Source organism: Triturus cristatus, chromosome 6, assembly GCF_964204655.1.
Source record: "Triturus cristatus chromosome 6, aTriCri1.1, whole genome shotgun sequence".
Classification (NCBI taxonomy): domain Eukaryota; kingdom Metazoa; phylum Chordata; class Amphibia; order Caudata; family Salamandridae; genus Triturus; species Triturus cristatus.
In genome coordinates this window covers 1,443,840,809-1,443,984,987 of record NC_140589.1, presented here as the reverse complement: position 1 = coordinate 1,443,984,987, position 144,179 = coordinate 1,443,840,809, and the positions used below count along the sequence as shown (strand labels likewise).

The 144,179-nt window shown below is 47.9% G+C and overlaps 1 protein-coding gene, 1 long non-coding RNA gene and 1 pseudogene across 2 annotated transcripts; 1 reads left to right on the top strand and 2 right to left on the bottom strand.

Moving 5' to 3' along the window:
* Positions 1-30,673: 30,673 nt before the first annotated feature.
* Positions 30,674-138,475, bottom strand: LOC146821516 (uncharacterized). Its single transcript, XR_014962732.1, has 3 exons — positions 138,371-138,475; positions 33,963-34,083; positions 30,674-31,405 (listed from the first exon to the last, which is right to left on the bottom strand). It is a non-coding gene; the product is annotated as an uncharacterized LOC146821516 (long non-coding RNA).
* Positions 119,797-130,479, top strand: LOC146821517 (cofilin-2-like). Its single transcript, XM_085609088.1, has 2 exons — positions 119,797-119,859; positions 130,171-130,479. Exons 1-2 carry the CDS (start codon positions 119,797-119,799, stop codon positions 130,477-130,479), a joined length of 372 nt encoding a protein of 123 aa, XP_085465214.1.
* On the bottom strand, positions 124,279-125,892 carry LOC146821518 (28S ribosomal RNA; annotated as a pseudogene).
* Positions 138,476-144,179: the final 5,704 nt, after the last annotated feature.

The window sequence follows — 144,179 nt, the reverse complement described above, 5'->3', positions numbered from 1 at the left end:
TAATTGGAAAGAGGGGAGTCAAGCCCCTGTGCAGCTAATGGCAGAGTAACCACCGCGAAGCCTCCTGCTCTAGCCATCGGGCTACCGGGGCTCCTAGACCACACCTACGTGGCTCCTTGATGACAATCGAAGACTTATCCCTCTTAGGCATCAACCATTCCCAACGCCATGCACGACCAGGATTTGTTTAGCCACATTAGGGTTCGTCGAATACTACATGCTCACAACTTTGTCCTGATGAAGATGTCAATTTATTGAGATCGATACGCCGTCGACCCCTTTACAACTAAACTCCTTACATTTTTTTAAACATTTTGTATCAATGAATTTAGCTTATGGTGTCAATGCGATGTATGTTTTTTTAAATATTTCCTTCACTCACCACATCACGTTCCTTTTCACTATTTTGTGAGCACTGGATCTATAGTCCGCCTGTTATGATAATGTGAATATTGTTAAATAAATGAACCGTCTTACAATGTTCTCATGTGTCCCTTCCTACATTTATCTAGAAAAGTACCTTATGCCAGAGGCTAATTAATTTAAACATTCATTTTCTTGAGATCATATATCTCTTCCAGGACCTATTGGCCTTGTATGAACCATTGTCTTTTCGCTAAACAAGGGTATGTCCAGACATGGCCCACGTGATCACAGTGCCACTGGAGCCAAGCTATACCCAACTGAATAGCCCCATTCAGGACCAAAATTGTCTTGGGTGGCTTATGGTCCGGTTCAGCGAAAATCAGGCCTGGCAGTTCATGCTGCACTGTTCCTATTGGAGCAGAGTCAAGACTGATTGCATATGGAGGAGTCCAAACTGAAGTGGCATGGTGTGCAAAATAATGATGGGCTGGGATGCGGACCTGATTATTCACCAGTGGCTTAAATTAATTCAAGCATCCCACCCATCACTTTTTTGTATACATCACTGGCACCTTTTCAGCAGCTGTATCGGTTTGGATATGCGGGCACAGCTTCATCAAATGGGCAGTGAGACAAGCCGAAAGAAGGAGATATGGCTGCAAGCTTGAATTTGAATATCACAGAGTACACATTGCATGGTGGTGCATATGGGAATACACTGGGGGTCAGCTGTTGCCACGGGTGGTGAAATTGTTCAAAGGCAAGGGTTGCCCTGATGTGCTGGTGGTAGACTTGAGCAAGAATGATTTGGCCTAGTTAAAAGGTCTGGCCTTACTGAAAAACATGACAACAGATTTATGCAAGATTAAATGGTTGTTGTTGGACATGCTTATTGTGTGCTCAGTTAGTGCTCAGGAGACTGTGGAGAGCAGCTATAAGATAAGTAACAATAGATGGAACAAAAAGGAAGGTGAAGAGAGATGAAGAAATTCAGTAGAGAAGAGTGGAGCATGGTGAGATTGTTTTTAGAACGTACATTATTTTAAGAGCTGAGAGAGTCTCTTATCTGTGATGGGAATGGAACTTTATCTATTGGAGCTAGGTGACAAGATGTTGGGTTTAGGGGCTGTGGGGGAGGGGGACAAAAACTCCTTAGAGGGTTTTTCTGGTAGGTTTTAGTTGTAGGTTACAAAGCATTGGTTGGTCTTGCTACTGGTCAGGCTGTCCAGCGAGGGAGGAAAAGCAATGTGGAGTTGAGGAGAGTTGTGAAGCTGGTGTGTATTATAACACAATTGGTTTGAAAAAGTTTTGTCTTAGGGCCTGATTTATTGAAAAACGTTTGAGAGAGAGGCAATGTTACTGAGTTTCACTAACGTCAAGGATTTTTGGGGTGTTTAAGGGGGAAACATCCATTACAACGCAGTCATTACATCGCACTGCTTTTACAGCACAGCTGTCACAACGCAACTGACTTTACATCGCATGCCATTACAATGCATGCCATTACAATGCATGTCACTTGAATGCATGCCATTACAACACATACCATTACAACGCATGCCATTACAACACATTATAATTGTTTTAGGGTGGGTATGGGTTTTGGGGTAGATGGGAATAGTAATTTTTACCCCTACACTATCCAACACTTTCCCTACTGTTGCACTCACTGGAGTGGGAACAGTAATTTTAACCCCTACACTATCCAACACTTACCCTACTGTTGCACTCACTGGAGTGGGAATAGTAATTTCTACCCCTAGACTATCAACCACTTGCCCTACTGTTACCCTAAAAGTATTATGTGTTGTAATGGTATGCGTTGTAATGGCATTCGTTGTAATGGAATGCGTGGTAATGGACGTTTTTAAAAATGAGTTGTAATGGCATGCATTGTAAAATCATGCAATGTAATAGTAGTTGTGATGTAAAAACTGCGTTGTAAAAGCATGCGTTGTAATTGTTTGCGTTGTAACGTCATATATTCGTTTAAGGGTGAGGTTATTGCACAGGATTAACTTGATGCATAATGAGGTCATCAGTTAGCCTGTAAAGCATTTTCTAGGAAATAATTTGTGATACAGACCTGTTTCATTAAAACAGCCATGTTCACACTAAAGAAGCCATGGTTGTTGAGTAGCTATGTCTCGGTTTGGGGCTAGGGGGCTTGATAATTAGGGAACTCTATCCCCAGGCTCTTCGGGAGGTGGCTCAGTCACAGGCCCATCCACAGGCAATTGGTGGGATTTCATTGCGGGCTGGTCTTGGTGGCATTTTATGTCAGGGGAGGGGATGACAGTTGAGTTCCTTTTATCCGGGTGGTTGGTGGAAGGTTCTCCTCGCAGCTTTGACCCTACTTTCCCTCCCAATTTGTGGGGTTGGGGTCTTACATGAACAGCCAGTAGCTGGTTTGTTGGGTGCATTGCTTGAGAAGACTAGCTGGGCTGACACAGGTGTAAAGGTGTTTCAGGAAATGTTCTGTTGTTTGTTGATGATGAGCAGGTGCTGCAAAATGATGGTGCAGGCTGGTAGGTTTTAGTTGTATATTACAAGCATTAGTTGGCCTTACCACTGATTGGGCGGTCCAGCTTAAGGGAGGGAAAAGGGCATGGGTTTGGGAGGAGTTTTTAGGTTATGTGTTCAAGAACAATTGGTTTGGAAAGGTTTGGCCATTGGGCCTGATTAATGGAAAGACGTTTGAGAGAGATGGATTATGACTGATTTTCATTGGTGTCAAGGATTGTTTGGGTGTTTAAGGGTGGGGTTATTGGACAGGATGAACTTAACTTGATGCACAGTGAGCTGCTCAGTTAGCCTGTAAGGCAGTTGCCAGGAAATGTTTTATGCTATCCATATGTTTCATTAAAGCGGCCTTTTCCACACTAAAGAAGGAGTGGTTGTTAGGTAGCTCTGTCTAGCCTGATGTGGTTTGATGTGTAGGTGATATACAGACCTCTGCCCCCGCAGGCTCTTCTGGCAGGTGGGGTGGTGAAGAAGCCAGGCCACAGGGATTGGTTTGGTGTCCTTGGGGGCAGAGTTCTGGTGACAGTTTAGGGAAGGGATGGCAGTTAGGTCCTCTTTATCCAGATAGGTTAGTTGAAGGTCACCTGCTGGGAGGCGGCTGTAGCTTTGACCCACCCCATAAGGTGGCTTGAAGTAAAGAGGAATTGGGGGATTAGGTGTGCTGCTGGTAGCTGTTTTATTGGGTGCAAGGTTTGAGAAAATTAGCTGGCTTGACCCTGGTGGGTAGGTAGTTCAGAAAGTGTTATGTTGTTTGTCACTAATGAGCAGGTGCTGTCACGGAATGGTGCAAGCTGCTAGGTTTTGGTTGTAGGTTACAAGCATTGGTTGGTCTTGCAGCTGGTCGGTGGTTCAGCTCAAGGAATGGAAAAGGGTAGGTGGCAGGGAGAGTTGGGAGGTTGTTATGTATTCAAATACAATCAATTTGGTAAGATTTGGCCATGGGGCCTGGTTTATAGAAAGACGTTTTAGTAATGTGGCCAATTTCGCACTAAAGAATGGGTGGTTGCAGTAGCGGTCCGTGGAGGGAGTTCCGTGGGGTGGTGAGGCGGGGCGGGGGAGGGGCAGGGTGGGGAAATGTAAACACCAGAATATGGATGAACGGAGGTAAGTACACATTTAAATAAATAAAACGAATTCCTTTGCGCGTGCTGCATCGCAAAATGCGATGCTGCGCGCGCAACGAAATTCGTTTTATTAATTTAAATGTGTACTTACCTCCGTACATCCATATTTCAGTGTTTACATTTCCCCACCCTGGCCCTCCCCCGCCCCGCCCCGCCCCGCCCCGCCCCACCGCCCCACGGAACTCCCTCCACGGACCGCTACTGGGTGGTTGTTGAGTAGTGCTGTCTCGATATACTAATCAGCTACGGCTACCCATGTTCTAGCTCCTCTGTGCAATACTCAATTGTGCTTACATCCATTCAACATACAAAAGCTAAAATGATGGGCATTGCCAAGGTTTGTAGAAACATGCGGGGGTTTTCTGGGCACTGTTCTTAAAATATACTTTTGAGGGTCACAAATAGAACAACGAGCACTGATGCATTGACTATGTCTGTGTTTTAGGGTAAGACACTGAATCCGGCTTAGCCTACATGTGCGTAACGAATTAGGCCCGGAAGAAAAAGGTTGTAGAGGGGTCAGCAACCAAATGAACTCAAGTCACCAACATGTTCAAACTTATACGCGTATTATGCCTGCACAGTCCAGCAAGCTGTGTCGTATGCAGCTGTTTCTAAATGTAAAGGGGCCGAGGAGGTGGAATGCCTCCAATGTAGCTCATGCCGGGAATGCATCTCTGTGAAATCGATACGGCCTCCGAATACCAGAGTGTTGGCTTTCAGAGAGCGGACTTCGACGGCTGCCACAGGGCGGGCAGTATGGAGGGCCTATTTTGTTGAGGAGGAGCAGGGGGGCATATTTTTGGAGGATACATTGCATTAAAAATGTGCCCGGTTGACAGCCCGGAAAAAACCTCAAGTGCTCAATTAGCATTCACTGCAAATCAGTGGGCCGTGCACGCCAAACAATGCGGCATGAAAATGCCTCGGTAGCCCCAGCTCTGAGCTATCAGTTCACAGCATCACTGATACACGTGTTAGACTAATTCAATCAACTGGGTGGACAAGAAAAACAGGGTCGATGCAAAATAAAGCCATGGTGTGTTGACAGTTTCTGGTCGTTTCATATTCCACAGAAATACTGAGGCCTGATGTTAACGAGCCCGGAACGCGAGTTGGAGAGAAGGTGCTAAGACTTGGGCATGTTTAAATTGCTTCCACTAGCCCACTGTAAGCCAGTTAATACTACTGTCGCATTCGCTCCCAGAATTACCTCTGTTATATCAAATGTGAAACATCTGGGCCTCAGTAATGTTCTATGGTGTGGCAATTTAAACACGTTATTCACAAAATTTAAATCCATCTGCTGCCCGCGCGCTGAAAGAGAAAGAGGGGTTGCCCAGGTGAATGCCCCCCCTATATTCCACCGCTGCCCAGGAAGTACGTTGTCCCTGGGGGGAGGCGATGTCCGCCGGTGATTGCCCCTCTTCCGGCCAGTAGGCATGGAAGAAATACTAACACCCCCTTTGGGGCAGGGGGGAATTCTAAGGGGGCTGTCCCCTCTATTGTCCCCCTGCGGGGGACGTGGCCATCCACCTTCTCAGGCTACTACAGAAAGCTCGGAGTAGTAACAATGCTATTGCGTGGGTCTATACCACTACATCTACCACAGCTCTGTTGCTATATACCTACATCAGTGTCTTTTCGTAAACGAACATTACATCATAAAAGTACGTTTTAATAGTTTCACCACTGCACCACCGCCACTATATGGACCCTGCGTGTACTTTATATTTTTTAATGTAATTAATGATTACATTATCAACTAAGTGTGTAATGGACTGTACCACTATTTCCGTCCCAGTCTATCAACCCTACGTTACTTTGTTTTTTTATGATTTTCTTAGGTTAATTCATGATTTTTTTCTAAATTGTAATTATAATCTTTTTTATCTAAGTTAATTGTTATCTTTGGAAAACAGGATTGAGGTCTAATCAATAAATGTTGGTACGACATATTAATTAAATTTCATATCAAGTACTTTATTAATTAAAAAGATCTGACATCAAAAATAATATTAAAATATGGAATTCCAAAATGCTAAGGTTCCTTGGGTATGCCAACTTCTCAGCAAAGAAGAAAACTAGCCAACACGTGTTTCTTGACACAAAAGGTGAGTTGTCACTTCTTCCGGGCTTAAATGTTCTTCAATTTCCTTAAAGCACAAATAGAAAAAAGATGGGACCAACACCATTCCAATTTGTTGGCTTGTATTTCCAGAACGGATTTTTTTGCTTTAATTGTGATCATCTGGACGCATGTGTCTTATTCTGGTTAGCAAGATCTTCTCTGTTATAATACTGTTTTAGCTGCTGTGTCCATTCTGACTCGGGCCTGTTGGCACTAAGACCCCGGGTACAGATCTGGGTTCCAGTGTCATGCATCTTTCTTATTATCCTTAATCTAACCCTAATGCTTGTCATAATATCTTTTTTAATTACAATAGCGCTTATAAGCAATATGGGTCTATTTTTGAGATATCTGGTCGTGCCGGACCGGGACAAAGTCAAAAGTTCAGGCAGAGCACTATTGAGCACTGCCCAAATAGAGTAACCCCGTGAAGCCCGCTGAAGAAAAGTACCTTAATCCTGGTTGCGTCTACGAAGATGTGGGGTGCAGCCGGGTGATGCGTCTGTGTTCCCAATGCAGTAGGGGTGATGCAGCGATTTTCTCCATGCAACAGCAGTGATGAGTTGGTTCCGAGTGCGATCCCCTGATTCTGGGATGCGGCAGTTCTAAAGGGGATGCTCTGGGATTCTTCATGCAGTAGAAATGATGCGTTGATCTTCTCCACACAGTGGTGGCGATGCGTTGGTTCCGAAGCAGCAGTTCTGAAGGCGATGCACTGGTTCCGAGTTCTATGCACCAATTCTGTACTTGCAACAGCAGCGATGTGTGGATTCTGCTCTTGCAGCAGAGAATGCATCGGTTCTGCTGGAGGAAACATCTTAGGCCCACTTCCAAGGGTCCAGAACTGGGGGTTCATCACTTGACAGGGCAGACTCACATATTGCAGAGTCCAGGTGTGGGAGCAGCTTGGTTGGAAATCTGTTACGTCCCTGAGACTTCAGATCAGGAGGCCAGTCAGCTAGCCCTTGGAGTCAAACTGGGTTCAAGTGATGCAAGTCCAGTCCTTTTCACACAGGTAAGAGAGAGCAGCAGGGCAACACAGCAAGGCAGGAGTCCAACAAACAGCAGTCCAGCAGAGTGGCAGTCCTTTAGCAGCACAGAGTTCTTGTCCCTGGCAGAGTGGTCGCAGGTCCAGAGGTATACTAAACTCATTGTGTAAAAAGGTCCAGTACTTATACTCAGTTGTGCCTTTGAATTGGGGCAGACTTAAAAGAAGGGTCTTTGAAGTGCACAGAGGTCCTCCCTTCCTTCCCTGTCTCCAGACTCAGTACAGGGGGTTTCCAGCCTTTTGAGTGTGGACAGGACACAGCCTCTGCATGTGCAAGTGTGAAGCTATGCCCAGCTTCTCCCTCCCATTTCCCAGGATTCAAGTCAAGTCACACCAAGCTCCCTTTGTGTGTGGCTGTCTAGGGGGAATACAGAAAGTCCGGCTGCCACCCACCACAGACAAGTGATCAGAAATGGGCAGCAGGCACCAAATGGCTATAGTGAGAAAATGTCAGTTTTCTCAAAGTACCATTTTCAAAATTGCAATTTAAAATCTGACTTCATCATAAGTTGTGATTTTAAATTGTGATTCCAGATACACCAGGCTTGGAGGTCTTATATCTTCCCAATTGGGAATTACACTTGTAACATGTAATAAGGAAATCCCAATGGTGTCCTATGGGAGAGATAGGCCTTGCAGTAGTTAAAAAAACGAGTTTAAGAGTTTTTCACTACCAGGACATTTAAAACTGAAATGTGGATGCCCTACTATTTAAATGCACTGCACTGTGCCCCTGCGCTGGCCAGGGCCTACCTCAGGGGTGACTTATATGTACTAAAAAGGAATGTTTAGGCCAGGCTGGAGGTTTAACTTGCCGGGCCGACATGGCAGTTTAAGACTGCACACACAGGCTCTGCAGTGACATACCGGAGACATACTTATGGGGCTATTTAAGTGGGTGGCACAATCAGTGGTGCAGGACCACTAGTAGCATTTAATTTCCAGTCCCTGGGCACATGTAGTGCACTTTAGTAGGGACTTACAAGTAAATGTAATATGCCAATTGGATATGAGCCTCTGTTAGCATATTCAGAGGAGAGAGCACATGCATTTTAGCACTGGCTAGCACTGGTCAAGGGCTCAGAGTACTAAAGCCAACAAAAATGAGGTCAGAAAAAGAGGCAGGAATAAAGTTTGGGGGTGACCCTAAAGAAAGGACCATTTCAAACACCCCTTTTAAATTAAATGTAAATAAATAAGTTTTCCTTCCTCTACTACATTTATTGTTTATTGACCTTTGCCCTTACTATAACCCTGTTACTTATGTTTCTTGCCTTTGTCGATGTAACATTTATCAATGTAGTTGCTGCTTCGATGAGGTGACTTCCATGTAATTCCCCCACTGTAGTGATATCAAGTTGTGGAAGCACACCATTGCGTGGTACATTAGACACACAGCTCTTCACCCCAATTGTTCTCGGATCCAGCATCACATTCTTCTTGAAACTTTTATGGTTGTTAGTTACCTCTGTAACTATATCGTTTCTGAAGTGGTACCATGAAAGGTGAACGGTTAGAACAGATGTATCTCATAAGTGTTTGAAATCTACGTACATCCCATGGATAGTTTGCTCTGAAGACTACCTTGTGGCACGATTTTGTTTTCAAACAAGCAAGCAAGAACATTTAGCAGGATTACATGATGCATAAGAGGAAAATGTTTGTACATAATACCACTCAAAACGATGAAGAGTGGTTTGTTCTCTACTTTTTCAATCTTTTTTTTAATTTTTTTTTTAGGATCTGACAACTGGACTTTTGTGACTTATGCTGTATATTTTTTTGTTTTGTTACACAGCTGTTCAATAGTGCTGTTACATGGTTGGCCATGATGAGGTGCCAATTAGAACTAATTATGGTTGACAAACATTGAGGGGTCTACTGTGTATCTAGAGTCTGTTGTTTGTCCTTGTGTTAGCACATTTTTCTTTATCTATCTCGCTTCCTCCCTTGGACCATTTCAGTTCCCACAATGCAATATCGACGCTGTACATTAGCAACATAATCCTCTGTAGTGAAGCACTAAGGACTATTTCCCATCCAAAAAATAAAATTATATAACTGAGCCCAGTAACAGAACGTGAAGAGGTCAATGGGCGTAATTAACCAACACTATATTTATTTATTTACTTGGTGTTTTTTTCCTCCACCTTACAATCCCTGTGGTCGAATGAAATTCAACCTATGGACACTCTTCCAAATTGAGCACTTCCTCCTGAAATCCGAGAATATCCCATTATCACTACTTTTGAATCGGGTACAAACTAGCAACTGGAGCTAAACATTTATCCACTCAAACAAGCAACCACTGTGGTGATGGTAGATGGATAATGTGCTGTTGGATTATACAGCATCCCTTCACGAACACTAGTGACACAGTCACCAAATGTAAGAGAGGAAATCCCACTGCTTTGCCTCTAAATAAGAGAAAGAGTAGATGCCCTGACAGGCTTTATGCCACGAGTTGGAAGACTGAGGAATTACGAATTTCATGTGGACTGGTAGAAGAGAAAGAAATTCTTTGTCCTTGGACATAAAGGGCATTGTGGTAAATGCAAAAGGGTTGTGCATGATGAGCCCTTCACTGTCGGCAAACAATTCAGCTTTATTAAGACTCTTGAAATAAGGAACCCATGTGGAAGGCCAGGAAGTAAACAAGCTGGTGAGCAAAGACAATGAGACAGATGAACGTACTCTAGACCCAGTAAAAAGGAATTGCTGTAATCCATTTGAGAAACCACAATGGCCTGGATTACTGAAAAGTGCACTTTGACAAGAAACAAAATATGGATCTTTCAAGCAGCCTTAAATACAAGAAGCTGGTAGATGAGGCCTTGCTGGTTTAGGGGAACCATCCGCGATTTTAGGGCAATATGAAAGTATGAGTAGGGGGTGGCTAAAGCAGAATCTCATGGGTCTCCCAGTACCTACTTAGGGCTATCCACATAATATTTCACTATGCCTTTTCTAAGAACACAGAATAAGCACATTGATCTTGGTCCAGATCCTTACATTCCAGTGCCCTGAGGTGTGTCCATTCTTTACATTCTGACTCATTTATCATTATGGGTCAAAATATCAGGACTCCTGCTTATTCCTGATGTTGTGGCGAATTCCTTGTTATTAGTGAGATCAAATAACAGGAGAAGATTACTCTGTCAGTCACATGGTGAGCTCAAAAAGAACCTGAAGTGAAAGTCAGGTGTTTCCCGCCCCTGCAGGCCTGTTTCAAACTCTTGTTCTCCTGGTCTTCCAGAGGGGCAGCTAGGCTGATTGAGCATGACCATCCTCCACCATTCTGTGAGCGTGGAGGCGGAGGTAGAGGTGAATGCATGATACAAGAGATGAGTAACAGTGTTCTGCCTGCAACTCAGTGACCCATGGCAAGTCAAGTCAATGCATAGATGTGTCATGTCAGTTTCAATTCAGCTGTGCCTACTCCCCACTATAAAGAGGGCGGGGATACCGTCCATCAGCCATTTCATTGAGGTTATGGGAATTCCATCAAATCTCTCAATCTCCCATTCAGGCCTGTGTATCAGAAGGAAATGAAGTTAAAATAATAAATGTCTATTTATTTCGAAACCTAGAGAGGGATGAGCTGGTATGATACATTTTGACCAGAACAGCCTCTTACATTATACACAGGATCAAGAGCCCAACCCATGACTACCAATAAGGTGGCAGCACAGGGTAACAACAAAGCATGCCGCAAGAAAAAAAGGCAGCTGGTCAATCGACATGGCAGGATATGGCAGCTAGAGGAAGTGTAGGCAGGTTCATAGTCTGTTGTATTTTGGTCTGGGCTTTCGGAAGAATATCAGACTTAAGTTTCACTGTCTTCCTGAGCTCAGGTAATGAGTGGCTGTCGAGTGACAGTGGAATGTGTGTCTGTATAACCAAGGACAAATGTTGCAGTCAATCATTCAATAAACCCAGCCTCACATTATAACATCATTACAAATCCGAACAGCTTATTCACTAGCCGGAGCTAATGCCATTTCGGCTGCAAGATCCTGTTTCCAACCACATTGGTTTTTATAGCCCAGATGCACACCTTGGGGCTTCAGTACACTATTTTTGGCAGGTAGCTAAGCAGTAGTCATAGAGGCAGCATGTGCACATTCCAAGTTTGCATACTGCAAAATGGGGAATAATGTGTTATTTGCTTATTCAAGAAATGTAAATCAGAATGGTTGCAAATTACGTATCTGATAAATACCGAAAACCGTGTTAAAGAATTTTGCAAAATAATTTTCTGGGTGCACTCGAGATGCCTGGGAGAGCACGAAAATTGTCGGCCACTCACAGTGGGTACCAATGATGGTGGGACAACGGTTAGCGCTATCGACTTTGGCACTAGAGAGTCCCTGCCATGACTCAGTATTCTGTGATTCTGAGCAAATCAGTGCTTTAAATGGGCCTGTACTGTCAGATGCCGAGTACCAGTGCTTCTTTATTTTGGGGGGGAGAGAACCTGCATTTCTCAGCAGAGGTGCAATATTTTTCACTGCAGAGTACCACACTTCTTAAAAGCAACTTGGGGGCTTATTTACAAGCCCCTTGCACCACCGGTGCGTCACTTTTAACATAGGAAGTGAGGTACGGGCGGCGCAAGCGGCTTGTAAATAAGCCGCTAGGCACTCTGGTATAGAGTACCTGCACTTCTATATATCCATTTCAAACACTAGATCAAATCACTTAGGGGCAGCCTTCAAGCAACGCAGTCCAGCAAGGCAATTTGCTGCACTGCGTGAAAGGAGACAGCCGTGATGCACCATATTTACAAAGATATGGTGCATTTCAGCTGCCTCCTTGCCCTACCACACTGTGTGCCCCCTAGGGCCAATGCTGGCACCCTTGTACAATGGTGCAAGGATGCTTTCATTACGTGTAGGATTGTTTTTGTGCAGGAAGGGGCTCTTCCCGCACAAAAACAATCCTTAAAGGCATTTTTCTTTTTCTATGGGTGATGCTAACTATCTCGCGTCTTGAAAGATTATGTAACGGAGGGAAATAAAGATATTTCTCCTTGTTACACATGGGTCTGAAGGGCGTGGCATTTTGACGCATTCCCAGGTTTACAACTTTATGCAAATATGGGAATATGCCAAAATACATGGGTGGACACGTGGGAACGCCCACACTCCAACTTTGGAACACCCCCCTGCTCCAAGGTAACACAAGGCAGCAAAATGCACTGCATTGTGTTACCTTGGATGTATTAAACCACGCATAGCCACGCAAGGATGTTTTGCGTATCCTGGTAAATCCCAGTTAAGGGCTTGCATCAGTGCAAGCCCTCGTGAATGCAGAGGCAGATTTATCATTCTTTCACACAGCGCAATGTACCAAGCCACCTTACTGCACTGTGTGAAAGGGTAGGAATGCGCCGTCTTTACCATTATATGGCACACTCCTGCCCTTTCCTTGTGCTGGCATAGTTTTAGGCTGCCTAAACCAATGCTGGCTCCCTTGCATCAAGGGCCCAATTAGGCCCGAACTTTAAGGGAGGCCAGTACTAAACAGTGGTGGTGGGGCTCAATTTTTGCATGTTTGGAAGGCCAACAGGTCTGGGTTTAATGTGCTAATGCATGGAAAAGGCATATGTGCATGCCTGTTATTTCATGCTTTAGCACATTAATGCAAGATCTTTTATTTTGGCAAATGCATTGACCTGAGACACCGAGCACTGCTGGAGCTCAGAGATTATACACCAGACCTGAGTGCATCAGATTTCTGCAAGGTGGTTGGTACTAAGCGTTTCCTATGCATGTCTGAGGAAGTAGAGTAGCAAGGATGCAATGGCTCTGGTGCAAGCAGGGGAAATGGCCACTATGAATGCTGGTGTGGTAGTAAATACAATAATTAACAGGGTTCAATGGGCCCCTCAGGGCTCTTGGCTCCGGTGCCACTGCACCTGGTGCACCAGTGGTAGCTATACCATTGGTCTGATGCACAGAAGAGAGAAGTGTCTTATCTGATTAAAAGTAGCACGAACTGCATAATGATAAAATGCTTCCAAGGAACAAGAAGATGAGTGTGGAAAGAATATCCCAATGTGCCAAAGAAAGTTCTCCTGCATACATTGAGGAATATACTTGAGGTGTGAAGTATAAAAAGGGATAAAGAAAATTGTGACAAGCTTTTATCTGGTTGTCACAAAAAGAGGGGGGCTCAAGAACAGCTCAAAAGGAAGGAATATCCACAGAGAATAATAAGCTGGATACCTGTTCACAATGTAAAAGCATGCATGTTTTGGTATTTCTACAATATGGGCCTAGCCCGAGAGCAACAGAGTGCTCCACATTATGGGAGGGAATGGAAAATGGTGCAAGATTGTATTCATCAAGTGGTAACTTAAATTCTTTAGTTACACACACTTAAAGTAATACCTCACACATTTAAATTGTAGGGGAATTTTGATTAAGTGATTTTCCACAACTGCACAATTTTCAGTCAATGCCATGCAGGATTGAAACCAAGGTCCTCAGATCGACAGCTTAGCAACTAGACCACACCTCCTTCCTTAGTTAATGTATTAAAACTTTCTAAAAGAGCTTCAAACATTTCATTTCACCACTCCTTGTGAACTCTCATGTTCTGTTGATGTTTTAACATAGCTGTCTAGTGAGTCGAGTGAATGCAAATTATTTTGGTATTCATGTGTTATACATGGATAGCAACTAAATGATTTGTCTCTTGTTTAAGGTTGAGTGTTATCTGTTTGTATCTATACAATGGTCACTGTGTAATCTGGTCCAATACTATCATTGAGTGGTTCTAGTGATATCTATGTGGTTTGTAAAGGTCACCAGAAGTCTAAGATGGCAATGACAGCGTAAGCATTATGTCTTTTTAGGTCTCGTCTGACCCAGCGCATGCGCTGGTCTGGCGAGACTTATTGAGACGGCTCCAAAAAGTGCTACCAGGCCAGCCTAGAGTTACAGTGCATGTGCGCGGGCGCGCGCGCCTCACTTAACCGAGATTATTTTCACTTTCGCGGCCGCTTTGATGTTTGATCGCGATCACTTTCACTTTCGCGCACGGCCGCTTGGCATTGCCAATAGGTCTCGCTTTTGGGCCCTTATAAGTATTTAGTTATGCAACTGTTGCATGGCTAAACACTTATAAGGTCCCAAAGGCGAGACCTATTGGCTATGCCAATGCTTGTTTATATTGCAAGCTGTTTTGTTGAAAGTGCAGTCAACAATGGGCATTGATTGGAATTAAAATGTTGAGGTTTTGTTTCCCTGTCATAAACAGATTCTTGATAAAACAAAAGGCAGCGGTGAAATCAGTTGATTTATGGGAATCCGCAGCTGCAGAGTTTATATAACATAATTATGTATTTACTGAATTTGCCACATAATTTCCAGAATATGAAGATTTTACCAAAATTGGTTTCAGTTCAAATGGATGAAAATAATCCATTTACTGTGCCACATAATTAGCATGTTGCTGCATTATTTTGATAACCTTGGTCCTCCAAGCTTCATATTCATAGTAGCCTGGACAATGTAAAACCTCTGTACAGTGGTTTGGGGACTACCATTATGGCAACAAAATTTGTATTTCACACGTAATCGTGAAATATTATCCATAGTTCACAGTTCATTGTACTACATAGGTTTTATACTACTGCTTTTTGTGCAATACAAGTACCGGAACATATAATACATGCATTTTTACTGAAAGATGACTTCACAATAAATTTAAAATGTCTATGCACTGCTGTGAGAGGAGTGAGTCAATATTGTAACTGACATCTATACAGCCAGTTCCTATTTTGTCGCTCTGACTTAATTATCTTATGAAAAAATACACACTTATGTCTAAGTAAAACGTGTTCCTTTATCTCCAAATGAAAGAAGGTTGGACAAAGATACACGTTGCAACATAAATTCATCATGGGAATAAATGTTGGCAGCCACATTAGTAAATGAGCTGAAGCCGTGTAAAAAGTAATTGTATTCCTGTTATGGTGAGCATCGGCCACATAAGACACTTCTGCAGGATTACATTGACCTAGCCAGAGGGAGACCTATGAGTAGACCCATGCAATTGGGAAAGTGTGTGCATGCCCATAACTCTGCTGCACTCCTCTCATTAGGATCCAGTAGCTCCCACTGGTGCAAAACGCCTGCTCTCTCAGCCAGTGAAAAGCTCAACTTCCTTCACCTGAACAGATGCCTGGTGCTCTCTTAGAGGAAGATGGAAGGTACGGCTAGCAATATAGGGGAGTACACAGACCTTTAGTCCACTAACGGCGACCATGATTTGACAGCACCATGATTGGGTCCTTCCCTTTGTTAGTTGTGCCACCAATCCACACATTAACGGTTAGCGCACATTCCCTAACATTGGCTCCTGCAGGAAATCCTTCCTATTGCACCCTTGAAGGTGAACTGCCCTCACAAGTTGTATGTTTTACTCCTCCATCCACTCACTTTGGAGTTTGCCTGCTTCAACCAAGCCAGGGAAGTGAATATATGAAACGTCCAAATCCTTCATTAAGTGAAGGGTTTACATTTGATTTTCCACGTAAAACACAATTTCAGATTGGACTAGATCACCTTTTACAATTGCTAAGTGTGTCACCTTCACTCTAACCTAGTGCTTAATTTGGTCTAAACAAAAATGAGCTAGTGGCCAAAACGTTTCTTTGGAGATTGGTGTCAGCACCATCCACAGCCACCACCAGCACTGCCCAGCGACACAGTGAAGGCAGACTTCTGATGAAGGGAGCAAAAGGAATGTGGGAAATGTATTTTAAAGCTTACTTTAGTCAATGTAATCACCATCTCCTGCTTCCACACCCTCAAAATGCTCAACAAAATATTTGAATGCTTCCCAGTCAGCACATGCAGGATGGTCACTCAGCTCATCACCAGCAAGCTGGACTATGGCAACACACTCTGTCGGAATCACTGTCTAACTGCTTGAAGACTTCAGACCATACATAACCAAATGGCCCAACACACACTCAGTATTTCCCCCGCATTCACATCATTTCACTCCTCAAAGGCCTCCACTGGCCCCCCATTAACTAACCCACACTCCTTTAACTGCTCTCATACTCATACAAAGTCCTATACAACCCCTACCAAACCTTCCTCAATAGCCGCTTCAACTTCAACACACCCACCAGACACCTCTGCTCAGCCAGACTCCTGCTCGCACACATTCCCAGCATACACAGAACCAGAATCAGCCTTCTGGCTTTCTCATATATCGTGCCAAAGCTTAGAATGACCTGCCCCCACACATTAGAGCTGCTCAGTACTTGAGCTCCGCAAGAAACTGAAAACGTGGCTGTTTAATTGTTTTTGTGACGGCTCCCATTTCACACATTGTTTCTGTTTGTTTCCATCTCAATCACACTCTCCTCTCATTTCTTTCTCTCCTTCTCACTTTTCTGTCCATATTCAAACACATGCTTAATTTTCACTATCTACCTTCTCTCTCTCTCTCTCTCTCTATCTCTCTCTCTCTCCCTCTCTCTCTCTCTCTCTCTCTCTCTCTCTCTCTTCAATCACTCCTCTCAATCCATTCTCTCTCACTGTCATCCTCCATCCCACCTTCTCCTCCTCACTCCTTAGCAGAAACAGGCTATGTGTGAGATTAACCCGGGTGAGAGATGTGTGATAGTCCCACAGAATATTACCTGGTCCTGGTTTCTCAGTTCCCACATAACCTCGGGTTTTATCATTATGGGAGCTCAAAGCTGTCTGTAAACGGGCTCACCTTGGTCTGTGTCTGTGCATTGTCTGCAGTGGAGCTCAGCTGCATACTTGGAAGAGCTCAGCTCTGTCTGCCCAAAGTCGTACCCCTTTGTATACAGGAACTCATATCTGGCTCAACAAAAGAAATTACCTATGGGTTCACAGTCTTTGCAGTAGCTGTTCATGGGTTCAGCACTATATATGCAGGGACTTGGCTGGAGCTTAGCTCTATCTGTAGAAGAGTGAGTTCAGCCCTACAAGATGATGAGGTCTGTTTGTGGCAGAGCTCCACTGTCTCTGTATGGACAAGACACTACTTTTTTCTATGTAAGAACTTGTTTCAATACGAGGGAAAGTGGGAATCTATGTTTGAGAGTGTGTACGAAGAAGTGAAAGTGAGTACAATGGAGTGAGTGAAGGAGAATGAGTGTGTTAGGATGAGTGTTTGATTGTAGGTTGTGAAAGGAAGGAGAAGAGAGTTGTGGATGTAGCGGTCAATGGTGCAGCAGGTGCATTTGCACCAGGGTCCAGAGTTAGTGAGTGTGTTAGCAAGTGAGAATGAGAACCAGTAAGTATGAGTACATTTGCGTATGAGTAACAGTGAGTGGGCATGAGTATGAGTGAAATTGAGCCAGTGAGATAATGTGAGTTAGAGTGTGTGAGGGGAGAGGACTAAGGCCCAGATTATCAAACTTTCACACAATGCAGAAGAGAACCCAAAGTTGCTGCATTGCATGAGAGAGAAAGAGACGGAAAGTGCCATATCTACAAACATGTGGTTCTATCCTGCCTTCTCCGTACCGCTGGCGCACAATTGGGCTGCCAAGCTCCTCATAGACACCATTGCGCAATAATACCGAAATGGCTATGTGAGTCTTAGCACAGGATTTGTACTGGGAGAGTGCCCTTCCAGCACAAAATACTATGCTTTGTCTAAATTTAAAACGTTTTCTGCTTTGAATGTGTGCTGTACACTGTAGTACACATGCAAAGTGGGAAGATTTATGAGAAATAACAGCATTTCTCCTTATTAACAACTGTTTTCAAGTGGTGCTTATTTTTTTTTAATCTTTTATTTTGATTTTCAACAAAGATCAAAACAGTACATATGGACCATAGGACAGGTATACATTTGAAAGTGGTGTTTATTTTTGGGTGCTGAACCCTGTCTACTGTTGTTAGTAGATAGGCTTTTGCATCAAAAACCATAGATGGTTGCATGGGAACGTCCATGTACTACCCATAGAATACCACCTTGATACAGAGTACAGAAGCGCACTGCTTTGCATTGCTTTGCATTAGTTTCAGGCAAATTTCCAGTGTGGAAAACGTTGTGCACTGGAAAGTTAAAAAAAAAACACATTTTGTGCAGCGAACCCACCACAAAATGTTTGTTAATCTGGGCATAAATGTGGGAGAAATGAGTATGAGTGAGTAATTTTTTATTTGTGGGGTGAACTCCTGAGTAGTATTACGCCCCTCCACTTCCAAAGATCACCAGCAGCCACTGACTCCAACAATAACTGACAAGATGTGGCCTAATAGCCTGAGCTGACAAATTTGAAATCAACTCATCATCATGTGATCCTGGCCAAATCACTTAATCTCCCCGTGCCTACAAGAAACAACCTGATTTTTTTATATTTAATTTGGTGCTCATGTAAAGCAGCCTGATGTCTTTGCCCACCCCCCATCCCCATTAAGATGCTACTGACAGAAAAGCCCGGCATGGCATTTAAAAAGGTTAGTAAGCACTGTATAAATGCATTCCAAATCAAGACAATTAGCTATTTCTGCCTTCTTTGCTTGAAAGCACAGAAAGATGATAGAGATTGCCATTGAAGTGCAGACACATTGTCTCTCTTTAAAAAGATAAACTGAAGGTGTATGTTGGAGAAAAGAAAACATTTGCTCCGACGCTGTCTTCTCCAGCCATACTTCGCCCAGGCTTTCCCTGGGGCAGACACCCACACAGCTGCAGGCCTGCACTTCGGGCTACGGAACACGATGGGGGGAGCTGACGTCCTTTTAGCCCAATGGGCGTTGTGCGCCTGCCTTTCATCATTGTACAAGTAAGCCTACGAGGTAGGCAAAAAAAAAAATTGTGCAGGATGGGACACCTTCCTGCACAAAAACAATCCTGAGAGGCATTTCCCTCTTTATTTGTGTGCTGCAGCACACATAGAAAGAGGAAAGAACAAGGAGAAATAAACATATTTCTCCTCCTTACACCTCACCTGGGGGGGCATAGTATTTTGATGCATTCCTAAATCTACCACTAATGGTGAATCAGGGAATGTACCAAAATCTGTGGGTGGATACGTGGGAACACCCACACTCCACCCATGGAATGCCTCCATGCCCCAGAGTAGCACAAGGCAGTGATTTGTGCTGCCTTGCGTTACCCAAGATTAATCCATTTTAAGCCATGTAGGACCACACAACCTTGCGTGGCTTGAAAAATCTCACTTAGGTTTTGCGCTGCCCTTGCGCCCCACTGCGCAGCGCAAGGGAGATGCAAAACCTTGATAAATCTTGTCCCTGCCCCTTAATCTCCCTATGACTTAAAAAAATGATCTGACCATGTGTAATGAAATCTTCTGCTCGTGTAGAGCGCTCCAGTGTCCTTTGGCCGAGTTGGCGCCATATAAAAAATGGCACAAAAAAAAGGTTTCTCCTTTATGGCGGTCTGCATGTGACTCACCCAGAACATTATCCCTCAACTTCACTATGCAGAAATTAGAGTTCTACAAAAAACATATGACCTGTGCGTTCTTTGCAAGATGTTTTGTATCGCTCATTGACAATTGTATTGACAAAGGTGTTAGTACCTTGTGAGTACAGCCTTTGCGTTTTTATGAGCACTCGGGGTTAAAGAGGTCGTAATCCATCGCGTACTCCTGTCCCCGCGCCGCCTGCCCCTCCCGGGCCCTCCACCTAAGAGGGTCCTTCCGCTGATTAGCTTTGCACTTACATTGATCAGCCTCTGCTGGGAAGGCAGGCTGAAGAAGCTTCGAGTGCCCTCGTATTTCCCTCCTCTCAGCAGCAGGCCTGCAGTGCGGCGCTTTTCGACTGCTAGAGCTAACAAGCGCCTGAAATGGCGGGAGCTGGTGTGAGCTTCTAAAGCGGTGTAGATATAGGGGATTACTGCCTTGTGTCATCATGTGAGAAATGTTCCACACTGGTGCACCAGCGCTCCGTTTGTCCCACGTTGCCTGCATGCTGTCCCCTGCTCCGCCAGGAATCCTGCAGAGAGAGTGCTCCAGGGTCTCGGGCCTTGTGCAAACAAGGATTACAGGAAAGGACGGAGTCATTCACAGCCGTGCCACACAAACAGCTTGATATCATTGCTTCTTAGAAAAGCATCAGCTTTCCAAATTGTTCCCGCTGCTCGGGGCAGGCGGATTCAAACAGTTTGCTCTTTGCCTTGTGGCATTAACATCCCATCCGTCACAGGGACAGGTGACATGGCTGACCGAGCAAATCCTGTCCTGTCCTGTTAATGACACGTTTTAAAAAAAAATGCGGTTTCAATGCAAGAAACTAGTTTGCTCCAAAGTTTAGTTCATACTGTTTTTTTTAAAAAATATATATAAAATCATGAAACAATGTGGTTACATGCACAATCTAAATAACTCTGTATGTGCCCTTACTTAGCACTCTTAAAGTGGAGCTGCCATTAAAAAAGAAACAACAACAAATGAAAACTTTTTTCACCCCTCACTCCTGTAATTTGTTTATAATTCCTGATCTTAAATTTTAGGGCGCCTAACTCCATTTTGATTAATTGTGCATGGGATAAAAGACATCAGCTGATGCCCTCAAAGGGAGGGAGGGTGTGACTGTGGAGGGCAATGTAGCTCATATAGTCCTATATTCTCTGTGGCCCAACTTTTTGCTTAGTGTTTGCATTATTTTTTGGTGCACACCCAATTCAAAATCTATTTTGGGAATTACAAAGGCACAGAAAGGTCAATTTGTGTGGCTTTGTAAAAAAAAAAAAGTAGATGTAGCGATGTCTTACAGTACCTTGTGTCAGGTAGGCGCTACATGAGTGGAGCTTGGGCGTTCCCATGTAACCACCCATGTATTTTGAAATAAACCCATATTTACAAAGACTTTTAAACATGGGTTTTTGCCAAAACGGTGCACCTACTCAAGGCTGGTGTAATGTGAAATATCTTTATTTCTCCTCATTTCTTCCTCTTTGCACGTCTGCTGCGCCCTGCAGCACATTTACAAAGAGGAATGAGCCTCAAAGAATAGTTTTGTTTTTGGGCTGGAAGAGCGAAAATACATATATGTTTTCATGCGAAGCCACAGCTAACTGAAATGTCATGTCCTTGCTTTGCATGAAATCCTAACGCAAGCAAGGGCCAAAAATAATATTGCATAATATTTCTACACAAATTCACATGTTTCATGAGGCTTATTCTTGGCAGGTGTCCTCATATTGAATATGTACTGGAGGGTCTACCTCGAGTAGAAATATTCCACTACCCAATACTAGCTCAGCATTGCACTTTGTCTCAAGCTTAGGGCCTGACTTAAATATAAGCGGTTGGGCCATCCGCCAGGGCGATCTTCTGATCCCAGGGGCTGGCCCTCCCATCCTGAGCTCCATCCTACAGCCTGCTACATCACCAAGGGCCTGGGACGGAGGTCCATCGGGGCCTGGGAGGCCTCCCCTTCTTGGCCGGGTTCACAAGCTCCAACCAGGACCATGGTGGACCCTGGAGTGGGGGGCCCCCCATTCTGGGCCTCGTCCTCAGCCAACTGCGTGTACAAACACCCGGGATGGGTGGGTGTGCTCTCGCCAGTGGTCCCCTCCTTCACTTACAAGAGAGAGTGGTAGCCTTCCTCCAGATTACTAGGGACAGGGTTCTCTGGATCCCCTTGCAGTCCAGTGGTTCTCAACCAGGTGATGCAAGGCCCTGGGTTGGCCAACTCGGTCTCCCAGGGGCACGGGCCCACACCTGCCTCCCAGTCCTGCCCAATGGGCATTTCCTTTGAGCCTGCCTTCTCTAAGAGCAGGCAGGGCAAAAAACCTAACATCCTGGTGCAGGGCACCCTGCCCCTGGAGGGTATGGCCAGTGCTGTATACTCAGATCGATTGGGCACACTTGGTCTGTTGAGGGATGGACTGCTTGGCCAGCTTCACCCGTTGTTTCAAGGGACATGAAGCCACCCTCCTTGCTCCATTGGAAGTTCCGATGAGGCCTCATTTGCTCCCTCAAACCCAGGCAGGGCTCATGGAGGTTGGGTGTGTTCTTGCCAGTGGTCCCCTCTGTCACTCAGTGCGCACAGATTACAAGAAAGGGTGGTAGCCTTCCTCTGGATTACTAGGGGCAGGGTACTCTAGATCCCTCTGTGGTCCAGTGTTTCTCAGCCAGGTGGCATCAGGGCCTGGGCTGAACCGCAAGGTCTCCCAGGGGCCAGGTTCCACTCCTGCCTCCCAGCCCTGCCTGATGGGCATTGCCCCAGAGCCTGCCTTCCCCAGGGCTGCCTGCCTGGGGAGTGTCTGGCCAGTGCCATATACTCCAATCGATTGGGTAAGCTTTGTCCATTGCAGGATGGACTGCTTGGCCAGTCTTGACTGTTGTTTCAAGCAAAGAGCTTCCACCCTGCCAGGGACCCTCTGACTCGAGGGCCTGAAATTTCTGGAGACCATACCCAGCAGAGCGAAGGCAGAGCAGCCGTGGCAGCATGTGCCCCCCCAGTGGTCTGACCAGAGTGGAATGGGGAGGGGTGGCATCAGGTCTCAAATGCTGCCTGCCAGTCCAGGCCTGTTACTTGGTTAACTGTGGTAACTCTAGAGCTAATACATGCCGGTGCGCACCGACATCCCCGGATGCATGCATTTATCGGACCAAGACCAATTAGGGCTCATCCAACCACTTTGGTGATCCTAGTTAACCTCAGGCTGATCATACGTGACTATATATTTGGATGTCTGCCCTATCAAATTTCTACGGTACTTTCTGTGCCTACCATAGTGACCATGGTAATGGGGAATCAGGTTTCCATTCCGGGGAGGGAGCCTTAGAAACAGCTACCACATCCAAGGAAGGCAGCAGTCGCACAAATTACCCACTCCCGACTCAGGTATTACCCACTCCCGACTCGGGTATGTAGTAATGAAAAATACCAATACAGGACTCTTTCTAGGCCCTGTAATTGGAAAGAGTACACTTTAAATCCTATAATGAGGATCCATTGGAGGGCAAGTCTTGTGACAGCAGGCGCCGTAATACGAGCTCCAATTGCATATATTAAAGTTGCTGCACGTAAAAAGCTTGTAGTTGGATCTTGGGATCTAGCAGACGGTCCACACGAGGTCCCAGCCCCTGCCACTCGGTTCCCCCTTGATGCTCTTGAATGAGTGTCCTGGGGTCCGAAGCCTTTACTTTGAAAAAAGTAGAGTGTTCAAATCAGGTTGGTCGCCTGAATACTTCATCTAGGAATAATGAAATCTTGCCTAGACACGGAAAGGATTGACAGAATGATAGCTCTTTCTCGATTCCGTGGGTGGTGGTGCAGGGCCGTTCTCAGTTGTTGGAGCGATTTGTCTGGTTAATTCTGATAACGAATGAGACCCCTCCATGCTAACTAGTTACGTGATCCCCAGCGGTTGGCGTCCAACTTCTTAGAAGGACAAGCGGCATACAGCCACAGAAGATTGAGCAATAACAGGTCTGTGATGCCCTTAGATGTCTGGGGATGTAGACACTGAATGATCAGCATGTGTCTACCCTTCGCCGACAGGTGTGGCGAACCTGCTGAACCCCGTTCATGATTGGGTTTGGTGATTGCAATTATTTCCCATGAACGATGAATTCCCAGTAAGCTTGCGTTGATTACATTCCCGCCCTTTGTACACACCACCTGTCACTATTACCGATTGGATGGTTTAGTGAGGTCCTCAGATTAGTCCCGCTGGGGTCAGTAATGGCCCTGGTGGAGTGCCGAGAAGATAATCAAACTTGACTATCTAGGGAAAGTAAAAGTCATAGCAAGGTTTCTGTAGGTGAACTTGTGTGAGGATCATTAACGGTGGAGCAGCCCGAGTGACTGACGGCACCAGCCCGAAACTCTTGGCTGCCTCCCAGATATAACACACCGTAGGCACAGGTCCCAGCCCTGCCCTTGCGTGCCCTGGGTGGAAGAGCGGTCTGAGGCTGCTGAGGCACTTGGGTAGGACTGGGCGTGGAGAGGGCTCCTCCACCTGGGAGGTCCCAACACATGAGAGACCAGGGATGTGAAGGCCCCGGCCATGGTTCCTTCAGGAGGGGCAAATTAGTAGGCCCTCCCAAGATGGAGCCCACACTCACCCAGCACGACCCCGTGGGCGAACCAAACCCTGCATGGGAATGCCCAGGAAGGTTCAGCTGCCCCAGCCCTCCCACACCCGATCCTAGCCTGACTGGGCTTAGTGCGACTGAGGAGTGGCCCTTCTTGGGTGGCAGGGCAGCCTGAAAGAGAAGAAGCCGAGACAACGAGGGGACCCTGACTCCTCTCGGTGGGCGGTGTGTGGATGGGGAGCCACCTGGCTCTTCCCTTCTAATGCCTCTAACAGGAAGTGGGCTACCCATCAACCTGTAGGCATGACTCAGGGCATCCGCCCAAGGTGGGGACTCTCAATACCACAGGAGTTGAGCCTGGTGGGGGATGGCTGACATGCAGGTCGGGCGACCCTCCCTCATTGCCAGGCACCTTGTTTGTCCTGGTTCTGTGTGGCCAGGCTGAGGGTTTAAAGTCTCGCGAGGTCCCGCCTGGTCCTCCAGGAGGGACTGATGGCGGTGGTGCTCGCATGGACCAGCAGGCCTCCGTTTCTGATTGGAGATAAACGGTGCACTGTCGTTGCTTTTGCAGCCCAGTGGTAGGCTTTTCCACACTTAAGCATCCAACTACAACTTCAGTTCAGACGTGGTGACCTGCTGAATTTAAGTATATTATTAAGCGGAGTAAAACAAACTAACCAGGAATCCCTCAATAACGGTGAGTGAAGAAGGAAGAGCCCAGTGCAGAATACCTGCCCGGCAGTGGGTGCGGCAAATGTGGTGTACAAAAGACCAACTCCCAGGCGTCGCTCAGGGGGCCCAAGTTCTTCTGCTTGAAGGTCACCCCGCAGATGGTGCTAGGCCGGTAGAGACACCTGGTATGCCGGGATCTGGTCTTCTTGGAGTCGGGGTGTTTGGCAATTCAGCCCAAAGCAGGTGGTAAACTTCATCTAAGGCTAAATACGGGCATGAGACTGATAGCCAACAAGTACTGTAAGGGAAAGTTTCAAAGAACTGTGAAGAGAGAGTTCACGAGGGCGTGAAACTGTCGAGAGGGAACGGGTGGGGTCTGTAGCTGGTGCTCTCCAAAGTTTACCTCAGGATAGCTGGTGCTCGGAACCCCCAGTTTTATCTGGTAAAGCAAATGATTAGAGATCTTAGGGCCGAACTGATCTCAACGTATTCTCAAACTTTAAATGGATAAGAAGCCCGGTTCGCTGGCGTGGGGCTAGGCATGGAATGCAAATGCCTTGTGGGGCCATTTTGGTAAGCAGAATTGGCTTGTTCGTGGGGCAACCGATGCTAAATCATTCATAGACGACCTGATTCTGGGTCAGGGTTTTGTAAATAGTAGAGCAGCTACCTCACTGAGATCTATTGAAAGTCATCCACTAAGCCAAGCTTTTGTCTCCATCAGGGGGTGCCCATGGACCCACTCCACCACACCTGGAAGGGAGGAATGCGGAGGGGGAATGTCACTGGGAGGCAAGAAGCCCCTGGAAGGAGACTCCTGAGCACCGGACTCAGAGTGCATGACCACTCTTGTTGTTGTCGGACTGGCGTGTGACTGGGTCCTGGGTCTGGTCATCTTATGAAGTCTGGTTGTTGGGTCATCCTAGGCCATCTGGTCACCTGGCTGTGTGACCACCAGCTAGCCCGGTGCGCTGGGCAATCAGATGTCTGCTGGCCAGCCGGCTGGGCTAACTCTAAATTTTGTTCCCCCCCCAGGGTTCTGTAAGCCTTCACTTCGTGGGTGCCTAAAAGTCAAGAAAAAACGGGCTTCCCAGACAGTCATGTAGGGAGAGGATGTGGCCTGGGCGTAATCCTGCTAGGCTCCCCTGGTTCCAGGAATGTGGGAGATACCCACCCACGGCAGCACCCAGAGCCCTAGCTATGGCGGTGACAGTCACTACCCAGGGCAGGGTGGCTGCAGGCCAGGGAGGAATCTCTTGCTCCCCAACTGGGTTCTGGCTAAAGAGCAGAGACCAACCCTGTATGAAGGCCCAGACCCGAGGGCGCTGAGCTGGAACACAAGTCACAGAGAGCTCTGAGAAGCCTTTCAGCAGATGCCTGGGCCCAGTCTTGAATGGCAGCAACTGTCGATGTCCTGTGCCACCCAGGAGGTGCCATCGACAGGCCCGGCACAATGCTTACCATTTTCCTAACAACGAGTGGGGCCTGGCATATGGGGAGCAGCAGGTCCAGGAAGCCCACTCCCACCCCTTTCTGGCAGGGACGGAGGCCGCAGTCATGCCCTCGGTCAGAGCTCAGGCATTGCCTGGGCTCCATGCGTGGGCCCTCCGTGCCAGCAAGCGCGCAGCTGGGGGAAATGGTCTGCGAGACCACCAGGGTCCTGGGCTCCTTCCCTGGCCTGTGGTGTTGTAAAGGGGATGCTGCCCTTGCATAGCAGGGTTCAAAGGATGTGAATGGAGCCCTGCTGGTTTTGTTAGAGGGTCTAAATCTGATCAATAAAACTCTGGACTCATCTTCAATACCTAGATCCTGGAAGCACGCTAAGGTCGTCCCTCTATTATAAAAAACCACTTTGGATCCCTCTAAACCGGAAAATTTCCGACCGATATCTTTGCTACCTTATCTATCCAAGATAGCGGAATCTCACGTAAATTCCACTCTGATTCGCTATCTTGAGGTCAATGGAATCTTAGACGACTCCCAAAACGGTTTTCGGGCAAATCATAGTACAGAATCAGCCCTACTTGCCGTTACAGAACAACTGAGGGAGGTACAGGACCAAGGTGGTACAGCTGCACTGGTCCTATTGGACTTAAGCGCAGCTTTCGATACGGTCTCCCATGAGATCCTCTTAAGAAGACTATGGGAGATCGGGGTCCGAGATGGAGCCCTAGAGTGGTTCGTCTCTTTTTTGACGGACCGCTCCTTCCAGGTCCATGCTCCTCCATATAAATCAGGAAGGTTTCCGCTGCGGTGTGGTGTTCCCCAGGGGTCCGCACTTAGCCCCACTTTATTCAATGTGTACGTCCGCCCCCTGGCCATATTGGCCAGAGCTCATAACATCAAATTAACATCTTATGCGGATGATACACAGTTTATTTTCTCCTTCTCCAGTGATACCAATGCTGACAAAATTAAGTTCCAGGAAGATCTGTCAGACATTGCTAAGTGGATGACTGATAATTGTCTCCAGCTTAATTCATCCAAGACGGAGGTACTACTGGTTGGAAAAGAGATTAAAAAATGGGATGATCAGTGGTGGCCGCCTGCATTGGGCCCGGCACCCACCCCTAAGAAGGAAGTTAAAAACTTGGGTATTATGGTCGATAACCGACTAGATCTTGATTCCCATGCCAAAAAGGTGGCAGGCATGTGCTACGGCCGTCTACGGTCTTTGAGACCCATTTTGGGTTTTTTCGAACCCCAAGTCCGCCAGATGATTATCCAGGCCATGGTGCTGTCAAACATTGACTATTGCAATGCCCTTATGCTGGGCTCCAATCAATCTACGATTTATAGACTGCAAAGAGCCCAGAATGCGGCCGCACGTAGTCTGTTTGGTTTGCCAAAAAACTGTCACATCTCCCCTATACTTCATCGTCTGCATTGGCTGCCTGTAAAGCAGCGTATTCAATTCAAGGCACTTTGCCTTATTCATAAAATTCTTTATTCCCCAGGCCCCAAAATTCTACAAAACCTAAGTGCCCCTTACATCCCCATTCGGGCGCTTCGCTCTGCAGATCTGTTTCTGGCTCACATTCCAAAGATTCGGAAGAGCAGAGCAGGAGGCCGATCCTTCAGATACTTGGCCCCGAAATTGTGGAACACAATCCCGCGAGAAGCCCGTGGTATCATGAATCATTTGTCTTTTAGAAAGAGAATTAAGACTTGGCTATTTACCACTCTATAGGCCAGGTTTTTCTGTGGTTCCTTCCCTGGCCTGGTTGTTGTGTTTCAGGCTCGTCTGCAAGCGCTGGGACGCCCCGTTGCTGGGGTAGCCATGCGCTATATAAGCTACCTTAACTTAACTTAACTTAACTGGTCCATGGGATGGGTGCCCCAGTCTGGGGCTTCATCCTATAGCCTGCAGCATTGGAAAGGGGATGGGACAGGAGACCTGTGGGCCTGGGTAGGCTTACTCTGCTTGGCTGGGTTCAGAAGCACAGAATGGGGCCCGGGACAGGTCTCCAGCAGGTCCTGCGTGGAAAGCCCCCGTCCTGCAGCCCGTCTCATGTCCAAGTGCCCGGGATGGGGTCCCACAGACCTGGGAGGCCTCCCCTGTGTGGCTGAGTTCAGAAACTCAGGCTCGGCCCTGGGATGGGCACTCCATCCTCCACAGGCCTTGAAAAATCATAAAAATGTTACTAGACCTGCAGGTCGAGTAACATGAATAAACTTCATATCTTGTGGCCATTTTGGAGATACATAGGTTTTTTTGATACCTATTTTTTCACATTTTATATGTTACCAAATAAATTGCTGTTTACCCAGGACACAATGAAAAACCATTACAAAAGTACAGCTCGGTTATTAGCTCTGGGTTCCTCGGGTCCAGCAGACGCAACTGTATATTGCTTTAAAAAATATGCCATAGTTAGAAGAAGTTACAGATGAAAACGTAGACATAAATGGCTGGGTTTTTTGCAACTCAATTTCAATATTTTCTTATTTCAACTGTTACATTTCATGAGAAAACCTTAATGTATCCACACATATGACCCCTTGATGAATTCAGGATTTTGACTACTATTCAGAAATGTATAGCTTTCCAGGATCGACCATGGGTGTCACACCCAAGTCTACCACTAACTGGAATGAGGTTGAAAACACAAAAATAGGAAACATGGGCTATGTCCCAGTAAAATGCCAAACCTGTGAGCAAAAACGTGTTTTGCTGATAAAAGCCTGCCTGTTCCTGAAAGCTGGGAAGATGATGATTTCAGCACTGTAAACCCTGCATTGATGCCGTTTGCGGGGAAAAAAAACAGATGCTTTCTTCTGCAGCAGTTGTATCCCAAAAAAGTGCGAACCACCCCAAATAGCAAAAAAAAAAGGCTCAGCACAGGGTGGAGAAAAGGACTGGCAGCGAAAGGGTTAGATTTTGCACCCTAGCTCAGCCAGCACCTAGAGAAACCTAGCCAACCTACGGCTATCCAGGGTGGTCTGACTTGTGTGGCTCTCAGCACGCTTTATTACTCAGAATCCTTTGCAAACCTCAAGCTTTGACTATAAAAACACATTTACTGCACATTTCTGTGATGGAAAGTTCTGGAATATGCAGGGAGCCACAAACTTCCTTCCATCTGGCATTTTCCCAAGTCTACCGATACAAATGGTACCTCACCTGTGTGCGTAAACCTAGTGCCCGCAACTGGAAATAGCCCAAAATGCAACATTGACCCAGCTAATTTTCCCAGCAAAAATGAACCCTTTTTTCCTGACTATTGTCTCTCCCGCCCAGGGCTATGTCCTCCAACCTGCTGCACCACCAAGGGACTGGGACCGCGCTTCCTGGGGAGTGGGTCCTGGGTCCTGAGTCCTTTGACCTGGGTCCTGGAGCCTGACGCCTAGGTACTGGGGCCTGGATCATGGTTCGTGGAGGCCTTGGTCCTGGGTCCAGTATGGCTGCCCTGCTTCGCTGATTTGCTGTTATGCTACTATTCCTGTTAAATAACGCACCATGCTATGATATATGCAGCGCAGTGAACCAGGAAAAGATGGTCATCTTGTGACTGTAACAATAACGTATTTTTAATGGTACTTTGTTTATGTTTAACCATTTTTGTTTGGTCACATGTTTAAACAACATTGGCAGGTGAAAGCCTGTAACCGCGAGCAAGATCCTGCCTGAAATGAAACGTGTAGGTGTGTATCGACTGGAGTTGGTTTTTCCAATAAAGCTCTTCAACCTCTGTGAGTGCACTTCGCCTGGGGGCAACTTATTCTTGGATACAATTAATACGGCCGGCCCAGCCGTGAAGTTGCACCACGCAAGAAGTACAGCAGGTCCACGTATGTTTATCAGAACAGCAATTGCGGAACCAGGTTGCTATGGTATTTTAACTGACTGTTAATTGACTCACACTGGCAGTAAAGATTTTATTTTAAGCATGTGTTTTTACTGCAAACCCACAGGGGTCAGATTCGGACTTCCAATCCCACAATACATTTGAACTATTGTGTACTCACCTGAGAATGATCGAGATTTAAGGGGATTTCTTGGGAGTGAAGTTGCAGTTTCTCACGTGCCGCCTTTGAAAAAGGACATCAGTCCGAAACGCGTCAGGCATGGAGCAATATATAAATATATATATATATATATATATATATATATATATATATATATATATATATATATATATATATATATATATTTTCAAGACGCAACTTTCTGAAAGATGACGAAAAGAAATCCAGGACACCCAGGGATGCTATTAACAAAGTTTTAATCCAGGCAAAGTGTTAGCCTTCACCAACGCGTTTCGCAATAAGCTTGTTCACGGTGTAGTTTACAATACAAACATGTTCTCTTTACATATGCGCATTCAGTAAAATAGAAATGGGACTGACGGAAGAGTATGCTTGCAAAATCAGGGCGCCATCTTACAATGGTGTATTGTAACGAGTTTGTCAAAATATAAGATTTTAAATGTATATACCATGTTGCATTTTACTGTATCATTAATTCTGAACAGTAACTCGAGTTTAAATAAACAAAATCGTTCATTTTCTGAAATTCTCGTCATCTAAACAACAATACATTAATACTCGTGATCTGAGATGTAGGCGTAAAAAGCCCTGGTGGGTAGAAGCAAAAAGCATATTAGCGTGAAAGATGTACCCAAATAACACGTTGAATTTAGAGTATCTTATGATAACTAATCATGTAAATCGTCATATTAGCCCAAGTGGGCTTTCTATGTGTTATTAATCCAATAGTATGCCTAAAGAGTTGGAAAACTAATCCATAAGATAGGGACTGTTACAATAGTTATATAATAAGTATATCAGCAATGCACACGACAATTTCATAATGTAAATCACCAAGTTAAGCCCAAGTGGGCAATCACTGCTTTGCCACTCATGGCATACCATATACAGGATTTCAGCAAAAATGGTAGACATGATTCACTTGACGTTTCTTCATGTACAGTCACTTCACATCAGATGTGTTTTTTGAAAATGCTACATCAAGGAGAACAAAAAAAGAATAAGAAGGGAAAGAAGGGAAACAACTGAAAAGGAATGGGAAAGGAAAAAAGTAGGGAGAGGAGAAAAAGAAAGACATTACATTTAATAAGTCATTCAACTACTCATCTCATATTAAACTTCTCCTATCTGTAATATACCTCTCACAATAGGCTGTATAAAACATTCTTACAATCGTAAGCAATATCAATAAAAGATATTATCCACTAATAGTATAAATCCCAATACTTCACAAGTGTACAGACATCTCTTCACTTGAATTCAACCCTGTGGGTGTAAGTGTATCAAAATTTATTATAAATCTTGATTCCATCCGTCGTAATTCATGCTGTCTGTCCCCACCCCTCTCGAGTCTCGGAATAGTGTGGAATACTGCAAAGGACAACAATTTTTCATTTTGGTTGTGTTCCCTAAAGAAATGTCGTGCTACTGGATATTGCACGTCATTTTTCTTAATTGCACGTAAGTGCTCCAGGACTCTTTTTTTCGCTCGATGGATGGAGCTTCCTATATACAATTTGCCACAAGGACAGCGGAGGCAGTAGATACAATAGTCTGTTTCACAGGAGAAATTCCCTCTGATTTGATACTCTCTGTTGTCATTTGGGAAAACTAAGGACTTACAATCTCTACTGTTAGCACATGCTTTGCAATGTTTGCAAGTTTTAAAACCAACAAAATTTGTACTGCTGATCACATTTATAGTAGATATGGCATTTTTGCATAATTCATCTCTCAGAGATCTGTTTCTGCGAAATGTTATCTGTGGGGTTTCATTGAGACATTTTTTCAAGGTCACATCACTTAGTAAAATATGCCAGTTGTGATTGAACAGTTTCCTAATTTTAAAGGCACTGTTAGAAAAGGTGGTAATTAATCTAACATTCTCTTCCTGTTCATCATCTACTGGTTTAGGTCTCAGGAGTTCAGCTCTTACAAGCATGTCAGCCTTCTTCTCAGCTTGTTTGATTGATTTATGACTGTAACCGCGTTCGCGGAAACGAACATACATGACCAACTTCTCTTTTTCATATTCAACCAAAGTACTGCAATTACGTTTAGCACGTATAAGCTCTCCAAAAGGGATGCTTTGGATTAAACTTGATGGGTGGGCACTTTGTGCGTACAAGAGACTATTACCAGCGGTTTCCTTCCTGTGTAATTTAGTGACAAGGGTTAGATCTTTAACTTGTATTTCCACATCTAAAAATACAATATGTGTTTTACTGATGTGTGATGTAAATTTTAAATTCAACTCATTGTCATTTAGCGTCTCGATGAATCGATTAACTGATGCTATGTCACCTTTCCAGATCAGAAAGATGTCATCGATAAATCTGGCCCATGTTATTATGTTGTCTCCTTGCATATCCCACTTGTGGGACACCTGCTCCTCCCACCAGCCCATTAATAAATTCGCATAGCTGGGGGCGAAGCAGGTGCCCATCGCAGTCCCTTGGGTTTGCTTATAGATGTTATCGTTGAAGAGGAAATAGTTGTTAGTCAGACAATATTGTGTCATTTCAATCACCATTTGTGTGTGCAATAATAACGAAATATGTCTCGCTCTTAGAAAGTGTCTCATAGCCTGGAGCCCCAGGCTATGTGGGATGCTGGTATATAGACTGGTCACATCCAATGTAACCAGTAACAAATCCGCTTCCCATACTATCCCATCAATTAATGTCAAAAAATGTGTGGTATCTTTAATGTAGGCAGGAAGCGCCGCAACAAAAGGTCTCAGATAGTGATCAATACATTTTGAAGTTGTTTCTAGTTGTGAGCCCATTGAAGACACAATTGGTCTTCCGGGGGGTTTCTTGCTGTTTTTGTGCAGTTTGGGAAGTAAATACATGATAGGTATTTTGGGGTGTTTACAGTATAGTGCTTGAAATTCACCCCATTCAAGTAAACCTTGATCTTTCCAATTGACTAACATTTCATTGTATGTAGAGTATGATTGAAAAACCTCTGAATAGCTACTTAAACTGTAGCATAATGGGTTGTTAAGTTGGCGTATACCTTCATTTAAATATTCTAGTTTACTCCAAACTACAACATTCCCACCCTTATCTGAACATCTGATAACAATAGATTGATCATTTTTAAGTTCTTGTATAGCTCTAAAGTGATTCTCACTTAAGTTTTTACGTGCTCTGCCCTCCATCTCATGCCTCAGTTTCTTGAGATCATGAGTCACATTTCTTTCAAAAACCTCAATTGCATCACAATGAATACATGGTGTGAAAGTAGATTTAGGTTTAAATTTGCTTGGCTCCCGTAAATGTAATGGTACTTGTAATCTGTTTAAATCTATGGCTTCATCATCTTGATACACTGAGTTATCTTTAAGTTCAGTCAGAGTGTGTAATAGATCAACATCGGATATGCAAAGTGGTTGTGAATCTTGTGTACATCTCGTCTCAGACATGGGTGATGTTTTGGTCGAGAACCACTTCTTCAGCCTAAGTTTTCTTAGAAAACAATAAACATCAATACGGGTTTGTACGTAATCAAAGTGTCTTGAAGGGCAAAAAGAGAGGCTCAAAGATAACAGTTTGATATCAAGGGGGGATAACTTACGGTCCGATAAATTTACTACAGTCATCTTGCTCCCCTCTTGGCACGAGTTGACCAGACCACTGATTTGTTTGCTTCTCCTTTTTCTTCGCCTTGTTCTGGCTTCTTTGTTCCTGCGGTTCCTCTGAAAAAAACATAGGTTTCAGGCACGTTATAGTTAGAAATTAGCATTTAAAAAACCTTAGAAATTCACTGAAAAAACCATACGTTTTAGTGAAAGTTATAGTTAGTTGGACATTGCACTCGTATTAAACCCATGAAATTCCTCCATTATAGTTAGTTCAGCTAACTATAACTCGCGCCCCCACAATGCACTGCTGATGACATCTCAAATGACATCACTGATGACATCATCCAGTGACTGTGTGTTTCTGTAAAGTTTTAAATATGTTTAATATATATAGGAAAAGGCGTATTGAAGAATGAGTGGGTGTATAAGTGTCTGAATGGATGATTTAGTAGGTGCGTGACTGACTCTATAAGTGAGTGAATTAACTTATCTTACTGAATGCATGGGTTAGTGAGTAAACTATGTGAATGTCTGTATCCGTCTGTCTGTTGGTGTGTAAGCGGCTGCATGGGTTTGCGAATAGCTACATGAGTGTCTATATGGGTTATTGATTGGTTGTCTGAGTATCTGTATGGGTGCCTGAGTGTTTGTGTGGGTGCGGTATATGTGACTCTGTACATAGATGTGTGAGTGGGTGATTCACTGTGTGCATGATTTCAAGAGTGCATCTTTGATGGACTGTATGGGTGGGTGAGTGTGTGTATAGGTGTGTTAGTGAGTGAATGTATATCTCAGTTGTATATGTGTTAGTGACTACATATGTGAAAGGCAGTATATATGTGTGTTGGAGTATATAAATGACTATAACTGAGAGTGTGTGATTGTGAGAGTGGCTATATGGATGAGTCTGATCTTGTATCAGTGATTGTATAAGAGCGTAAGTATGTGCTAGTATTTGTATGAGTAAGTGAGCTGGTGTGTATAACTGTGTAAATGGGAGTGTGAATAATTATTTACATCACTGACTAGGTGTGTGAGTACCTCTATGGATGAGTGGTGGTGTGTGAGTGTCTATATAGGTATATGAGTGCATATGATAGTCCTGTACTGAGTGACCGTAAGTATGAGTGACTGTACGGGTGAGTGAGTGGATGTGTGTGTAGACCTAAGAATTAGTGAGTGGGTATCTAGTTATTGCTCTTGGAGTGTCTATAGTTTTGAGAATTGCAGTCTGTAATTTAGAGTGGGTGTATCAAAAGTTATATTAGGGTGTGAGAAGATGCATCAAATTATCACATGGATGATGTCATCAGTGATGTCATCAGTGGTGTCATTTGAGACGTCATCAGTGATGTCATCAATGATGTCACTGACCATGTCATGAGTGATGTAATATGTGACGTCATCAGCAGTGCATTGCGGGAGCGCGAGTTATAGTTAGCTGAACTAACTATAACGGGGGAATTTCTTGGGTTTTGTACAAGTGCAATGTCCAACTAACTATAACTTTCCCTAAAACACATGGTTTTTTCAGGGAATTTCTAAGGTTTTTTAAATACTAATTTCTAACTATAACGTGCCTGAAACCTATGGTTTTATCAGTGAAATTCAAAGGTTTTTCAAATGCTAGTTTCTAACTATGCCTACAGAGGTAGGACATGTAAAGAAAGAAGAAAAAACGCACAGAAAGAAGCAAAAGAAACGCTGAAAGAAGCAACAGAAGTCCACAAAGACGAAGAAAAGTGCAGGAAGAAGCAAGGCATGTGCAGAAAGAACCAACAGAGGAGCAGAAAGAGGACTTGTTGCAAAATCATCCTGTGCACACAACTTTTTCAAACGGGTACTGGTGGTAACTGACTCTGACTAACCAGGTCTAGAGCCAGTGCTATGCTAAAAGACACTTAGAATACAGTGAAAACACCTACATACACTAGGGAACACTATGAGTTGGGTACCCCTGTGATTAGCATGACCTCCTCTGTAAGACCCTAGTACATAATAGGGCAGGGGGATTAAAACTACCTCTAAGTCAGAGGTGCAGAAAGGCCATGCCCCCTCCTTTCACCACTGTGCAAATGCGCCCTGTGGCGCATTTAAAGTTGGGGAATTCATTCCCCTTCAATCCTGAGGGCCCCTGGGGGCAACTAGCCCATCAGGTACCTCCAAAAAGCACCAGAGGCCTGTATTGTAGAGAGGTGGTCCAGACCACGCCCCTTTTTACACCTCTCTGCAACGCAGCTCTGTGGCACTTACTGGAGGTACCTAGTGGGCTAGTTGGACCCCAGGGACCCTCAGGATTCAAGGGGACTTAATCTCCCAACTTAAAACGCAACACGGGGCGCGTTTGCACCGTGGTGAAGGGAGGTGGCGGGGCCAGAGGTGACATGTGTGCAAACACGCCCTGTGGAGCATTTAAAGTTAGGGGAATTAATTCCCTTTCAATCCTGAGGGCCCCTGGGGACCAACTAGCCCACCAGGTGCTTCCAGTAAGCACCACTGCGCTGCGTTGCAGAGAGGTGGCCAGGCTATGCCCCTTTTTACACCTCTCTGCAACGCAGGTCTGTGGCGCTTATTGGAGGTACCTGGTGGGCTATTTGGACCCCAGGGACCCTCAGAATTCAAGGGGACTTAATCACCCAACTTAAAATGCGCAACGGGGCGTGTTTGACAGTGGTGAATGGAGGGGGCGGGGCCTGAGGTGACATGTGTGCAAACACGCCCTGTGGCGCGTTTTCAGTTGGGGAATTAATTCCCCTTCAATTCTGAGGGCCCCTGGGGGCCAACTAGCACACCAGGTACCGCCAGTAAGCACCACAGACCTGCATTGCAGAAAGGTGGTCCAGACAAAGCCCCTTTTTACACCTCTCTGCAACGCAGCTCTGTGGCGCTCACTGGAGGTACCTGGTGGGCTAGTTGGACCCCAGGGACCCTCAGGATTCAAGGGGACTTAATCCCCCAACTTAAAACGTGCCATGGGGTGTGTTTACACAGTGGTGAAGGGAGGGGGCGGGGAATGAGGTGACATGTGCAAACACGCCCTGTGGCGTGTTTTAAGTTGGGGAATTAATTCCCCTTCAATACTGAGGGCCCATGGGGGCCAACTAGCCCACCAGGTGCTTCCAGTAAGCGCCACTGCGCTGCGTTGAAGAGAGGTGGTCCAGGCCATGCCCCTTTTTACACCTCTCTACAACGCAGCTCTGTGGCACTTAGTGGAGGTACCTGGTGGGCTAGTTGGACCCCAGTGACCCTCAGGATTCAAGGAGACTTTATCACCCAACTTAAAAAGTGCCACAGGGCGTGTTTGCACACATGTCACCTCAGGGCCCCCCCTCCCTTCACCACTGTGCAAACGTGCCTCGTGGCGCGTTTTAAGAGGTAGTTTTAATCCCCCTGCCCTATTATGTACTAGGGCCTTACAGAGGAGGTCCTGCTAATCACAGGGGTACCCCAACGCATAGTGTTCCCTAGTTTATGTAGCTGTTTTCACTGTATTCTAAGTGTCTTTTAGCATTGCACTGGCTCTAGGCCTGGTTAGTCAGAGTCAGTTACCACCAGTACCTGTCTGAAAAAGTTGTGGGCACAGGATGATTTTGCAACAAGGCCTCTTTCTGCTCCTCCTTTGGTTCTTTCTGCACGTCTTGCTTCTTCCTGCAATTTTCTTCATCTTTGTGGACTTCTGTTGCCTCTTTCTGCATTTCTTTGGCTTCTTTCTGTGCGTTTTTTCTTCTTTCTTCACATGTCCTACCTCTGTAGGCATAGTTAGAAACTAGCATTTAAAAAACCTGTGAAATTCACTGAAAAAAACATAGGTTTCAGGCATGTTATAGTTAGAAATTAGCATTCAAAAAACCTTTGAAATTCACTAAAAAAATCATAGGTTTCAGGCACATTATAGTTAGAAATTAGCATTTAAAAATCCTTAGAAATTCACTGAAAAAACCATAGGTTTTACGGAAAGTTATAGTTAGTTGGACATTTCACTCGTACAAAACCATAGAAATTCCCCCGTTATAGCTAGTTCAGCTAACTATAACTCGCGCCCCCGCAATGCACTGCTGATGACGTCACATATTACATCATTCATGACATGGTCAGTGACATCACTGATGACATCACTGATGACATCATCCAGTGACTGTGTGTTTCTGTAAAGTTTAATTTTGTTTTATATATATGCCAAGCTGTATTGAGGAATGAGTGGGTGTATAAGTGTCTGTATAGAGGATTTAGTTGGTACGAAACTGACTGTATAGGTGAGTGATTAAATGCGTCTTACTGAATGCATGGGTTAGTGACTAAACTGTGTGAAAGTCTGTATCAGTCTGTCTGTTGTTGTGTAAGCTGCTGCATGGGTTGGTGAGTAGCTGCATGAGTGTCTATATGGGTTATTGATTGCTTGCCTGAGTATTTGTATGGCTGCCTGAGTGTGTCAGGTGTGTGACTCTGTGCATAGATGTGTGAGTGGTTGATTCACTGGGTGTATGGGTTCAAGAATGCATGTGGAAACAGCTGTATGGATGGGTGAGTGTGTGTATGGGTGTGTTGGTGAGTGAATGGATGTCTCAGTGGTACATGTGCAAGTAACTACATATTTAAAAGGCAGTATATGTGAGTGATGGTGTAAATAAATAACTATATGTGAGAGTCAGTAATTGTGAGAGTGACTGCATGGATGAGTGTGTATTTGTATCAGTGATTCTATAAGAGAATAATTATATGTTAGTATCTGTATGAATAAGTGAGGTTGTGTCTGTATAACTGTATAGGTGAGTAACTGGAAGTATGATTGATTATTTGCATGACTGACTAAGTGTGTGAGTAACTCTGGATATCTGGCAGTGTGTGGGTGTCTGTATAGGTGTATGAGTGCATATGATAGTGTTGTATTGATGAGTGACTGCATGTATGGGTGACTGTTTGGGTGAATGAGTGGATGTGTGTGTAGACCTAGGAATCAGTCAGTGCATATTTAGTAACTGGGATTGATGTGTCTATTTTTTCGAAAATGATAGTCTGTATTTTAGAGTGGGTGTATCAAAGGTTATATTCAGGTGTGAGGAGGTGTATCAGATTTTCACGTGGATGATGTCATCAGTGATGTCATCAGTGATGTCATTTGAGATGTCATCAGTGATGTCACTGACCATGTCATGAAAGATGTAATATGTGACGTAATCAGCAGTGTGAAGAACCAGAACCTTTTGGACCTGGCGGCGCAGGGTACGCCTTAATCTTCTGGGTTTCTCCTGCTCAGCTACACAGAGACACGGGACACTCTGTAGGCGTTAGAAGATCAGATTTATTAGCTGCAGCTAGTACAGTTGTCCCAGAAGTACACAAGATAGGTTCTCAGGAGACTGCCACTTCACTCTGTGGCGTACAATCTTATATACCACATATGTAAAATATACATTAACCAACTACACACCCAAAGTACATAAGAAAGAGCCATTAAGGAAAGTTCGAAAACAAGACAGAACCAATAGGAAAGGTTTGAAAACAAAAGTGTCAGATGACTCGAAGAAAGCTCTCCTCCAACTGTGTTTGTCACCCCTCCCTCAAACTAATTCATTAACGGATTTGTAACTAACTTGCAGGTGGCGAGATACGTTTGTGTGTGTTGGAGGACAGTTGTGAAACGAGAGAATGCTGGCAGAGGACAGTGAAGCACAGACGATAAGATAAAGTCGGAAAAGAATAGTGTGAACCAACAGATAGTTAAGACGGGGATTAGGAAAACCAGACAGGGATTAGTGTACTCGGTCAGACCTAACACAGCTTTGCAAATAGAGGCAAAAGGACAATTTTCGACACGAAGCTGCAGAAAAAGCAGAATAGACTTTGTTCGCCGTGCTGCCTGAGTGAGGGCAACATAAAATGGCGGCGGAGCACAAAATGGCGGGTCGATTTGATCGCGATCAGAAATCGAAATTCCTCAGACCCTCCTTTTGCCAGAACTCAGGCAAGGTAGACTCATATTAATCTGAGTCAACATCAATAGCCATGAGGTCATCGAGCTGTTGCTGTAACATCATTCTTATGTTTTCTGTTCTTGGCGATTTGGGTTTAGGGATGCACATAGGTCACAGATGGCGGGACCACAGTGCATACAAAGGCAACAGGAGAAAATAATGGTCAAAATTATTCCCAGAAATGTCAATGCTTTCCAACCCCATTTGGACAGTAGTCTCCAAAACCACTCCGAAAAGGACCAATCTCCTTCGTCCTGATGAATCGACTCGGAGATTATATGCAACTTGGAGATAGCTTGGTATACTGTCGGAGCGTCATTAGGTATGAAAATACAGCAACTTGACCCGATCAATTTGCACACTCCACCACGATCTGCAAGAACAAAATCTAGGGCAACTCGATTTTGTAAGGTCATATGACGATCCGCCTGTAGTTCGGCCGTGATATTACTTAAGGCTCCTACAGTGATGTCTATGTGGTCTCTACGACACGGACTAGTTGCCTTATATTTCTGCTGTTGTCCATTGGACCCCAAAAAGGAAGAAATCCTTTGAGGAAATCTCCTCCCTCTTGTCCTGCTGTGTCTTTCGAATCAATAATTCCTCTGCCATATCTGTTCCGATGATAGTTTGCAGAAGCGGTGTACGTAGGGGGAAGAAGAAAAGCTATATAGCAGGTACCAGAAAAATCCGTGGGTAACCATGTATAAGCTCTATTGTGGCAGATAAAATAAGTGCCCTGAGATGGCACTAGAGGAGGCGAGTTCTGAGAGGAATAAACGTACGTGTGAGAACAGTTATTTCTTTGTATGGTGTCAGAGGAGCGATCATTAATTTGCAGACAGAAATTTCCCTGATGAGGAATCGTCCAGATTGGCGGAGATTTTCTTTGTTTGACTTTATCACTAAGACTAGTGATATAATGGGTGAAGTTCCAATTTGTATACGCTTTTCTTTCATCAATGGAAATCTTACTATTTTCCATAATTTTAGCCATAGCTACCATTCCCTTGATTAATGAGCTATGACCAAAGTCTGGACCACCGATATATGAATTAATGGAGCGTTTGAACTTACTTTGGTAGGCATTAGAGAAAAGGACAAAATAAGCCCAAGTAGAACCCTTATAAGAGAACGGGAGAACTAAATATGGCATTCCTTTCTCTGTGGTATGTGGCATAAGTCCACACACCCAACAATCAGTCGTATTGACCACTAACTGGTGTTGATGTAACAACTGGACAAAGGAATTGTTGTAATATTCAGTTCTTCTTATGAGTTCATGTTGAGGAAGGGTATGAAAAAGATGTGGAAAAACAGTAGAGGAAGACAAAGAGGAAGAAGGAGAGACAACTTTTTGCTGCAGTGCATAAACAATCCAACCGATAAACGCCAAAACAATACACAATAATATAATAACACATAAAGTTATATTAAAACGACTGTACATTAGTTTACAGGATTCTTTCTTCATTTTGTTCCTTCTCTCTCTTTTGTCTAGTGTAGTTTCCATCTTTCTAATGGATGCTCACGGCAATCTTCCTCGATCGCTCAATTATGATTGTCTGCCGTCCTATGACACTGCAAGTCCTGCAGGCCTATTGCCACTACTCAGGTCACAATCAAGACTCCTACCGTGACCCTGCAACCGGGACAGAATACTACACAAGAGAGGAGAAACCTTAAGAGTTCTTTTTTCTAGGTCTCAGATCATAATGTACTCTTCCAGGAATGGTCTTATTTTGAAACAATGTTCGTGGATTGGTTGTATCTAATCGACGATGCGATGGTATTGCTTCCTGTAAAATGTCGTCGTCCTCTTTCTCAGACAAAGTCCCATTCAGGTGTGCATCACTGAAAGGTATGAATCGTGGAACTTTTTCACTTTCTGCGTCACCAACACCTCTACGAACCCACTGATCAAAGGGTAGAGGCAAAGGCACTTTCTTACAATGGACACCGTGAATCCAATTTTTCTTTCCCTCGACTTTAACTGCTCTCGTGGTGAGCAAGACCATTCGGGGCTCCCTCCATCTGGGTTCCAAATTTCTTGTCTTCTGAAAGTTTTTGATGCAGACCCAGTCACCTGGTCGGATGGAATGACCTGGGTCTGTGGAAGCCTCTGGTAAAGCACTTTGAACCTGTTGATGGAGAATACACAATTTAGTCGTGAGATCATGCAGGTAGTCAATCAACATTGGATATGGCAAGTCTGAGTATTTCTTAGGGCGAGGGACTCCCCATACGTTAGCCGGGCGTCCAAAAACCACTTTGTAAGGGCTAAGTCCCAAACGAGAGTGTACTGCAGTTCTGGTGGATAATAGAGCTAATGGCAAAGCATCTGGCCAATTGAGTCCTATACTAGCCTGAACCTTTGCTAACTTCAACTTCAATGTGCCGTTGTAACATTCCACTAAACCCGTTGATTGTGGATGATTTGCCGCATGGAACTTTTGCTTGATACCAAGACCCGCACAAACTTTCTGCATGACTTGGCCAACAAATTCGCTCCCATTGTCACTCCAGACAATGCGCGGCAAACCAAACCTAGGGAAAAATTATTTCAGTAGAATTTTTGCTGTGGATAAAGTGGTGTTGTCTTTTAGAGGGTATGCTTCAATCCATCTTGAAAAGGCACATACTACCACCAGAAAATATTTGAGGTTGTTGCATCGTTCCATATGAATATAATCAATCTGCAACACTTCAAATGGATATGTTGGAGGAGCAAAATGACCTGCTGGAGTTGGGGTTCCCTTTCCTGGGTTGTACATCAGACAAACAATACAATGTTTCACTACATTGTCTGCACATTTTGGGATTTTGTCATTTTGCCACACTGGAGCCAGAAGCTTGCACTTAAGTGGGCTGGACCATGCGCCATAGTAACCACTGGAAGCACGTAGGCATCTGGTAACAGCCAACATTGGTGTTCAGATAATTCTACCCAACAACCCATCTCATCTAACATTCCTGTACTTTCTCTCCACATGCTCAATTCTTTCTCTGAAGCCTCTTTCTGAATTGCTTGTACACTTTCCACTGTATCCTCATACATTCCTCTCTCTCTAACCCAATTTGCAGGACCCGCCACATACATTCGACATCTTTCGCTGTCTTTTTCGCTACTTCGTCTGCGAATGCATTTCCTCGACCAATGTCGTCTGTAATCTTTTTGTGTGCACTACACTTCACAATCGCTATTTGGGTGGGTAAGGCAAGCGATTCAAGGAGTTCAGTCACCAACTGACCATGTTGTATTTTGGTGCCATGTGAAGTGAGGAATCCCCTTTCCTTCCAGAGACGCCCAAAGTTGAACGCTACACCAAAGGCATATTGGCTGTCGGTGTACACGTTCACTCTCTTCCCTTTTGACAAGACACATGCTCTTGTTAAAGCTATTAATTCTGCTGCTTGAGCTGAATTATGCCTAATACGTGCAGCTTCCACAACTGTGTGCAAAGTAGTCACAGCATAGGCTGAAACTGTATCTCCATTAGGCATTTTAAAACAAGAACCATCTACCCATAGAGTTCCATCCGGATTCTCTAACGGTGTGTCTTTCAGGTCAATTCTTCCTTTCGTCTCTTCTTCAGTATGAAAGAAACAATCATGTTGCTCCTCAACACTTTTCTCATCTGGAAGGGGCATTAGAGTGGCTGGATTTAGGGTATTACATCGTTTGATGTGCACGTGACTAGCCAACAGCGTCAGCTCGTATCCAGTTAGACGAGCGCTCGTAAGATGCTGCGTTTTCGTTCTATTTAGTAAGGTATCCACAGCATGTGGTACCATGACAATGAGAGTGTTATCCAATACTATTCCAGCAGACTGTCGGATAGAAATTGCTGCTGCTGCTGTCACTTTGAGGCAACTGGGCAATGCTTTAGCTACTGGGTCTAACGTAGCCGAAAAATAGGCACATGGCCACTGTTTGTCTCCAAATCGCTGCGTTAAAACTGACAACGCGCAACCTTCTCTCTCGTGAACATAGAGCATGAAAGGCTTACTGTAATCAGGAGTACCCAATACAGGAGCGGAACACAGAGCAGTACGTAAATCAGTAAAACTCTTTTGGCACTCATCAGTCCATGGAAGGGGCTGAGGTGTATCTTTTAAAGTGAGGGCCAACAAAGGTTTGGCTATCAGAGAGAAGTTAGGGATCCATTGCCTACAATAGGAGGTGATACCCAGAAAGGCACGTACCTCCCTTTGTGTGGATGGCACAGACATTTGCGTAATCGCCTGAATTCGTTCTGGCATTAATCGTCGTCCCTCCTTTGATAGGAGATGACCCAAGTAGGTAACCTCTCTACGAACATATTGTAGTTTGGAGGGTGAAACCTTATGATTCAGATCAAACAAATGGCGTAACAATGCAACAGTGACATTTTTGCAAATCTCTTCTGAATCAGCAGCTATTAACAAGTCATCCATATACTGGATAAGAGCAGCACCAGACGGCAAATGAAAAGTATCTAGATGACTTTTTAATGCTTGGCTATAAATAGAGGGACTTTCACAATAGCCTTGAGGTACGCGCTTAAACCGGAAGCTTCGGCCTCCAAGAGAGAAGCCAAAAATATCCCTACTCTCTTCTGCAATGGGAATACTAAAGAAGGCATTCTTTAGATCGATAACAGAGAACCAAGTCGCTGTGGAAGGTATCATTGTCAACAAAGCAGTGATATCTGATACTACGGGAAACTGCATTACAACAAACAAATGATGGACGGAATGCTGACAATGCAGACATTCTCCCCCAGTCAAGAGATCTGGGTTAAATCCATCATTCTTTTGCCCACTACGCCACCCCAGTTCAGACATGGCCATATGCAAATCAGTCTTGACCCTGTGCCTCATGGGAACAGTCCAGCCCGAACTGCCAAGCCATGTCTTCCCTGGACCGGAATCAAGCATCCTAGGACCGGTTTCTGGCTATCAGCCGTCATCAGCCAGGATAGCTTGACTCCAGTGGCGTAGTGAGCACGGGTCCCACGTCTGGGAATACCCATCCCACTTAGGGCGAAAAGCATTACAACAAACAAATGATGGACGGAATGCTGACAATGCAGACATTCTCCCCCAGTCAAGAGATCTGGGTTAAATCCATCGTTCTTTTGCCCACTACGCCACCCCAGTTCAGACATGGCCATATGCAAATCAGTCTTGACCCTGTTCCTCATGGGAACAGTCCAGCCCGAACTGCCAAGCCATGTCTTCCCTGGACCGGAATCAAGCATCCTAGGACCGGTTTCTGGCTATCAGCCATCATCAGCCAGGATAGCTTGACTCCAGTGGCGTAGTGAGCACGGGTCCCACGTCTGGGAATACCCATCCCACTTAGGGCGAAAAGCATTACAACAAACAAATGATGGACGGAATGCTGACAATGCAGACATTCTCCCCTAGTCAAGAGATCTGGGTTAAATCCATCGTTCTTTTGCCCACTACGCCACCAAAGTTCAGACATGGCCATATGCAAATCAGTCTTGACCCTGTGCCACATGGGAACAGTCCAGCCCGAACTGCCAAGCCATGTCTTCCCTGGACCGGAATCAAGCATCCTAGGACCGGTTTCTGGCTATCAGCCGTCATCAGCCAGGATAGCTTGACTCCAGTGGCGTAGTGAGCACCAGTCCCACGTCTGAGAATACCCATCCCACTTAGGGCGAAAAGCATTACAACAAACAAATGATGGACGGAATGCTGACAATGCAGACATTCTCCCCCAGTCAAGAGATCTGGATTAAATCCATCGTTCTTTTGCCCACTACGCCACCCCAGTTCAGACATGGCCATATGCAAATCAGTCTTGACCCTGTGCCTCATGGGAACAGTCCAGCCCGAACTGCCAAGCCATGTCTTCCCTGGACCGGAATCAAGCATCCTAGGACCGGTTTCTGGCTATCAGCCGTCATCAGCCAGGATAGCTTGACTCCAGTGGCGTAGTGAGCACGGGTCCCACGTCTGGGAATACCCATCCCACTTAGGGCGAAAAGCATTACAACAAACAAATGATGGACGGAATGCTGACAATGCAGACATTCTCCCCCAGTCAAGAGATCTGGGTTAAATCCATCGTTCTTTTGCCCACTATGCCACCCCAGTTCAGACATGGCCATATGCAAATCAGTCTTGACCCTGTGCCTCATGGGAACAGTCCAGCCCGAACTGCCAAGCCATGTCTTCCCTGGACCGGAATCAAGCATCCTAGGACCGGTTTCTGGCTATCAGCCATCATCAGCCAGGATAGCTTGACTCCAGTGGCGTAGTGAGCACGGGCCCCACGTCTGGGAATACCCATCCCACTTAGGGCGAAAAGCATTACAACAAACAAATGATGGACGGAATGCTGACAATGCAGACATTCTCCCCCAGTCAAGAGATCTGGGTTAAATCCATCATTCTTTTGCCCACTACGCCACCCCAGTTCAGACATGGCCATATGCAAATCAGTCTTGACCCTGTGCCTCATGGGAACAGTCCAGCCCGAACTGCCAAGCCATGTCTTCCCTGGACCGGAATCAAGCATCCTAGGACCGGTTTCTGGCTATCAGCCGTCATCAGCCAGGATAGCTTGACTCCAGTGGCGTAGTGAGCACGGGTCCCACGTCTGGGAATACCCATCCCACTTAGGGCGAAAAGCATTACAACAAACAAATGATGGACGGAATGCTGACAATGCAGACATTCTCCCCCAGTCAAGAGATCTGGGTTAAATCCATCGTTCTTTTGCCCACTACGCCACCCCAGTTCAGACATGGCCATATGCAAATCAGTCTTGACCCTGTGCCTCATGGGAACAGTCCAGCCCGAACTGCCAAGCCATGTCTTCCCTGGACCGGAATCAAGCATCCTAGGACCGGTTTCTGACTATCAGCCGTCATCAGCCAGGATAGCTTGACTCCAGTGGCGTAGTGAGCACGGGTCCCACGTCTGGGAATACCCATCCCACTTAGGGCGAAAAGCATTACAACAAACAAATGATGGACGGAATGCTGACAATGCAGACATTCTCCCCCAGTCAAGAGATCTGGGTTAAATCCATCGTTCTTTTGCCCACTACGCCACCCCAGTTCAGACATGGCCATATGCAAATCAGTCTTGACCCTGTGCCTCATGGGAACAGTCCAGCCCGAACTGCCAAGCCATGTCTTCCCTGGACCGGAATCAAGCATCCTAGGACCGGTTTCTGGCTATCAGCCGTCATCAGCCAGGATAGCTTGACTCCAGTGGCGTAGTGAGCACGGGTCCCACGTCTGGGAATACCCATCCCACTTAGGGCGAAAAGCATTACAACAAACAAATGATGGACGGAATGCTGACAATGCAGACATTCTCCCCCAGTCAAGAGATCTGGGTTAAATCCATCGTTCTTTTGCCCACTACGCCACCCCAGTTCAGACATGGCCATATGCAAATCAGTCTTGACCCTGTGCCTCATGGGAACAGTCCAGCCCGAACTGCCAAGCCATGTCTTCCCTGGACCGGAATCAAGCATCCTAGGACCGGTTTCTGGCTATCAGCCGTCATCAGCCAGGATAGCTTGACTCCAGTGGCGTAGTGAGCACGGGTCCCACGTCTGGGAATACCCATCCCACTTAGGGCGAAAAGCATTACAACAAACAAATGATGGACGGAATGCTGACAATGCAGACATTCTCCCCCAGTCAAGAGATCTGGGTTAAATCCATCGTTCTTTTGCCCACTACACCACCCCAGTTCAGACATGGCCATATGCAAATCAGTCTTGACCCTGTGCCTCATGGGAACAGTCCAGCCCGAACTGCCAAGCCATGTCTTCCCTGGACCGGAATCAAGCATCCTAGGACCGGTTTCTGACTTTCAGCCGTCATCAGCCAGGATAGCTTGACTCCAGTGGCGTAGTGAGCACGGGTCCCACGTCTGGGAATACCCATCCCACTTAGGGCAAAAAGCATTACAACAAACAAATGATGGACGGAATGCTGACAATGCAGACATTCTCCCCCAGTCAAGAGATCTGGGTTAAATCCATCGTTCTTTTGCCCACTACGCCACCCCAGTTCAGACATGGCCATATGCAAATCAGTCTTGACCCTGTGCCTCATGGGAACAGTCCAGCCCGAACTGCCAAGCCATGTCTTCCCTGGACCGGAATCAAGCATCCTAGGACCGGTTTCTGACTATCAGCCGTCATCAGCCAGGATAGCTTGACTCCAGTGGCATAGTGAGCACGGGTCCCACGTCTGGGAATACCCATCCCACTTAGGGTGAAAAGCATTACAACAAACAAATGATGGACGGAATGCTGACACTGCAGACATTCTCCCCCAGTCAAGAGATCTGGGTTAAATCCATCGTTCTTTTGCCCACTACGCCACCCCAGTTCAGACATGGCCATATGCAAATCAGTCTTGACCCTGTGCCTCATGGGAACAGTCCAGCCCGAACTGCCAAGCCATGTCTTCCCTGGACCGGAATCAAGCATCCTAGGACCGGTTTCTGGCTATCAGCCGTCATCAGCCAGGATAGCTTGACTCCAGTGGCGTAGTGAGCACGGGTCCCACGTCTGGGAATACCCATCCCACTTAGGGCGAAAAGCATTACAACAAACAAATGATGGACGGAATGCTGACAATGCAGACATTCTCCCCCAGTCAAGAGATCTGGGTTAAATCCATCGTTCTTTTGCCCACTACGCCACCCCAGTTCAGACATGGCCATATGCAAATCAGTCTTGACCCTGTGCCTCATGGGAACAGTCCAGCCCGAACTGCCAAGCCATGTCTTCCCTGGACCGGAATCAAGCATCCTAGGACCGGTTTCTGGCTATCAGCCGTCATAAGCCAGGATAGCTTGACTCCAGTGGCGTAGTGAGCACGGGTCCCACGTCTGGGAATACCCATCCCACTTAGGGCGAAAAGCATTACAACAAACAAATGATGGACGGAATGCTGACAATGCAGACATTCTCCCCCAGTCAAGAGATCTGGGTTAAATCCATCGTTCTTTTGCCCACTACGCCACCCCAGTTCAGACATGGCCATATGCAAATCAGTCTTGACCCTGTGCCTCATGGGAACAGTCCAGCCCGAACTGCCAAGCCATGTCTTCCCTGGACCGGAATCAAGAATCCTAGGACCGGTTTCTGGCTATCAGCCGTCATCAGCCAGGATAGCTTGACTCCAGTGGCGTAGTGAGCACGGGTCCCACGTCTGGGAATACCCATCCCACTTAGGGCGAAAAGCATTACAACAAACAAATGATGGACGGAATGCTGACAATGCAGACATTCTCCCCCAGTCAAGAGATCTGGGTTAAATCCATCGTTCTTTTGCCCACTACGCCACCCCAATTCAGACATGGCCATATGCAAATCAGTCTTGACCCTGTGCCTCATGGGAACAGTCCAGCCCGAACTGCCAAGCCATGTCTTCCCTGGACCGGAATCAAGCATCCTAGGACCGGTTTCTGGCTATCAGCCGTCATCAGCCAGGATAGCTTGACTCCAGTGGCGTAGTGAGCACGGGTCCCACGTCTGGGAATACCCATCCCACTTAGGGCGAAAAGCATTACAACAAACAAATGATGGACGGAATGCTGACAATGCAGACATTCTCCCCCAGTCAAGAGATCTGGGTTAAATCCATCGTTCTTTTGCCCACTACGCCACCCCAGTTCAGACATGGCCATATGCAAATCAGTCTTGACCCTGTGCCTCATGGGAACAGTCCAGCCCGAACTGCCAAGCCATGTCTTCCCTGGACCGGAATCAAGCATCCTAGGACCGGTTTCTGGCTATCAGCCGTCATCAGCCAGGATAGCTTGACTCCAGTGGCGTAGTGAGCACGGGTCCCACGTCTGGGAATACCCATCCCACTTAGGGCGAAAAGCATTACAACAAACAAATGATGGACGGAATGCTGACAATGCAGACATTCTCCCCCAGTCAAGAGATCTGGGTTAAATCCATCGTTCTTTTGCCCACTACGCCACCCCAGTTCAGACATGGCCATATGCAAATCAGTCTTGACCCTGTGCCTCATGGGAACAGTCCAGCCCGAACTGCCAAGCCATGTCTTCCCTGGACCGGAATCAAGCATCCTAGGACCGGTTTCTGGCTATCAGCCGTCATCAGCCAGGATAGCTTGACTCCAGTGGCGTAGTGAGCACGGGTCCCACGTCTGGGAATACCCATCCCACTTAGGGCGAAAAGCATTACAACAAACAAATGATGGACGGAATGCTGACAATGCAGACATTCTCCCCCAGTCAAGAGATCTGGGTTAAATCCATCGTTCTTTTGCCCACTACGCCACCCCAGTTCAGACATGGCCATATGCAAATCAGTCTTGACCCTGTGCCTCATGGGAACAGTCCAGCCCGAACTGCCAAGCCATGTCTTCCCTGGACCGGAATCAAGCATCCTAGGACCGGTTTCTGGCTATCAGCCGTCATCAGCCAGGATAGCTTGACTCCAGTGGCGTAGTGAGCACGGGTCCCACGTCTGGGAATACCCATCCCACTTAGGGCGAAAAGCATTACAACAAACAAATGATGGACGGAATGCTGACAATGCAGACATTCTCCCCCAGTCAAGAGATCTGGGTTAAATCCATCGTTCTTTTGCCCACTACGCCACCCCAGTTCAGACATGGCCATATGCAAATCAGTCTTGACCCTGTGCCTCATGGGAACAGTCCAGCCCGAACTGCCAAGCCATGTCTTCCCTGGACCGGAATCAAGCATCCTAGGACCGGTTTCTGGCTATCAGCCGTCATCAGCCAGGATAGCTTGACTCCAGTGGCGTAGTGAGCACGGGTCCCACGTCTGGGAATACCCATCCCACTTAGGGCGAAAAGCATTACAACAAACAAATGATGGACGGAATGCTGACAATGCAGACATTCTCCCCCAGTCAAGAGATCTGGGTTAAATCCATCGTTCTTTTGCCCACTACGCCACCCCAATTCAGACATGGCCATATGCAAATCAGTCTTGACCCAGTGCCTCATGGGAACAGTCCAGCCCGAACTGCCAAGCCATGTCTTCCCTGGACCGGAATCAAGCATCCTAGGACCGGTTTCTGGCTATCAGCCGTCATCAGCCAGGATAGCTTCACTCCAGTGGCGTAGTGAGCACGGGTCCCACGTCTGGGAATACCCATCCCACTTAGGGCGAAAAGCATTACAACAAACAAATGATGGACGGAATGCTGACAATGCAGACATTCTCCCCCAGTCAAGAGATCTGGGTTAAATCCATCGTTCTTTTGCCCACTACGCCACCCCAGTTCAGACATGGCCATATGCAAATCAGTCTTGACCCTGTTCCTCATGGGAACAGTCCAGCCCGAACTGCCAAGCCATGTCTTCCCTGGACCGGAATCAAGCATCCTAGGACCGGTTTCTGGCTATCAGCCATCATCAGCCAGGATAGCTTGACTCCAGTGGCGTAGTGAGCACGGGTCCCACGTCTGGGAATACCCATCCCACTTAGGGCGAAAAGCATTACAACAAACAAATGATGGACGGAATGCTGACAATGCAGACATTCTCCCCTAGTCAAGAGATCTGGGTTAAATCCATCGTTCTTTTGCCCACTACGCCACAAAAGTTCAGACATGGCCATATGCAAATCAGTCTTGACCCTGTGCCACATGGGAACAGTCCAGCCCGAACTGCCAAGCCATGTCTTCCCTGGACCGGAATCAAGCATCCTAGGACCGGTTTCTGGCTATCAGCCGTCATCAGCCAGGATAGCTTGACTCCAGTGGCGTAGTGAGCACGGGTCCCACGTCTGAGAATACCCATCCCACTTAGGGCGAAAAGCATTACAACAAACAAATGATGGACGGAATGCTGACAATGCAGACATTCTCCCCCAGTCAAGAGATCTGGGTTAAATCCATCGTTCTTTTGCCCACTACGCCACCCCAGTTCAGACATGGCCATATGCAAATCAGTCTTGACCCTGTGCCTCATGGGAACAGTCCAGCCCGAACTGCCAAGCCATGTCTTCCCTGGACCGGAATCAAGCATCCTAGGACCGGTTTCTGGCTATCAGCCGTCATCAGCCAGGATAGCTTGACTCCAGTGGCGTAGTGAGCACGGGTCCCACGTCTGGGAATACCCATCCCACTTAGGGCGAAAAGCATTACAACAAACAAATGATGGACGGAATGCAGACAATGCAGACATTCTCCCCCAGTCAAGAGATCTGGGTTAAATCCATCGTTCTTTTGCCCACTACGCCACCCCAGTTCAGACATGGCCACATGCAAATCAGTCTTGACCCTGTGCCTCATGGGAACAGTCCAGCCCGAACTGCCAAGCCATGTCTTCCCTGGACCGGAATCAAGCATCCTAGGACCGGTTTCTGGCTATCAGCCGTCATCAGCCAGGATAGCTTGACTCCAGTGGCGTAGTGAGCACGGGTCCCACGTCTGGGAATACCCATCCCACTTAGGGCGAAAAGCATTACAACAAACAAATGATGGACGGAATGCTGACAATGCAGACATTCTCCCCCAGTCAAGAGATCTGGGTTAAATCCATCGTTCTTTTGCCCACTACGCCACCCCAGTTCAGACATGGCCATATGCAAATCAGTCTTGACCCTGTGCCTCATGGGAACAGTCCAGCCCGAACTGCCAAGCCATGTCTTCCCTGGACCGGAATCAAGCATCCTAGGACCGGTTTCTGGCTATCAGCCGTCATCAGCCAGGATCGCTTGACTCCAGTGGCGTAGTGAGCACGGGTCCCACGTCTGGGAATACCCATCCCACTTAGGGCGAAAAGCATTACAACAAACAAATGATGGACGGAATGCTGACAATGCAGACATTCTCCCCCAGTCAAGAGATCTGGGTTAAATCCATCGTTCTTTTGCCTACTACGCCACCCCAGTTCAGACATGGCCATATGCAAATCAGTCTTGACCCTGTGCCTCATGGGAACAGTCCAGCCCGAACTGCCAAGCCATGTCTTCCCTGGACCAGAATCAAGCATTTTAGGACCGGTTTCTGGCTATCAGCCGTCATCAGCCAGGATAGCTTGACTCCAGTGGCGTAGTGAGCACGGGTCCCACGTCTGTGAATACCCATCTCACTTAGGGCGAAAAGCCTTACAACAAACAAATGATGGACGGAATGCTGACAATACAGACATTCTCCCCCAGTCAAGAGATCTGGGTTAAATCCATCGTTCTTTTGCCCACTACGCCACCCCAGTTCAGACATGGCCATATGCAAATCAGTCTTGACCCTGTGCCTCATGGGAACAGTCCAGCCCGAACTGCCAAGCCATGTCTTCCCTGGACCGGAATCAAGCATCCTAGGACCGGTTTCTGGCTATCAGCCGTCATCAGCCAGGATAGCCTGACTCCAGTGGCGTAGTGAGCACGGGTCCCACGTCTGGGAATACCCATCCCACTTAGGGCGAAAAGCATTACAACAAACAAATGATGGACGGAATGCTGACAATGCAGACATTCTCCCCCAGTCAAGAGATCTGGGTTAAATCCATCGTTCTTTTGCCCACTACGCCACCCCAGTTCAGACATGGCCATATGCAAATCAGTCTTGACTCTGTGCCTCATGGGAACAGTCCAGCCCGAACTGCCAAGCCATGTCTTCCCTGGACCAGAATCAAGCATCCTAGGACCGGTTTCTGGCTATCAGCCGTCATCAGCCAGGATAGCTTGACTCCAGTGGCGTAGTGAGCACGGGTCCCACGTCTGGGAATACCCATCCCACTTAGGGCGAAAAGCCTTACAACAAACAAATGATGGACGGAATGCTGACAATGCAGACATTCTCCCCCAGTCAAGAGATCTGGGTTAAATCCATCGTTCTTTTGCCCACTACGCCACCCCAGTTCAGACATGGCCATATGCAAATCAGTCTTGACCCTGTGCCTCATGGGAACAGTCCAGCCCGAACTGCCAAGCCATGTCTTCCCTGGACCGGAATCAAGCATCCTAGGACCGGTTTCTGGCTATCAGCCGTCATCAGCCAGGATAGCTTGACTCCAGTGGCGTAGTGAGCACGGGTCCCACGTCTGGGAATACCCATCCCACTTAGGGCGAAAAGCATTACAACAAACAAATGATGGACGGAATGCTGACAATGCAGACATTCTCCCCCAGTCAAGAGATCTGGGTTAAATCCATTGTTCTTTTGCCCACTACGCCACCCCAGTTCAGACATGGCCATATGCAAATCAGTCTTGACCCTGTGCCTCATGGGAACAGTCCAGCCCGAACTGCCAAGCCATGTCTTCCCTGGACCGGAATCAAGCATCCTAGGACCGGTTTCTGGCTATCAGCCGTCATCAGCCAGGATAGCTTGACTCCAGTGGCGTAGTGAGCACGGGTCCCACGTCTGGGAATACCCATCCCACTTAGGGCGAAAAGCATTACAACAAACAAATGATGGACGGAATGCTGACAATGCAGACATTCTCCCCCAGTCAAGAGATCTGGGTTAAAGCCATCGTTCTTTTGCCCACTACGCCACCCCAGTTCAGACATGGCCATATGCAAATCAGTCTTGACCCTGTGCCTCATGGGAACAGTCCAGCCCGAACTGCCAAGCCATGTCTTCCCTGGACCGGAATCAAGCATCCTAGGACCGGTTTCTGGCTATCAGCCGTCATCAGCCAGGATAGCTTGACTCCAGTGGCGTAGTGAGCACGGGTCCCACGTCTGGGAATACCCATCCCACTTAGGGCGAAAAGCATTACAACAAACAAATGATGGACGGAATGCTGACAATGCAGACATTCTCCCCCAGTCAAGAGATCTGGGTTAAATCCATCGTTCTTTTGCCCACTACGCCACCCCAATTCAGACATGGCCATATGCAAATCAGTCTTGACCCTGTGCCTCATGGGAACAGTCCAGCCCGAACTGCCAAGCCATGTCTTCCCTGGACCGGAATCAAGCATCCTAGGACCGGTTTCTGGCTATCAGCCGTCAACAGCCAGGATAGCTTGACTCCAGTGGCGTAGTGAGCACGGGTCCCACGTCTGGGAATACCCATCCCACTTAGGGCGAAAAGCATTACAACAAACAAATGATGGACGGAATGCTGACAATGCAGACATTCTCCCCCAGTCAAGAGATCTGGGTTAAATCCATCGTTCTTTTGCCCACTACGCCACCCCAGTTCAGACATGGCCATATGCAAATCACTCTTGACCCTGTGCCTCATGGGAACAGTCCAGCCCGAACTGCCAAGCCATGTCTTCCCTGGACCGGAATCAAGCATCCTAGGACCGGTTTCTGGCTATCAGCCATCATCAGCCAGGATAGCTTGACTCCAGTGGCGTAGTGAGCACGGGCCCCACGTCTGGGAATACCGTTCCCACTTAGGGCGAAAAGCATTACAACAAACAAATGATGGACGGAATGCTGACAATGCAGACATTCTCCCCCAGTCAAGAGATCTGGGTTAAATCCATCATTCTTTTGCCCACTACGCCACCCCAGTTCAGACATGGCCATATGCAAATCAGTCTTGACCCTGTGCCTCATGGGAACAGTCCAGCCCGAACTGCCAAGCCATGTCTTCCCTGGACCGGAATCAAGCATCCTAGGACCGGTTTCTGGCTATCAGCCGTCATCAGCCAGGATAGCTTGACTCCAGTGGCGTAGTGAGCACGGGTCCCACGTCTGGGAATACCCATCCCACTTAGGGCGAAAAGCATTACAACAAACAAATGATGGACGGAATGCTGACAATGCAGACATTCTCCCCCAGTCAAGAGATCTGGGTTAAATCCATCGTTCTTTTGCCCACTACACCACCCCAGTTCAGACATGGCCATATGCAAATCAGTCTTGACCCTGTGCCTCATGGGAACAGTCCAGCCCGAACTGCCAAGCCATGTCTTCCCTGGACCGGAATCAAGCATCCTAGGACCGGTTTCTGACTATCAGCCGTCATCAGCCAGGATAGCTTGACTCCAGTGGCGTAGTGAGCACGGGTCCCACGTCTGGGAATACCCATCCCACTTAGGGCGAAAAGCATTACAACAAACAAATGATGGACGGAATGCTGACAATGCAGACATTCTCCCCCAGTCAAGAGATCTGGGTTAAATCCATCGTTCTTTTGCCCACTACGCCACCCCAGTTCAGACATGGCCATATGCAAATCAGTCTTGACCCTGTGCCTCATGGGAACAGTCCAGCCCGAACTGCCAAGCCATGTCTTCCCTGGACCGGAATCAAGCATCCTAGGACCGGTTTCTGGCTATCAGCCGTCATCAGCCAGGATAGCTTGACTCCAGTGGCGTAGTGAGCACGGGTCCCACGTCTGGGAATACCCATCCCACTTAGGGCGAAAAGCATTACAACAAACAAATGATGGACGGAATGCTGACAATGCAGACATTCTCCCCCAGTCAAGAGATCTGGGTTAAATCCATCGTTCTTTTGCCCACTACGCCACCCCAGTTCAGACATGGCCATATGCAAATCAGTCTTGACCCTGTGCCTCATGGGAACAGTCCAGCCCGAACTGCCAAGCCATGTCTTCCCTGGACCGGAATCAAGCATCCTAGGACCGGTTTCTGGCTATCAGCCGTCATCAGCCAGGATAGCTTGACTCCAGTGGCGTAGTGAGCACGGGTCCCACGTCTGGGAATACCCATCCCACTTAGGGCGAAAAGCATTACAACAAACAAATGATGGACGGAATGCTGACAATGGAGACATTCTCCCCCAGTCAAGAGATCTGGGTTAAATCCATCGTTCTTTTGCCCGCTACACCACCCCAGTTCAGACATGGCCATATGCAAATCAGTCTTGACCCTGTGCCTCATGGGAACAGTCCAGCCCGAACTGCCAAGCCATGTCTTCCCTGGACCGGAATCAAGCATCCTAGGACCGGTTTCTGACTTTCAGCCGTCATCAGCCAGGATAGCTTGACTCCAGTGGCGTAGTGAGCACGGGTCCCACGTCTGGGAATACCCATCCCACTTAGGGCAAAAAGCATTACAACAAACAAATGATGGACGGAATGCTGACAATGCAGACATTCTCCCCCAGTCAAGAGATCTGGGTTAAATCCATCGTTCTTTTGCCCACTACGCCACCCCAGTTCAGACATGGCCATATGCAAATCAGTCTTGACCCTGTGCCTCATGGGAACAGTCCAGCCCGAACTGCCAAGCCATGTCTTCCCTGGACCGGAATCAAGCATCCTAGGACCGGTTTCTGGCTATCAGCCGTCATCAGCCAGGATAGCTTGACTCCAGTGGCGTAGTGAGCACGGGTCCCACGTCTGGGAATACCCATCCCACTTAGGGCGAAAAGCATTACAACAAACAAATGATGGACGGAATGCTGACAATGCAGACATTCTCCCCCAGTCAAGAGATCTGGGTTAAATCCATCGTTCTTTTGCCCACTACGCCACCCCAGTTCAGACATGGCCATATGCAAATCAGTCTTGACCCTGTGCCTCATGGGAACAGTCCAGCCCGAACTGCCAAGCCATGTCTTCCCTGGACCGGAATCAAGCATCCTAGGACCGGTTTCTGGCTATCAGCCGTCATCAGCCAGGATAGCTTGACTCCAGTGGCGTAGTGAGCACGGGTCCCACGTCTGGGAATACCCATCCCACTTAGGGCGAAAAGCATTACAACAAACAAATGATGGACGGAATGCTGACAATGCAGACATTCTCCCCCAGTCAAGAGATCTGGGTTAAATCCATCGTTCTTTTGCCCACTACACCACCCCAGTTCAGACATGGCCATATGCAAATCAGTCTTGACCCTGTGCCTCATGGGAACAGTCCAGCCCGAACTGCCAAGCCATGTCTTCCCTGGACCGGAATCAAGCATCCTAGGACCGGTTTCTGACTTTCAGCCGTCATCAGCCAGGATAGCTTGACTCCAGTGGCGTAGTGAGCACGGGTCCCACGTCTGGGAATACCCATCCCACTTAGGGCAAAAAGCATTACAACAAACAAATGATGGACGGAATGCTGACAATGCAGACATTCTCCCCCAGTCAAGAGATCTGGGTTAAATCCATCGTTCTTTTGCCCACTACGCCACCCCAGTTCAGACATGGCCATATGCAAATCAGTCTTGACCCTGTGCCTCATGGGAACAGTCCAGCCCGAACTGCCAAGCCATGTCTTCCCTGGACCGGAATCAAGCATCCTAGGACCGGTTTCTGACTATCAGCCGTCATCAGCCAGGATAGCTTGACTCCAGTGGCATAGTGAGCACGGGTCCCACGTCTGGGAATACCCATCCCACTTAGGGTGAAAAGCATTACAACAAACAAATGATGGACGGAATGCTGACAATGCAGACATTCTCCCCCAGTCAAGAGATCTGGGTTAAATCCATCGTTCTTTTGCCGACTACGCCACCCCAGTTCAGACATGGCCATATGCAAATCAGTCTTGACCCTGTGCCTCATGGGAACAGTCCAGCCCGAACTGCCAAGCCATGTCTTCCCTGGACCGGAATCAAGCATCCTAGGACCGGTTTCTGGCTATCAGCCGTCATCAGCCAGGATAGCTTGACTCCAGTGGCGTAGTGAGCACGGGTCCCACGTCTGGGAATACCCATCCCACTTAGGGCGAAAAGCATTACAACAAACAAATGATGGACGGAATGCTGACAATGCAGACATTCTCCCCCAGTCAAGAGATCTGGGTTAAATCCATCGTTCTTTTGCCCACTACGCCACCCCAGTTCAGACATGGCCATATGCAAATCAGTCTTGACCCTGTGCCTCATGGGAACAGTCCAGCCCGAACTGCCAAGCCATGTCTTCCCTGGACCGGAATCAAGCATCCTAGGACCGGTTTCTGGCTATCAGCCGTCATAAGCCAGGATAGCTTGACTCCAGTGGCGTAGTGAGCACGGGTCCCACGTCTGGGAATACCCATCCCACTTAGGGCGAAAAGCATTACAACAAACAAATGATGGACGGAATGCTGACAATGCAGACATTCTCCCCCAGTCAAGAGATCTGGGTTAAATCCATCGTTCTTTTGCCCACTACGCCACCCCAGTTCAGACATGGCCATATGCAAATCAGTCTTGACCCTGTGCCTCATGGGAACAGTCCAGCCCGAACTGCCAAGCCATGTCTTCCCTGGACCGGAATCAAGAATCCTAGGACCGGTTTCTGGCTATCAGCCGTCATCAGCCAGGATAGCTTGACTCCAGTGGCGTAGTGAGCACGGGTCCCACGTCTGGGAATACCCATCCCACTTAGGGCGAAAAGCATTACAACAAACAAATGATGGACGGAATGCTGACAATGCAGACATTCTCCCCCAGTCAAGAGATCTGGGTTAAATCCATCGTTCTTTTGCCCACTACGCCACCCCAATTCAGACATGGCCATATGCAAATCAGTCTTGACCCTGTGCCTCATGGGAACAGTCCAGCCCGAACTGCCAAGCCATGTCTTCCCTGGACCGGAATCAAGCATCCTAGGACCGGTTTCTGGCTATCAGCCGTCATCAGCCAGGATAGCTTGACTCCAGTGGCGTAGTGAGCACGGGTCCCACGTCTGGGAATACCCATCCCACTTAGGGCGAAAAGCATTACAACAAACAAATGATGGACGGAATGCTGACAATGCAGACATTCTCCCCCAGTCAAGAGATCTGGGTTAAATCCATCGTTCTTTTGCCCACTACGCCACCCCAGTTCAGACATGGCCATATGCAAATCAGTCTTGACCCTGTGCCTCATGGGAACAGTCCAGCCCGAACTGCCAAGCCATGTCTTCCCTGGACCGGAATCAAGCATCCTAGGACCGGTTTCTGGCTATCAGCCGTCATCAGCCAGGATAGCTTGACTCCAGTGGCGTAGTGAGCACGGGTCCCACGTCTGGGAATACCCATCCCACTTAGGGCGAAAAGCATTACAACAAACAAATGATGGACGGAATGCTGACAATGCAGACATTCTCCCCCAGTCAAGAGATCTGGGTTAAATCCATCGTTCTTTTGCCCACTACGCCACCCCAGTTCAGACATGGCCATATGCAAATCAGTCTTGACCCTGTGCCTCATGGGAACAGTCCAGCCCGAACTGCCAAGCCATGTCTTCCCTGGACCGGAATCAAGCATCCTAGGACCGGTTTCTGGCTATCAGCCGTCATCAGCCAGGATAGCTTGACTCCAGTGGCGTAGTGAGCACGGGTCCCACGTCTGGGAATACCCATCCCACTTAGGGCGAAAAGCATTACAACAAACAAATGATGGACGGAATGCTGACAATGCAGACATTCTCCCCCAGTCAAGAGATCTGGGTTAAATCCATCGTTCTTTTGCCCACTACGCCACCCCAGTTCAGACATGGCCATATGCAAATCAGTCTTGACCCTGTGCCTCATGGGAACAGTCCAGCCCGAACTGCCAAGCCATGTCTTCCCTGGACCGGAATCAAGCATCCTAGGACCGGTTTCTGGCTATCAGCCGTCATCAGCCAGGATAGCTTGACTCCAGTGGCGTAGTGAGCACGGGTCCCACGTCTGGGAATACCCATCCCACTTAGGGCGAAAAGCATTACAACAAACAAATGATGGACGGAATGCTGACAATGCAGACATTCTCCCCCAGTCAAGAGATCTGGGTTAAATCCATCGTTCTTTTGCCCACTACGCCACCCCAGTTCAGACATGGCCATATGCAAATCAGTCTTGACCCTGTGCCTCATGGGAACAGTCCAGCCCGAACTGCCAAGCCATGTCTTCCCTGGACCGGAATCAAGCATCCTAGGACCGGTTTCTGGCTATCAGCCGTCATCAGCCAGGATAGCTTGACTCCAGTGGCGTAGTGAGCACGGGTCCCACGTCTGGGAATACCCATCCCACTTAGGGCGAAAAGCATTACAACAAACAAATGATGGACGGAATGCTGACAATGCAGACATTCTCCCCCAGTCAAGAGATCTGGGTTAAATCCATCGTTCTTTTGCCCACTACGCCACCCCAATTCAGACATGGCCATATGCAAATCAGTCTTGACCCAGTGCCTCATGGGAACAGTCCAGCCCGAACTGCCAAGCCATGTCTTCCCTGGACCGGAATCAAGCATCCTAGGACCGGTTTCTGGCTATCAGCCGTCATCAGCCAGGATAGCTTCACTCCAGTGGCGTAGTGAGCACGGGTCCCACGTCTGGGAATACCCATCCCACTTAGGGCGAAAAGCATTACAACAAACAAATGATGGACGGAATGCTGACAATGCAGACATTCTCCCCCAGTCAAGAGATCTGGGTTAAATCCATCGTTCTTTTGCCCACTACGCCACCCCAGTTCAGACATGGCCATATGCAAATCAGTCTTGACCCTGTTCCTCATGGGAACAGTCCAGCCCGAACTGCCAAGCCATGTCTTCCCTGGACCGGAATCAAGCATCCTAGGACCGGTTTCTGGCTATCAGCCATCATCAGCCAGGATAGCTTGACTCCAGTGGCGTAGTGAGCACGGGTCCCACGTCTGGGAATACCCATCCCACTTAGGGCGAAAAGCATTACAACAAACAAATGATGGACGGAATGCTGACAATGCAGACATTCTCCCCTAGTCAAGAGATCTGGGTTAAATCCATCGTTTTTTTGCCCACTACGCCACCAAAGTTCAGACATGGCCATATGCAAATCAGTCTTGACCCTGTGCCACATGGGAACAGTCCAGCCCGAACTGCCAAGCCATGTCTTCCCTGGACCGGAATCAAGCATCCTAGGACCGGTTTCTGGCTATCAGCCGTCATCAGCCAGGATAGCTTGACTCCAGTGGCGTAGTGAGCACGGGTCCCACGTCTGAGAATACCCATCCCACTTAGGGCGAAAAGCATTACAACAAACAAATGATGGACGGAATGCTGACAATGCAGACATTCTCCCCCAGTCAAGAGATCTGGGTTAAATCCATCGTTCTTTTGCCCACTACGCCACCCCAGTTCAGACATGGCCATATGCAAATCAGTCTTGACCCTGTGCCTCATGGGAACAGTCCAGCCCGAACTGCCAAGCCATGTCTTCCCTGGACCGGAATCAAGCATCCTAGGACCGGTTTCTGGCTATCAGCCGTCATCAGCCAGGATAGCTTGACTCCAGTGGCGTAGTGAGCACGGGTCCCACGTCTGGGAATACCCATCCCACTTAGGGCGAAAAGCATTACAACAAACAAATGATGGACGGAATGCAGACAATGCAGACATTCTCCCCCAGTCAAGAGATCTGGGTTAAATCCATCGTTCTTTTGCCCACTACGCCACCCCAGTTCAGACATGGCCACATGCAAATCAGTCTTGACCCTGTGCCTCATGGGAACAGTCCAGCCCGAACTGCCAAGCCATGTCTTCCCTGGACCGGAATCAAGCATCCTAGGACCGGTTTCTGGCTATCAGCCGTCATCAGCCAGGATAGCTTGACTCCAGTGGCGTAGTGAGCACGGGTCCAACGTCTGGGAATACCCATCCCACTTAGGGCGAAAAGCATTACAACAAACAAATGATGGACGGAATGCTGACAATGCAGACATTCTCCCCCAGTCAAGAGATCTGGGTTAAATCCATCGTTCTTTTGCCCACTACGCCACCCCAGTTCAGACATGGCCATATGCAAATCAGTCTTGACCCTGTGCCTCATGGGAACAGTCCAGCCCGAACTGCCAAGCCATGTCTTCCCTGGACCGGAATCAAGCATCCTAGGACCGGTTTCTGGCTATCAGCCGTCATCAGCCAGGATCGCTTGACTCCAGTGGCGTAGTGAGCACGGGTCCCACGTCTGGGAATACCCATCCCACTTAGGGCGAAAAGCATTACAACAAACAAATGATGGACGGAATGCTGACAATGCAGACATTCTCCCCCAGTCAAGAGATCTGGGTTAAATCCATCGTTCTTTTGCCTACTATGCCACCCCAGTTCAGACATGGCCATATGCAAATCAGTCTTGACCCTGTGCCTCATGGGAACAGTCCAGCCCGAACTGCCAAGCCATGTCTTCCCTGGACCAGAATCAAGCATCCTAGGACCGGTTTCTGGCTATCAGCCGTCATCAGCCAGGATAGCTTGACTCCAGTGGCGTAGTGAGCACGGGTCCCACGTCTGTGAATACCCATCCCACTTAGGGCGAAAAGCCTTACAACAAACAAATGATGGACGGAATGCTGACAATGCAGACATTCTCCCCCAGTCAAGAGATCTGGGTTAAATCCATCGTTCTTTTGCCCACTACGCCACCCCAGTTCAGACATGGCCATATGCAAATCAGTCTTGACCCTGTGCCTCATGGGAACAGTCCAGCCCGAACTGCCAAGCCATGTCTTCCCTGGACCGGAATCAAGCATCCTAGGACCGGTTTCTGGCTATCAGCCGTCATCAGCCAGGATAGCTTGACTCCAGTGGCGTAGTGAGCACGGGTCCCACGTCTGGGAATACCCATCCCACTTAGGGCGAAAAGCATTACAACAAACAAATGATGGACGGAATGCTGACAATGCAGACATTCTCCCCCAGTCAAGAGATCTGGGTTAAATCCATCGTTCTTTTGCCCACTACGCCACCCCAGTTCAGACATGGCCATATGCAAATCAGTCTTGACTCTGTGCCTCATGGGAACAGTCCAGCCCGAACTGCCAAGCCATGTCTTCCCTGGACCAGAATCAAGCATCCTAGGACCGGTTTCTGGCTATCAGCCGTCATCAGCCAGGATAGCTTGACTCCAGTGGCGTAGTGAGCACGGGTCCCACGTCTGGGAATACCCATCCCACTTAGGGCGAAAAGCCTTACAACAAACAAATGATGGACGGAATGCTGACAATGCAGACATTCTCCCCCAGTCAAGAGATCTGGGTTAAATCCATCGTTCTTTTGCCCACTACGCCACCCCAGTTCAGACATGGCCATATGCAAATCAGTCTTGACCCTGTGCCTCATGGGAACAGTCCAGCCCGAACTGCCAAGCCATGTCTTCCCTGGACCGGAATCAAGCATCCTAGGACCGGTTTCTGGCTATCAGCCGTCATCAGCCAGGATAGCTTGACTCCAGTGGCGTAGTGAGCACGGGTCCCACGTCTGGGAATACCCATCCCACTTAGGGCGAAAAGCATTACAACAAACAAATGATGGACGGAATGCTGACAATGCAGACATTCTCCCCCAGTCAAGAGATCTGGGTTAAATCCATTGTTCTTTTGCCCACTACGCCACCCCAGTTCAGACATGGCCATATGCAAATCAGTCTTGACCCTGTGCCTCATGGGAACAGTCCAGCCCGAACTGCCAAGCCATGTCTTCCCTGGACCGGAATCAAGCATCCTAGGACCGGTTTCTGGCTATCAGCCGTCATCAGCCAGGATAGCTTGACTCCAGTGGCGTAGTGAGCACGGGCCCCACGTCTGGGAATACCGTTCCCACTTAGGGCGAAAAGCATTACAACAAACAAATGATGGACGGAATGCTGACAATGCAGACATTCTCCCCCAGTCAAGAGATCTGGGTTAAATCCATCATTCTTTTGCCCACTACGCCACCCCAGTTCAGACATGGCCATATGCAAATCAGTCTTGACCCTGTGCCTCATGGGAACTGTCCAGCCCGAACTGCCAAGCCATGTCTTCCCTGGACCGGAATCAAGCATCCTAGGACCGGTTTCTGGCTATCAGCCGTCATCAGCCAGGATAGCTTGACTCCAGTGGCGTAGTGAGCAAGGGTCCCACGTCTGGGAATACCCATCCCACTTAGGGCGAAAAGCATTACAACAAACAAATGATGGACGGAATGCTGACAATGCAGACATTCTCCCCCAGTCAAGAGATCTGGGTTAAATCCATCGTTCTTTTGCCCACTACACCACCCCAGTTCAGACATGGCCATATGCAAATCAGTCTTGACCCTGTGCCTCATGGGAACAGTCCAGCCCGAACTGCCAAGCCATGTCTTCCCTGGACCGGAATCAAGCATCCTAGGACCGGTTTCTGACTATCAGCCGTCATCAGCCAGGATAGCTTGACTCCAGTGGCGTAGTGAGCACGGGTCCCACGTCTGGGAATACCCATCCCACTTAGGGCGAAAAGCATTACAACAAACAAATGATGGACGGAATGCTGACAATGCAGACATTCTCCCCCAGTCAAGAGATCTGGGTTAAATCCATCGTTCTTTTGCCCACTACGCCACCCCAGTTCAGACATGGCCATATGCAAATCAGTCTTGACCCTGTGCCTCATGGGAACAGTCCAGCCCGAACTGCCAAGCCATGTCTTCCCTGGACCGGAATCAAGCATCCTAGGACCGGTTTCTGGCTATCAGCCGTCATCAGCCAGGATAGCTTGACTCCAGTGGCGTAGTGAGCACGGGTCCCACGTCTGGGAATACCCATCCCACTTAGGGCGAAAAGCATTACAACAAACAAATGATGGACGGAATGCTGACAATGCAGACATTCTCCCCCAGTCAAGAGATCTGGGTTAAATCCATCGTTCTTTTGCCCACTACGCCACCCCAGTTCAGACATGGCCATATGCAAATCAGTCTTGACCCTGTGCCTCATGGGAACAGTCCAGCCCGAACTGCCAAGCCATGTCTTCCCTGGACCGGAATCAAGCATCCTAGGACCGGTTTCTGGCTATCAGCCGTCATCAGCCAGGATAGCTTGACTCCAGTGGCGTAGTGAGCACGGGTCCCACGTCTGGGAATACCCATCCCACTTAGGGCGAAAAGCATTACAACAAACAAATGATGGACGGAATGCTGACAATGGAGACATTCTCCCCCAGTCAAGAGATCTGGGTTAAATCCATCGTTCTTTTGCCCGCTACACCACCCCAGTTCAGACATGGCCATATGCAAATCAGTCTTGACCCTGTGCCTCATGGGAACAGTCCAGCCCGAACTGCCAAGCCATGTCTTCCCTGGACCGGAATCAAGCATCCTAGGACCGGTTTCTGACTTTCAGCCGTCATCAGCCAGGATAGCTTGACTCCAGTGGCGTAGTGAGCACGGGTCCCACGTCTGGGAATACCCATCCCACTTAGGGCAAAAAGCATTACAACAAACAAATGATGGACGGAATGCTGACAATGCAGACATTCTCCCCCAGTCAAGAGATCTGGGTTAAATCCATCGTTCTTTTGCCCACTACGCCACCCCAGTTCAGTCATGGCCATATGCAAATCAGTCTTGACCCTGTGCCTCATGGGAACAGTCCAGCCCGAACTGCCAAGCCATGTCTTCCCTGGACCGGAATCAAGCATCCTAGGACCGGTTTCTGACTATCAGCCGTCATCAGCCAGGATAGCTTGACTCCAGTGGCATAGTGAGCACGGGTCCCACGTCTGGGAATACCCATCCCACTTAGGGCGAAAAGCATTACAACAAACAAATGATGGACGGAATGCTGACAATGCAGACATTCTCCCCCAGTCAAGAGATCTGGGTTAAATCCATCGTTCTTTTGCCCACTACGCCACCCCAGTTCAGACATGGCCATATGCAAATCAGTCTTGACCCTGTGCCTCATGGGAACAGTCCAGCCCGAACTGCCAAGCCATGTCTTCCCTGGACCGGAATCAAGCATCCTAGGACCGGTTTCTGGCTATCAGCCGTCATCAGCCAGGATAGCTTGACTCCAGTGGCATAGTGAGCACGGGTCCCACGTCTGGGAATACCCATCCCACTTAGGGCGAAAAGCATTACAACAAACAAATGATGGACGGAATGCTGACAATGCAGACATTCTCCCCCAGTCAAGAGATCTGGGTTAAATCCATCGTTCTTTTGCCCACTACGCCACCCCAGTTCAGACATGGCCATATGCAAATCAGTCTTGACCCTGTGCCTCATGGGAACAGTCCAGCCCGAACTGCCAAGCCATGTCTTCCCTGGACCGGAATCAAGCATCCTAGGACCGGTTTCTGGCTATCAGCCGTCATAAGCCAGGATAGCTTGACTCCAGTGGCGTAGTGAGCACGGGTCCCACGTCTGGGAATACCCATCCCACTTAGGGCGAAAAGCATTACAACAAACAAATGATGGACGGAATGCTGACAATGCAGACATTCTCCCCCAGTCAAGAGATCTGGGTTAAATCCATCGTTCTTTTGCCCACTACGCCACCCCAGTTCAGACATGGCCATATGCAAATCAGTCTTGACCCTGTGCCTCATGGGAACAGTCCAGCCCGAACTGCCAAGCCATGTCTTCCCTGGACCGGAATCAAGCATCCTAGGACCGGTTTCTGGCTATCAGCCGTCATCAGCCAGGATAGCTTGACTCCAGTGGCGTAGTGAGCACGGGTCCCACGTCTGGGAATACCCATCCCACTTAGGGCGAAAAGCATTACAACAAACAAATGATGGACGGAATGCTGACAATGCAGACATTCTCCCCCAGTCAAGAGATCTGGGTTAAATCCATCGTTCTTTTGCCCACTACGCCACCCCAATTCAGACATGGCCATATGCAAATCAGTCTTGACCCTGTGCCTCATGGGAACAGTCCAGCCCGAACTGCCAAGCCATGTCTTCCCTGGACCGGAATCAAGCATCCTAGGACCGGTTTCTGGCTATCAGCCGTCATCAGCCAGGATAGCTTGACTCCAGTGGCGTAGTGAGCACGGGTCCCACGTCTGGGAATACCCATCCCACTTAGGGCGAAAAGCATTACAACAAACAAATGATGGACGGAATGCTGACAATGCAGACATTCTCCCCCAGTCAAGAGATCTGGGTTAAATCCATTGTTCTTTTGCCCACTACGCCACCCCAGTTCAGACATGGCCATATGCAAATCAGTCTTGACCCTGTGCCTCATGGGAACAGTCCAGCCCGAACTGCCAAGCCATGTCTTCCCTGGACCGGAATCAAGCATCCTAGGACCGGTTTCTGGCTATCAGCCGTCATCAGCCAGGATAGCTTGACTCCAGTGGCGTAGTGAGCACGGGTCCCACGTCTGGGAATACCCATCCCACTTAGGGCGAAAAGCATTACAACAAACAAATGATGGACGGAATGCTGACAATGCAGACATTCTCCCCCAGTCAAGAGATCTGGGTTAAATCCATCGTTCTTTTGCCCACTACGCCACCCCAGTTCAGACATGGCCATATGCAAATCAGTCTTGACCCTGTGCCTCATGGGAACAGTCCAGCCCGAACTGCCAAGCCATGTCTTCCCTGGACCGGAATCAAGCATCCTAGGACCGGTTTCTGGCTATCAGCCGTCATCAGCCAGGATAGCTTGACTCCAGTGGCGTAGTGAGCACGGGTCCCACGTCTGGGAATACCCATCCCACTTAGGGCGAAAAGCATTACAACAAACAAATGATGGACGGAATGCTGACAATGCAGACATTCTCCCCCAGTCAAGAGATCTGGGTTAAATCCATCGTTCTTTTGCCCACTACGCCACCCCAGTTCAGACATGGCCATATGCAAATCAGTCTTGACCCTGTGCCTCATGGGAACAGTCCAGCCCGAACTGCCAAGCCATGTCTTCCCTGGACCGGAATCAAGCATCCTAGGACCGGTTTCTGGCTATCAGCCGTCATCAGCCAGGATAGCTTGACTCCAGTGGCGTAGTGAGCACGGGTCCCACGTCTGGGAATACCCATCCCACTTAGGGCGAAAAGCATTACAACAAACAAATGATGGACAGAATGCTGACAATGCAGACATTCTCCCCCAGTCAAGAGATCTGGGTGAAATCCATCGTTCTTTTGCCCACTACGCCACCCCAGTTCAGACATGGCCATATGCAAATCAGTCTTGACCCTGTGCCTCATGGGAACAGTCCAGCCCGAACTGCCAAGCCATGTCTTCCCTGGACCGGAATCAAGCATCCTAGGACCGGTTTCTGGCTATCAGCCGTCATCAGCCAGGATAGCTTGACTCCAGTGGCGTAGTGAGCACGGGCCCCACGTCTGGGAATACCCATCCCACTTAGGGCGAAAAGCATTACAACAAACAAATGATGGACGGAATGCTGACAATGCAGACATTCTCCCCCAGTCAAGAGTTCTGGGTTAAATCCATCATTCTTTTGCCCACTACGCCACCCCAGTTCAGACATGGCCATATGCAAATCAGTCTTGACCCTGTGCCTCATGGGAACAGTCCAGCCCGAACTGCCAAGCCATGTCTTCCCTGGACCGGAATCAAGCATCCTAGGACCGGTTTCTGGCTATCAGCCGTCATCAGCCAGGATAGCTTGACTCCAGTGGCGTAGTGAGCACGGGTCCCACGTCTGGGAATACCCATCCCACTTAGGGCGAAAAGCATTACAACAAACAAATGATGGACGGAATGCTGACAATGCAGACATTCTCCCCCAGTCAAGAGATCTGGGTTAAATCCATCGTTCTTTTGCCCACTACACCACCCCAGTTCAGACATGGCCATATGCAAATCAGTCTTGACCCTGTGCCTCATGGGAACAGTCCAGCCCGAACTGCCAAGCCATGTCTTCCCTGGACCGGAATCAAGCATCCTAGGACCGGTTTCTGACTATCAGCCGTCATCAGCCAGGATAGCTTGACTCCAGTGGCGTAGTGAGCACGGGTCCCACGTCTGGGACTACCCATCCCACTTAGGGCGAAAAGCATTACAACAAACAAATGATGGACGGAATGCTGACAATGCAGACATTCTCCCCCAGTCGAGAGATCTCGGTTAAATCCATCGTTCTTGTGCCCACTACGCCACCCCAGTTCAGACATGGCTATATGCAAATCAGTCTTGACCCTGTGCCTCATGGGAACAGTCCAGCCCGAACTGCCAAGCCATGTCTTCCCTGGACCGGAATCAAGCATCCTAGGACCGGTTTCTGGCTATCAGCCGTCATCAGCCAGGATAGCTTGACTCCAGTGGCGTAGTGAGCACGGGTCCCACGTCTGGGAATACCCATCCCACTTAGGGCGAAAAGCATTACAACAAACAAATGATGGACGGAATGCTGACAATGCAGACATTCTCCCCCAGTCAAGAGATCTGGGTTAAATCCATCGTTCTTTTGCCCACTACGCCACCCCAGTTCAGACATGGCCATATGCAAATCAGTCTTGACCCTGTGCCTCATGGGAACAGTCCAGCCCGAACTGCCAAGCCATGTCTTCCCTGGACCGGAATCAATTATCCTAGGACCGGTTTCTGGCTATCAGCCGTCATCAGCCAGGATAGCTTGACTCCAGTGGCGTAGTGAGCACGGGTCCCACGTCTGGGAATACCCATCCCACTTAGGGCAAAAAGCATTACAACAAACAAATGATGGACGGAATGCTGACAATGCAGACATTCTCCCCCAGTCAAGAGATCTGGGTTAAATCCATCGTTCTTTTGCCCACTACACCACCCCAGTTCAGACACGGCCATATGCAAATCAGTCTTGACCCTGTGCCTCATGGGAACAGTCCAGCCCGAACTGCCAAGCCATGTCTTCCCTGGACCGGAATCAAGCATCCTAGGACCGGTTTCTGACTATCAGCCGTCATCAGCCAGGATAGCTTGACTCCAGTGGCGTAGTGAGCACGGGTCCCACGTCTGGGAATACCCATCCCACTTAGGGCGAAAAGCATTACAACAAACAAATGATGGACGGAATGCTGACAATGCAGACATTCTCCCCCAGTCAAGAGATCTGGGTTAAATCCATCGTTCTTTTGCCCACTACGCCACCCCAGTTCAGACATGGCCATATGCAAATCAGTCTTGACCCTGTGCCTCATGGGAACAGTCCAGCCCGAACTGCCAAGCCATGTCTTCCCTGGACCGGAATCAAGCATCCTAGGACCGGTTTCTGACTATCAGCCGTCATCAGCCAGGATAGCTTGACTCCAGTGGCGTAGTGAGCACGGGTCCCACGTCTGGGAATACCCATCACACTTAGGGCGAAAAGCATTACAACAAACAAATGATGGACGGAATGCTGACAATGCAGACATTCTCCCCCAGTCAAGAGATCTGGGTTAAATCCATCGTTCTTTTGCCCACTACGCCACCCCAGTTCAGACATGGCCATATGCAAATCAGTCTTGACCCTGTGCCTCATGGGAACAGTCCAGCCCGAACTGCCAAGCCATGTCTTCCCTGGACCGGAATCAAGCATCCTAGGACCGGTTTCTGGCTATCAGCCGTCATCAGCCAGGATAGCTTGACTCCAGTGGCGTAGTGAGCACGGGTCCCACGTCTGGGAATACCCATCCCACTTAGGGCGAAAAGCATTACAACAAACAAATGATGGACGGAATGCTGACAATGCAGACATTCTCCCCCAGTCAAGAGATCTGGGTTAAATCCATCGTTCTTTTGCCCACTACGCCACCCCAGTTCAGACATGGCCATATGCAAATCAGTCTTGACCCTGTGCCTCATGGGAACAGTCCAGCCCGAACTGCCAAGCCATGTCTTCCCTGGACCGGAATCAAGCATCCTAGGACCGGTTTCTGGCTATCAGCCGTCATCAGCCAGGATAGCTTGACTCCAGTGGCGTAGTGAGCACGGGTCCCACGTCTGGGAATACCCATCCCACTTAGGGCGAAAAGCATTACAACAAACAAATGATGGACGGAATGCTGACAATGCAGACATTCTCCCCCAGTCAAGAGATCTGGGTTAAATCCATCGTTCTTTTGCCCACTACGCCACCCCAGTTCAGACATGGCCATATGCAAATCAGTCTTGACCCTGTGCCTCATGGGAACAGTCCAGCCCGAACTGCCAAGCCATGTCTTCCCTGGACCGGAATCAAGCATCCTAGGACCGGTTTCTGGCTATCAGCCGTCATCAGCCAGGATAGCTTGACTCCAGTGGCGTAGTGAGCAAGGGTCCCACGTCTGGGAATACCCATCCCACTTAGGGCGAAAAGCATTACAACAAACAAATGATGGACGGAATGCTGACAATGCAGACATTCTCCCCCAGTCAAGAGATCTGGGTTAAATCCATCGTTCTTTTGCCCACTACACCACCCCAGTTCAGACATGGCCATATGCAAATCAGTCTTGACCCTGTGCCTCATGGGAACAGTCCAGCCCGAACTGCCAAGCCATGTCTTCCCTGGACCGGAATCAAGCATCCTAGGACCGGTTTCTGACTATCAGCCGTCATCAGCCAGGATAGCTTGACTCCAGTGGCGTAGTGAGCACGGGTCCCACGTCTGGGAATACCCATCCCACTTAGGGCGAAAAGCATTACAACAAACAAATGATGGACGGAATGCTGACAATGCAGACATTCTCCCCCAGTCAAGAGATCTGGGTTAAATCCATCGTTCTTTTGCCCACTACGCCACCCCAGTTCAGACATGGCCATATGCAAATCAGTCTTGACCCTGTGCCTCATGGGAACAGTCCAGCCCGAACTGCCAAGCCATGTCTTCCCTGGACCGGAATCAAGCATCCTAGGACCGGTTTCTGGCTATCAGCCGTCATCAGCCAGGATAGCTTGACTCCAGTGGCGTAGTGAGCACGGGTCCCACGTCTGGGAATACCCATCCCACTTAGGGCGAAAAGCATTACAACAAACAAATGATGGACGGAATGCTGACAATGCAGACATTCTCCCCCAGTCAAGAGATCTGGGTTAAATCCATCGTTCTTTTGCCCACTACGCCACCCCAGTTCAGACATGGCCATATGCAAATCAGTCTTGACCCTGTGCCTCATGGGAACAGTCCAGCCCGAACTGCCAAGCCATGTCTTCCCTGGACCGGAATCAAGCATCCTAGGACCGGTTTCTGGCTATCAGCCGTCATCAGCCAGGATAGCTTGACTCCAGTGGCGTAGTGAGCACGGGTCCCACGTCTGGGAATACCCATCCCACTTAGGGCAAAAAGCATTACAACAAACAAATGATGGACGGAATGCTGACAATGCAGACATTCTCCCCCAGTCAAGAGATCTGGGTTAAATCCATCGTTCTTTTGCCCACTACGCCAACCCAGTTCAGACATGGCCATATGCAAATCAGTCTTGACCCTGTGCCTCATGGGAACAGTCCAGCCCGAACTGCCAAGCCATGTCTTCCCTGGACCGGAATCAAGCATCCTAGGACCGGTTTCTGGCTATCAGCCGTCATCAGCCAGGATAGCTTGACTCCAGTGGCGTAGTGAGCACGGGTCCCACGTCTGGGAATACCCATCCCACTTAGGGCGAAAAGCATTACAACAAACAAATGATGGACGGAATGCTGACAATGCAGACATTCTCCCCCAGTCAAGAGATCTGGGTTAAATCCATCGTTCTTTTGCCCACTACGCCACCCCAGTTCAGACATGGCCATATGCAAATCAGTCTTGACCCTGTGCCTCATGGGAACAGTCCAACCCGAACTGCCAAGCCATGTCTTCCCTGGACCGGAATCAAGCATCCTAGGACCGGTTTCTGGCTATCAGCCGTCATCAGCCAGGATAGCTTGACTCCAGTGGCGTAGTGAGCACGGGTCCCACGTCTGGGAAAACCCATCCCACTTAGGGCGAAAAGCATTACAACAAACAAATGATGGACGGAATGCTGACAATGCAGACATTCTCCCCCAGTCAAGAGATCTGGGTTAAATCCATCGTTCTTTTGCCCACTACGCCACCCCAGTTCAGACATGGCCATATGCAAATCAGTCTTGACCCTGTGCCTCATGGGAACAGTCCAGCCCGAACTGCCAAGCCATGTCTTCCCTGGACCGGAATCAAGCATCCTAGGACCGGTTTCTGGCTATCAGCCGTCATCAGCCAGGATAGCTTGACTCCAGTGGCGTAGTGAGCACGGGTCCCACGTCTGGGAATACCCATCCCACTTAGGGCGAAAAGCATTACAACAAACAAATGATGGACGGAATGCTGACAATGCAGACATTCTCCCCCAGTCAAGAGATCTGGGTTAAATCCATCGTTCTTTTGCCCACTACGCCACCCCAGTTCAGACATGGCCATATGCAAATCAGTCTTGACCCTGTGCCTCATGGGAACAGTCCAGCCCGAACTGCCAAGCCATGTCTTCCCTGGACCGGAATCAAGCATCCTAGGACCGGTTTCTGGCTATCAGCCGTCATCAGCCAGGATAGCTTGACTCCAGTGGCGTAGTGAGCAAGGGTTCTACGTCTGGGAATACCCATCCCACTTAGGGCGAAAAGCATTATAACAAACAAATGATGGACGGAATGCTGACAATGCAGACATTCTCCCCCAGTCAAGAGATCTGGGTTAAATCCATCGTTCTTTTGCCCACTACACCACCCCAGTTCAGACATGGCCATATGCAAATCAGTCTTGACCCTGTGCCTCATGGGAACAGTCCAGCCCGAACTGCCAAGCCATGTCTTCCCTGGACCGGAATCAAGCATCCTAGGACCGGTTTCTGACTATCAGCCGTCATCAGCCAGGATAGCTTGACTCCAGTGGCGTAGTGAGCACGGGTCCCACGTCTGGGAATACCCATCCCACTTAGGGCGAAAAGCATTACAACAAACAAATGATGGACGGAATGCTGACAATGCAGACATTCTCCCCCAGTCAAGAGATCTGGGTTAAATCCATCGTTCTTTTGCCCACTACGCCACCCCAGTTCAGACATGGCCATATGCAAATCAGTCTTGACCCTGTGCCTCATGGGAACAGTCCAGCCCGAACTGCCAAGCCATGTCTTCCCTGGACCGGAATCAAGAATCCTAGGACCGGTTTCTGGCTATCAGCCGTCATCAGCCAGGATAGCTTGACTCCAGTGGCGTAGTGAGCACGGGTCCCACGTCTGGGAATACCCATCCCACTTAGGGCGAAAAGCATTACAACAAACAAATGATGGACGGAATGCTGACAATGCAGACATTCTCCCCCAGTCAAGAGATCTGGGTTAAATCCATCGTTCTTTTGCCCACTACGCCACCCCAGTTCAGACATGGCCATATGCAAATCAGTCTTGACCCTGTGCCTCATGGGAACAGTCCAGCCCGAACTGCCAAGCCATGTCTTCCCTGGACCGGAATCAAGCATCCTAGGACCGGTTTCTGGCTATCAGCCGTCATCAGCCAGGATAGCTTGACTCCAGTGGCGTAGTGAGCAAGGGTCCCACGTCTGGGAATACCCATCCCACTTAGGGCGAAAAGCATTACAACAAACAAATGATGGACGGAATGCTGACAATGCAGACATTCTCCCCCAGTCAAGAGATCTGGGTTAAATCCATCGTTCTTTTGCCCACTACACCACCCCAGTTCAGACATGGCCATATGCAAATCAGTCTTGACCCTGTGCCTCATGGGAACAGTCCAGCCCGAACTGCCAAGCCATGTCTTCCCTGGACCGGAATCAAGCATCCTAGGACCGGTTTCTGACTATCAGCCGTCATCAGCCAGGATAGCTTGACTCCAGTGGCGTAGTGAGCACGGGTCCCACGTCTGGGAATACCCATCCCACTTAGGGCGAAAAGCATTACAACAAACAAATGATGGACGGAATGCTGACAATGCAGACATTCTCCCCCAGTAAAGAGATCTGGGTTAAATCCATCGTTCTTTTGCCCACTACGCCACCCCAGTTCAGACATGGCCATATGCAACTCAGTCTTGACCCTGTGCCTCATGGGAACAGTCCAGCCCGAACTGCCAAGCCATGTCTTCCCTGGACCGGAATCAAGCATCCTAGGACCGGTTTCTGGCTATCAGCCGTCATCAGCCAGGATAGCTTGACTCCAGTGGCGTAGTGAGCACGGGTCCCACGTCTGGGAATACCCATCCCACTTAGGGCGAAAAGCATTACAACAAACAAATGATAAACGGAATGCTGACAATGCAGACATTCTCCCCCAGTCAAGAGATCTGGGTTAAATCCATCGTTCTTTTGCCCACTACGCCACCCCAGTTCAGACATGGCCATATGCAAATCAGTCTTGACCCTGTGCCTCATGGGAACAGTCCAGCCCGAACTGCCAAGCCATGTCTTCCCTGGACCGGAATCAAGCATCCTAGGACCGGTTTCTGGCTATCAGCCGTCATCAGCCAGGATAGCTTGACTCCAGTGGCGTAGTGAGCACGGGTCCCACGTCTGGGAATACCCATCCCACTTAGGGCAAAAAGCATTACAACAAACAAATGATGGACGGAATGCTGACAATGCAGACATTCTCCCCCAGTCAAGAGATCTGGGTTAAATCCATCGTTCTTTTGCCCACTACGCCAACCCAGTTCAGACATGGCCATATGCAAATCAGTCTTGACCCTGTGCCTCATGGGAACAGTCCAGCCCGAACTGCCAAGCCATGTCTTCCCTGGACCGGAATCAAGCATCCTAGGACCGATTTCTGGCTATCAGCCGTCATCAGCCAGGATAGCTTGACTCCAGTGGCGTAGTGAGCACGGGTCCCACGTCTGGGAATACCCATCCCACTTAGGGCGAAAAGCATTACAACAAACAAATGATGGACGGAATGCTGACAATGCAGACATTCTCCCCCAGTCAAGAGATCTGGGTTAAATCCATCGTTCTTTTGCCCACTACGCCACCCCAGTTCAGACATGGCCATATGCAAATCAGTCTTGACCCTGTGCCTCATGGGAACAGTCCAACCCGAACTGCCAAGCCATGTCTTCCCTGGACCGGAATCAAGCATCCTAGGACCGGTTTCTGACTATCAGCCGTCATCAGCCAGGATAGCTTGACTCCAGTGGCGTAGTGAGCACGGGTCCCACGTCTGGGAAAACCCATCCCACTTAGGGCGAAAAGCATTACAACAAACAAATGATGGACGGAATGCTGACAATGCAGACATTCTCCCCCAGTCAAGAGATCTGGGTTAAATCCATCGTTCTTTTGCCCACTACGCCACCCCAGTTCAGACATGGCCATATGCAAATCAGTCTTGACCCTGTGCCTCATGGGTACAGTCCAGCCCGAACTGCCAAGCCATGTCTTCCCTGGACCGGAATCAAGCATCCTAGGACCGGTTTCTGGCTATCAGCCGTCATCAGCCAGGATAGCTTGACTCCAGTGGCGTAGTGAGCATGGGTCCCACGTCTGGGAATACCCATCCCACTTAGGGCGAAAAGCATTACAACAAACAAATGATGGACGGAATGCTGACAATGCAGACATTCTCCCCCAGTCAAGAGATCTGGGTTAAATCCATCGTTCTTTTGCCCACTACGCCACCCCAGTTCAGACATGGCCATATGCAAATCAGTCTTGACCCTGTGCCTCATGGGAACAGTCCAGCCCGAACTGCCAAGCCATGTCTTCCCTGGACCGGAATCAAGCATCCTAGGACCGGTTTCTGGCTATCAGCCGTCATCAGCCAGGATAGCTTGACTCCAGTGGCGTAGTGAGCACGGGTCCCACGTCTGGGAAAACCCATCCCACTTAGGGCGAAAAGCATTACAACAAACAAATGATGGACGGAATGCTGACAATGCAGACATTCTCCCCCAGTCAAGAGATCTGGGTTAAATCCATCGTTCTTTTGCCCACTACGCCACCCCAGTTCAGACATGGCCATATGCAAATCAGTCTTGACCCTGTGCCTCATGGGAACAGTCCAGCCCGAACTGCCAAGCCATGTCTTCCCTGGACCGGAATCAAGCATCCTAGGACCGGTTTCTGGCTATCAGCCTTCATCAGCCAGGATAGCTTGACTCCAGTGGCGTAGTGAGCACTGGTCCCACGTCTGGGAATACCCATCCCACTTAGGGCGAAAAGCATTACAACAAACAAATGATGGACGGAATGCTGACAATGCAGACATTCTCCCCCAGTCAAGAGATCTGGGTTAAATCCATCGTTCTTTTGCCCACTACGCCACCCCAGTTCAGACATGGCCATATGCAAATCAGTCTTGACCCTGTGCCTCATGGGAACAGTCCAGCCCGAACTGCCAAGCCATGTCTTCCCTGGACCGGAATCAAGCATCCTAGGACCGGTTTCTGGCTATCAGCCGTCATCAGCCAGGATAGCTTGACTCCAGTGGCGTAGTGAGCACGGGTCCCACGTCTGGGAATACCCATCCCACTTAGGGCGAAAAGCATTACAACAAACAAATGATGGACGGAATGCTGACAATGCAGACATTCTCCCCCAGTCAAGAGATCTGGGTTAAATCCATCGTTCTTTTGCCCACTACACCACCCCAGTTCAGACATGGCCATATGCAAATCAGTCTTGACCCTGTGCCTCATGGGAACAGTCCAGCCCGAACTGCCAAGCCATGTCTTCCCTGGACCGGAATCAAGTATCCTAGGACCGGTTTCTGACTATCAGCCGTCATCAGCCAGGATAGCTTGACTCCAGTGGCGTAGTGAGCACGGGTCCCACGTCTGGGACTACCCATCCCACTTAGGGCGAAAAGCATTACAACAAACAAATGATGGACGGAATGCTGACAATGCAGACATTCTCCCCCAGTCAAGAGATCTGGGTTAAATCCATCGTTCTTTTGCCCACTAAGCCACCCCAGTTCAGACATGGCCATATGCAAATCAGTCTTGACCCTGTGCCTCATGGGAACAGTCCAGCCCGAACTGCCAAGCCATGTCTTCCCTGGACCGGAATCAAGCATCCTAGCACCGGTTTCTGGCTATCAGCCGTCATCAGCCAGGATAGCTTGACTCCAGTGGCGTAGTGAGCACGGGTCCCACGTCTGGCAATACCCATCCCACTTAGGGCGAAAAGCATTACAACAAACAAATGATGGACGGAATGCTGACAATGCAGACATTCTCCCCCAGTCAAGAGATCTGGGTTAAATCCATCGTTCTTTTGCCCACTACGCCACCCCAGTTCAGACATGGCCATATGCAAATCAGTCTTGACCCTGTGCCTCATGGGAACAGTCCAGCCCGAACTGCCAAGCCATGTCTTCCCTGGACCGGAATCAAGCATCCTAGGACCGGTTTCTGGCTATCAGCCGTCATCAGCCAGGATAGCTTGACTCCAGTGGCGTAGTGAGCACAGGTCCCACGTCTGGGAATACCCATCCCACTTAGGGCAAAAAGCATTACAACAAACAAGAGATGGACGGAATGCTGACAATGCAGACATTCTCCCCCAGTCAAGAGATCTGGGTTAAATCCATCGTTCTTTTGCCCACTACACCACCCCAGTTCAGACACGGCCATATGCAAATCAGTCTTGACCCTGTGCCTCATGGGAACAGTCCAGCCCGAACTGCCAAGCCATGTCTTCCCTGGACCGGAATCAAGCATCCTAGGACCGGTTTCTGACTATCAGCCGTCATCAGCCAGGATAGCTTGACTCCAGTGGCGTAGTGAGCACGGGTCCCACGTCTGGGAATACCCATCCCACTTAGGGCGAAAAGCATTACAACAAACAAATGATGGACGGAATGCTGACAATGCAGACATTCTCCCCCAGTCAAGAGATCTGGGTTAAATCCATCGTTCTTTTGCCCACTACGCCACCCCAGTTCAGACATGGCCATATGCAAATCAGTCTTGACCCTGTGCCTCATGGGAACAGTCCAGCCCGAACTGCCAAGCCATGTCTTCCCTGGACCGGAATCAAGCATCCTAGGACCGGTTTCTGACTATCAGCCGTCATCAGCCAGGATAGCTTGACTCCAGTGGCGTAGTGAGCACGGGTCCCACGTCTGGGAATACCCATCACACTTAGGGCGAAAAGCATTACAACAAACAAATGATGGACGGAATGCTGACAATGCAGACATTCTCCCCCAGTCAAGAGATCTGGGTTAAATCCATCGTTCTTTTGCCCACTACGCCACCCCAGTTCAGACATGGCCATATGCAAATCAGTCTTGACCCTGTGCCTCATGGGAACAGTCCAGCCCGAACTGCCAAGCCATGTCTTCCCTGGACCGGAATCAAGCATCCTAGGACCGGTTTCTGGCTATCAGCCGTCATCAGCCAGGATAGCTTGACTCCAGTGGCGTAGTGAGCATGGGTCCCACGTCTGGGAATACCCATCCCACTTAGGGCGAAAAGCATTACAACAAACAAATGATGGACGGAATGCTGACAATGCAGACATTCTCCCCCAGTCAAGAGATCTTGGTTAAATCCATCGTTCTTTTGCCCACTACGCCACACCAGTTCAGACATGGCCATATGCAAATCAGTCTTGACCCTGTGCCTCATGGGAACAGTCCAGCCCGAACTGCCAAGCCATGTCTTCCCTGGACCGGAATCAAGCATCCTAGGACCGGTTTCTGGCTATCAGCCGTCATCAGCCAGGATAGCTTGACTCCAGTGGCGTAGTGAGCAAGGGTTCTACGTCTGGGAATACCCATCCCACTTAGGGCGAAAAGCATTATAACAAACAAATGATGGACGGAATGCTGACAATGCAGACATTCTCCCCCAGTCAAGAGATCTGGGTTAAATCCATCGTTCTTTTGCCCTCTACACCACCCCAGTTCAGACATGGCCATATGCAAATCAGTCTTGACCCTGTGCCTCATGGGAACAGTCCAGCCCGAACTGCCAAGCCATGTCTTCCCTGGACCGGAATCAAGCATCCTAGGACCGGTTTCTGACTATCAGCCGTCATCAGCCAGGATAGCTTGACTCCAGTGGCGTAGTGAGCACGGGTCCCACGTCTGGGAATACCCATCCCACTTAGGGCGAAAAGCATTACAACAAACAAATGATGGACGGAATGCTGACAATGCAGACATTCTCCCCCAGTCAAGAGATCTGGGTTAAATCCATCGTTCTTTTGCCCACTACGCCACCCCAGTTCAGACATGGCCATATGCAAATCAGTCTTGACCCTGTGCCTCATGGGAACAGTCCAGCCCGAACTGCCAAGCCATGTCTTCCCTGGACCGGAATCAAGAATCCTAGGACCGGTTTCTGGCTATCAGCCGTCATCAGCCAGGATAGCTTGACTCCAGTGGCGTAGTGAGCACGGGTCCCACGTCTGGGAATACCCATCCCACTTAGGGCGAAAAGCATTACAACAAACAAATGATGGACGGAATGCTGACAATGCAGACATTCTCCCCCAGTCAAGAGATCTGGGTTAAATCCATCGTTCTTTTGCCCACTACGCCACCCCAGTTCAGACATGGCCATATGCAAATCAGTCTTGACCCTGTGCCTCATGGGAACAGTCCAGCCCGAACTGCCAAGCCATGTCTTCCCTGGACCGGAATCAAGCATCCTAGGACCGGTTTCTGGCTATCAGCCGTCATCAGCCAGGATAGCTTGACTCCAGTGGCGTAGTGAGCAAGGGTCCCACGTCTGGGAATACCCATCCCACTTAGGGCGAAAAGCATTACAACAAACAAATGATGGACGGAATGCTGACAATGCAGACATTCTCCCCCAGTCAAGAGATCTGGGTTAAATCCATCGTTCTTTTGCCCACTACACCACCCCAGTTCAGACATGGCCATATGCAAATCAGTCTTGACCCTGTGCCTCATGGGAACAGTCCAGCCCGAACTGCCAAGCCATGTCTTCCCTGGACCGGAATCAAGCATCCTAGGACCGGTTTCTGACTATCAGCCGTCATCAGCCAGGATAGCTTGACTCCAGTGGCGTAGTGAGCACGGGTCCCACGTCTGGGAATACCCATCCCACTTAGGGCGAAAAGCATTACAACAAACAAATGATGGACGGAATGCTGACAATGCAGACATTCTCCCCCAGTAAAGAGATCTGGGTTAAATCCATCGTTCTTTTGCCCACTACGCCACCCCAGTTCAGACATGGCCATATGCAACTCAGTCTTGACCCTGTGCCTCATGGGAACAGTCCAGCCCGAACTGCCAAGCCATGTCTTCCCTGGACCGGAATCAAGCATCCTAGGACCGGTTTCTGGCTATCAGCCGTCATCAGCCAGGATAGCTTGACTCCAGTGGCGTAGTGAGCACGGGTCCCACGTCTGGGAATACCCATCCCACTTAGGGCAAAAAGCATTACAACAAACAAATGATGGACGGAATGCTGACAATGCAGACATTCTCCCCCAGTCAAGAGATCTGGGTTAAATCCATCGTTCTTTTGCCCACTACGCCAACCCAGTTCAGACATGGCCATATGCAAATCAGTCTTGACCCTGTGCCTCATGGGAACAGTCCAGCCCGAACTGCCAAGCCATGTCTTCCCTGGACCGGAATCAAGCATCCTAGGACCGATTTCTGGCTATCAGCCGTCATCAGCCAGGATAGCTTGACTCCAGTGGCGTAGTGAGCACGGGTCCCACGTCTGGGAATACCCATCCCACTTAGGGCGAAAAGCATTACAACAAACAAATGATGGACGGAATGCTGACAATGCAGACATTCTCCCCCAGTCAAGAGATCTGGGTTAAATCCATCGTTCTTTTGCCCACTACGCCACCCCAGTTCAGACATGGCCATATGCAAATCAGTCTTGACCCTGTGCCTCATGGGAACAGTCCAACCCGAACTGCCAAGCCATGTCTTCCCTGGACCGGAATCAAGCATCCTAGGACCGGTTTCTGACTATCAGCCGTCATCAGCCAGGATAGCTTGACTCCAGTGGCGTAGTGAGCACGGGTCCCACGTCTGGGAAAACCCATCCCACTTAGGGCGAAAAGCATTACAACAAACAAATGATGGACGGAATGCTGACAATGCAGACATTCTCCCCCAGTCAAGAGATCTGGGTTAAATCCATCGTTCTTTTGCCCACTACGCCACCCCAGTTCAGACATGGCCATATGCAAATCAGTCTTGACCCTGTGCCTCATGGGAACAGTCCAGCCCGAACTGCCAAGCCATGTCTTCCCTGGACCGGAATCAAGCATCCTAGGACCGGTTTCTGGCTATCAGCCGTCATCAGCCAGGATAGCTTGACTCCAGTGGCGTAGTGAGCACGGGTCCCACGTCTGGGAATACCCATCCCACTTAGGGCGAAAAGCATTACAACAAACAAATGATGGACGGAATGCTGACAATGCAGACATTCTCCCCCAGTCAAGAGATCTGGGTTAAATCCATCGTTCTTTTGCCCACTACGCCACCCCAGTTCAGACATGGCCATATGCAAATCAGTCTTGACCCTGTGCCTCATGGGAACAGTCCAGCCCGAACTGCCAAGCCATGTCTTCCCTGGACCGGAATCAAGCATCCTAGGACCGGTTTCTGGCTATCAGCCGTCATCAGCCAGGATAGCTTGACTCCAGTGGCGTAGTGAGCACGGGTCCCACGTCTGGGAAAACCCATCCCACTTAGGGCGAAAAGCATTACAACAAACAAATGATGGACGGAATGCTGACAATGCAGACATTCTCCCCCAGTCAAGAGATCTGGGTTAAATCCATCGTTCTTTTGCCCACTACGCCACCCCAGTTCAGACATGGCCATATGCAAATCAGTCTTGACCCTGTGCCTCATGGGAACAGTCCAGCCCGAACTGCCAAGCCATGTCTTCCCTGGACCGGAATCAAGCATCCTAGGACCGGTTTCTGGCTATCAGCCTTCATCAGCCAGGATAGCTTGACTCCAGTGGCGTAGTGAGCACTGGTCCCACGTCTGGGAATACCCATCCCACTTAGGGCGAAAAGCATTACAACAAACAAATGATGGACGGAATGCTGACAATGCAGACATTCTCCCCCAGTCAAGAGATCTGGGTTAAATCCATCGTTCTTTTGCCCACTACGCCACCCCAGTTCAGACATGGCCATATGCAAATCAGTCTTGACCCTGTGCCTCATGGGAACAGTCCAGCCCGAACTGCCAAGCCATGTCTTCCCTGGACCGGAATCAAGCATCCTAGGACCGGTTTCTGGCTATCAGCCGTCATCAGCCAGGATAGCTTGACTCCAGTGGCGTAGTGAGCACGGGTCCCACGTCTGGGAATACCCATCCCACTTAGGGCGAAAAGCATTACAACAAACAAATGATGGACGGAATGCTGACAATGCAGACATTCTCCCCCAGTCAAGAGATCTGGGTTAAATCCATCGTTCTTTTGCCCACTACACCACCCCAGTTCAGACATGGCCATATGCAAATCAGTCTTGACCCTGTGCCTCATGGGAACAGTCCAGCCCGAACTGCCAAGCCATGTCTTCCCTGGACCGGAATCAAGTATCCTAGGACCGGTTTCTGACTATCAGCCGTCATCAGCCAGGATAGCTTGACTCCAGTGGCGTAGTGAGCACGGGTCCCACGTCTGGGACTACCCATCCCACTTAGGGCGAAAAGCATTACAACAAACAAATGATGGACGGAATGCTGACAATGCAGACATTCTCCCCCAGTCAAGAGATCTGGGTTAAATCCATCGTTCTTTTGCCCACTAAGCCACCCCAGTTCAGACATGGCCATATGCAAATCAGTCTTGACCCTGTGCCTCATGGGAACAGTCCAGCCCGAACTGCCAAGCCATGTCTTCCCTGGACCGGAATCAAGCATCCTAGCACCGGTTTCTGGCTATCAGCCGTCATCAGCCAGGATAGCTTGACTCCAGTGGCGTAGTGAGCACGGGTCCCACGTCTGGCAATACCCATCCCACTTAGGGCGAAAAGCATTACAACAAACAAATGATGGACGGAATGCTGACAATGCAGACATTCTCCCCCAGTCAAGAGATCTGGGTTAAATCCATCGTTCTTTTGCCCACTACGCCACCCCAGTTCAGACATGGCCATATGCAAATCAGTCTTGACCCTGTGCCTCATGGGAACAGTCCAGCCCGAACTGCCAAGCCATGTCTTCCCTGGACCGGAATCAAGCATCCTAGGACCGGTTTCTGGCTATCAGCCGTCATCAGCCAGGATAGCTTGACTCCAGTGGCGTAGTGAGCACAGGTCCCACGTCTGGGAATACCCATCCCACTTAGGGCAAAAAGCATTACAACAAACAAGAGATGGACGGAATGCTGACAATGCAGACATTCTCCCCCAGTCAAGAGATCTGGGTTAAATCCATCGTTCTTTTGCCCACTACACCACCCCAGTTCAGACACGGCCATATGCAAATCAGTCTTGACCCTGTGCCTCATGGGAACAGTCCAGCCCGAACTGCCAAGCCATGTCTTCCCTGGACCGGAATCAAGCATCCTAGGACCGGTTTCTGACTATCAGCCGTCATCAGCCAGGATAGCTTGACTCCAGTGGCGTAGTGAGCACGGGTCCCACGTCTGGGAATACCCATCCCACTTAGGGCGAAAAGCATTACAACAAACAAATGATGGACGGAATGCTGACAATGCAGACATTCTCCCCCAGTCAAGAGATCTGGGTTAAATCCATCGTTCTTTTGCCCACTACGCCACCCCAGTTCAGACATGGCCATATGCAAATCAGTCTTGACCCTGTGCCTCATGGGAACAGTCCAGCCCGAACTGCCAAGCCATGTCTTCCCTGGACCGGAATCAAGCATCCTAGGACCGGTTTCTGACTATCAGCCGTCATCAGCCAGGATAGCTTGACTCCAGTGGCGTAGTGAGCACGGGTCCCACGTCTGGGAATACCCATCACACTTAGGGCGAAAAGCATTACAACAAACAAATGATGGACGGAATGCTGACAATGCAGACATTCTCCCCCAGTCAAGAGATCTGGGTTAAATCCATCGTTCTTTTGCCCACTACGCCACCCCAGTTCAGACATGGCCATATGCAAATCAGTCTTGACCCTGTGCCTCATGGGAACAGTCCAGCCCGAACTGCCAAGCCATGTCTTCCCTGGACCGGAATCAAGCATCCTAGGACCGGTTTCTGGCTATCAGCCGTCATCAGCCAGGATAGCTTGACTCCAGTGGCGTAGTGAGCACGGGTCCCACGTCTGGGAATACCCATCCCACTTAGGGCGAAAAGCATTACAACAAACAAATGATGGACGGAATGCTGACAATGCAGACATTCTCCCCCAGTCAAGAGATCTTGGTTAAATCCATCGTTTTTTTGCCCACTACGCCACACCAGTTCAGACATGGCCATATGCAAATCAGTCTTGACCCTGTGCCTCATGGGAACAGTCCAGCCCGAACTGCCAAGCCATGTCTTCCCTGGACCGGAATCAAGCATCCTAGGACCGGTTTCTGGCTATCAGCCGTCATCAGCCAGGATAGCTTGACTCCAGTGGCGTAGTGAGCACGGGTCCCACGTCTGGGAATACCCATCCCACTTAGGGCGAAAAGCATTACAACAAACAAATGATGGACGGAATGCTGACAATGCAGACATTCTCCCCCAGTCAAGAGATCTGGGTTAAATCCATCGTTCTTTTGCCCACTAAGCCACCCCAGTTCAGACATGGCCATATGCAAATCAGTCTTGACCCTGTGCCTCATGGGAACAGTCCAGCCCGAACTGCCAAGCCATGTCTTCCCTGGACCGGAATCAAGCATCCTAGGACCGGTTTCTGGCTATCAGCCGTCATCAGCCAGGATAGCTTGACTCCAGTGGCGTAGTGAGCACGGGTCCCACGTCTGGGAATACCCATCCCACTTAGGGCGAAAAGCATTACAACAAACAAATGATGGACGGAATGCTGACAATGCAGACATTCTCCCCCAGTCAAGAGATCTGGGTTAAATCCATCGTTCTTTTGCCCACTACACCACCCCAGTTCAGACATGGCCATATGCAAATCAGTCTTGACCCTGTGCCTCATGGGAACAGTCCAGCCCGAACTGCCAAGCCATGTCTTCCCTGGACCGGAATCAAGCATCCTAGGACCGGTTTCTGACTATCAGCCGTCATCAGCCAGGATAGCTTGACTCCAGTGGCGTAGTGAGCACGGGTCCCACGTCTGGGAATACCCATCCCACTTAGGGCGAAAAGCATTACAACAAACAAATGATGGACGGAATGCTGACAATGCAGACATTCTCCCCCAGTCAAGAGATCTGGGTTAAATCCATCGTTCTTTTGCCCACTACGCCACCCCAGTTCAGACATGGCCATATGCAAATCAGTCTTGACCCTGTGCCTCATGGGAACAGTCCAGCCCGAACTGCCAAGCCATGTCTTCCCTGGACCGGAATCAAGCATCCTAGGACCGGTTTCTGGCTATCAGCCGTCATCAGCCAGGATAGCTTGACTCCAGTGGCGTAGTGAGCACGGGTCCCACGTCTGGGAATACCCATCCCACTTAGGGCGAAAAGCATTACAACAAACAAATGATGGACGGAATGCTGAAAATGCAGACATTCTCCCCCAGTCAAGAGATCTGGGTTAAATCCATCGTTCTTTTGCCCACTACGCCACCCCAGTTCAGACATGGCCATATGCAAATCAGTCTTGACCCTGTGCCTCATGGGAACAGTCCAGCCCGAACTGCCAAGCCATGTCTTCCCTGGACCGGAATCAAGCATCCTAGGACCGGTTTCTGGCTATCAGCCGTCACCAGCCAGGATAGCTTGACTCCAGTGGCGTAGTGAGCACGGGTCCCACATCTGGGAATACCCATCCCACTTAGGGCGAAAAGCATTACAACAAACAAATGATGGACGGAATGCTGACAATGCAGACATTCTCCCCCAGTCAAGAGATCTGGGTTAAATCCATCGTTCTTTTGCCCACTACACCACCCCAGTTCAGACATGGCCATATGCAAATCAGTCTTGACCCTGTGCCTCATGGGAACAGTCCAGCCCGAACTGCCAAGCCATGTCTTCCCTGGACCGGAATCAAGCATCCTAGGACCGGTTTCTGACTATCAGCCGTCATCAGCCAGGATAGCTTGACTCCAGTGGCGTAGTGAGTACGGGTCCCACGTCTGGGAATACCCATTCCACTTAGGGCGAAAAGCATTACAACAAACAAATGATGGACGGAATGCTGACAATGCAGACATTCTCCCCCAGTCAAGAGATCTGGGTTAAATCCATCGTTCTTTTGCCCACTACGCCACCCCAGTTCAGACATGGCCATATGCAACTCAGTCTTGACCCTGTGCCTTATGGGAACAGTCCAGCCCGAACTGCCAAGCCATGTCTTCCCTGGACCGGAATCAAGCATCCTAGGACCGGTTTCTGGCTATCAGCCGTCATCAGCCAGGATAGCTTGACTCCAGTGGCGTAGTGAGCACGGGTCCCACGTCTGGGAATACCCATCCCACTTAGGGCGAAAAGCATTACAACAAACAAATGATAAACGGAATGCTGACAATGCAGACATTCTCCCCCAGTCAAGAGATCTGGGTGAAATCCATCGTTCTTTTGCCCACTACGCCACTCCAGTTCAGACATAGCCATATGCAAATCAGTCTTGACCCTGTGCCTCATGGGAACAGTCCAGCCCGAACTGCCAAGCCATGTCTTCCCTGGACCGGAATCAAGCATCCTAGTACCGGTTTCTGGCTATCAGCCGTCATCAGCCAGGATAGCTTGACTCCAGTGGCGTAGTGAGCACGGGTCCCACGTCTGGGAATACCCATCCCACTTAGGGCAAAAAGCATTACAACAAACAAATGATGGACGGAATGCTGACAATGCAGACATTCTCCCCCAGTCAAGAGATCTGGGTTAAATCCATCGTTCTTTTGCCCACTACGCCAACCCAGTTCAGACATGGCCATATGCAAATCAGTCTTGACCCTGTGCCTCATGGGAACAGTCCAGCCCGAACTGCCAAGCCATGTCTTCCCTGGACCGGAATCAAGCATCCTAGGACCGGTTTCTGGCTATCAGCCGTCATCAGCCAGGATAGCTTGACTCCAGTGGCGTAATGAGCACTGGTCCCACGTCTGGGAATACCCATCCCACTTAGGGCGAAAAGCATTACAACAAACAAATGATGGACGGAATGCTGACAATGCAGACATTCTCCCCCAGTCAAGAGATCTGGGTTAAATCCATCGTTCTTTTGCCCACTACGCCACCCCAGTTCAGACATGGCCATATGCAAATCAGTCTTGACCCTGTGCCTCATGGGAACAGTCCAGCCCGAACTGCCAAGCCATGTCTTCCCTGGACCGGAATCAAGCATCCTAGGACCGGTTTCTGGCTATCAGCCGTCATCAGCCAGGATAGCTTGACTCCAGTGGCGTAGTGAGCACGGGTCCCACGTCTGGGAATACCCATCCCACTTAGGGCGAAAAGCATTACAACAAACAAATGATGGACGGAATGCTGACAATGCAGACATTCTCCCCCAGTCAAGAGATCTGGGTTAAATCCATCGTTCTTTTGCCCACTACACCACCCCAGTTCAGACATGGCCATATGCAAATCAGTCTTGACCCTGTGCCTCATGGGAACAGTCCAGCCCGAACTGCCAAGCCATGTCTTCCCTGGACCGGAATCAAGCATCCTAGGACCGGTTTCTGACTATCAGCCGTCATCAGCCAGGATAGCTTGACTCCAGTGGCGTAGTGAGCACGGGTCCCACGTCTGGGAATACCCATCCCACTTAGGGCGAAAAGCATTACAACAAACAAATGATGGACGGAATGCTGACAATGCAGACATTCTCCCCCAGTCAAGAGATCTGGGTTAAATCCATCGTTCTTTTGCCCACTACGCCACCCCAGTTCAGACATGGCCATATGCAACTCAGTCTTGACCCTGTGCCTCATGGGAACAGTCCAGCCCGAACTGCCAAGCCATGTCTTCCCTGGACCGGAATCAAGCATCCTAGGACCGGTTTCTGGCTATCAGCCGTCATCAGCCAGGATAGCTTGACTCCAGTGGCGTAGTGAGCACGGGTCCCACGTCTGGGAATACCCATCCCACTTAGGGCAAAAAGCATTACAACAAACAAATGATGGACGGAATGCTGACAATGCAGACATTCTCCCCCAGTCAAGAGATCTGGGTTAAATCCATCGTTCTTTTGCCCACTACGCCAACCCAGTTCAGACATGGCCATATGCAAATCAGTCTTGACCCTGTGCCTCATGGGAACAGTCCAGCCCGAACTGCCAAGCCATGTCTTCCCTGGACCGGAATCAAGCATCCTAGGACCGGTTTCTGGCTATCAGCCGTCATCAGCCAGGATAGCTTGACTCCAGTGGCGTAGTGAGCACGGGTCCCACGTCTGGGAATACCCATCCCACTTAGGGCGAAAAGCATTACAACAAACAAATGATGGACGGAATGCTGACAATGCAGACATTCTCCCCCAGTCAAGAGATCTGGGTTAAATCCATCGTTCTTTTGCCCACTACGCCACCCCAGTTCAGACATGGCCATATGCAAATCAGTCTTGACCCTGTGCCTCATGGGAACAGTCCAGCCCGAACTGCCAAGCCATGTCTTCCCTGGACCGGAATCAAGCATCCTAGGACCGGTTTCTGGCTATCAGCCGTCATCAGCCAGGATAGCTTGACTCCAGTGGCGTAGTGAGCACGGGTCCCACGTCTGGGAAAACCCATCCCACTTAGGGCGAAAAGCATTACAACAAACAAATGATGGACGGAATGCTGACAATGCAGACATTCTCCCCCAGTCAAGAGATCTGGGTTAAATCCATCGTTCTTTTGCCCACTACGCCACCCCAGTTCAGACATGGCCATATGCAAATCAGTCTTGACCCTGTGCCTCATGGGAACAGTCCAGCCCGAACTGCCAAGCCATGTCTTCCCTGGACCGGAATCAAGCATCCTAGGACCGGTTTCTGGCTATCAGCCGTCATCAGCCAGGATAGCTTGACTCCAGTGGCGTAGTGAGCACGGGTCCCACGTCTGGGAATACCCATCCCACTTAGGGCGAAAAGCATTACAACAAACAAATGATGGACGGAATGCTGACAATGCAGACATTCTCCCCCAGTCAAGAGATCTGGGTTAAATCCATCGTTCTTTTGCCCACTACGCCACCCCAGTTCAGACATGGCCATATGCAAATCAGTCTTGACCCTGTGCCTCATGGGAACAGTCCAGCCCGAACTGCCAAGCCATGTCTTCCCGGGACCGGAATCAAGCATCCTAGGACCGGTTTCTGGCTATCAGCCGTCATCAGCCAGGATAGCTTGACTCCAGTGGCGTAGTGAGCACGGGTCCCACGTCTGGGAAAACCCATCCCACTTAGGGCGAAAAGCATTACAACAAACAAATGATGGACGGAATGCTGACAATGCAGACATTCTCCCCCAGTCAAGAGATCTGGGTTAAATCCATCGTTCTTTTGCCCACTACGCCACCCCAGTTCAGACATGGCCATATGCAAATCAGTCTTGACCCTGTGCCTCATGGGAACAGTCCAGCCCGAACTGCCAAGCCATGTCTTCCCTGGACCGGAATCAAGCATCCTAGGACCGGTTTCTGGCTATCAGCCGTCATCAGCCAGGATAGCTTGACTCCAGTGGCGTAGTGAGCACGGGTCCCACGTCTGGGAATACCCATCCCACTTAGGGCGAAAAGCATTACAACAAACAAATGATGGACGGAATGCTGACAATGCAGACATTCTCCCCCAGTCAAGAGATCTGGGTTAAATCCATCGTTCTTTTGCCCACTACGCCACCCCAGTTCAGACATGGCCATCTGCAAATCAGTCTTGACCCTGTGCCTCATGGGAACAGTCCAGCCCGAACTGCCAAGCCATGTCTTCCCTGGACCGGAATCAAGCATCCTAGGACCGGTTTCTGGCTATCAGCCGTCATCAGCCAGGATAGCTTGACTCCAGTGGCGTAGTGAGCACGGGTCCCACGTCTGGGAATACCCATCCCACTTAGGGCGAAAAGCATTACAACAAACAAATGATGGACGGAATGCTGACAATGCAGACATTCTCCCCCAGTCAAGAGATCTGGGTTAAATCCATCGTTCTTTTGCCCACTACGCCACCCCAGTTCAGACATGGCCATATGCAAATCAGTCTTGACCCTGTGCCTCATGGGAACAGTCCAGCCCGAACTGCCAAGCCATGTCTTCCCTGGACCGGAATCAAGCATCCTAGGACCGGTTTCTGGCTATCAGCCGTCATCAGCCAGGATAGCTTGACTCCAGTGGCGTAGTGAGCACGGGTCCCACGTCTGGGAATACCCATCCCACTTAGGGCGAAAAGCATTACAACAAACAAATGATGGACGGAATGCTGACAATGCAGACATTCTCCCCCAGTCAAGAGATCTGGGTTAAATCCTTCGTTCTTTTGCCCACTACGCCACCCCAGTTCAGACATGGCCATCTGCAAATCAGTCTTGACCCTGTGCCTCATGGGAACAGTCCATCCCGAACTGCCAAGCCATGTCTTCCCTGGACCGGAATCAAGCATCCTAGGACCGGTTTCTGGCTATCAGCCGTCATCAGCCAGGATAGCTTGACTTCAGTGGCGTAGTGAGCACGGGTCCCACGTCTGGGAATACCCATCCCACTTAGGGCGAAAAGCATTACAACAAACAAATGATGGACGGAATGCTGACAATGCAGACATTCTCCCCCAGTCAAGAGATCTGGGTTAAATCCATCGTTCTTTTGCCCACTACGCCACCCCAGTTCAGACATGGCCATATGCAAATCAGTCTTGACCCTGTGCCTCATGGGAACAGTCCAGCCCGAACTGCCAAGCCATGTCTTCCCTGGACCGGAATCAAGCATCCTAGGACCGGTTTCTGGCTATCAGCCGTCATCAGCCAGGATAGCTTGACTCCAGTGGCGTAGTGAGCACGGGTCCCACGTCTGGGAATACCCATCCCACTTAGGGCGAAAAGCATTACAACAAACAAATGATGGACGGAATGCTGACAATGCAGACATTCTCCCCCAGTCAAGAGATCTGGGTTGAATGCGGGAAACTGCGGCACAACAATTTTGTTTACCTCCCGAAGATCAATCACAAAACGATATACAGGTGGCTGAGAAGGATCAGTGCGTTTAAGAACAGGCAGAATAGGACTATTGCATGTGTTACCTCTTGTTTCTTCAACCACATCTTTCTGAATCAAGTCATGAAGGATTTCCAAAAGCGCTTTTTCACCTTCAATAGAAATCCTGTACTGTGGGATACGTGGCAATTCAACATTAGGCTTAAGAGTGACAACATAAGGCGGAATCTCAAGACAACCCACATCGTTCGGACCCCTGGCCCAAAGTGTTGCTGGAAGAGAAAGCAATTCAGGTGGAAACTGATCTTTGGACAAATACATTGAAGAAGTCAGTTTCTGTCCTACAGTAAGATGTACACCAGAAGGGGAACAATATATCGTAGCATGCATTCTTTTCAGTAAATCCAGACCCAACAGATTCTCACCGCAACCATTCGTCAAGAGAAGTGGAGCTTCCAAATCATAAGGGCCAATTGTAATAGGCAGAGGGCAAAAAACTGGGTTACGAACAGGGGCGCCAGAGAAACCTACAGAAACATTCGTTAAGCCAGACAAAGGTGCCCCAAGGAGTTTAGAATGAATGATAGAACTTCTCATCGTCCCAGTATTTAAAAGAAATGGCTCTGAAACACCCATCGTAGTGACGTTAACATAAGGTCCATTCTGATCTACTGGAATCGACAAAACTCCTTTACTTTGTCCATGGCTGTCCTAGTTAGCATGAAGACTCTCATTTTCGTTTTCAACATAATAATCTTCATTATAATATTGCGTAGACCTAACATTTTGCTGATCAAAACAGTTCACAGAATTGGGAGAAAGAAGGGTACGCTGTTCTTGAGTCAACACACCTCGACCTCTACCTCTGTTTACTGACTGGAGGCCAGCACGAACTCGTGGAGCAGATAATGCTCCGTTGCGTTGCAATAAAACCGGACAACTACTCTTAAAATGACCATCTTCTCTACAATAAGCACATTGATTAGGTCCTAACAAAGGTCGCGGAATATATGACTCAGATTTTTGATACAACCTCTGAAACTGCGGAGGCTGTTGAAACTGCGGCTGAACATAGCGAGGAGGATAGGCTTGTTGCAAGAGAACCTTCATTTTTAATTCTTTCGTCTTTTTCTCTTGCTTTTCCTTCTCTTCTTTATCTCGGTTTTCGTAATATTGTGCAGTAGCCAATATCTGGGCAGAAGAAGAAACAGCCCATGAACTTTCAGAGTCTTTCAATTTGTGTGACAGCTCAGGAAGCAAATTAAATACAAATTTGTCCACAAATAATCGCTGTCCACCTTCTGTAGCCATATCTTGACCACTGTGATCGATAAATGTCTCCTCGAAACGAGTGAAGAAGTCAGAGACACTCTCATCTTTCTTTTGCTTGCATGCTGCTAGTTTATCCCAGTTAACTCTCAAGGCAGGCATCAGAGTTTTCATTAATGTAATAATCCTACCAGGGAGTTCCGAAATCAAAGCTTCAGGTTTTGCACCACCCACTTGGTTTCTATCTGTGGTAGTTATAACGTCCCAAGTGGCACCTAATTCCTGTACGTGATTCTCTTTGTGAATCTTAGCCCATATTGTCTGTGGAACTACATTTCCCATCAACATGTCGATATCAGCTAAATTCATGATGCAAGCATCAACTGTCTGCGATAATTCTTTGTAATAACCTGCAAGGTTCTTACGTGGATCTGGTAGAGTCTGCTTAAGGGCCAAGACTTCAGATCGTTTCCATGGAACATGTACCCATATACGCTGAAAATGAGCAGGAATAAGTGGTACATTGCCTGCTGCTGGAACCTCTTCCTTCCATACTGGAGGAACCTCTCTCATGGGATAGTTTCTCAATGTCAATCTAGCCGACGGATCAGAATCAAGGAAAGCCTGAGAGAACAATAAGGATCTATAAGAAATAAGTGTCCTTACAGCTTTCTCAACCTTGGAACCCACAATAAGACCTTTATCGAAATCAGCCTGAACATCTAACAGATCTTGTGGGATCGGACTTGAATCCACATCTTCCCATTCTTTAATGAGAGTATCGCACATTGCATTAAAAACATATCTCTGCGTAGGCGCATTCCATTGTGAAAAGGTAGGCATAATATCGAGCACACTATATTGAGGACCCTTCTTGATCCATTTACATGCGAGAGAGTCTAACCTTTCTCGTTCTTCAAAATCTGGGAACTGACTACGAGACTGTCTTCGAACAAAAGCTGGAGACACACTTAAAGCTCCAAAAAAAGGAGATAGAATACCAGTGACCGTGTCTGTGAGACGCTTACGCACAGACGGAGAATTAGACATAAGAATTGGAGACAAAGTATTAGGAGAACTGACAGGAGGAGAATCGATAATTACAGGAGGAGCAGAAGGCAAAGGAGATCTAAGATCAGGAGGTGAAGGCAAAGAAGTTGAAGTTAATGGTAACACCGGCAGAGGCGGTAATACTGGAGGAGGCAAATGCGGAAGAGCCGGAACAGGCGGAGGTACCTCTGGCAGCTGGACAAGCTGTAATAATTGGGGTGCATTAGCACTTTGTGCATAGGGCGGAGGCAACCTCAATAAATGGGACATTAGGGGATATTCTTCTATATCTTTCTTATTTTCAGAGGGGGAAACAGGCAACACCGGATAGCATTTATCTATAGCCATGCGATGCTGTCTCTCTGAAATTTCAGTTGCTTTATCAATTTCATCATCTTTGAACTGTTGAGCAGCCTGTATAATCGTCATACCTTGTGCTTTTCTATCTCGTTTTGCTTGCTTAATTTCTTTCTGTTTGGCTTCCTTACGCCAAAGGCGAAGAGAGTCAAACATTGCCGGCCGGGCTTTTCTTTTGAATAGGGCTGCTTCCAAATTATGTAGCACATCAGGATCAAAGCTACCATTTTCTGGCCATTTTAGAACATCATCTTTCTTCTTGTATCGGGTCCATGCCTCGTTAAAGGAAATGGGGCCAATACCATGTTTCGAATAGAGCTCATATGTGGGAGTTCCAACCGAAGGAATCGGACAAGAGTCCTCAAGTCGGGAATCCCTATTACAACCAAAGCAACCAAATTTTCCAAACTTAGTTAGACCAGGCATCTCGTGATTTTTCCTGTCTGTTCACAAACTTCAAGGGAGTAAAACTCAGTTTACGCAGCACAAATGCACTTACCCTCGGTTTCGATTATTGCAAAATTCGAAGACTAAGGACTACAAATACTTAGGAAACAAAGGACAAAAATTGTGGGCGCGACCCACGAAGATACTTAACTAAGGACGTCTTCTTACACCAACAGAGGCCCGTCTATCGTCCTCAGTCATTTAGCCCACGAAGACCAGGTCCTCCCCAACGTCTTTTGCCCGGTCCTTTCCGCCGACAAGACGGAAAGCCTATGTAAGGTAGCCCTGGTGCCTTTTGAGTGGGGAGGGGTGGTCAGTAAACTGAGAGTCGCAGTGAGAACCTCCCAGCCAGTCGACTGTCTCCTGTTTAACGACCTGGAAAGTTCCCCCTGGAAACAAGTCGAGCGCAAGACCCACCTAGGGATGATGGGCCTCCCTGAGTGGGTGTGCGCCACCACTCGATCCATGGCGGCCCGACTGACCCCCCTGAGGGAAGCCGACGACGCCCCGACCACTGAAGATAGGATGGTCCCCGCCGAGGGTCCGCACATCCCCCCACCAGAAGGGTCGGTCGCCAGTGACGAACCCCCGCCTTCCGACTCCGCCCAGGTCACCGAGTTAGGCGATCTGCCCGAATTGGCCCAGTGGCGCCACGAGGGGGGCCCCTCCCGAGAGGAGTTCTGCCGAGAGCAGGCTACCTGTCCTTCCCTGGTCGGGCCCCGGCAACAGGCAGAGGCCCAGGCCGCAGGGGACGCACCGGGTGTATTGGGAGAATGACCTTTTGTACAGCGAGCAGAAGTCGGTGGAGCTAGGGTCCGGCCGGGTGCTGGTGGTACCCCTACGCTTCCGAAACCTCCTCCTGGGCTTGGACCACGACGTTCCCCTCGCAGGCCACTTGGGCCAGGACAAAACCTACAGTCGCCTCATGACCCACTTCTACTGGCCCAGAATGAAAGCAGATGTAGAAGCCCACTGCAAGTCCTGTCCCACGTGCCAGGCCAGTGGGAAGAGCGGAGGAAAGCGCAAGGCTCCCCTCCAACCCTTCCCTGTCGTCAGTACCCCTTTTGAGCGGGTCGGGATCGACATCGTGGGGCCGCTGGACCCCCCAACTTCCCAAGGGCACCGTTTTATCCTCGTCCTGGTGGATCATGCCACCCGATACCCGGAAGCCATCCCCCTGCGCACCGTCACGTCCCCGTGGTGGGCCGGGCGTTGATGGGAATCTTCTCCCGCATGGGTTTTCCCCGCGAGGTCGTGAGCGATCGCGGTACCAACTTTATCTCCCGATACATGAAGTCCTTATGGCAACAATGAGGGGTGTCCTATAAATTCACCACCCCGTACCACCCCCAAGGAAACGGCCTGGTAGAGCGGTTTAACCGGACTCTGAAGGGGATGATCGTGGGCTTGGAAGAGCCCCTCCGGCGTAAGTGGGACGTCCTGCTCCCCTGCCTCCTATTCGCCTACCGAGAAGTTCCCCAGAAATCCTTGGGGTTCAGCCCCTTTGAGTTACTCTACGGACACCCCGTCAGGGGACCCCTCAGCCTGGTCAAGGAAGGGTGGGAGGCGGCGCCCCGAGGCCCCCCCCCGAGATGTGTTCCGTTACATCCTGACCCTCCGAAACCAGACTAGGAGGTTCAGAGAGATGGCCGAGGCCAACCTGGAGGCGAGCCAGGAGGAGATGAAGCGCTGGTACGACCAGAACGCCACTCTGGTCGAGTTTCAGCCGGGCCAGCAGGTATGGGTCATGGCCCCCGTGAAACCCTGCGCCCTCCAGGATAAATGGACCGGGCCCTTCAAAGTGGTGGAGCGGAAGAGCCAGGTCACGTACTTGGTGGACGTCCAGTCACCCCGGGACCCCCTCCGGTTCCTCCACGTGAACCGCCTCAAGCCCCACTTTGTGCGGACAGAGCTGAGCCTCCTACTGGCCACTGATGACGGGTCTGAGGAGGAGTCGGATCCTCTCCCTGACCTCCTGTGCACCAAAGAGAAGGACGGCTCCGTAGAGGGAGTGAACCTCTCCCCATCCCTCACTCCCCAGCAACGTGAGGATTGCCGCCAGCTCCTAGGGCAGTTTTCTGACCTCTTCTCCCTGGTCCCCAAAGTCACCGACTGGTGTGTCCATGACGTGGATACCGGGGACAGCCCACCGGTGAGACACCGAGCCTACCGAGTCCCTGATCGGGTCCGGTCCTGCATTCAAGCCGAGGTCTCGAAAATGTTGACCCTAGCAGTGATCGAACCCTCAGACAGCCCCTGGGCCAGCCCCGTGGTCCTGGTCCCAAACGCAGCTGCCCCCGGTGTCGCCCCAGAACTCCGCTTCTGCGTGGACTACCGGGGACTCAATGAAGTCACCCGAGCCGATGCCCACCCCATTCCCCGAGCCGACGAGCTCATTGACTCGGGGCTGCTCGGTTCCTCAGCACCTTCGATCTCACCTGCGGCTACTGGCAAATTGCGCTCACAGAAGGAGCCAAGGAGCGGTCCACCTTCTCCACCCCGGATGGGCACTATCGCTTTCGTGTGATCCCCTTCGGGATGAAAAATGCCCCGGCCACCTTCCAGCGACTGGTAAATAGAGTCCTGGCCGGGCTGGAAAAATTCAGTGCTGCATATCTCGACGATATCGCAGTTTTTAGCTCTGAGTGGAGTGAGCACCTCCAGCACCTCCGGAGGGTGCTGACCGCCCTGCACCAGGCAGGCCTCACCGTGAAAGCCAGCAAGTGCCAGATTGGGCAAGGTTCGGTAACCTACCTGGGGCACCAGGTCGGAAGCGGGCAGGTCGCCCCTCTACAGCCCAAAATCAACGCCATCCTAGCCTGGGAACCTCCCACTACCCAAACGGAGGTCCGAGCCTTTCTGGGTCTCACGGGCTACTACCGGAGATTCATCCGGGATTACGGCAGCCTGGTCGGTCCCCTCATGGGACTCACGTCCAAGAAACAGCCCAAGAAAGTGCAGTGGTCCCCTGCCTGCCAAGAGGCGTTCGATGCCCTGAAAGCGGCCATGTGCACTGCCCCCGTCCTCCAGGCCCCCGACTACTCCAAGGAGTTTGTGGTACAAACTGATGCCTCCGAGCATGGCATCAGGGCAGTCCTCTCCCAGGTGAATGACCAAGGCCTAGACCAGCTCGTAGCCTTCCTCAGCCGAAGGCTGTTGCCCAGGGAACAGAGATGGAGCACCATCGAGCGCGAGGCGTTCGCCGTAGTCTGGGCCCTCAAGAAGTTACGCCCTTACCTGTTCGGCACCCATTTCAAGGTCCAAACCGACCATCGCCCCTTGCGATGGCTCATGCAGATGCGAGGAGAAAACCCCAAGCTACTGCGGTGGTCAATCTCCCTCCAGGGGATGGATTTCACCGTGGAACATCGCCCTGGTACGGACCACGCCAACGCCGATGGCCTCTCCCGGTTCTTCCGCCTCAGCGAAGAGAACCCCCAAGAGGATGGGTAGTTCTCTCCGGCTTTCAGCTGGGGGGACGCGTGTTGGACCCGGCCCTCGTAACATAGCCAGACCTGACCCCTGCACCTCACACCAGCCCCCGAGCCCACGGCCTAGCCGATCATCCGCCAGAACACACACACCCGACCCGGGCTTCCCCGTCCGTGGCCTTCCTCCTTTCGGCCACACCGGGCCCGCGTGCCCACTTCATGCACCAAGATGGCCGCCCGGCCCCAGCGCGACCCTGGCCTAGAGGCACCACTCCGGCTGGAGGACATCACGCTCCCCTTGGGATGAGAAAGGGAGGAGCAGTTTCCATCACACCTCTGCGCTTCCCTGGGAAGGTGGGTTTCGATCGACCCGCCGGCCCCCCCGAGGGCTGGCTCCACGCCTGCTGGGTGTCTGGGACTCCTCCCGACCCGGCCCTGAAAGGATCAAAGGACAATGGCAGGAAACCCCAACAAGCGACTCCCAGGTGACAAGACCCCTGCCTGCACAGACTCCGGACATCAAAGAGGAGTCGCCCTATAACAAGGGGTGCTCTGGGACTGTCCGGCAGATTCGCCTTGGAAACACCTGAGCCCTGCTGAGTGACTCGCGGCTCCCTGAAGATCGTAAGACCTCCGAACTTGTGCTTGAGCCCTGCTGAGTGACTCGCGACTCCCTGAAGATCGTAAGACCTCCAAACTTGTGCTTGAGCCCTGCTGAGTGACTCGTGGCTCCCTGAAGATCGTAAGACCTCCGAACTTGTACCTGAGCCCTGCTGAGTGACTCGCGGCTCCCACAGATTCTCTTGGTCCCGCCGGACCCCACCACGACAAGCGTATCCCCCAGCTCGAGGATTGTGAGCTGTGCGCCGGGTACGCTCCTGCATCTGATCCATATCCCCAAAGACTGTCCCGCTACCTCCTACCCCCCCTCCAAGACTTTGTGGGTCCGCGCTCCACTTGTATATATTTGCCTTGCTGATCATAAAGATCCTACAACTCCGATCTGATAAAGATTTAGTCTTAAGAACTCTCGGTGTGGTGTCTCTTTGTCGTGTGGTACCGAGTGTACGATCCTAGATACGTGATTCCTCCCCTGAGGAGTCTCCCGCCAGTGCCCGGCTACGATACCTCGAGGGTGGGTCTCAGGACAGTCAGGGCCCCCTCCGGGCCCCTCTGAGGTCGCCTTCTAACATGCCCTAGTTCCAAAATGTAGAATTAGTGCTACAACGGTCTTGAAGAGGACCTGCGATGGATGCCGCTTCTGCCTTCCGTACACTGGAGGCGGCACATGGGTCACGCGGTACGGTCATATTGCGGTGGAACACACACTCGTTGACCTCTCATGGCACTGGTCCACACTTCGGGGACAACGCTTTCCATTAGCTGTGTTTTCTGATGACGTGTCGTGCCGGCCCCGTCCAACAGCAGAACCCCTTTAGATCCAAACAGACTCTTCCACTCTCTCACCGGAAGTGAAACCAGGCCACGCGGACACTTTCACAATACAACAGCCGGGACTGCACTTTTCGGTAAAACAAACACATTTCTTCCTCCTAATTTATCAAATAAACGACTCACTGAAGAACAGGGGCCAGCTTCAATCGGTAAACAGCTGTTACAATGACTTTTTTACTTCGCGATACCATTACAACGCATGCATTACCACGCATGCGTTGTACATCGCAAAGTCATTATTACGCATGGTCATTTACCACGCATGCCTTTACAACGAATTATGTTGTAAAGGTATGTATGGTAAATGAATATGAGTTCTAAAAATATGTAGATGATCCACATCGTTGTAGGAAACAGAGGCTGCTCCATTTCCTCACAACGACATGCACCGCCCCTCAGAGACGACATGAAGCAGGAACCACGAGGAGAGGGAACCATGAGGAGAGAAAGGTAAGGGGGATTGGGCATGGGGTGGTGGTTATGTTTCTAGGGTTTAGGGTAGAGCAGTGGTGTTTGGGTAATGTAGGGGGTCGTGCTGAGGGTAGTGTTTTAGGGTTTAGGGTAGTGCAGTGGTGTTTGTGTAGTGTAGGGGGTCAAGCTGGGAGTAGTGTTTTAGGGTTTAGGGTAGTGCAGTGGTGTTTGTGTAGTGTAGGGGGTCGTGCTGGTGGTAGTGTTTTAGGGTTTAGGGTAGTGCACTGATGTTTCTGTAGTGTAGGGGGTCATACTTGGGGTAGATCTAGGGTTTATGGCAGTGCAGTGGTGTTTGTGTAGTGTAGGAGATCGTGCTGGGGGTAGTGTTTTAGGGTTTTGGGCAGTGCAGTGGTGGTTGTGTAGTGTAGGGGGTCATGCTGGGGGTAGTGTTTTAGGGTTTAGGAGCGCAGTGGTGTTTGGGTAGTATAGGGGGATGTGCTGGGGTAGTGTTTTAGGGTTATGGGTAGTGCAGTGGTGTTGGTGTGGTGTAGGGGGTCATGCTGGGGGTAGTCTTCTAGGGTTTAGGGTAGTGCAGTGGTGTTTGGGTAGTGTAGGGGGTCGTGCTGAGGGTAGATGTAGGGTATAGGGTAGTGCAGTGGTGTTTGGGTAGTGTAGGTGGTAGTGCTGGGGTAGATTTAGGGTTTAGGGTAGTGCAGTGGTGTTTGCATAGTGTAGGGAGTCAGGGTGAGGGGAGTGTTTTAGGGTTTAGGGTAGTGCAGTGGTGTTTGGGTAGTGTAGGGGGTCATGCTGGGGGTAGTGTTTTAGGGTTTAGGGTAGTGCAGTGGTGTTAGGGTAGTGCAGTGGTGTTTGGGTAGTGCTGGGGGTAGTGGTTTAGGGTTTAGGGAAGTGCAGTGGTGTTTGGGTAGTGTAGGGGGTACTGCTGGGGGTAGTGTTTTAGGGTTGTGCAATGGTGTTTGGGTAGTGTAGGGGGTACTGCTGGGGGTAGTGTTTTAGGGTTTAGGGTAGTGCAGTGGTGTTTGGGTAGTGTAGGGGGTCGTGCTGGGGGCATTGTTTTAGGGTTTAGGGCAGTGCAGTGGTGTTCAGGCAGTGTAGGGGGTCGTGCTCGGGTAGTGTTTTAGGGTTTAAGGCAGTGCAGTGGTGTTTGGGTAGTGTAGGGGGTACTGCTTGGGGTAGTGTTTTAGGGTTGAGGGCAGTGCAGTGGTGTTTGTGTAGGGAAGGGGGTCATGCTGGGGGTAGTTTTTTAGGGTTTAGGGCAGTGCAGTGGTGTTTGTGTAGTGTAGGGGGTCGTGCTGAGGGTGGTGTTTTAGGGTTTAGGGCAGTGCAGTGGTGTTTGTGTAGTGTAGGGGTTCATGCTAGGGGTGGTGTTTCAGGGTTTAGGGCAGTGTAGTGGTTTTCGGGCAGTGTAGGGGGTCATGCGGGGTGGTGTTTCAGGGTTTAGGGCCGTGCAGTGGTGTTCGGGCAGTGTAGGGGTCATGCAGGGGGTGGTGTTTAGGGCAGTGCAGTGGTGTTCGGATAGTGTAGGGGGTCGTGCGGGCTGGTGTTTCAGGGTTTAGGGCAGTGCAGTGGTGTTCGGGCAGTGTAGGGGGTCATGCAGGGGGGTGGTGTTTCAGGGTTTGGGGCAGTGCAGTGGTTTTCGGGCAATGTAGGGGGTCATGCTGGGGGTGGTGTTTCAGCGTTTAGGGCAGTGCAGTGGTGCTCGGGCAGTGTAGGGGGTCGTGCTCGGAGTGGTGTTTCAGGGATTAGGGCAGTGCAGTGGTATTCGGGCAGTGTAGGGGGTCGTGCTGGGGGTGGTGTGTCAGGGTTTAGGGCAGTGCAGTGGTGTCCGGGCAGTGTAGGGGGTCATGCTCGGAGTGGTGTTTCAGGTTTTAGGGCAGTGCAGTGTTGTTTGGGCAGTGTAGGGGGTCATGCTGGGGGTCATGCTGGGGGTGGTGTTTAGGGCAGTGCAGTGGTGTTTGGGCAGTGTAGGGGGTCATGCTGGGGGTGGTGTTTCAGGGTTTAGGGCAGTGCAGTGGTGTTCGGGCAGTGTAGGTGGTCGTGCTGGGGATGGTGGTTCAGGGTTTAGGACAGTGCAGTGGTGTTCGGGCAGTGTAGGGGGTCGTGCTGGGGCTGGTGTTCAGGGTTTAGGGCAGTGCAGTGGTGTTCGGGCAGTGTAGGGGGTCATGCTGGGGGTGGTGTATCAGGGTTTGGGCTAGAGCAGTGGTGTTTAGGCAGTGTTGGAGGTCGTGCTGGGGGTGTTGTTTTAGGGTTTAGGGCAGAGCAGTGGTGTTCAGGCATAGTAGGGGGTCATGCTGGGGGTGGTTTTTAGGGTTTAGGGCAGTGCAGTGGTGTACGGGCAGTGTAGGGGGTCATACTGGGGGTGGTGTTCCATGGTTTAGGGCAGTGCAGTGGTGTTCGGGCAGTGTAGGGGGTCTTGCTGGGGGTGGTGTTTCAGGGTTTAGGGCTGTGGTGTTCGGGTAGTGTAGGGGGTCGTACTGTGGCTGGTGTTTCAGGGTTTAGGGCAGTGTAGTGGTGTTCGGGCAGTGTAGGGGGTCGTGCTGGAGCTGGTGTTTCAGGGTTTAGGGTAGTGCAGTGGTGTTTTTGTAGTGTAGGGGATCGTGCTGGTGGTAGTGTTTGTGGGTTTAGGGTAGTGCAGTGATGTTTGTGTAGTGTAGGTGGTCATGCTTGGGGTAGATTTAGGCTTTAGGGTAGTGCAGTGGTGTTTGTGTAGTGTAGGGGGTCGTGCTAGGGGTAGTGTTTTAGGGTTTAGGGCAGTGCAGTGGTATTTGTGTAGTGTAGGGGGTCGTGCTGGGGGTAGTTTTTTAGGGTTTAGGGTAGTGCAGTGGTGTTTGGGTAGTGTAGGGGGTCATGCTGTTGGCAGTGTTTTAGGATTTAGGGTAGTGCAGTGGTGTTTGGGTAGTGTAGGGGGTCGTGCTGGGGTAGTATTTTAGGGTTTAGGGTAGTGCAGTGGTGTTGGTGTAGTGTAGGGGGTCGTGCTGGGGGTAGTGTTTTAGGGTTTAGTAGTGCAGTGGTGTTTGGGTAGTGTAGGGGGTCGTGCTGGAGTAGTATTTTAGGGTTTAGGGTAGTGCAGTGGTGTTGGTGTAGTGTAGGGGCTGTGCTGGGGGTAGATTTAGGGTTTAGGGTAGTGCAGTGGTGTTTGGGTAGTGTAGGGGGTCGTGCTGTTGGCAGTGTTTTAGGGTTTAGGGTAGTGCACTGGTGTTTGGCTAGTGTAGGGGGCATGCTGAGGGGAGATTCAGGGTAGTGCAGTGGTGTTTGGGTAGTGTAGGGAGTCATGCTGGGGGAGTGTTTTAGGGTTTATGGTAGTGCAGTCGTGTTTGGGTAGTGTAGGGGGTCGTGCTGGGGGTAGTGTTTTAGGGTTTAGGGTAGGGCAGTGGTGTTTGGGTAGTGTAGGGGGTCGTGCTGGGGTTAGTGTTTTAGGGTTTAGGAGAGTGCAGTTGTGTTTTGGTAGTGTAGGGGGTCGTGTTGGGGGTGGCTTTAGGGTAGTGCAGTGGTGTTTGGGTAGTGTAGGGGGTCGTGCTGGGGGTAGTGTTTTAGGGTTTAGGGTAGTGCAGTGGTGTTTGGGTAGTGTAGGGGGCATGCTGAGGGGAGATTCAGGGTAGTACACTGGTGTTTGGGCAGTGTAGGGGGTTGTGCTGGGGGTAGTGTTTTAGGGTTTAGGGTAGTGCAGTGGTGTTTGGGTAGTGTAGGGGGTCGTGCTGGGGGCATTGTTTTAGGGTTTAGGGCAGTGCAGTGGTGTTCAGGCAGTGTAGGGGGTCGTGCTCGGGTAGTGTTTTAGGGTTTAAGGCAGTGCAGTGGTGTTTGGGTAGTGTAGGGGGTACTGCTTGGGGTAGTGTTTTAGGGTTGAGGGCAGTGCAGTGGTGTTTGTGTAGGGAAGGGGGTCATGCTGGGGGTAGTTTTTTAGGGTTTAGGGCAGTGCAGTGGTGTTTGTGTAGTGTAGGGGGTCGTGCTGAGGGTGGTGTTTTAGGGTTTAGGGCAGTGCAGTGGTGTTTGTGTAGTGTAGGGGTTCATGCTAGGGGTGGTGTTTCAGGGTTTAGGGCAGTGTAGTGGTTTTCGGGCAGTGTAGGGGGTCATGCGGGGTGGTGTTTCAGGGTTTAGGGCCGTGCAGTGGTGTTCGGGCAGTGTAGGGGTCATGCAGGGGGTGGTGTTTAGGGCAGTGCAGTGGTGTTCGGATAGTGTAGGGGGTCGTGTGGGCTGGTGTTTCAGGGTTTAGGGCAGTGCAGTGGTGTTCGGGCAGTGTAGGGGGTCATGCGGGGTGGTGTTTCAGGGTTTAGGGCCGTGCAGTGGTGTTCGGGCAGTGTAGGGGTCATGCAGGGGGTGGTGTTTAGGGCAGTGCAGTGGTGTTCGGATAGTGTAGGGGGTCGTGCGGGCTGGTGTTTCAGGGTTTAGGGCAGTGCAGTGGTGTTCGGGCAGTGTAGGGGGTCATGCAGGGGGGTGGTGTTTCAGGGTTTGGGGCAGTGCAGTGGTTTTCGGGCAATGTAGGGGGTCATGCTGGGGGTGGTGTTTCAGCGTTTAGGGCAGTGCAGTGGTGCTCGGGCAGTGTAGGGGGTCGTGCTCGGAGTGGTGTTTCAGGGATTAGGGCAGTGCAGTGGTATTCGGGCAGTGTAGGGGGTCGTGCTGGGGGTGGTGTGTCAGGGTTTAGGGCAGTGCAGTGGTGTCCGGGCAGTGTAGGGGGTCATGCTCGGAGTGGTGTTTCAGGTTTTAGGGCAGTGCAGTGTTGTTTGGGCAGTGTAGGGGGTCATGCTGGGGGTCATGCTGGGGGTGGTGTTTAGGGCAGTGCAGTGGTGTTTGGGCAGTGTAGGGGGTCATGCTGGGGGTGGTGTTTCAGGGTTTAGGGCAGTGCAGTGGTGTTCGGGCAGTGTAGGTGGTCGTGCTGGGGATGGTGGTTCAGGGTTTAGGACAGTGCAGTGGTGTTCGGGCAGTGTAGGGGGTCGTGCTGGGGCTGGTGTTCAGGGTTTAGGGCAGTGCAGTGGTGTTCGGGCAGTGTAGGGGGTCATGCTGGGGGTGGTGTATCAGGGTTTGGGCTAGAGCAGTGGTGTTTAGGCAGTGTTGGAGGTCGTGCTGGGGGTGTTGTTTTAGGGTTTAGGGCAGAGCAGTGGTGTTCAGGCATAGTAGGGGGTCATGCTGGGGGTGGTTTTTAGGGTTTAGGGCAGTGCAGTGGTGTACGGGCAGTGTAGGGGGTCATACTGGGGGTGGTGTTCCATGGTTTAGGGCAGTGCAGTGGTGTTCGGGCAGTGTAGGGGGTCTTGCTGGGGGTGGTGTTTCAGGGTTTAGGGCTGTGGTGTTCGGGTAGTGTAGGGGGTCGTACTGTGGCTGGTGTTTCAGGGTTTAGGGCAGTGTAGTGGTGTTCGGGCAGTGTAGGGGGTCGTGCTGGAGCTGGTGTTTCAGGGTTTAGGGTAGTGCAGTGGTGTTTTTGTAGTGTAGGGGATCGTGCTGGTGGTAGTGTTTGTGGGTTTAGGGTAGTGCAGTGATGTTTGTGTAGTGTAGGTGGTCATGCTTGGGGTAGATTTAGGCTTTAGGGTAGTGCAGTGGTGTTTGTGTAGTGTAGGGGGTCGTGCTAGGGGTAGTGTTTTAGGGTTTAGGGCAGTGCAGTGGTATTTGTGTAGTGTAGGGGGTCGTGCTGGGGGTAGTTTTTTAGGGTTTAGGGTAGTGCAGTGGTGTTTGGGTAGTGTAGGGGGTCATGCTGTTGGCAGTGTTTTAGGATTTAGGGTAGTGCAGTGGTGTTTGGGTAGTGTAGGGGGTCGTGCTGGGGTAGTATTTTAGGGTTTAGGGTAGTGCAGTGGTGTTGGTGTAGTGTAGGGGGTCGTGCTGGGGGTAGTGTTTTAGGGTTTAGTAGTGCAGTGGTGTTTGGGTAGTGTAGGGGGTCGTGCTGGAGTAGTATTTTAGGGTTTAGGGTAGTGCAGTGGTGTTGGTGTAGTGTAGGGGCTGTGCTGGGGGTAGATTTAGGGTTTAGGGTAGTGCAGTGGTGTTTGGGTAGTGTAGGGGGTCGTGCTGTTGGCAGTGTTATAGGGTTTAGGGTAGTGCACTGGTGTTTGGCTAGTGTAGGGGGCATGCTGAGGGGAGATTCAGGGTAGTGCAGTGGTGTTTGGGTAGTGTAGGGAGTCATGCTGGGGGAGTGTTTTAGGGTTTATGGTAGTGCAGTCGTGTTTGGGTAGTGTAGGGGGTCGTGCTGGGGGTAGTGTTTTAGGGTTTAGGGTAGGGCAGTGGTGTTTGGGTAGTGTAGGGGGTCGTGCTGGGGTTAGTGTTTTAGGGTTTAGGAGAGTGCAGTTGTGTTTTGGTAGTGTAGGGGGTCGTGTTGGGGGTGGCTTTAGGGTAGTGCAGTGGTGTTTGGGTAGTGTAGGGGGTCGTGCTGGGGGTAGTGTTTTAGGGTTTAGGGTAGTGCAGTGGTGTTTGGGTAGTGTAGGGGGCATGCTGAGGGGAGATTCAGGGTAGTACACTGGTGTTTGGGCAGTGTAGGGGGTTGTGCTGGGGGTAGTGTTTTAGGGTTTAGGGTAGTGCAGTGGTGTTTGGGTAGTGTAGGGGGTCGTGCTGGGGGCATTGTTTTAGGGTTTAGGGCAGTGCAGTGGTGTTCAGGCAGTGTAGGGGGTCGTGCTCGGGTAGTGTTTTAGGGTTTAAGGCAGTGCAGTGGTGTTTGGGTAGTGTAGGGGGTACTGCTTGGGGTAGTGTTTTAGGGTTGAGGGCAGTGCAGTGGTGTTTGTGTAGGGAAGGGGGTCATGCTGGGGGTAGTTTTTTAGGGTTTAGGGCAGTGCAGTGGTGTTTGTGTAGTGTAGGGGGTCATGCTGAGGGTGGTGTTTTAGGGTTTAGGGCAGTGCAGTGGTGTTTGTGTAGTGTAGGGGTTCATGCTAGGGGTGGTGTTTCAGGGTTTAGGGCAGTGTAGTGGTTTTCGGGCAGTGTAGGGGGTCATGCGGGGTGGTGTTTCAGGGTTTAGGGCCGTGCAGTGGTGTTCGGGCAGTGTAGGGGTCATGCAGGGGGTGGTGTTTAGGGCAGTGCAGTGGTGTTCGGATAGTGTAGGGGGTCGTGTGGGCTGGTGTTTCAGGGTTTAGGGCAGTGCAGTGGTGTTCGGGCAGTGTAGGGGGTCATGCAGGGGGGTGGTGTTTCAGGGTTTGGGGCAGTGCAGTGGTTTTCGGGCAATGTAGGGGGTCATGCTGGGGGTGGTGTTTCAGCGTTTAGGGCAGTGCAGTGGTGCTCGGGCAGTGTAGGGGGTCGTGCTCGGAGTGGTGTTTCAGGGATTAGGGCAGTGCAGTGGTATTCGGGCAGTGTAGGGGGTCGTGCTGGGGGTGGTGTGTCAGGGTTTAGGGCAGTGCAGTGGTGTCCGGGCAGTGTAGGGGGTCATGCTCGGAGTGGTGTTTCAGGTTTTAGGGCAGTGCAGTGTTGTTTGGGCAGTGTAGGGGGTCATGCTGGGGGTCATGCTGGGGGTGGTGTTTAGGGCAGTGCAGTGGTGTTTGGGCAGTGTAGGGGGTCATGCTGGGGGTGGTGTTTCAGGGTTTAGGGCAGTGCAGTGGTGTTCGGGCAGTGTAGGTGGTCGTGCTGGGGATGGTGGTTCAGGGTTTAGGACAGTGCAGTGGTGTTCGGGCAGTGTAGGGGGTCGTGCTGGGGCTGGTGTTCAGGGTTTAGGGCAGTGCAGTGGTGTTCGGGCAGTGTAGGGGGTCATGCTGGGGGTGGTGTATCAGGGTTTGGGCTAGAGCAGTGGTGTTTAGGCAGTGTTGGGGGTCGTGCTGGGGGTGTTGTTTTAGGGTTTAGGGCAGAGCAGTGGTGTTCAGGCATAGTAGGGGGTCATGCTGGGGGTGGTTTTTAGGGTTTAGGGCAGTGCAGTGGTGTACGGGCAGTGTAGGGGGTCATACTGGGGGTGGTGTTCCATGGTTTAGGGCAGTGCAGTGGTGTTCGGGCAGTGTAGGGGGTCTTGCTGGGGGTGGTGTTTCAGGGTTTAGGGCTGTGGTGTTCGGGTAGTGTAGGGGGTCGTACTGTGGCTGGTGTTTCAGGGTTTAGGGCAGTGTAGTGGTGTTCGGGCAGTGTAGGGGGTTGTGCTGGAGCTGGTGTTTCAGGGTTTAGGGTAGTGCAGTGGTGTTTTTGTAGTGTAGGGGATCGTGCTGGTGGTAGTGTTTGTGGGTTTAGGGTAGTGCAGTGATGTTTGTGTAGTGTAGGTGGTCATGCTTGGGGTAGATTTAGGCTTTAGGGTAGTGCAGTGGTGTTTGTGTAGTGTAGGGGGTCGTGCTAGGGGTAGTGTTTTAGGGTTTAGGGCAGTGCAGTGGTATTTGTGTAGTGTAGGGGGTCGTGCTGGGGGTAGTTTTTTAGGGTTTAGGGTAGTGCAGTGGTGTTTGGGTAGTGTAGGGGGTCATGCTGTTGGCAGTGTTTTAGGATTTAGGGTAGTGCAGTGGTGTTTGGGTAGTGTAGGGGGTCGTGCTGGGGTAGTATTTTAGGGTTTAGGGTAGTGCAGTGGTGTTGGTGTAGTGTAGGGGGTCGTGCTGGGGGTAGTGTTTTAGGGTTTAGTAGTGCAGTGGTGTTTGGGTAGTGTAGGGGGTCGTGCTGGAGTAGTATTTTAGGGTTTAGGGTAGTGCAGTGGTGTTGGTGTAGTGTAGGGGCTGTGCTGGGGGTAGATTTAGGGTTTAGGGTAGTGCAGTGGTGTTTGGGTAGTGTAGGGGGTCGTGCTGTTGGCAGTGTTTTAGGGTTTAGTGTAGTGCACTGGTGTTTGGCTAGTGTAGGGGGCATGCTGAGGGGAGATTCAGGGTAGTGCAGTGGTGTTTGGGTAGTGTAGGGAGTCATGCTGGGGGAGTGTTTTAGGGTTTATGGTAGTGCAGTCGTGTTTGGGTAGTGTAGGGGGTCGTGCTGGGGGTAGTGTTTTAGGGTTTAGGGTAGGGCAGTGGTGTTTGGGTAGTGTAGGGGGTCGTGCTGGGGTTAGTGTTTTAGGGTTTAGGAGAGTGCAGTTGTGTTTTGGTAGTGTAGGGGGTCGTGTTGGGGGTGGCTTTAGGGTAGTGCAGTGGTGTTTGGGTAGTGTAGGGGGTCGTGCTGGGGGTAGTGTTTTAGGGTTTAGGGTAGTGCAGTGGTGTTTGGGTAGTGTAGGGGGCATGCTGAGGGGAGATTCAGGGTAGTACACTGGTGTTTGGGCAGTGTAGGGGGTTGTGCTGGGGGTAGATTTAGGGTTTATGGTACTGCAGTGGTGTTTGCGTAGTGTAGGGGGTCGTGCTGGGGGTAGATTTAGGGTTTAGGGTAGTGCAGTGGTGTTTGGGTAGTGTAGGGAGTCGTGCTGGGGGGAGTGTTTTAGGGTTTATGGTAGTGCAGTGGTGTTTGGGTAGTGTAGGGGGTCGTGCTGGGGGTAGTGTTTTAGGGTTTAGGGTAGGGCAGTGGTGTTTGGGTAGTGTAGGGGGTCGTGCTGGGGGTAGTGTTTTAGGGTTTAGGATAGTGCAGTGGTGTTTTGGTAGTGTAGGGGGTCGTGCTGGGGGTAGATTTAGGGTAGTGCAGTGGTGTTTGGGTAGAGTAGGGGGTCATGCTGTGGGTAGATTTAGGGTAGTGCAATGGTGTTTGGGTAGTGTAGGGGGTACTGCTGGGGGTAGTGTTTTAGGGTTTAGGGTAGTGCAGTGGTGTTTGGGTAGTGTAGTGGGCACTGATGGGGCAGTGTTTTAGGGTTTACGGTAGTGCAGTGGTGTTTGGGTAGTGTAGGGGGTCGTGCTGGGGTAGTGTTTTAGGGTTTATGGTAGTGCAGTGGTGTTTGTGTAGTGTAGGGGGTAGTGTTTAGGGTAGTGCAGTGGTGTTTGTGTAGTGTAGGGGTCATGCTGGGGGTAGTGTTTTAGGGTTTAGGGTAGTGCAGCAGTGTTTGTGTAGTGTAGGGGGTCGTGGTTTAGGGTAGTGCAGTGGTCTTTGGGTAGTGTAGGGGGTTGTGCAGGGTAGTGTTTTAGGGTTTATGGTAGTGCAGCGGTGTTTGGGTAGTGTAGGGAGTTGTGCTGGAGGTAGTGTTTTAGGATTCAGGGTAGTGCAGTGGTCTTTGGCTAGTGTAGAGGGTCGTGCTGGGGTTTAGTGTTTTAGGGTTTAGGGTAGTGCAGTGGTGTTTGGGTAGTGTAGGGGGTCGTGCTGGGGGTGGTGTTTTAGGGTTTAAGGTAGTGCAGTGGTGTTTGTGTAGTGTAGGGGGTCATGCTGGGGGTGGTGTTTTAGGGTTTAGAGCAGTGCAGTGGTGTTCGGGTAGTGTAGGGGTCGTGCTGGGGGTGGTGTTTTTGGGTTTAGGGCAGTGCAATGGTGTTCGAGCAGTGTAGGCTGTCGTGCTGGGGGTGGTGATTTAGGGCAGTGCAGTGGTGTTCGAGCAGTGTAGGGGGTCATGCTGGGGGTGGTGTTTCAGTGTTTAGGGCAGTGCAGTGGTGTTCGGGCAGTGTAGAGGGTCGTGCTGGGGTTTAGTGTTTTAGGGTTTAGCGTAGTGCAGTGGTGTTTGGGTAGTGTAGGGGTTTGTGCTGGGGGTGGTGTTTTAGGGTTTAGGGTAGTGCAGTGGTGTTTGTGTAGTGTAGGGGGTCGTGCTGGGGTTGGTGTTTCAGGGTTTAGGGCAGTGCAGTGGTGTTCGGGCAGTGTAGGGGGTCATGCTGGGGGTGGTGTTTCAGGGTTTAGGGCAGGGGTGTTTGGGCAGTGTAGGGGGTCTTGCTGTGGTGGTGTTTCAGGGTTTAGGGCAGTGCACTGGTGTTCGGGCAGTGTAGGGGGTCGTGCGGGGTGGTGTTTCGGGTCTAGGGCAGTGCAGTGGTGTTCGGGCAGTGTAGGTGGTCGTGCTGGGGGTGGTGTTTCAGGGTTTAGGGCAGTGCAGTGGTGTTCGGGCAGTGTAGGTGGTCATGCTGGGGGTGGTGTTTCAGTGTTTAGGGCAGTGCAGTGGTGTTCGGGCAGTGTAGGGGGTCGTGCTGGGGTGTTGTTTCAGGGTTTAGGGCAGTGCAGAGGTGTTCGGGCAGTGTAGGGGGTCGTGCTGGGGGTAGTGTTTCAGGATTTAGGGCTGTGCATTTGGGTTCGGCCAGTGTAGGGGGTCATGCTGGGGTAGTGTTTCAGGGTTTAAGGCAGTGCAGTGGTGCTCGTGCAGTGAAGGGGGTGGTGCTGGGGTATTGTTTTAGGGTTTAGGGCAGTGCAGTGGTGTTTGTGTAGTGGGCAGCGCATGTGCTGTGTCGCTAGGCGAGACCTAAAAAGCATTGTACCAAGATGGCTGCCAACACTTTCTGGATTGAAGTGTTGACAGCCAATGAGAGCCGAGCTTGTGCTTGTGTAGTTAGGTCCCGCCCAGATATATAAATATTTTTTTCCTTTAATATCTCGAAAACTACTGAACGGATTTACACCATTTAAAACAAGCATTGGCATAGCCAATAGGTCTCGCTTTTGGGACCTTATAAGTATTTAGTCATGCAGCCCTACCAGCTCTAAGGTTGCTTATAAATAACCAGCAAATGGTGAGGCATAGTAAGGGAGGGTGTTGTACTCGAATCCTTTCCTGCGCTGTTGAATGTTTTTAGTACTGACTAATCTGGTCAAAAACACTGCTCTTGGTGCCACAACCACAAGACCTAAACCTTAGCAGGCTAAGGAGCAGGTTTACAAAAAAATAGTTTTGAAGAAGTGCCATATTAGTCTCATAACAAGAAATCCTGGGCTAAGTTTTGGAGGACATACACACGTGCGTATTATTCAATCTTTGAGTCAGCTGGCTGCTAAAAGAAGTGTATTCTCCTTGTGTAGAGTGCACAGCTACATAGGTATGTAAACGTAGTGCTTAAGGGGGTCACATGTTAGCCAGGATTACATGTACCACTGTTTTCACTATTTGCCACCATGCACAGAATTGTACTGCAGCACATCATAATGCATCCCTGCTGCCCATTATGGTATAGACATGCGCTAATTCACCAGTCATTGCAACAAAGCAAGCATGACAATGCAACCACGATCTGCACATACTTATGAATCATGCTGCAAGGTAAGATCACCAATGCTGTTTTGGGGTTGTTTTTAGACCCCATCTGATGTATTGTATGGAAGTCATTTAAAGATGCATTTCCCAGTAGAACCGAAACATTTCCCTTCATAAACACATTGAGACTAGTATTACTACAAGCCACGTGTTACAGAACTCACAATACCAATGAGACAGCAGAATAGAAAAACATTTAACCCAATGCAGCAAAAAGTACAAGGCTCGTGAGAAATCAACAAGATAGTAGCACTGCCAAATACAGATATCACTCCCAGCTGAAAAACAGACAAGATAGTGCTGCCATACACAAAATACAGAAATTAAGAGCCACAAGAACGTCACTGGATAGCAGTACCACCAGCCAAGTCCAACAGAAATCGTGTGATCTGGAAGATGGCAGGATAACAAAACTTATAACCAACGCGCAACAGAAAGCAAAAGTGATGAGAACTCAAGAAGAAAGCAGCAATTAAATACAGAAAAAAATGAAACTTCCAGAGTATCATACGTTATCTATACTACATCTCATGCAGAAGAGAGCTACTGTATCATGCATTGAGAGCATTACTAACAACCAGGGCCACGGACATGAGATCATCAGCGAATCTACCAATTAATGTACAAGAATAATATGAAATTAGTGCCCGTCAAAGTGTTACGGAAACCATAATAAATGCGAGACTGCTGTATAATAATACTGACAAATACAGTGTTACAGAAATTGCAAAAACTTGAAAGGATAATTGCATTGCCTTACAAAGTTATTGAAATCGCCGTTGTAGCAGATCTGTCAACCAAACAAAAGGAATTTGAGAAATGCACGAAAAACTAAACAGCAATAATCACAACCAAGGGTTACAGACTTGTGAGACCTGATAAAACCACACAATACAGGTTTGCTGCCAACCTAAAACTAAATCACATGATGTCCGAGGACGAAAGGAAAGTTATACAGCCACCTACTATGGGAATCAGAAATCTTGAGCGCTGAAAAAGAATTACATGACAGTAGTAGTACTTACCAAATAGAGCCATTACAACAGTTTCTACTGGAACTGTGTGCAATCAAGTTTGCGACTCTGGTCAAAGCATAGGCACCAAGGAGAGCATCTTGTTGCAGTGGTGGCCAAAGCTATACATTTATAAGCAGACGGGATGCCCAAATTTAACAAGCGTTGGCCGCGCGTGAGCGGCTGCAGACGCAATATGTGGTGGGGGAGAAGCTGGAGTTGTGTGTGCGCGTGCATCATCGTGATCGCGATCGCTCTGAAAGCGAAAGTGATCGCGATCGCGATGACGCACGAGTTTTCAAAGTGCTGCTGGCGGGCTGCTGCGCGTGTGCACAATCACGTGAACGCAAGCGTTAGGCCAGCCAGCAGTACTTTGATATTCCCACATACAAAATGTCTCTTCGAGCCAGCGCATGCGCTGGGCTCAGCGAGACCTAAAAATGGTCTCTTTCTGAACCAAGGGCTACCTTTTTGCCAAATTTGGTGTAATTCCGTTCAGCAGTTCCGGCTGTAGTCGTGTATAAGGTTTTCCGATGGGAAATAACATGGAGAAAAGGTGTTTTGGGACCCCCCTTTTTTCTTGGCCCCTAGTTAGCGAATCACCCCGAAACTTTCAAAATAGGAGCTGACTGGAGCGGGACCAACGTTTTGAAAATTTTGCGTAGATTCGTCAACCGGCGCCAAAGTTATTGGGAAAAGAAATAACACTTTTTGAATAGAAACAAGGATCTAACTATACCTACCTACTGGCGACCACCAGTAGGTTATATATATATATATATATATATATATTTCCATAAGCTGGCCCAATAGATTGACGCTGGTGCTCTCAAGTTGGGGGTGTGCGTTTTTCGTCCAGCAGAGCCACGCCGGTATAATTGAAACAAAATTTGCCTTTCAGCAAGAAGGAAGCGCACTCACTCGATTGAAGGATTAAAAGCGGGTTTATTGTCATATGCTAACCGCCATGCCCGACGCGTTTCGGTCCAGCCACCTTGTTCATGAGCTAGTCTCAACAAGGTCCAAGTGGCTGGACCGAAACACTTCGGGCATGGCGGTTAACATCTGACAATAACCCGCTTTTATTCCTGCAATCGAGTGAGTGTGCTCCCTTTTTGCCGAAAGGCTAATTTTGTTTCATATACATATATATATTGAAAGTAACCTTTTTCCATACGTTCCAATGCACGATGAATCGGAAAACAGGAACGGACACCTCTTCTTTTGTGCAGATTATTTTATTTTTATTTGCGCTATGCTGCCATGACGCGTTTCGGTCCACAAGGACCTTGATCACATATATATAATACAACAGATGTATTTCACTGAGCTAACTATAACTTTCACTCCCACCACGCACTACATGAGGTGAAACTTTAATTACACTGCAATAATCGGAGTAATTTCTGTAATTTTGTGTTACTCTTTTGATCTGAAATTACGGTGAATTAAGTGATTATGTTCATTCATGCGACTGCAAAAAAGGTTCCAGGCATGTACAGATGCTATTTTGTGAGTCCTTGATTCGCAAAATAGCATTTGCAACTCTCTCTATTAGGAAGGGGCGTCCCTTCCTAATAGCGAGTCAACATGCCATTTACTGTGGTTTTGCGACCACATTTGCGGCAGCAAAACACTCGCAGTTTACCACCTACTTCAAGTAGGTGGTAAACCACTCGCAAACAAATGGGTACGTAAATATTTTTGAAGAGCAGGCAGTGGTCCCAGGGACCACTGCCTGCCCTTACGAAATTAAACTGAGAAGTTTCATTTTTCTTTTTTAAATGCATCCTGTTTTCCTTTAAGGAAAATGGGTTGCATTTTTAAAAAAAACTGTTTTTTTTAAAAAGCAGTCCCAGATATGGTGGTCTGCTGACCCCAGCAGGCCACCATCCCTGGGAGTGCTAGCCATTCCCAATGGGGTCGCAAATTGCGACAGCCTCTTTAATATTCATGAGGCATGCAGTTTGCGACCCCATTGTGTACACTGTTGTACATTAAGTTTTGTGAGTTCGAAATTGCAAGTCGCATTTATGCGCAATTTGCGACTCGCTAACCTTAATGGTCGTACATCTGGCCCCAGTGAGCAAGAGCAGCTGTTGTAGTTTCATGTAACTATGCTACAAAATATTACACCCACCCCTGCATATGACTTCACATATTACATCACTTTTTACATGTTAAATTACATCATTGATAACATCACTGATGACATTTAAAACGAAATCATTGATGACATCACTGATGACACCAGTGATAACCTCATAAACATACTGACATCAATGATCACATCATAGTCATATTCACCCTGGAGCTATTAAGTGCACATGTGTAGGTCAATAGCATGGAAACACCATAAGCCCTACAGAAAGGTGTAATTGTGCATTTTAAAAGTTATATGGTGTAACAGTTGTGAATCGCTATACTTAGGGTGGAGAAGTATTCTATGGAGTGGTATGTTTGAAAGTAGTTTGTAACTTAAAGACAATCCATGTTCTAAAAAATCTGTGAGAAAGGCCAAATATTGACAATACAGTAACTACCAGTGGATATCTGCGTACATGCCCATATTAAATAGTTGCAATATAGTAGTGAAGAAGAATTCTATCAGCTGTGCATGTATATTTGCACAACTTTATTAATGTTTTTGAGGTATTGCAGATTATTGAATAATGTAGAATATACTTAGAGGTGGTGTATCTCATACTGGTGTTGTAATTATGACTCTAAGGTTATATGCCATTACACCCATCTCAGGAACGTGTTTAGTGTATTTTTCTAAATATGATGCATTGTCCGGAGGGCCTGACAGAAGGTGTCTTTACAGAAGCAAATGTGTATCTGTCAACCTCTTGACTCAAAATATTATGTGATGTGAAGTCTTTAAGAGAGGAGTCCCATTAAAGTGAACAGAAAATTGTGCAAGGTGCAGCGTGCTAAATTATTACAAGTCCACTAACCTTGTAGGACGGTATCACAATGAGTGCATCAGTAACATTATCAATGATATAATTTGAGATGTCATCAATGATGTCATTTAGCATGTCATAAGTAACGTAATATGTGCGGTCATAAGCGGTACATGGCTTGGACACAAGATAACATTAACTCAGTAAAATATAACTGATGAATCCATGCTAAAGATGACCGCTTACACTCTACCATTGTTTAACCAGAAAGAAATTATGTAAACAATATTATCTGTATATATTGTAAAATAACCGCTATCTGGATATCATTCATAAAATGCTGGTTTTAACAAAAACATCCTGTGGTTTGTGAACCCAAGCCGCTAAAGTAAAATTTGGAAGAAAATGACACAATAGTTCTTACTTAACCCTCACAGAGCCAAAATTAAATATTATTGTGTGCAGTCTGACCTCCCAACAGTGTACAGCATCCTACGTACTGGACTTCTGAAGTTCTGTTAAGCACATACCCTGGCCTTGCATCACTGTCAAAGGACAAAAGTTTATAATTTGCGAGGCATCTCCCAAACATTCTGAAGCCTGTTGGCTCTTGCCACCCCCAAGTTTACTTAGGAGAAAGGTTACAAATCACGATGGTTTCTCTTTTTCTGCATCAGTGGCACGTGCCCGAAATGGCTTGCTGCACCTGAATGCGATTCTTCAACTTGCTGATGATGTACGCAGAACATTGCCCTGCCAGCTGTAACCAGATACAGCAACAGCTGGGCAGGCCGCATATCAGGACAGACATTCCATCTTACTGTGTACAGCTTCACCACATCTGTCAGGACCGAAGAGAGGCATAAAAGGGTTTCTGCACAGCAGGTGAAAAAAAAGGAGGCTGAATCTGTTTTTGTTAATTTGGAAAAGGCCATTTATCAGCCGGATGCAGAGGTTACTGCAACATAATGGGTCATTATCATTATCTTGCGTCCTGGACTGATAAAAATATGGAGGTGAGCTGTAGGGATTGTCAACCTGACCTAAGCAGTGAAAAGAGCCTCTTTTCGATTCTTTTTTTTTTATGTGACCATTTTTGCAAGTTATGCTCGAATTGGCAAAACAGGAACAGTTGGTTTAATTAAACACTTTGGCAGGTAACAAAGGTACCGAAGCAGTTCTGAGGACTGTCTCAACCAATCTGAGCAGGACCATACTGGGAACACAATCCGGCCCAGGCAATTGAGTCAGACCGGCCTTGAGGGGAGTGGGAAGGGCAGCGTTTGGAAAACACTGCAGCCGCTTTTGTTACAGGAGGTCGATATTGCAGCAAAACCGGACCGGTAACAAAAATGGCCCCCCAGGGGTCAAAAACTGGTCCCCACCGCGGCCCACCCGGGAAATGCCCAGTGCTGGCTACGGCCAGTCCGGCCCTGAATATGAGCAAGGTTTTATACAATTTTAGTGTATCATAAAAATACTTGCAGAGAACCTTGTTTGATAAAAGATTTTGTGGGCCTTGTCTGTGGAGCCGTAAGGAAGGCCCCTGATAACAAATGCAGGTGGACCGTGGACACAATGTGGGCCCGTAAATAACATATCAGATGTCTTGCATGAGGGACGCATGATCACTGGGTGTACTGTGTGAGCTGTGTCCTGATTGACTATGTTACTAACTTCATGTGGTAACTGATGACCCCTCCACCATATGTGTTTTATTGGGGCCAATCTCCCTGCACCATTGTGGTGTCACTGCGCTTATCTGGGGATTGGAACTGAGATTCCTGTTCGCGCATTTGTCTGTCCCCTAAGTGCCACCCCAAATGTGATGTGTCAATCAGTAACCTCAGGCCTATGTCGTGGAGCCTACTTTACTATGTATTTTTGAGTCGGGGTTGACGGAGAGTTCATGATGGGAGAGTTTGTTAATAGTAAAAAGATTTTGCTTGTATTTGCGAGTGTATCATTATAAACATTGGCATAGGTTTTTATCAATATTAACGTTAGAGCTGCTGGTTCTTGACAAAATATTACTTAGTGTTTGTGTTTTGAGAATAAATGGAAATCTCACACCAACTATCAGAAAATTACTAGGCCTGGCTAAATTTCCGTTCCGCTCGCGGAAATTGCGATAATTTGACATCTTCGCGTTCCGCGGAGAGCGCGAAAATGTCAAAATTTCCGCATTCCGCAGCTTAGCGATAATTTGGTTCTTGCTCGTGCTGTAAAATAATACATTCTCGCGCGCGTGCGATCGCCTTACCTGAATCCCCGCGTTCGCCGACAAGTTTTCCCGATCCGGTCGCGTTCTCCACAAGATGTTGGATTGTTGGTAGCCATTTGCGCTGTCTCGTGACAGTTCGCGCCTGCAGTAACGTCATGTGTCGCGCGATCACGTCTTTCTTCTCGCGATCATGCACGGCGAGAAGAGTGAAAACAAGATGGCCGCGCCCGCAAGCAACCGCATGGGTAAGTTTGCGAGCCGCGACCACGCAGAAAATACCACGAACGGGCAGGAAAAAAACTTCCGCATCTTCGCGATATTTCCGCGTGTTTGCGGAGATTTTTAACATTTTCGCGATAATTTGCGAAAGTCGCTTTCACAAATTCCGCCCACCCCTAAAAATTACTTAAGCAGCATGCAATTTGATTGCAACCTGCAAGGAAAATGTACTTCTTAGTGCACTTGTGATCAGGTTCCAAAATCAGCAGTCTGTCTTACAACCTGCTTGATCACTGGGTTTTGCATTGCTGCGCAACACCTAGACTGGGCAAAATAAGATAAGAGGATCAGCCATTTATGCCTCTCCAGGGCAAAATGGACAAGTTTTAGCAAGAGCAGGGTTTCCACTTTTCCATGTGGCAGTAGAAGCACGTATCAGTAGCGTCCCTAGGCATAATTTAATAAACAAAGTCTTATTCTGGGTGGGGGGCTCAATCTCATCTAAAAATGGCTCAAAGTGATACTCAGTTTCAAACTCAACAAAGTAAGCAGCAGCGGCGGTCGGTGCGAGTAAGCATGGTGGGCGGGCGGGGCAGGGGGATAGCAACAGGTGATAGAATAGGGAAGATTAAATAAATCCTATTCCATCATCTGTCGACATCCCCATCACGCTTATCTGTTCTGACCGCTGCTGGTAGGCAGTGAAGGAGCCTTCCTTGATGGAGCTTAGAGTGTGCAAATCAGCATGCTGCCAAAAGGCATTTTTCAGGACCTGATTTGAGGTCGATGCAACCTCCATTTGTGTCGACCAAAGATTACATAGCCCAGTCTTTTTCAGGCGAACCCTGACTGCCTTAAGCCAGGGGATCTTACTAGACCCCAGGATTCCCATAACCTCCTCTAGGGCATTACGGATAATGGAGTGTTCCGAGACTGTACATTCTGTGCCAGTACAATAGGGGTTCCAAGGCTACCATATCATTAATGCCCTCAGCCCAGTGTCTAGCCGCAATGAGTGTGGTGGAGTGCTTGTTGGGAGATTATTTAGGCTTCTCATAAGCCGGTTTTCTACTTGCACAAAAATCCCAACATCTGCTGTACCCCATAGTTCAGGTCCATGCAAGGAGGCCTATAATGCCTGGCACCTATATATCTTGAGGGCTGGAGTAATTGGGCGATATGTGGATGCACAAAAAGCCCTCAAAATAATCACACAGTTTAATCTTGCACTTTTGGATGTGAGGTAGCCAATCAAATCGATCAGAGAGACTCACCACCAGGTAATCATACACTCTAACCTGTTCCAAGCATTCTCCATTAAGAGCAGGAGTTCGATGGGATGATGAGAAAGGGTGAAATACCATATATTTGGTTTTTCCCAAATTAATTTCCAGCCCTGGCTGTTTGCAAAAAAACCTGAATCAGTCCAGAAGTTTTGGGCACCCATCGGTGTTCTGGAGAGCAAAAAGCTATCGAACGCAAACAGGAGGGCTGGTACTTTATGGCCGGACAAAAGTAGAGCATCACCCTCACAACTTTCTAGATGAGATACTAAACCATTGATGTAAAGGGGTTGATGCCAGCACACACTCCTGTCTCACTTCCCAATTTACGGGAATGGGGTCCATTAGCTCACCCTGGGGGCTGCACCTAACCTGCGCTTAATTATTTGAATACAGCCTGATGGTAATATTAAGATAGGCAGGGTCACCCAACTCCGCCAAAACCCTCCATAAGGATTCTCTAGGTACTAAATCAAATGCTGATCGGAGGTCAACAAAAATTATCATCATCATGAAAAAAGGTTATTAATAGACCATACAAGTACAGACACAACAGATTTCATACAAAGCAATTTAAAGGCTCAGAAGATTCACTAAAACCCATTATAAAATATCAATCAAAGCATTATCTAAAATTCATTTTAAAATTCTAATAATAGAAATATACCTATGGCAACAAGAGAACAGGAGCTATTGTCAATCCCAAATTGGTGCTGCAAGGCCCGCTATACTGGCTGCATTATAAAAACTATCCAGATAAAGGAATAACAGTATGTGCAATGGACTCAAACTTTCAGCAAATGCCTTCTTATTGGGCCACATGCCTTCCAAAAACTTAGCAACAGAGCATACAATTATCTGATCTTAAAATGCAAAGGGATTCGGCACAATGTCGGGTGCCCATTTGCTTGCAGATTAGCCTCAGCCATCTTCATCTAGGGCAAGAGTACTTTGGACAGACAAAAAATATGTGGGCAGTAGATTCTATTACAGAAGGACAGCTAGGGCAGGACTGGGAGTTAATAGTTGCCTGCAGCCAGGATCCGGTAAACGAGTTGAGAGGGAGGGAACCAACCCTAAATTGTATTAGAGCTTCCTATCCTGGGGTATGGTAATTGTTTCAAGGTAATGTTCATATGAACCAATACATTTAAAATTCTAAAATTCCATAGTTAGGCGTCCCCATGAGGAACTAGTAAGTGCACCCTGTGTTACACAGTCCCAATAGTGCTTCCTAATTGGGCCTTTACTAGGTAACAGTAGTGGATCCTTTAATGTCCAATAGCCCTCTAGACCTATTGCACTTAGCAAAGATTTCAATTGCGGATCCATCCAATCTTCATAGAGTGATCAGGTGCAATGACTTCCGTAAGGGCAGCAGCATATGAGGAAAACTCTGGGGTGGACCTTACGAGCAGCCAAAACAGTAAGGGGCGTAGCTTAGCCTTTTCAATAATGGAGGCTCGGCCCATGTCCAACCTTAACGGATGTAGCAGTGTGCTCTGTGGCAGAGAGACCAAGGAACTCAGAAACTTGTTCTCAGAATTAAAGAGGGTATCAATCTTTTCAAAACCCCCACAGTTCGGCTCCGTACAGTGCAGAGCCTACTGCTTTGGCCTAGTAAATCTGGAGTGGTGCTGCTGCCTGTTTATTAAGTGAGGTACTGTGTTCTTTTATCAAGGCCCCTACAATTTGTCTATGCTTGAGGGTTTGTTTGGCTACGTGGGGCTTCCATGAGATATCTTCTGAGATGGTAATACCCAGATAGTTAAATGTGCTTTCCTTCTCCAAAGGGACCCTTCCCTAGTGATATTTTGACTTTAAATGTCTCATGGGGGTTCAGCAGTAAGAGTTTTGTCTTCAAGGTATTAACCTCTAGACCCCGCGAATTACAAAATGTTTTAAAACGATCTAGTAGTAATTGTAGCCCACATGGTGTTTCTGAGACTAGCAAGGTATTGTCTGCAAACAACAGAGCACTGTACTTGTTCCTACTTCTAAATTACTTGCTACGCCTTTCCTCACTTTCGCTTCACTTTTCTTCATCTCTTTCTTATTTATTGTTCCCTTTACTCAATATTTCTTTAAATCATTCCAGTCTTCTGTTCCTCATACAAATCTTTAATGTGGGCTGTCAAAGTAATAAGACTCAACTCCATAATTGTATCAGGTGTTAAATCCATTTTGTAATTTTGTTTGACATTTTTTATTTTACTTATGCCAACATTTAATTCATCAGCCAATTCTTCTAATTTATCATGCACTTCATTGGCACACCTGGCTGTTTCCAAACATATAATTTGTTCAGCATTGTATGTCAGTAGTGTGCTCAACTCCACATTACCCTGAAGCATTTCTCCAAGTTCTATTTTAGGAATTCCAGTACAGATCCATTTAAGAGGTGACTATCACCACTGTCTCTGCAGCATGCCGTGTTCCACTTGTAGTAGGGATTGCCATTGCAACTGGAACTTCTAACAGGGCACTCGGCACAACTCCAGCAGGAGCTTGAACTGATGCCGTGTCTCCTCCTCTACCAACCCCAATAGTAGTCTGGGTCGGTTCTACCTGCTCATCTGTGTACCGATACAGGTTCCGAAATTAGCAATTCACTGAAAAATGTATCATCATCATCTGGTTCTCATAGCAGGACATGTTTTCACCCCTTCCTTCTTGTTTGCTCTCAATGCCTTCTGTTCATTGTCTAATTTGGCTTCAAACCAGCCCCTGAAACATTTCTAAACCCCTTAACTGCTCGATCTTTTCCACCCAGTGCTGAGCCCTTTTTTGGCTCTGTGGAGTAGTTTGTACTTAGGACTGCATAACTTTTTCTTAACATATGACTTCCACGCCAATTTTGCGTCCCTTTTTTCCAACATCTATGGGATTCTAAAAATATGCAGGGTTTGGGGATACCCCAGGAGAAGACTGAGAAAATAGGCAAAATATAGCTACATTTTGAGATTTTAGGGAAAAATAGGAAAAAAGTGATCTGAATAAAAGTATCTGTTTTTTTCTAAAGATGGCATAAAGAAACTGTTTGCTGTGCTAAATTCACCATCTTCCCAGCTTCATGAATATGCCGGGCTAAAAAGAATTACTACAGGTTTGTCAATTTTCAAAGAAGTGAACTATTTTCTTATTTTTTGTGCTCTGAACCTACTTCCCGTTCATGGTGGAAACCAGTGTGAAACTCATAGGTGATCGAGGAAAGCTGTAGATTTTTGAAAAGTAGATAACATTCCAAATTCAGCAAGGGGTCATATGTGCAGATCCATAGAGGGTTTTTTTTTAAAGAAAATAACTGTTAAAATAAAGAAATATTAAAAAAGAGTGGGATAAAATTGCCATTTATGACAATATTTCCATCTGTAACTTTTTGTCACAATGTCAGATTTACAAAATCAATATGCCATTACATCTGCTTGATCCTTCTGTTTGAGGGGCTATATAAGGTTTGTAGGTTCTCTAAGAACCCAAGATACCCACAGTCAGCAACTGAACTGCACCATACAAAGGTTTTTGCTATGTACCGAGTAGCACAGGGCGGGAGGAGAAGGCCCCCATGCCGGCCGGCACATGGTGGAGGTGGCCTCCCACGGGCCCTCGTTCCCCCCTCAGTGTCCCTCCCACCGGCCCGGCAGCAGGGGAACCCACCAACTGGGTGTGGTGGAGGAGGTTCCACTGGCGCCCACGGATGGAGACAAAAGCTGGGCTCAGAGGATTACTTTCAATAGATCGCAGCGAGGTTGCTGCTCTGCTACTTACAAAACCCTGACCAGAAGCAGGTCACCTATGAATGATTTTGCACTGGGTGCCCCACGAACATGTAGTGACCTCAGGGCAATGGAGGTGGCCCCTTTCTGTCTGCGCTCCAGTCCCCAAGCAATCAGTTCTACGCACCGGCCCAAGAGGCCGGCTATCCCAGGCCAACTGAGGCTCCACACCACTGCAGTATCATTATGGTTTAGGAGGAGGATTCTGACTTAGAGGCGTTCAATCATAATCCCACAGATGGTAGCTTCACCCCATTGGCTCCTCAGCCAAGCACATACACCAAATGTCTGACACTACGGTTCCTCTCATACTGAGCAGGATTACTATTGCAACAACACATCGTCAGTAGGGTAAAACTAACCTGTTTCATGACCATCTAAACCCAGCTCATGTTCCCTATTGTGGCCCGATTTCGATGTCAGATGGACCTGATCCCGTCCAACATCGATTCGGTACTAAGACCGACCGACCTCCTGTCGGCGGTCCCAACCCAGCAATTAGGATGCGACCGAACAGTGTTCGGTCGCACTCCTATTTGTTACAATGGGAGCATGCTTTCGGACTGGAATGCATCCTCTTATTGTAAAGAGAAGAGGTGCAGTTCATCTCTGCACCCCGTGGCAGCCACCTCAAGGTCCAACTGAAGGCCGTGAACCCATGGGGACCTGCTGGTGCCCCCCAAAGTCAACTTCCGACAGCCTTTCTGTGTCGGAAAGGCTGGCACAGAAAGGCTGTCGGAATCCGACATTCTAATCGCTCAGGCAGAAAGAGCTGCCCTTGGGATTACAGAAGGCTTTCAAAATGGCAGACGGGTTCTCCAAGCCCGTCAGAAGCCATTCGGAAATCCAGTTCGGATTCCTTTCCGACCGCCACCATCCAAATGAAACGGTTGGAAAGGAATCAGAACAGCTGATTATGATGCCGTAGGAACAGCTCTGACCGATGGTCAGAGCGTTTACTACGGCATCGTAATCAGCCCCCTAGTGGGTGAACAATCCAACGCTTGGTGAAATCTGCTTCATAATGATAGGAAGAGCCGACATCGAAGGATCAAAAAGTGATGTCGCTATGAATGCTTGGCCGCCAGATGCCAGTTATCCCTGATGTAACTTTTCTAAGACCTCCTGCTGATACCCAAAAAGTCATAAGGATCATGAGGCTCCGCTTTTCTGGTCTGTATTCATACTGAAAATCAAGATCAAGCAGGTTTTTACCCTTCTGCTCCGTGGGAGGTTTCTGTCCTCTCTAAGCTTGCCTTAGGGCACCTGTGTTGACGTTTTACAGGTGTACCGCCCCAGTCAAATTCCCCACCTGCCACTGTCCCCAGAGTGGGTCACGCCTGGTGGGTGTAGGTCACTTGAAGCCAGAAGTGAGAGCTCCACCGGTCTTTCCCCCCGCCTCTCTAGATAAGCAAAAAAATGGTAAGAGTAATGATATTATACAGGCGGCCTAAGGGTCTCCCACTTATCCTACACCTCTCATGTCTCTTCACAGTGCCAGACTAGAGTCAAGCTCAACTGGATTTCTTTCCCCGCTGATTCTGCCAAGCCAGTTCCCTTGGCTGTGGTTTCGCAAGATAGTAGGTAGGGACAGTGGGAATCTCGTTCATCCATTCATGCGCGTCACTAATTCGATGACTAGGCATTTGCCTACCTTACGATATTTTATTGCTTTGTGTTGTTGTACTAATTGGAGTGGCAATAGTAAATGTTACCCCTCTGCAATCCAACACTTTCCCTACTGTTGAACTTGCTTGAGTGGGAAGAGTACATTTTACCCCTACACTAGCCAACACTTTCCCTACTGTTGTACTGACTGGAGTAGAAATAGTAAATGTTACCCCTCTGCTATCCACCACTTCCCCTACTGTTGTACTGACGGGAGTGGGAATGGTAAATTTTACCCCTCCACTGTCTAACACCTTCCCTACTGTTGCATATATTGGAGGAGGAATAGTACATTTTACCCCTCTGCAATCCAAAACTTTCTGTAATGTTCTACTGACTGCTGTGGGAATGGTAAATTTTACCCCTCCGCTGTCTAACACTTTTCCTACTGTTGCATTTATTGGAGGGGGAATAGTAAATTTACCTAACCCTGGGCGGGTAACTCGTCCTTGGACAAAATTTTGGTGAATATTTAACAGATGTCCCGCCGCGAGGATTGCACCGCCACTACTGTAATGTGGGATCGGAGGCTTGAACTGGTTCGAGTCTCGCATCGGCACAGCAGAACCTTTAAATTTTAATCTGCCTGCATCACTATGAGGCCTACTGGAGGGCTTATAAATAATAATAGCAATTTTTTTATGTTTCACGGCGCACACCCACTGGAGGGTTAAATTATTTATAAAGACACCACAAGGTCCAGCATGCCTTGAGAACTTTTGCTCACTAGAGAGGCCCACCTGGGGGCAATTAATTACATCAGCATGCAGTGAAGAGTGAGGTGCTCGGTGTTGACGGTTTCATTTAAGCCTGTGAACAAGGACTAAGGGAGTCTGTAACGCGTAAGGCAAGGAACTTTCACGATGAAGCAAGCAGGTGTCCCTGAAATAACAAGCATTTGCAATGCAATAGGTCTCTCATTACTGAATGTTTGACCTATTGGTGTTGCAAACAATAATGCAACGCCAATAGCTCAAACTTTCAGTAATGTGAGACCTATTGCATTGCAAATGCTTGTTTTACTTTTCTGGCAACTGCCTCTATTTAACTTTCTTGGTAGAAAACGACCAGCAGAGGTCAGTAAAATACCAGAATCACTTTAGCATTCTCTAGATTCCAGTCCATAGAAATTGCCTGCACCCATAGACAATATAATTTTTTTCAAATCTTGCATTTTCAGTGATATGACCACTGAAGGCCATGATTTTATAAAAAATAGAGCTTTGGACTATACCATTTCCCGCTGAAAAGCAATATTTCTCTCCATGTGTTCCCATACCTGTCGTGTCAGGAAGTTTGGTGCTTATTCTCCCTCCATGTTAATGAACAGTAGATGTTTCTGCACCCAGGCTAATGTGCTGCATAGCTACATACATAAATGGTCCCAAAGGCCAGCCGATTGCATTGCAAATGCTTGTTTAGGACTTGTCCCCTGTTCAAAACGGCCTGGGACAGATACATGCGGGCAATCCTCATTGTGTGAGAGAAAAGACATATTTGAATTGAAGGTTAAATTAGCATCACTAAGGGGACACTTTTGGTTTGTTCGATCGTTGTTACATTAGTTGCAGACGAGGAGCAACGCAGTTTTTTACTGCGTGTGTACCAGAGGATATCTGCACTGTGGTACCAGCAGGTTTGTCTGCCGTGCCAAGCTCGTGCTGTGGTACAAGCAGCGCTGGCACGGAGTACGTTCAGGCAGATTTCAGTTACTAAAAGCTGGATTGGCCAATAGGTCTCGCTTTTGGGACCTTATAAGTATTTAGTTATGCAGCACAATATCCTTGGCGCAACAACATCAACTGTTGCATAGCTAACCACTTATAAGGTCACAAAGGCGAGACCTATTGGCTATGCCAATGCTTGTCTCTTATATTAAGCGACCTCACGTGTCTCGGGCGAGCAAGCGCCAGACCCGGCTTTTACTAAGGCCTCGCACAGCACCGATTGCCCTCCTCTCTCCCCCGGGGGTGAAAACGAGGCATTTGGTGAAGGAGTAGCGTGCACGGGCTCAGCAATTGCGTGAACGCGTGCCTGTCGCGCGCATGGGTTTTTTAGGCCAGACCTGAGTCAGCGCGTATGCACTGCACTTGTAGCCTATCTCTGAAAACAAAAACAAAATCGTAGGTGCTAGTCATGTTTCTCTCTTTGGGGCGTTCGAACTGAATGCTCGCTTTGAAGCTGTAGACTGCACCTCCAGCCATTCTAACGGGGGTGGGGCATTTCTGGAATGGTTGTGGAGGCATGTCACACTTCCTTCAGTTACTTTTGCTACATAGTATTGGAGGCTTCCTAACGCGGTCCCGTGACACGGCTCTTCGAATGTGCTTGTATTCTTTGAATGTTGGTATGGTAACATGTAACGATGCCTCACCAGGTTAACAGTTGCGCAGTTATTTTTTTTAAAAGCATAACCAGATAGTAAGGAAAATGACTAGCACCTACGATTTCGGTTTTCTTTTCAGAGATAGGCTACAAAGACCTTAGAAACAGCATCCAAAATAAAGCATACAGTGAACGCATAGTGCTCGTGAAGGTTCAGTGAATGGTGCATGTGAAACACGTATTCCTTACCCAACATCTGTTTCTCGCTAGTCGGTGGGCTGAGGACTAGATGTGGGAGCGTGCTGTAAATTTACATAGTCCTGCATCGTAGAATTCAGTCTTCTCTGGGACCCAGTTGGAAAGAGGGGCGGGGCTCTCCCAGGCGCTAAAATACACCAACCTCCTGAAACGCCCCAGCCTCCGCACGGTCACGAGTATCTTTCGCGACCCTTGTCATTCGTCCCCAATAATCGCGATTGAATGCTACCTGAAGTGGGGTAATACCGTAATTGATACAATTACGTTTGCTTCATCATTGAAGTTGCCCAAGAGGTTGTTATATGCTAGTCTTAAACATGTTTTGGCGCGAGTACTCCATGACACTAGGAAGTTGTGGTTTGTGCCTATACAATCGCTCGGCGCAAGTCACCTCATTATAGTGACCAATGTAAAGTAAACGGTAATTTTTTTCTTGTAGTCTTCCAGTGTCGTAACAACGCAGGTTTTGATAATTAAGCACCTAATATGTCGCTTCCTTGGTATAAACGCACGCTGATGGGGTCCTTCCACTTTTTCACACTACCTGTGTCGTTATGTAGCAGTGTTTACTGTGTACGGCAAGTTATGATAGTGTTTAACTTGTAATTAACAGTTATTGGTCACCCATAGAACATTCTCCTCACCACGTGGAAGCCTTTGGCTCTTTGTCTCAACAGGCTTGTCTAAATTAATTTACTTTTACCTTGCAACGGAATTTTCTTTTGCGCTGATGACAACGATACCTAGAGCTTTGAGTGAACTCTTACTTGGGTTACGCGGCTAAGGTGGGTGCATTATAGATCTAGAGAGCCACTTTTATTTTAGAATAGTTGACGCTTGGTCATGTCAAGTCATGTTGGTAGATTACATCATAGTAGTAGTGCCATTTTACTTGGCCTCCTTTAAAACTTGAGAGGGGTCTACATTTTTTTACTAAATTGACATGCCTCTGATGTCAGAATTAACGATGGGCCAGCTGTCGGAGTAATGCTATTTTATGATGTGCGGCTTAAATCTGTACTCTAGGTTTTACAATTACATGCCAAAGAGTCCCCGTGGAGCGTTAATTAACCTCTGCAACTTGGTACTTCATGTTCCGTCCACAGGGTACTTGTTTACATATTTTCAACATATGTGGCAGTGAATCTCCTTTTATACGATGCTCACATTAGGCTTTTTTCCTCACAAATAGCATACTCAGCCCTACACAGCTCCTATTCTAATTGCCGTTCCTGGACTTTGTTCCTGAACTCGTTTGTACTTTATTTTTAGTAGGGCTAAATGTTCTGTTTTCCTGATTAAAGCCGTAATGATCCATTGCCGTTTGCAAACCCCAAGATAAGTTTGTTGCAGTGCTGCGTTGTAAAGAGTAGTTAAGCAGCCTTTCCCGAGATGTAACCACATGTACATAAATTGCTACACGCTGTGGTGCTTTATCATGGCTTTGAGGTATAGTGGGTAATGCGGACCTTTCAACCCTTCTATGGCTAGGTCTGTTTGGACAACTCGCTGCAGGCAGTGCGTGCGCATTGTAAGCACGTAAGATAGTAACACATGTACTTTGTTTGTAGGCTTCCGGTGTTTCCGTAGATGATAACGTCGTCGCTGCCTTCAATGAGATGAAGGTGAGGAAACACTCGACTCAAGAAGAAATTAAAAAGAGGAAGAAGGCGATCATATTCTGCTTGAGCCCGGACAAAAAAAGCATCATCATTGAAGAAGGAAAGGAGATCCTGGTAGGCGACTGCTCTTCGGGCGACGATGTGTACAAGCGCTTCATCAACATGCTTCCAAAAGACGATTGCCGCTATGCTCTTTACGATGCTTGTTATGAGACCAATGAAACCAAGAAGGAGGATCTGGTTTTTGTCTTCTGGTAAGTATGTCTAACAGTTTAGCTCTCGAACGTGGGGGAGGGGGAGGAGCATTGAGGCGCAAAAGTCAAAGCAGGCTGGCTGGCAAGTGGTGTGCGATGTGCGCGCACCATGACGAGAGAGGAAAGCCATATGGCGCCTCTGCTCGTCATTGTGCGCGTAACCGCATGCCCGTCGCCAGTGGGCTGAAGTGCTTCACAAAAGCGGATTGCATGGCGGCACGATGCACGTGATTGTGCGCGTGCTAGCCATGCAATCCGCTTTTTGGGAGCACTTTCAAAACCCCCTGACAATAGTCTCACTTTGCGATCGCTTACGCGATAGCAAGGCGAGACCTAAAAACTCTGATGAGACCTTCTGTCTGTGAGTGCATCTTCGTTCTTGGACAAACTTTTGGTGAATATTTAACAACTGTCCCGCCGTGAGCATTGCACCGCCACTACTGTAATGTGGGACCGGTGGCTTGAACTGGTTCGAATCTCGCATCGGCACAGCAGAACCTTTAAATTTTAATCTGCCTACAACACTGTGAGGCCCACTGGAGGGCTTATAAATAATAATAACAATTTTTAAATGTTTGACGGCGCACACCCACTGGAGGGTTAAATTATTTATAAAGGCACCACAAGGTCCAGCATGCCTTGAGAACTTTCGCTCACTAGAGAGGCCCACCTGGGGGCAATTAGTTACATCAGCATGCAGTGGAGAGTGAGGTGCTCGGTGTTGCCGGTTTCATTTAAGCCTGTGAACAAGGACTAAGGGAGTCTGAAACGCGTATGGCAAGGAACTTTCACGATGAAGCAAGCAGGTTTCCCTGAAATAAAAACTGATGAGACCTTCTGTCTGTGAGTGCATCTTCGTCTTTTGGTGAATATATATATATATATATTCACTTAAAAAACCATAGGTTTCACACATGTTACAGTTAGCTGGACATTTCACTCGTAAAAAACCATTGAAATTCCCCCGTTATAGTTAGTTCAGATAACTATAACTCGCGCGCCCGCAATCCACTGCTGATGACGTTACATATTACATCACTCATGACATGGTCAGTGAAATCACTCATGACATCACTGATGACATCATCCTTGTAATAGAGTGGCGGTCGCGTGAGTTATAGTTATCTGAACTAACTATAACGGGTAACTATAACGGGGGAATTTCAATGGTTTTTTACGAGTGAAATGTCCAGCTAACTATAACATGTGTGAAACCTATGGTTTTTTAAGTGAATTTGCAAGGTTTTTTAAATGCTAATTCCTAACTATAACGTGTGTGAAACCTATGGTTTTTTAAGTGAATTTGTAAGGTTTTTTAAATGCTAATTTATGTATGTATTATTATATTTTTTATATATTTATTTTACAATAAACTACCTATGTATATAGTTATAGATTGACTGTATCCTGTAATATGGAATGGCTCATTTAAAATGTTTTTTGTTTTTTTTAATGGTTTTTTACCGTGCGCGCACGGTGCGTGCATGGTGTGCGCACCCCGCGATTTTATGAAAAAAAAAAAAAACGTTTTTTTCACCCTTCGGGGTCCTTCAGTGACCCCCTGACAAAGGCTAGGGGGTCAGGAACTCTCTACCCTGCCCCCTTTTCACGCTCTCCACCTTTCTTTTTCACTGTCACATACAAAATGGTGGCCGACACTTCCTGATTTTGACCGATTCGAATGTTGACTGACATGTAACCACCAATCAGAATTACGCTCGCGCACGTTATGGTGCGCGCACCGTGCACCCACGGTGCGCGCATGGTGCGCGCACGGTGCGCGCTTATAGATATTTATGTACCTTTAACTTCAAATTTCTCAGGAACTACTGAACAGATTGACACCATATATGCAAAAGGCACATGCCTGACCCGAGGACTACCTCTTTGCCAAATTTCAAGTAATTCTGTTCAGCCGTTCGGGCTGTACCTTCGACTAAAGGTCCTATGGGAAAATGCATGGGGAAAACACGTTTTGGGACCCACCTTTTTTCTCAGCTCCCGCTTGATGAATCACCCCCAGACTTTCAGGGTAGGAGCTGAGCGGAGCGCCCCATTAGTTTTGAAAATTTCGCGAGGATTCGCCAACCGGCGCCAAAGTTATTCGAAATAGAATTTTCAGATTTCCTATGGGAACTCGGTCCTAACTATAACTAACTACTGGCGACCGCCAGTAGATAATATATATATATATATATATATATATATATATATATATATATATATATATATATATATATATATATTCACTTAAAAAACCATAGGTTTCACACATGTTATAGTTAGGTGGACATTTCACTCGTAAAAAACCAATGAAATTCCCCCGTTATAGTTACTTCAGATAACTATAACTCGCGCGCCCGCAATCCACTGCTCATGACGTCACATAATACATCACTCATGACATGGTCAGTGGCATCACTCATGACATCACTGATGACATCATCCTTTTGATAGAGTGGCGGTCGCGCGAGTTATAGTTATCTGAACTAACTATAACGGGGGAATTTCATTGGTTTTTTACGAGTGAAATGTCCACCTAACTATAACATGTGTGAAACCTATGGTTTTTTAAGTGAATTTGCAAGGTTTTTTAAATGCTAATTCCTAACTATAACGTGTGTGAAACCTATGGTTTTTTCAGTGAATTTGTACGTTTTTTTAAATGCTAAGTTATGTATTTATTCTTATATTTTTTATATATTTATTTTACAATAAACTACGTATTAATTTTTTTAAAATTTTTTTTATGGTTTTTCACCATGTGCGCACCCCGCGATTTTTTTATAAAAAATTTAAATGTTTTTTTCTGCCTTGGGGGTCCTTCAGGAACCCCCTGACAAAGGCTAGGGTTTCAGGAACTCTCTACCCTGCCCCCTTTTCACGTTCGCCACCTTCCTTTTTCACTCTCGCACTCAAAACAAACAAAATGGCGGCCGACACTTCCTGATTTCGACCGATTCGAACGTTGACTGACATGTAACCACCAATCAGAATTACGCTCGCGCACGGTAGGGTGCGCGGCTATAGATATTTATGTACTTTAACTGCAATTTTCTCAGGAACTACTAAACAGATTGACTCCATATATGCAAAAGGCACATCCCTGACCTGAGGACTACCTCTTTGCAAAATTTCAAGTAATTCTGTTCAGCCGTTCGGGCTGTACCTTTGACTAAAGGTCCTATGGGAAAATGCATGGGGAAAACACGTTTTGGGACCCCCCTTTTTTCTCGGCCCCCGCTTGACGAATCCCCCCGAGACTTTCAGGGTAGGAGCTGAGCGGAGCGCCCCATTAGTTTTGAAAATTTCGCGAGGAAAGTTATTCAAAATAGAATTTTGAGATTTCCTATGGAAACACGGTCCTAACTATAACTATCTACTGGCGACCGCCAGTAGATAATATATATATACACATATATATATGTTTTATAATACGACATTATTTAATAATTTTGAAAGTATAAAATAAATTAGAATTATTAGTTTAAAAATAGTTTTTTAAGTAGATATATGTAAATATATTATTTACTATATTTGTGTGTTTAACTTTTTTTAAATTGGGGTAATTTGTTAAAATATATGTTAAATCGATTTTCTTTTTTTGAATTAAAGTTATTATTTAATGTAATCTTTATTAATTTATTTTATATATAGTTAAAAATCTTTATTTGCTGGTGTTATAATTTATATTATTGTCTTTGCTTTATTTAAAAATTTTATATTTTTAATTGTTGATGTTCTTATATGTCACAATTGTTTTGCTACATTTTAAGAAGTTGCTTAGTTTTTTATAATATTACATTATTTAATAATTTTAAAATTATAAAATAAATTCGAATTATTAGTTTAAAAATAGCTTTTTAAGTAGATATATGTAATATATAACAATTATTATATATGTGTGTTTAACTTTTTTTAACTTGAGGTAATTTGTTCAAATATATGTTTAATTGATTTATTTTTTTAAATTAATATTATTATGTAATTTCATCTTTATTAATTTATTTTATATATAGTTACAAAAATATATTAAATACAGGAATATTAAGTACATTGATATATTTTTTTCAATATTTTTATACTTACCATTATAAAGATATGATGACGATATTTTTGTCATCGATATTTTGGCTGTGATATTTTTGTATCACGATATTTAGGAATTTGTTATTCTGTCAGTAAACCTACACAAACACCTCTGCAAGGGTGTGTGCATGATGTTAAGCATAGGTTTTGTACTGGAAGAAAACATTGTTGTATAATTTTAGAGAAATTAAAACATGTCTCCTTGTTAATGCCAGCCTCAAGGGGGTGTTATGGGTGTTATTTTTTGGATGCAAAACTTTGTCTATGAGTTTTAATAGCTAGGGTTTGTGTCAAAAACCAATGCTAGTACTGAAGATTGTATTTGTTTCTACAAAAAAGGCACAGGTCTGCCTTTTGGGGTTGCTCTTCTATTTAACCCCTTGGCTGTGGCAGGAATTCCGCCGCAGCGCTGGGGGGGGTTTGGGGGCACTACGGTGGCGCCGTGCTCATGACGGAACCACTCCGTCATGAGTCACGGTTGAGCTGTGCTCATGACGGAGTGGGTCCGTCATGACTCGGCCCACGGCGCTAATCGCCCGCACAGGCGGGGAATTAGCGCCGCGTGGGCGGAGCGGCCGCCAACGGCAGCAGCATGACGGAACCACTCCGTCATGAGCACACGGCACCCGTGGCTCATGACGGAGTGGTTCCGTCATGAGCAGGGAAGGGGTTAAATATCTGCTTAACCATATTGCAGATCTTGAGAAATTTGTTTATGTTTTCATGTTACAATTTAACTTCATTTCTTGGATTGTGGGTTTATGTTCTGGAGTTTTCCATCCTTGTCTATTTGTATAGTTTTCCCTTACCTGGTTTCAATTCACCCTTTTTGGCAGAACTCGACCAATAGTCAGTCAGTCAGTCAATCTTTATTCGATGGTTAAAAAAAATAATAAAAGCACATATATACAAACAGTTAAAAATACAATTAAATCACTATCAGAATCCTGACTGTTACTCCATGATTAAAACATTTCAATGAGATAATTACAATCAGAATATCTCTGTAGTTGCCCTTAATCGCACCGCAACTCCAATAAAGTTCATAGTTCTCAGTGGAGAAGTGTGGCTCACTGGTTAGAGTAGGCAGACCTGGAAGCAGAGGTCAGCCCGGGACCAGGGTTCAATTCCCAGTTCGGCTGGGTCTTGAGTCCATAAATTGTCCATGGACTTGATAATTCTCGCTCCAGTGCATACTTGATTCATGGGTTCACACTCTGCGACTCTGGGCAATAGCTTGCTTAATCTCCACAATGGCCCCTCGCGGCGGGATGCCTGGCTTTCACCTTGTGGATGCCCTGCTGGGTTATCTCACAGGGGAATACCAGGACGGGTTCCCTAAGCAAGTGCTTAGAGACCGGTTGGTGATTTGCGCTATATAAATATCTGTACATTTACATTTACATTTACTACATAGTGTCAGGGGATCAGCAGCTTTTTGCAAAAAAATGAGTGCATCTTTGGCAAGTGCTAATTTGGTGCGCTTTAAAATTTCTACCAGAAATCTGTGCCTAGGCATTGAATAAAAAGGGCACAGGAGTACAAAATGAAAGGTGTCCTGCGGAGACCTATTGTCGCAGCCGCAGGCACCCTTCTGCTCAATCAGAAATATAAAACCTGGTGGATCAGCCAGTAAATATGGTAAAAGATTGGGCCTAAAACGGGACATTAAAAATCTATCCTGGGCGTTGTGCATGAGATAAAGATACGGCTCCATTCCCTCTGAGTTTTTTACCAAACTATAGGCTCTCACAGTACTTTTAATCCCATCAGCCTCTGCTCTACCTGTAACTCTCTGGGCCAAAAATGATCTCTTGATCAACAACTTGTCTTGAGCTACAATCGTTGTTGGTTTTAAGAATAGATCCTTACGGCCAAGGTTTTCCAAGCTGATCAATACATATTTCAGCCATGGTATACTCATGCTTTTATCCCTTCCCATGCAGTCACTAATAATTTGTCTTCCTAAAGTCACCTCAGGGGTTAACCAAATTTTCAGCCATGCCAAAATTGGTATAAGTTTAACCAGATCTTCTAAATATGGCCTCCCTAGTTCGCTATGGGCTATTGCGGCTGGGGTACACTGCGGAATCTTCAAAATTGAGCGTAAAATTTTGTTTTCCTCCCGCTGTAATTGCTGGATGTTTACAAACCCCCAAACTTCTGCAACATAAGTGGCCTTAGAGCAGCAAATGGAACCATAAAGATTAATTATTTGTTCAGGGGACCAACGACCCACTCTCCGCCCTGTTCCCTCTTATGCTGGGTCAAATTGGAAAGCTCCATTACCACGGGATTATGGTCGCTGAAGGGACTCCATTCAATCCCTATGGATCTAATCCTATGTTTTAGGAAACTCGATGATACAATATAGTCAATAAAAGACGAGCAACCTCGACCCTTAAAAGTAGGAGGGAGCATCCCGTCTTTGTCCAGAACCATCATGTTCATTGTATGCACCAAATCATGAGTGTCTAGAAATTTGGTGAAGGCCAATAAACAGCTTTAACTGTCTTTTGTCAAATACCTATAGTCTACAATGCAATAAACATAGAAGGGGGTTTGGGACAGCCCCTACTTATGATTGGAGGACTTTCTTTTCTGCCTCAGATCCCGGCTCTTTATTCGATGTGTTACATGCTCATTCTTCTGTTTTTCCTTCCCCTGCAGCATTCCTGCTTTACCAAGTTTCTGATCGGTTGACTTTAATCCTGCTATTTCTTATATGAGGTGACTAATTTTTACTAGTTTTTCAACATTTTATGGCAGTGTATACCTGTCCTCACTCTCTTCACCACCCCCAGCCTGCTTTGTTTTTTAGTCATTTATTTTTCCTTTACGGGCAGTTCACTTTTTGGCACTACCATCCTCTCTTAAGCAGTCTAGCCTTCCACCAATGCTTTTTTGGTCCTTTTTAAATGTTTTTTAAACTTTTTTGCAAGGTTCTGACAGCTGTACACTGCTACTAGGCCACTTGTTGTTTCCCATGTGTGTCATCCCACACAAAATATATATTTCAATTTAATAATCCAAGATGGGCAGTCCAACATTTTGAAACTGTAAATTTAGATTAAAGTAAAAAAAAAAAACAGCGGTCATCTTGGAATGCTGTTTGTTATGCTTTTAGGAAAGTCAGCCTAAGACTGCTGTGGTACGTGTGTGCACATCCATGGCTGCCCTCTCAGGGTGACTTTTTTCTTTAAAAAACGTATTTCCATGTTGACCACCACATCTGTGTGCACATGAAACCAACTGAGTTAGCAGATGCATTCAGGTTTTCACCTAATAGAGATATCTGGTGGAAAACAGAATGCATATGCTAAACCAGTTGGCTTCACTGGTGTGACCTATTGGCTTTGTCAGCGCTTGTTAATATAATCTACTCCTAAACTCCTAGACTGATGGTGCATCCAAGAACAGTGCTTAATGTGTCATAGTCATTGGTGTACTGAAAGATGATGGGGGTCTCGACCCTTCCATGATGTCAACCTGTTATATTCTTAGCCTGCACTTGTGCGTCCTTTAATTTGTCTCTGGTTGTCCACCACTCACATCAGTCCTGCCCTCTTCACCCCTACGCATTCCAGCCACTATTTCACATGGAGTAGATTTACTTCATCTTTAAAACTCGTTTGGCAAACAGATCGCCCTTGTGGTTTGTGAATGGCCGGCGAGTGCTTACATTCTGTAATGCAAAATTCCTTTCTTTCATGTATTGAAATTTCGTGCGCTGGGAAAATTATTCAAATAAAGGTTAAAAATGCAGAGAAGAAAGGCTCGGTGGAGTGGATATATCACTCACTTACCGCTCGGGCGGCGATATGGGAGCCAGCCTCGCAGAAACATTTGTTTTCTTTCCCTGCTGCTTATTTCAGAGGCTGCTGTGATCTTTTCAACACTCGAGAACACCAGCTGAGTCGAGTTAAAAGGGTAAGTGGGAAACACTGGCGTTGTTTGTGCTTGTGGCTCGCGCGCTAGCAGTGCGTGCGCTGAAGAGACTGGCGGTTGATAGTGTAACCGTACACCTGCTGCTGGTCGGCACGTAAGTTGGAAGGGTGACAGTTGGGCACATTTGTTCTTGTTGTACCTCACGGCTGCGCTCTGCGCCCGGCAGCGGTGGGTGGTCGTGGCGTTCATTTCATTGAACTGACGCGAGTTTGACAGAAAGATGGCCGTTAGGGAGCAGGCCCGTGAATTACATCAAAAATTCGTCATTAGAAAGTGAAAGGAAGAAGCATTTATTTTCTTTCTTTTTTTGTATGATTATGCGGGTGTTTGAATTTCTTTGAAGCTGTACTATCTTTTAGTCCCAGTCTCTATGTAGCTGCGCTTTCCAGTACTCCCTTTTGATGACACCTTCATTCATAGTTTGCCATTTTAACTTGTCTGTGGAGTGAGATAAACAGCGAACCGACCCGCAAGAGCAAACATAATCACCAAACACCTGAGCACTCACAACAAAATGAAAGGATAGTTTTTTTGCTAAAAATGGACGTGAGCATTAAACAAGGCAGAGGCCGCCAATTGCAGGTAATAGAAAAACAGATGTCCTCATGAATTCCACCAGAACTCATAAGTATTGCAAAACTATGAACATTGCAGTTGACATATGTGGAATAGGGGCATTTCTCATTCGCAGCAGCCAAAATACTAATATCACAGATTATTTTATTAATTTATTTAAATGGTGCACACAGGGACCCAAATAGCTTTCAGGGCAATAAGAGAATTCTGTAAAAAAAAAAAAAAATAATAAAAATAATGCATACCTGATTGCAGATCAAGGCACCATTGACAATTGTGTTTTTGGGGAAAATAGTACCTGCCCTCTGGGAACTCATTAGACGTGGTATGTGTGGGTTTTTTCGAGCTGTTGCACATTCTATGTCTTCGGTGTCTTTGGGCCTACAAACAATAATCTCCCCTTTCCTTTTGATTCTATATTTTCAGGATTGTGAGCAGGCCCAGATTAACTGACTGAAGGTATCCGCAGGAGTATCAATGACATTTTCCTTTACTGTTTAGGGGAAGACGTTTATACATTGTAAGCCAATCATAGTATTTGAAAGTGATCCGTTTGTACGCAAGTGGCCAGTAGATATCGCTCCAGCGGAGTACATCATGTCAGCCAAGCAAAGCCATTTTGGACCAGCAGTAATTGAGCAAATTGGATGCTTGGCCAGACCCCCATACAAAGATTTGGTGCTGTCATTTTTCGTGAGCCTGGTCAATGGAAGGAATCATTTGTTTATGTTGTCTACGACAGTAGAATGCTGGCTGTAGAACCCAGGCTGTATGGCCTTTAACATTTATTTTGGCATCTTAGATGAAAACCCCTCCCACCCCCAAACTTTGTGCTAGTTTGTCAAAGGTGATCGGTAGCCCAAACAGTCCTAGGGAGTGTGGCAATGCATTTGTTAAAGTTTGTGTCTTCATTTTGCAGCTATTGTCGCATCTGCTGCTTCATGGTACTTCAGAATTTTACTTTAATTTTAGGGTGTACGGTTGCAACATAGCAACAATAAAATGGTTGTCTACCCTTGGGAGAACTATGAAAAAGTCAATAGAAACAAGCATTGGCACAGCCAATAGGTCTCGCCTTTGGCACCAAGGATATTGTGCTGGATAACTAAACACTTATAAAGACCCAAAGGCGAGACCTATTGGCTATGCCAAAGCTTGTTGAGAAAGGTAGTGCCCAACCAAAAGGCGTTAATACCTCATCACTGGGCAAATCTAAGTAATATACAGGTTTATAAGTATAACATGTACATTTAATACTTTGTTGGGACCTCGTTCTTTTTTGCAAAAATGCATGTACTGGACGTTCACCGAATACTGCTTCACTTTTAGAGAATGTTAATTGTAGGAAAATGTAGATTTGTGCACAGTTCTTCACAAAACGTTTGGAAGATTTAAGGACTTAAAACAAATGATATAATGGATATTATTTTGGGTATTTGTTAAATATTTTCCCCTAAATGGTTGTGGCATTTGGCTTGTGGGCCGTGAACTTATATGTGTCAGCAGAAAACATATCAGAACACAAACTGGATTAAAATGCGCCAATTAAAGCCAATCACCACCATTTAACTCCAGCAACCAGCCCTGTGATGTATCATGAATTGCCCAGAATTATCTTTTTAACAGTTCTTATGTCTAAATTCCAACAGGCTACCAGTTGAGTCAAGAAGACACATTTGAAACTTGTGAAGTTGCATATTAGCCTGGACATTTCCTGCTGTTGTTTATCGCAATGTAAATAGAGTAAATCACTGGTACTATTTTCAGCGTCTCTGTTTATTAGAAAAGGCCCAGCCACTGCTCTAACAGCTCTCTTCGTATGTGCCAGAAATGTCTGCTTGGATAAACCGTAAGAGTAATGCTGACACATGTAAACACGGTTATGAGAAGTTATCAAAGGGCTGATATGATGATAAACCCTCGGGTGTCAGTGTTGTTAGTTGGTATTTCCTCAAGTGCGATTGACCCGTGATTTGTAAGAAAGGATTTCCTCACCTCAAGCACGACTTTAAGATGGTAAAAATTAAAACAAAAAAGGCAATGGCTATGGAATTATCGCAAATTCTTCCAAAATTAGCAGCCTGGGAATATGGAGTGTTAATACCTGTCTGTTATAATCGCCTCCTTTTTTTCGTGTGATTGAACAATGCATATTTGGATAATTTGTAACCATTACCCATGTCGTAAGATGCCAGATGGTGCGAAGCTAGAAAAACAAGCAGGAAGTGGGATAAGGGAGGGGGTAGGGCACGTCGCGCTCACTAAGACCTAAAAAGGGCTGCATTTCTCATCACAAATGGACAACTAGAGCCAGAAATCACGATTTCAGACTAAATGGTGCAGGAGCTAAGTAGTATCACGAGAAGACAATGTAGAGATTTTCAAAAACGCTGGAACGAATATAGGGGCGCAGCTGTATTCAGAAGGCTGGTTAAACCTGAAAACCATGTTGGGTCTGTCCTAAGAGTACACTTACTGGCCACATATAAGAGCCGGCAGCCATTACTGCCTATTACATTTTCCATGAATCAAAACTTTTTATACAGAATATCTAGAACAGTTTATCTTGGAAACGCACTCAATGCCCAGTCCGTTTACGTTTTAACATGCGACAATGTTACAATGAAATAGAGGCACATCCTTAATAATAAGGCAGTCATTCAATCCTAAACTCCTACAGAAAATTCTAAGAAACTGTATTGTAAACCAACATGCGGCTTGCCATAAGTTTATTGTGTTTAAATCTTCCTTTTCAAGTGCGAGATTTCCGACTTATGTCTTTAGATACGAAAAGACACGCCGAAGCCTATTCGCCTGCCATGAGCTGACCCAGACCTGCAGAGAATGGGCAATACTCTTAGTGCTGGAGCCGACCCCCGCAGGGATCACTCTGCTGACACGAACCGGAATGTAATCAGCTGCAGAAATCCACATCACACACCCCGCTCTCCACACAATGACCGCGTGTGGCTATCTTCGACACTGCAATGACTCCATTCATGATAGCAGCTGCAAGTGACGCAAACCTTCCACAAGACTGTACACTGCGCAGCATAAATCCAAGAGATGACGCTCCTTGGGGCGCACGTTCCGCCTTCGTTGGCAGCTTGCGCATGCAGCCATACACAGAGGCATGGCGCGCAGCAATTTAAACATTAAGAACGAGTATACACACGACCAGAAAAGAAAAGGCCACAAAGTGTCAAGGAACATCCCAGAAAGAAGAAAATAGCCCCAGAATGTAAAGGTAACTCTGGCAGAAGGCACAATATCATAACATGATAATACATGCCAGATAGTCATTACAGCGACGGGTAGTGTACTCACTCAGAAACAAGGGGTGAGAGGCATGCAGGCTGGCAAATGGTGATCACTTTCGCGGCCGCTTTGATGTTCTCAGTGGCCGCGTGGCTCACTGAGAACATCAAAGCGGCCGCGAAAGTGATCACACAGGCTGAAAAATGGTGCGCACGCCCGGTCGCGCACATACACTGTAGCTGGAGGCCTGAAAAGCCACTAGTTTGCACTTCTAAATCCCGCTTACTAAAACTCTCGCCAGAGCAGTGCTAAAGCGCTAGCTCAGGCGAGACCTAAAAAGGAGTCTTGATTGTTGGTACTTACCATGAAACAAAGAAATTGTGCTTGTGTGGTAAACTGCCTGGCCTGTCGTTCATGTGTAGCTTTTTTTTTAAGTTTGAAAACGCTTTATTGTAAGAGTAAGGACAGAGGTACATAATAAACATGTAAATTGAACAGGAACAAGGCAATATTAAGAATAAGGCAATATTAAGAATGTTATAAAGAACAGTAATATAAATGCGATTATATAGCTATAGATATATATTAAACATCTACAATATAGTACCTTAATGGTTTAGCATTTTATATTTTTTGTGTTTTATAGGACAGGGAGATGAAAAGAGAAGAAGAGAAAAAAGAATGAAGAGAGGAAATAGAAAGAGAAATAAAATCATGTAACCTTACTTATAGCTGATTATGAATGTGGTTGTAGAATAAAGAGTACAAATATACATTGTGACAATATTGAATAAAATAAAAGAAGAATTCACGGAGGCTGGAATGCGGTAGTTCTGTACGGTATCTGCACAGGTGTACTGTTTAAAGATGTGGTAAGAGGTGATCAAAATATATCCTTCATAAAAAGTTGTTGCCTGGAAGCAGCATACACTCTATCAAGCCTGTGACGATGACAGAGTAGATTCCACCTTATAGTAAAGGTAACCATATTAACATCCTTCCAGCTGGATCTAATAGTTTGTAAAGCAATAGCAATGACTAAATCGACAAATTTACCCAGTTTACTATTACCAATCCAAATTTGAGAAGAGCTACGCAAATGCATTTGTTTAGTTTCAAAAGAAAATGTAAAAGAGCAGATTTTTGAAACTGTGTTCCATACCTTCAACCCAAAAACTTTAGTTGATGGGCAATGAAAAAATACATGCATAGAGGTGCCTGGTTATGTGTTACAAGTCCAGCATATATCTTCCATAGTTGGATTATATTTGTAAAGGGAAGTTGGGGTAAAAAATAACCTATTGTAAAAATAGAATAAAGTTTGCATAGAACTCTCAGTGCAAGAAGTGTGATGGATTTTGGACCAAAGTAAATCACAGGTTTGATTTTTCTCTTGCCAGGTTATTTTTCTTGATGGTTCCCAGTGCAGAATCATTGGGGACGCCTTTTGCCCTCATTAATTGTGAGTACTCTATTGGAGCAGTCTATATAATGTGTTACATTTCGGCGTCTTGCTTGTTTATTCTCTGCCCACTTCTTTCCCTTTTACTCTGACAGGTATGGACGTTCATGTACTTTTTTTTCATGAGTGTACATATGTTCCTCACTGTAGTGTGACACGGGTGGTAGACTTCTTCACTTCACTTACCAATTTTCCATATATTTTTACAGTAATCCTGGAACATATACAGGTACCAAAGATATGGCCTTGTATTAATTTTTTCAAATTACATTAGTTGTACCTCTCTTTTTGACCAGTTTTTTATTTTTTATTTTTTTCGTTCTAGAGGCAGTAATCATATTGTTAGTACATCTTCTGTCCTCATGATGACC

Bases quoted from the DNA above. Each gene is read 5' to 3' on its own strand.
- LOC146821517 (XM_085609088.1), top strand. From the start codon at position 119,797: ATGGCTCAAAGTGATACTCAGTTTCAAACTCAACAAAGTAAGCAGCAG. The intron at 119,860-130,170 runs GTAAGCATGGTG...CTTTGTTTGTAG, and splicing joins AGCAGCGGCGGTCGGTGCGA to GCTTCCGGTGTTTCCGTAGA.